This window comes from Clavelina lepadiformis, chromosome 4 (assembly GCF_947623445.1).
Source record: "Clavelina lepadiformis chromosome 4, kaClaLepa1.1, whole genome shotgun sequence".
NCBI classification, from domain to species: domain Eukaryota; kingdom Metazoa; phylum Chordata; class Ascidiacea; order Aplousobranchia; family Clavelinidae; genus Clavelina; species Clavelina lepadiformis.
In genome coordinates, this window is record NC_135243.1 from 3,188,898 (window position 1) to 3,332,227 (window position 143,330).

General features: G+C 37.5%; 11 protein-coding genes, 5 long non-coding RNA genes and 1 pseudogene across 20 annotated transcripts in view; 1 reads left to right on the forward strand and 16 right to left on the reverse strand.

Moving 5' to 3' along the window:
* Positions 1–6,458: 6,458 nt before the first annotated feature.
* On the reverse strand, positions 6,459–10,380 carry LOC143451827 (corticotropin-releasing factor receptor 2-like). The gene is made up of 4 exons (XM_076952573.1): positions 10,161–10,380; positions 9,477–9,610; positions 8,934–9,155; positions 6,459–6,587 (listed from the first exon to the last, which is right to left on the reverse strand). The coding sequence occupies exons 1-4, from the start codon at positions 10,378–10,380 to the stop codon at positions 6,459–6,461; spliced, it is 705 nt and encodes a 234-aa protein (XP_076808688.1).
* Positions 10,381–10,587: 207 nt separating this feature from the next.
* Positions 10,588–11,893, reverse strand: LOC143453435 (uncharacterized). The gene is made up of 3 exons (XR_013115185.1): positions 11,774–11,893; positions 11,123–11,244; positions 10,588–10,654 (listed from the first exon to the last, which is right to left on the reverse strand). It is a non-coding gene; the product is annotated as an uncharacterized LOC143453435 (long non-coding RNA).
* Positions 11,894–12,025: 132 nt separating this feature from the next.
* LOC143451828 (uncharacterized) lies at positions 12,026–13,122 on the reverse strand. Its single transcript, XR_013114910.1, has 3 exons — positions 12,998–13,122; positions 12,242–12,297; positions 12,026–12,140 (listed from the first exon to the last, which is right to left on the reverse strand). It is a non-coding gene; the product is annotated as an uncharacterized LOC143451828 (long non-coding RNA).
* Positions 13,123–17,854: 4,732 nt separating this feature from the next.
* Positions 17,855–32,166, reverse strand: LOC143451829 (uncharacterized). Its single transcript, XM_076952575.1, has 18 exons — positions 31,956–32,166; positions 31,715–31,840; positions 31,389–31,559; positions 31,056–31,186; positions 30,403–30,643; positions 29,927–30,010; positions 29,407–29,460; positions 28,251–29,233; positions 27,839–28,169; positions 27,665–27,743; positions 27,442–27,581; positions 26,705–26,792; positions 26,476–26,621; positions 20,100–20,186; positions 19,193–19,455; positions 18,262–18,567; positions 18,116–18,179; positions 17,855–18,027 (listed from the first exon to the last, which is right to left on the reverse strand). Exons 1-17 carry the CDS (start codon positions 32,098–32,100, stop codon positions 18,126–18,128), a joined length of 3,429 nt encoding a protein of 1,142 aa, XP_076808690.1. The 5' UTR covers positions 32,101–32,166; the 3' UTR covers positions 17,855–18,027; positions 18,116–18,125.
* Positions 32,167–40,831: 8,665 nt separating this feature from the next.
* Positions 40,832–45,018, reverse strand: LOC143452373 (5-oxoprolinase-like). Of its 3 annotated transcripts, XM_076953317.1 has the most exons (8): positions 44,909–45,018; positions 43,792–44,684; positions 43,568–43,655; positions 42,598–42,793; positions 41,828–41,937; positions 41,373–41,762; positions 41,226–41,310; positions 40,832–41,157 (listed from the first exon to the last, which is right to left on the reverse strand). In XM_076953317.1, the coding sequence occupies exons 3-7, from the start codon at positions 43,634–43,636 to the stop codon at positions 41,230–41,232; spliced, it is 846 nt and encodes a 281-aa protein (XP_076809432.1). In that variant the 5' UTR covers positions 43,637–43,655; positions 43,792–44,684; positions 44,909–45,018; the 3' UTR covers positions 40,832–41,157; positions 41,226–41,229. The 3 variants fall into 3 exon arrangements, with proteins under 3 accessions (XP_076809432.1, XP_076809433.1, XP_076809431.1); XM_076953318.1 differs by lacking the exon at positions 44,909–45,018 and having other exon boundaries at positions 40,832–41,124; positions 43,792–44,902; XM_076953316.1 differs by lacking the exon at positions 44,909–45,018 and having other exon boundaries at positions 43,792–44,902.
* A 506-nt stretch (positions 45,019–45,524) lies between these two features.
* Positions 45,525–47,910, reverse strand: LOC143453420 (uncharacterized). Its single transcript, XM_076954766.1, has 3 exons — positions 46,988–47,910; positions 46,424–46,684; positions 45,525–45,946 (listed from the first exon to the last, which is right to left on the reverse strand). The coding sequence occupies exons 1-2, from the start codon at positions 46,994–46,996 to the stop codon at positions 46,523–46,525; spliced, it is 171 nt and encodes a 56-aa protein (XP_076810881.1). The 5' UTR covers positions 46,997–47,910; the 3' UTR covers positions 45,525–45,946; positions 46,424–46,522.
* A 315-nt stretch (positions 47,911–48,225) lies between these two features.
* Positions 48,226–49,820, reverse strand: LOC143452456 (uncharacterized). The gene is made up of 3 exons (XR_013115043.1): positions 49,615–49,820; positions 49,267–49,387; positions 48,226–49,099 (listed from the first exon to the last, which is right to left on the reverse strand). It is a non-coding gene; the product is annotated as an uncharacterized LOC143452456 (long non-coding RNA).
* A 334-nt stretch (positions 49,821–50,154) lies between these two features.
* LOC143452068 (corticotropin-releasing factor receptor 2-like) lies at positions 50,155–55,301 on the reverse strand. Its single transcript, XM_076952899.1, has 9 exons — positions 53,664–55,301; positions 52,908–52,963; positions 52,709–52,806; positions 52,440–52,574; positions 52,163–52,242; positions 51,783–51,904; positions 51,200–51,320; positions 50,568–50,991; positions 50,155–50,288 (listed from the first exon to the last, which is right to left on the reverse strand). Exons 1-8 carry the CDS (start codon positions 53,709–53,711, stop codon positions 50,572–50,574), a joined length of 1,080 nt encoding a protein of 359 aa, XP_076809014.1. The 5' UTR covers positions 53,712–55,301; the 3' UTR covers positions 50,155–50,288; positions 50,568–50,571.
* A 4,075-nt stretch (positions 55,302–59,376) lies between these two features.
* Positions 59,377–60,343, reverse strand: LOC143452688 (uncharacterized). Its single transcript, XR_013115088.1, has 3 exons — positions 59,875–60,343; positions 59,720–59,792; positions 59,377–59,622 (listed from the first exon to the last, which is right to left on the reverse strand). It is a non-coding gene; the product is annotated as an uncharacterized LOC143452688 (long non-coding RNA).
* Positions 60,344–60,667: 324 nt separating this feature from the next.
* On the reverse strand, positions 60,668–73,006 carry LOC143451830 (uncharacterized). Its single transcript, XM_076952576.1, has 14 exons — positions 72,875–73,006; positions 72,400–72,640; positions 71,919–72,002; positions 71,631–71,753; positions 70,580–70,723; positions 70,191–70,283; positions 69,998–70,069; positions 69,790–69,813; positions 68,703–69,673; positions 68,293–68,623; positions 68,131–68,185; positions 67,964–68,025; positions 61,576–61,662; positions 60,668–60,933 (listed from the first exon to the last, which is right to left on the reverse strand). Exons 1-14 carry the CDS (start codon positions 73,004–73,006, stop codon positions 60,668–60,670), a joined length of 2,685 nt encoding a protein of 894 aa, XP_076808691.1.
* Positions 73,007–76,012: 3,006 nt separating this feature from the next.
* Positions 76,013–79,452, reverse strand: LOC143451831 (uncharacterized). The gene is made up of 9 exons (XM_076952577.1): positions 79,255–79,452; positions 79,000–79,125; positions 78,679–78,849; positions 78,482–78,571; positions 78,188–78,310; positions 77,791–77,856; positions 77,239–77,349; positions 76,621–76,751; positions 76,013–76,114 (listed from the first exon to the last, which is right to left on the reverse strand). Exons 1-9 carry the CDS (start codon positions 79,397–79,399, stop codon positions 76,013–76,015), a joined length of 1,065 nt encoding a protein of 354 aa, XP_076808692.1. The 5' UTR covers positions 79,400–79,452.
* Positions 79,453–84,630: 5,178 nt separating this feature from the next.
* LOC143453450 (5-oxoprolinase-like) lies at positions 84,631–96,974 on the reverse strand (annotated as a pseudogene). Its single transcript, XR_013115194.1, has 22 exons — positions 94,871–96,974; positions 94,363–94,500; positions 93,460–93,697; positions 93,040–93,143; positions 92,813–92,901; positions 92,259–92,431; positions 91,916–91,998; positions 91,579–91,819; positions 90,996–91,084; positions 90,299–90,523; positions 89,656–89,794; positions 89,119–89,278; positions 88,896–88,983; positions 88,602–88,668; positions 88,171–88,377; positions 87,429–87,603; positions 87,064–87,173; positions 86,432–86,998; positions 86,286–86,368; positions 86,057–86,217; positions 85,726–85,823; positions 84,631–85,608 (listed from the first exon to the last, which is right to left on the reverse strand). The product of XR_013115194.1 is annotated as a 5-oxoprolinase-like (transcript).
* Positions 96,975–102,373: 5,399 nt separating this feature from the next.
* Positions 102,374–103,500, reverse strand: LOC143453448 (uncharacterized). The gene is made up of 3 exons (XR_013115189.1): positions 102,864–103,500; positions 102,718–102,781; positions 102,374–102,629 (listed from the first exon to the last, which is right to left on the reverse strand). It is a non-coding gene; the product is annotated as an uncharacterized LOC143453448 (long non-coding RNA).
* Positions 103,501–112,398: 8,898 nt separating this feature from the next.
* Positions 112,399–119,963, forward strand: LOC143453439 (uncharacterized). The gene has a single exon (XM_076954772.1). It carries the CDS (start codon positions 113,041–113,043, stop codon positions 119,188–119,190), a length of 6,150 nt encoding a protein of 2,049 aa, XP_076810887.1. The 5' UTR covers positions 112,399–113,040; the 3' UTR covers positions 119,191–119,963.
* Positions 119,963–130,508, reverse strand: LOC143453441 (uncharacterized). The gene is made up of 12 exons (XM_076954776.1): positions 124,810–130,508; positions 124,555–124,680; positions 124,229–124,399; positions 124,032–124,121; positions 123,740–123,862; positions 123,343–123,408; positions 122,784–122,894; positions 122,006–122,136; positions 121,417–121,657; positions 120,935–121,018; positions 120,416–120,469; positions 119,963–120,196 (listed from the first exon to the last, which is right to left on the reverse strand). Exons 1-12 carry the CDS (start codon positions 124,952–124,954, stop codon positions 120,063–120,065), a joined length of 1,476 nt encoding a protein of 491 aa, XP_076810891.1. The 5' UTR covers positions 124,955–130,508; the 3' UTR covers positions 119,963–120,062.
* Positions 130,509–139,313: 8,805 nt separating this feature from the next.
* On the reverse strand, positions 139,314–140,496 carry LOC143453445 (5-oxoprolinase-like). Its single transcript, XM_076954781.1, has 3 exons — positions 140,313–140,496; positions 139,866–139,975; positions 139,314–139,800 (listed from the first exon to the last, which is right to left on the reverse strand). The coding sequence occupies exons 2-3, from the start codon at positions 139,956–139,958 to the stop codon at positions 139,504–139,506; spliced, it is 390 nt and encodes a 129-aa protein (XP_076810896.1). The 5' UTR covers positions 139,959–139,975; positions 140,313–140,496; the 3' UTR covers positions 139,314–139,503.
* Positions 140,497–141,420: 924 nt separating this feature from the next.
* The window catches only part of LOC143453443 (uncharacterized), a 3,344-nt gene continuing 1,434 nt past the window's right edge, over positions 141,421–143,330 (reverse strand). Inside the window, exons 3-6 of one of the 2 annotated variants that reach the window (XM_076954779.1) lie at positions 143,141–143,244; positions 142,492–142,686; positions 141,683–141,834; positions 141,421–141,510 (exon numbers count right to left, since the gene is read on the reverse strand). In XM_076954779.1, coding sequence (XP_076810894.1) covers positions 142,601–142,686; positions 143,141–143,244 — 190 coding nt within the window. In that variant the 3' untranslated portion in view covers positions 141,421–141,510; positions 141,683–141,834; positions 142,492–142,600. Of the gene's footprint in view, positions 141,511–141,682; positions 141,835–142,491; positions 142,706–143,140; positions 143,245–143,330 lie in introns of those variants that run through there. The other variant, XM_076954780.1, reaches the window with a different exon arrangement.

Genomic DNA, 143,330 nt, shown 5'->3' on the forward strand with positions numbered 1-143,330 from the left:
AAATGAAGCATATGACTGACTCGACTTGACACTTGAATTAAAAAATACGCCAAAAGATTTCTTGTCTTCAAATTATAAACGAAATTAACCTCAAGCCGCTCACTCCAAGTTATTCCACTGTCTACGTCACAATACATCGCTTTGAATTAAGTTGAAACTTTAAATTCTTTCAATGCATTTGCTTCATGTAAAGACAATAACGAGTTGTTTATAAGAAGCCTTGCTTAACCAACAACATTTTTGCAGCGAATTTCTTACCACGAATATTTGTTTAACGTTTAAGCTACTTCCTCGTTTTTGCGTCATCTCTTTTTAAAGCAAGTGTCGTTAAAACAATGGTTCTATAAAAACTATACAATTAATGACGATGAACTTTGTATATATGACGTCACAATGACGATCCCGTTACGAAATCGCACACAAGGAAGTTGAAACTTCCACTTGTCTTAACATTTCGCCTCCTCCTTTATACCGCCATTTTGTTTCACCATCACAGTGCACAAGTCTTATGCAAAGCAACAAACAATTCCTGACAAACTTCTCATAGAAATGTTAAACAAATTTTTATTCGTTTATATCTCAACGCTTTGGCGGTTGGCACAGAATCAATAAACAGTTGTAATTCACAGCCTACAATTTGCGCATATGCTTATAAGTATGCAGATTAAGCGTTATAGTTTGCATGAAGTCTAAATAACGTTCCAGCATGTCCTGCTCGTGATCAGATAAATTTAAATAAAAATATCGCTTTTAGCTTATTTATACGTCACCTACCGTCCTCTACCTGTAACTTATCGTTGATGTAACTTGGCCTTTAATTTGCCTCACTCTGGCGCTGATATAACTTACAGGAAAAACTGAACCTAAATTTTTCACAGCGGCAAGCTTAAATTTTACACAGTTTGCGTCAATCTTTGTAGTTTTTAGACCCTTTCTTTATCAAAAGAATAAATAACACAAAGTAAACTATAAACATTATTTTCACTTTAGCGAGTTATAATGACAAGCAAATAATTAATTTAAGTCGCGATTGATTTCGGTTGAAATATTGTGACGTTGATTAACAGCTTTCAAGGTCTCACTTGGGGTAGCGCTTGCCTCTTTGACACTTTGATACTTGGCAACTTTTCATAGTTTACGTCACTTCCGTGTGAGGACCAATTCTTAAAATTTCTCTCATGATTACAAAGAGATATGCAAAGTAATGATATGTTTTTGCAAAATAAACTTGTAAATTAGTTATTGACGGTGATGTGTCCTCACATCGTTTGCTTCCGTCACATCAACCAGTGTGAACAACAGTCGTCGATTTGCCCAGACGCTTAAAAGTATGCAGATTATGCTTCAAAAAATTTATGAGTTGATAATAACATTCAAACTTGCATTATGATGATTTTTGATTGATGATGATGTGATGTGAACAGAGGAATGTGAGTGAAGAGAGTGCCTAGTTAAGACAATTTGGCGTTCACCGCAAATTAAACTACGAAGACCAAAGTAAAAATAAGACAATAAAATAAATGAAATTACTGAAAACATCTAATTGCTTCATTTTCTTTAACAAATACGCTGCTTTCTTATACCTTGCATAGACTTTGAATTATGTCCCAGAATTTTCAATAGTTTGCAGAAATTTTTCAGAAGTTGGTTTTACGGCATAATCATATCATATAGCATTTACCCTTCCGAACTTGGCACTATAGTTTATAAGAGGAACTTGACCAAAGTTTAACCTGGTAAGTTTAATTTTTAATCACGATTTTAGGCACAATTTATCAACAGTTTTGATCGTAAAAAAATTAAGTCAAATGATTTTATATGCAAAATAATTTTCGAATTGGTCAGTTTTGTTTTCAGCAAAATCTATCAGTTAAAGCTTTAGCGCCGCCAAAATACAAAGCATTTGACAACGTTGTATCCATCTATTAAAGTTTCGAGTGATTTCGTTGTCAATTTAACCTTCCATCCATTTGTGTCGATTATGATTATATCAACAACACCGTAAAACATCGACTTTGAAGTTCGAAGCCAGGAGAGTGATCACTTGGGTTGTTGCAGCTGAATGTGTGAGTCAGCGCCAGTTGACGAAGTATTCTGCGCAATTGTGGTGCATTGTTATTGTTTAATTTTATTACATTGTATTACATTGTCATCTTTTGTCGCAAAGTATCTTGTATTTCGTATCAATTGTGTGGCAAAGTACTCGCAGCAAATGTGCTAATTACAAATACGCAATTACAGTGAATACACTTATACGGCTTCAATCACACTTGGACCCGTTTTGATACCAAAAGCAAGTTCATCATCATCATCACTGAAATAAGGTAAAAATATGTTAAATAGTTTCATCAGCAAAGCAATAAGTTTTCCTATTTCTTCCATAATTAACTAAGTCGTTCTTGTTCTAACTTACGTCTCGCTTGTGGATCGGCGGAGGATCACGAACCTAAACAATGAAAAAAAAATAACCGAAGCAGAATAAGTCAAACAAATACACATTTTAAGAAAGCAACAAAAAATAACGGAAGTGAAGTTAGAAAGATGCGAAAGCCACGCCACTTTCCAGTTTTGAAGTAATAAACGTAAAAATGCTAAAACAAGGCTAGTTATCGCGGGTGCATTGTGACGTAAAGTCATTATTCTGCCGTCCTACTCCATTTTTGGGGAGGGGGGGAATGAGCTTTATGGAGGCGCCAAAACATCTACATACAAGAAAGTCTTGGCAAGGTGGTAAAACGATAAAAATAATAAAAATAGTGAAAACTAATACTAAGACCCTGGCCTTATGCGCATACTCCAAGTTTGGCGGTATATGATGATTCATGATAGATCACGGCGACTTATCAAAACTTTTTATTCATTAAAAGATTGTTTCGGAGTCAAGATGAACTTTTTTCATGTTGTAAAGACTTGTTGGGTGTTGTAAAGAGTATTATGAAGGTACAGAAACACTTACATACAAGAAAGTCCTGGCAAAGTTATAAAATGATGAGAACGGCGAACGGTGAATGGTTCGAAGAGCAAAATATTTCTTCACGTTTCAATTCTCGATAATTGATTTCAACCGAATAATTGGGCATCGAATTAACATCTCGCTTTGGTACGACATTAAACGACAACATTAAATTATCACTGTCGTGCATTGACATTAAACAACCCAGACATCAATTCCTAAACCAGGGGTCGGCAACCTTTTGCAAGTCACGGGCCAAATCTAAATTTGTAATGTTTTGGCCACACTTATCTCCAGCGACCCTTTCTTGTGTCGATCGAACGTCCTAAATTATTACCTTACCATCATCCAGCTAATCTCAGTTTTGGCATTAAAAAGCCTTAACAGCTACAAAGCACCAATAAACCAAATACAAAACAAATAAATAACGTCATACAGACCAATTTACAATGCATTTGCTGACAACTGGCATTGCACTTTACCAATACTTGAAAACTAAAACTGCCAACACAACCAGCTACGGTGGCAGGGATGCGGAAGCAATACTGCTCTCAACCGCTTCCGCTGATTTACATATTTATTCCAAGCCGTCTTTTCAACAACCGCTCACTTTGTAGTTTGTAATAACCTGATTAGTGATTAAAAAACACCCCATTTTCTACCTTTTCAATCTCTAATTTTTAGTGTTAATTTTATGTTCTCAAATAGGGTTTTATGTGACGGAATGCTTCCACTCTCACTAACGCGCGTATCTGCAAACACACACACACACTTATTACGTAATTTCATAGCATTCCCGTTTTGTCTGCATGTACAACTATTCACAGGTTTATTACGTAATAAATCGTTTAAAATTCAAAGATTAAAATATAAAATTGCAAACGAGAAGGCGGAACTGTTTTAATAACTAGCGACATGTCTCGGGCCAGATGATTTTGATTGGCGGCCGCATCCGGCCCGCGGGTTGCAGATTGCCGAATTTTGCCCTAAACAATGACCAGTCAGTGTAAATCTCACAACAAATGCATTTAACGCTTGTCTGTTTTTATTGCCATTGGACAATAAGAACGAGCGAACATGAAGATCGTGTGGGACTGCGATATAAGAATTAAAAGACTGAAATAAAAAATGTCTGACAATCGGAACTTGCAAAACTCTAGCTCGGTAACTGGGGCTCGAGCGATGAGGAACCGTCGCCTGGTTTAAACCGTGCAAAGACTTTTCTCAGTCCGGAGATAAAAATTGTCCCGTCATATTGCGTTGGACCAGGAAAAAGGAAGTCACGCATCTGGCCTTTGGTGAAGTATGTTGTCTGCCAAGCCCTTTCTGTAAGTCAAACAATTTTACGTCATAATCCAACAACACGCCTGTTCCATCCAGATGCATCACCAACACTGCGTTATGGAGTTTAAACGAGAAAGGTGGATTCCAATCGATGTTGTCATGTTTATCTAATTAAGTGATGTTAATATTTAAAATATGTATCAACTTTTTAAATGAATGATTTTGGTATACTCACAAACTTTAGACTTAAAGCCGAGAATCATTTCTATAAAACGGCCTCGGAATCTCTTGGGTGTGTTCGCATCATTATTCACGTATCAATGACGTCACAACCATCAAGACAGCAGCCGGGGTTAAATTTTTACGCAGAAAAATCTGTTAATTAGTCTCCGATTAGACATGTTTTTCAATGAAGTTAAGCATTTAAAAATGTTTTGGTCAATAATTCCAGAACAATTACGGAGGCGAGTGTCTCATTTGCCTCAATGTAGCCAAAGCACGAGCTGGAGTGTAGGAGTTTAGGGTTATCTCTAGCATACAGTATGATCTCAGATGTTATTAAAACATGGCTTGCTGGTACTTATTTAAAAATTTAAGCAGTAGGATTTTAAATCAAACCATTTGTTCTATGTCTGACCCGAAGCCGGTCTGATAGAGCTGACACCTAGAGCACTGATGGAGTCAGTAAGTTCTCCCACCCAGATTTTATCCACCATATTTGTCGTTATCTTTGGATCGCATGCTGCAGTTAAAATATTGTAGTTTCCTTTCACTAAATCTACCAAAAGATCGGTTTCACTACAAATGCAACGTTTTCTGTTGCCGTCATTGATTGTCGTTTCCTGGTACTTTGTTAGACTGTTATGTTTGTTTCCAACTTATTACAACAACTTACTTTGTTTCCAACCATACAAATCTACTTTAAACAGCTTTAGCTTTTAAAATATTGCAACCGCTTGGTGACGTCATAATAGGTGGCGTGATCCAACTTTTTTAGCTTATCAAACTGGAAAGTTGTAATGAACAGAACAAGCAGCATCTCTCCTCAGGCGCAGTCTAACTCTAAAACTTGTTCTGCTGGTTCTTGGCTTAAAACGAGTTGGGAACCACTGACCTATACCAATACAATAGGCCTAGTTTGTAGTTTGAAGTTAGGAGCTTGCGATATTCTGCTATTCAACAGCCGCTGTTATAATTAAGTTTCATCTCGTGGTAAGTATTCACCTACCATAGTTTAGATCATAACTTTATATATTGGACTATGACTGTTCAAGCTTGCAGTAATCATCGGGCCAACATCACATTGGCGGTTCTCCATTGATCATTACGTCACGCGCTGTGCGTCTTTGCATCGCATACGTTGAAAATTCCCCCAATTCATGTATCTTGTTTGAGCTATTTCTATACTTTGTTCTGTGCAACGCGCTCGCACACAGATCAACAGCCATGTTATTGTGGCGCTTTTCGTATCGAAACGTTACAACTGAATGATGACTTCATTTTAGCTGTCTGACTCCTGTAGAAGGTCGCTGGTGCTGCCCAGATAGCTCACAAACGAAAGCGCAGCTTCAGCGTTCGTTAAATCAAAAACTGTATCACGACCTTCTCGGTAACACGTTTACCTGAGACTGGTCCATCAAACCGTGTGGAAAAACACGAAAGGTCGCGAATTTATTGGTATAAGTCCAACTTCATGCAAAAAAGTTTTTGGTGTGGAATGTTTCTGTGGCACTGACCGCCATTGTTTGATTTTTAATGGAAAATTATTTCTAGCAGTGCCGTCTTTTTGGTTATACTATTTCTAGAAATTGTTTGCTCTGCAGTTTTAGGTCATAACTATAAGTCGACTGCCACATTATTCATTGGCGTTAATGACATTCTTCAACCATCTGGCTAAGTTTCAGTGACCTGCCATGGTTTTAGAATCCAGTCCAATCTTTTCTTTCCGGAAATCTGTATGTGCCAAATATCTATACGTATGCTTAAAACCTGCACTCTGTCATGTTGAGAGTTATTGCCGTCGTGCATGCGTTATATTTACTTGTACATGTTTATGGCTCCATTCCACGTCGGAAATGTCGAAGGAGACTTGCTGAGATTCCACAGAGTTGGCCAGAATGGCAAATACTTCGCCGACAATGTTCTTGTCGCTTAGGCTGGGGAACATGGCGGCCATGTCGAAGCGCTGAGCTCTCGCGAGATGCTGAAGGATGAGGAAAGCTCAATCGATCTCCGATGAATCGATGTGGGATTGGGCGATGTGCGCGAAGGTGACGATCATGTGGTCGGTCGTTTTGTTGCTCACCATCACTGGGATCTGAACCAACGACACTTTATCCAGGATCATTTTCTAACACAAGTATTTTGCAACCCGAATGGCGCTATCTTGTGTCTGAGAAGTGGAGCACAACTTTGTCCACTTGAGTGATGAGCTTCTTGGAAAAAGTTGGGAAAATTAGAAATTTTGCTTTTCAAATCACCATTCAAATATTATTCTTTTGAAACCAAACAATTCTTCAGCAACTACACTGGAAAAAAGTGACCGTTATTAAGCCTAGTCCAAAATTTTTATCATTGTCTAATAAGACGCCGATTTCGTTGAAAAAACATTGCCCATACTTTATTTTGGTCAAGTACCCATAAATCTGTCTAGGCCTACAAACAGTATGCAACTCGTTTTTATGGCTGACTACGCACCACCGATGCACTGGAAACAATGTTGGCTAAATAAAACCCATGATACGATGTGATTGGCGTTTACTTCGTTATATGTGAAAGACTAGTGGTTTAATCTCATTCGTGTCATGTAATATACTGAGCTACTTGACACAATCAGAGTTACTGACTTAATAGCTGCTGTTATTGCGATAAATATCACATTAATATTGAGATGGTGACATTTCGTCACTGTTTAAAATCTTCCTTATCCTTGCAATGTCATATTTTTATGAATTTTTATTTTTCTACTAAATGCAAGGCGCAACAAGGTCAAAACAACTTAGAAGTACCCCTGTATAAGTATAACAAGCCGAAATTTTTTTACAACTTTCATTAACCTATGAAAAATGAATTTATGACAAATAATAATTTCGTTGTTGTATTACTTGGCTTGAATTATTACACAACAAACACCTTTGCCATGAAGAACGAACTTTTTCTGGCTGTTCGTGTTACCATATGAGCGAAGTACAATGTTGATTGATAGTTGTTTTACTTCTCACTCGATGGTATGAGTTCTCATTTCTCAAACGGCGTGACTATGCTGTTTTAGTTGCTTAAATTCTGTCTATGCATATTGGTAAATGAATAAGTCCCATTTTTATTTATTATCAGACACAAAGGCTTACACCTTTGGGTAAATCTTACTGAATGTTACATTGCGCAGTAGTAACAAGTGAATGGGAACAGTAAAAGGAAAGATTGCAAACATTATATCGGTATTTATATGGCACACCAGTTCAAGCCAGGTAGTTTTTCTGAACGTCATTAAGGAGAATTTAAGCTTGGTCTGCAACTGAATTGCAAGATCCCAAATTAAAATTTAAGCATTTCCACAACAACTCATGGCTCGCGAGTCACGTGTGACGTCACAACCCAAATTACTTTCTTAGAAACGTAAAAACGTTTTTTTTTCAAATAATCCGGGAATGCTAACGCACACAAGAGCTACGATTATTTGATTTACTTTTAACATAAAAACATGGCATTTATGTTAAAAATCACAGCAAATATATTCAAGATAACCTTAAATTAAGCTAAAAAATGTGGTTCCTAACTATAGGACGAAATAGGACGTATAGGACCTAATATAGGACCTAATATGTAATTACTTGAGTGTGACGTGTAACAGCGTTTGCTATGTTGGCAAGGTGTGACGTCATTGAAGCTTGTCATTGATGGTTTTGTAATACAGTGACGTAACAACTTACATGAAAGGCATTTAGTTAGTACATGGTATTAAACAGGGATGATGCCACAAAGTAATACACTGTGCTCCTACAAATCGTTTTCCGCTGGATGGAGCGTCGGAACACTCGTTTTATGCAAAATGACCGAGCGCAATTGGTGGGAAGGTAATTGTTCTGGTCTTTCAGTTCCGGATTCGTCACAATGTCGGTCTAGCTTGACGGTTACGTGGAAATGAGTGGTCGGTGATGTGGATTGAGTCGAGTGACGTCTCACTAAATTTAGTCATAATCATGCTTTAATATGTGACTGTTACGTCATAAGCCAAGCAGGCCATTCAAATCGAGTAATGACATGACATCTTCGATTTGTGGCTGGATGGGGGGAACCTTCATTTATTAAAAAATATTTAATAAATTGCAGATTAAACATCAGCCAATACCACGGAGGTCTTTCTCGAAGCAGGGCACTTTTGTATTGTGACGCCATTTCCGCCAATTCCTTCCAAACGCGTTCAGAATTTCCGAGTTGCTCAAGCAATAAATCAAACAGACCAAGAAGCCCTGCCGTGTCATAAAAAACAATAAGTTCTCTGAAATTCGTCAGAAATGTATTATTCAAAACATTTATGGCTCCGTTAGTGAAACGCCAGAGTGCTATGACGTCAATACACAAATGGTAGAGAAGCGCAATTATGTGCAGATCGCGATTGTAAAACATGCAGTTAAAGGTGGAAATTGGAGATGAAAGACAATTCTGACCGCACAATCGAAGGAATCAACAAATTTACCTGAAATGACTGAAAGATGGCGTTGACGTAGAAGAAAGCGATTTCACCAGCGCCATCTCCCGGACTGAGAAAAAACAAGATGTAGGTAATTCCAAGAAGGTTGAAAAGAAAGAAAGCTGCCTTCACTGCTTTTGAATACGTCACTGGACTTTCCAGCGAGTTCTGCTTGATGAGTTTAGTGACCAAAATTCGGACGACATTTACCATTATCAACGCGTTGATCTGTTTAGAAGGAAATAAATGTTTTAATTCCAAAGCTTCATAAACTACTTGATTGATGGTGGATGAACCGTGTTGACCCAGTAGATAGTAAAATAAAAACAAGATATAAGGTGGTTGCACTCTAAAAGTTAACTTTATTTTTGATACTTTATTCTTCTACACGAGCTTTCGCAAGCATAAGTTTCTTCTTCAGGTTTACTAAGAGATGGCAAAAATTATTTCAAATAAGTTACTCCGAGCGACTGGTAGTTCTGATCCTGACTGCTATAGTCAATACTTAATTCTGATCATTGTTATAATGTGACGTCATAAAAAACTTACCGCGAACAAGACAAAGATGGGAATCTGGTAGAAATATTCGACCCAGGTATCTGTCGGGTTCTGCATCCAGCATTCTTTGTCCTCATAAACCGCTTTAAGCACCGCCCATAAAACTGTGATTGGGATCGGTGTGCCTGCGTCATAGACATCTTGTGTTATTAGTAATTAACATGTTTTCGAGGAAAATTTGTGCTGAACATATCTGATTCAAACAGTTTAATGAAACAGGTATAAGCTTTGGTTTATGCAACATCTCAGAAACACGTACAAAAACACAAAAGACTCCTTTATACTCCTACAGCGCTATTAACAAAACGTTCTTAACGCAATCTAAAAGAGTTAGGACAAGTTTTAGGATGTTAATATTCGGACCAATTTTAAGTTGCATGACATATATGACATTAAATAACCTGACTAAGTCAATAGTTGAACAGGATTTTGTAGAAGCCAAAGACAATGGCCGTAACAATGGACTTATCTGACATCACAATGGTCACTACGCGTGTAGGTAGCTTTGATATTACCACGTGACCATGATACCCTGTCAGCAAACTTGGCAAAAATAAATAAATGTGTGATGAAGAATAATTGTTTCTTCAGAACTGACTGTAGGTCGAAACCGACTGACTTGTAAAATGGGAATCGAAATATTGATCAAAGCAGCTGTTACTAATCCTGACTCACCCCAACCTAGCGCCATGTATAGCTTTATGCTGAACTTGTCGTACGTGTAAGCCATGACCACCATCATGTGAAGGTAGACGCCCTCCACGAACATCCAGCAGTAGGTGGCCACTTGAGAGTAGATGGAGATGGCGGCCAGGACGCGACATAGAACCTGGAACCAAACCTGGGCGATTGTGTGAAGAAGAAGTGGCGTAAACAATTGTGCAGACTTGCACATATTATATAAAGATATTTCTTTTACCAAAAAATATCGATACAACAAACCGTAAATTTGTAATTAAACTTAAACTTTAACATTATAATTAGCTTCGTTGTAAGAGTAGTGGTAAGCATAAGATATCGTTTACGTAATACTAATTACGTCAAAATACCTCATTGTTTTTTCTTGCATGGTAGCTGGTGAAGAAACTATGATTAACCAGATGACGTTTTGTAGAATGAGTGACGTAGCAAGATTCCAATGAATGATATTTCTCCAACACCGGATGCTTCTACAACGTGATGACGTAAACAAAATGACGTATGCATGCCGTAATAAAGCCGAAATAACCTATTTTTGCCAAGAGAACAATAGAATTGGATTTCACTTCATGCTTTGTATAAAGTGTTAGCATAGAGTTTATGCCATAGAGTCCTCCCTATACAAGAGATATTTTTCTTACATAACTCTTTTAACTTTCAACATGCAAACTAAGTTATACACTTTCTTATAAACAGTTTCTTATGATTGAATCGTTGCAGAACTTCAGTCGCATAAAGCCGCGAATTTTCGTCATCACCTCTCTGTGATTTTTCCCAAACTACGTTTAGGTCATAATTGAATTTACTTTGAAGTCACAGTATAATTATGACTCAAGGTCTCAAACGGCTAAGACTGAGATCAAAGATTACGGGGTCAATGACCTCTAAATCGAGTTATCGCGGTGTTTTAAAATTTATGTCGTCCGCCATAGATGTACCTGAGTCTCCAGAAAAGTAAAAAAGCGATGATCAATGTGAAGAGGGAAAGTCCCCTGCCTACGTAGGTTATGATGACGACAATCTTGAGATGGGCATTGACGTAATCTTCGGCAGGGTTTCTCTGAAATTCAAAAAAAGTGTAAATCACTTTTTAGATTTAAAAATTTCTATCCCATCCCAAGCGATGTAAGTATTGAATCATATAAGTCGAGACAAACAATCTTGATCATATAAGTTGTTAAAGATTGTCGAATCTTGATTGAATTTATTTAAAGTTAATTGAATGTAAGTGACCTAGTTGTTGTTATTCTGGAATTATTAAATCTATCCGTGCAGGTTATAAAATGTTTATGTGAAAGCATTGATGCAGAACTGACCGAGTCCGGTATTGGACGACAAGCAGTAAAATTAATGCGAGACCATCTTCCGTCTGATTTACACTTGCGAGTCGCGTTAACTGGATTTCAAAGAAAGTAACTCATAAGAATGTTCCATTTATTTTCAACGATAACCTTGTAGGCTATGAAATGTCATATAAAATTCGAAGTTTATCTATTTGCAAACAGTAGCCTAATATAGCTCCTTTGCAATAAGAATATAGAAAGTATACTGCAAATAACTTAATGTCGTTCAGGTTATAACCCTCATACATGAATTGTTGTAATCAACTCCACTGAGCTTCTTAAAACATCTTGTGTAGGCAATGCCGCCACCAAGCGTTTGGGAAAAGCAGACATCCGGAGGAATCATGTTGGTCACGTGGGTGTTGACGTAAGGGCAGTGACCTTTAGCAAGGAAAGTAAGGTGAGAATTTTGTGGAAATATTGAGTATTTCTAGTTTTGTGAAAATCTCAGATTGTTTGTGTGTTTGTTAGTTGAGATTGAGACAAGAGATTGTTTCGTCATAATATTGTCATACCGGGTACTTTGGTGTAATTTTGACAGAATTCGGCAATGATGACGCAACTCGTCTGTTTCTCTCCCAGAAACTCAATTTCTTTATTGTGGGGTTCTTGGCTGGGTGGAATAGGAAAAATAAATACAGTAGTAGCATGTTCGACTAAAACAAGACGTCACAGAGAACTATTATGACATCATTTTCGATATAAAGCGATTACCTATAATTGGCGCACATCTTGTCCAAGTTTATTGAAGTGATCCCACTGACCATCAACTGAAAAAGGAATAAAAACAATGAAAAATATAAAAATTAAAAATCAATCAACTCTATACAATCCACCAGAAGTGTTGTTGATATTTGAAAGTGACGTAAGAAATGAAAGCTCGCATCCTCACAGCGGTGATATAGAGCGAAGGTCAATTCCAGTACTTGTTACGTCATCCTAGTTTATTTCGCATTTCAGTTCAAATGTACAACAGGATTTTATGGTTTAGTTTTTTATATGACTCAGTATCAATTAGTTTTATTAATTTCAGAATAAAACATGAAAAATGTTTTTAGAAACGAGAATTCTTTTTTGATCATGTTCTATCAATTCTATACCTATTCTATTCTGTTTATTTTAAGATTTTTTTAAAGTCGCAAACATTATGACAGAATTAATGAAACATTAAGACACCCAAGGTTAGTAAAAGGTTGAAGATAAATTGTTGAATCTCTTATAGAACTTTTTCCGTCAAAAAAGCCGCAGAAAATCACGTGCGCTTTTGTTTTTACCGAAAGTTTGTTTGCTCAGAAACAAACGCAGAGTTATAAACTACAGCAATTGTTATGTGATAATTACATTGATAAACGACAAAACTCTGCATGTCTTGGTTAGTTGACAACCTACAAATGCAAATTACAGCAACATGGTCACATTGTTAGGCGCAAGATGTTATATTTTATCACCTATTTTGAACTGTGATTTTACCTGTGCCGCCAAGAAAGCCAAAACTACTGGAACTGTTTGAAAATTCATTTTAATAAGAATGACACCATTGTCAGTGACGACATTACTTAAACAATCTCTTAATTAAAATTTTTCTTATACAGGCCTATAGCTAATGCAAAAAAGCGAACAAAATTTGTTTAATTTCATCCCGACTACTTTATTAATCAAAGCATACTCATTAATTCCTGAACACATCTTCTGCTCGGGTTATATCTGTAAATCAGACACCTCGCACTAAAACTGTTGCTTTTATTGCAACAACATACGGACTTTCTATGGCTATAACATAGACTTTATAAACTTTTCATTATGCCTAACTTATAAATCTTTCTTGGAAGACAGAAAGTGAAAACAGTCATGATTGACACAAGCAAGTCTAACATTAAAAGTTCGAGTAAAACAACAGACCGCAAACATAAAAGAAACAGCTGAGCAGAGATTTCAATAAACACGGCAGGCTCCATCAATGCGGGTGGTTTTATAAATCCACCACGACACCACGTCACTCTACAGCCCTGCACTGAACGAACTACCCAAGCATATGGCAAACTACATTATGAAGAAAATTTAATTTTGTACGATGCTATTTCTTTTGAAGTTGAATTATATCCAATTAGAGTGTAAATTCGAGGCCATATTAAGTATTCACTTATAACTCAATAATGCAATTTTTCTATTCAATTGTCTTGTTGCAATCTTGATCTTCAAAACTTGGATTGTAATTTTGTACAATTAAGTCATCTTTTCTTTATAAACCACGATTTCTGAGTGTCTAGCTGCGCGTGTCTTCTTGCAAACGAGAACTTTTCAACCTATAATTGTAAAAGAGCTCGTTTGCTGTTATCTTCTGGAAAGTTTATTTTTTTACCAGTTACGAGTGAAAATTACAGAAGGAAATTAAAGAAAATCGTTAAGTACAGTACGAAAGTTATCGCGAAGTTAAATTAACGCCTTAGTGTCAGATTTCGTCCGCACTTGCCCGTAGAAGTCTTGTATTTTTAGATTCTTTTATATTGTAGGAAATTGTGTCGCAATAAAACCATTCCTTTCAGCAACTACTCCACAAGGAAAATTTTGCAACTAAATTTAACAATTTTTGAAAATTTGTAAGTTATGAAAGGACAGCATTTTAATGTTGATTTATCTGTTCCTGTTAACCTCATCATAGACACAACTGTTTCGAAGCATTCGTCATATATACTCCCCTAAGCAGCCTACTTCCTTGCAATGCAAAGCACTCCGGTACAACTCGGAAGGAATTTGTGAGTGAAAGCGCCGCTTACGAGAAACTAAATCCTTGCGAGGTGCGTTGGTAATACCGCCTCTGACGTCAAGCAGATCCTACATCAAACTATGTATAAGTCAACAACCAACTTTCTATAAAATGCAATATTTTAAAAAAACATTTAGAAGAAAATTGCGTATTAACATGAATCCGTAGAATGGCTGAAACTTTCCGTTGATGTTCGTTCTTATTGTTAAGTAACGATTCATTTGGTAACAGATTCATTGTAGGTTTAGTCCCCGCATGTTGGCGCTGTGTTGGATTTTCACCAGAACCAACGCTGTGTTGACGGTCAAACAAATTCCTCTCCAATTCCAACAATATTAACTTTGTTCGAATTTACATATTGTCAAAAGTCTGACGGTGTACTTCTGCACTAAGTGCAAGAATAGCAATTGATGTTTTAATAAAAGGCCGTTTGCGACATTTTTTGAGTAGACTCTCGAAAAATTTTATCTTCCTTTTCTATTAATACTTCCCCTAATTATATTATTTCCAAACTATATGATATGACTTTTTGAAACTTTTAGGTCTAAATACTTGCTGTGTGGGGCGGGAATTTAGTATAACTGAAAGCTGGATTGCATTAGCTGTTAGTTGGCGGTAGCTGCGATATTTGCTATAATTGTCAGGCCACGTACTTAGTAAATGCAGGCAAAACCATGCACTGTTTATCTCAAGAATCTTGACAAGAAGTGTTGTGTTTGCAACATATATCATGATAGACTCCAAAATTTATCTGAGAAACAAAATACTGACGCTATTAAATGCAGCCATAACCAAGGAGTAGGGCCTATTTTCAAGGTGGGACATGTCTCAAATTTCGAAAAAGGGGGTTCCCCAACTCTTGAACAAGAGGGGCTAAAAACAGGACAACAAGTAAGATAACTTGACACAGTCGTTGAGTGTAAAAAATTTCGGTCCCGAGCTGGTTTATAAAGCGGTGACTACGTTTAATGCAAATATCTATTAAAAACTTTACACGGAAAATTTTGTTTCATTTCGTATCAAAACTTTCAAAAACTGTAAACTAACTAACTTAATCCTTTTTGACACCTTGGCGTTACTCCCTTACGCCGTACCGGCAATAACTCATTTACGGGAACTGTGTTCCGGACCGTTCCGCTTTTTTTCACCACTGTGTATACGTCATGCGTCATCATGCGTCATCATGCGTCATCATGCGTCATCATGCGTCATCATGCGTCATCATGTGTATACTTCATGCAAAGCAGTCGCATTGCTACGATGGACGCGAGGCAGACTCCAATAAGCCATTGGCAGATGATGATTATGATGATGATGTTTTAGCGCTAAGGCAAAGTTAAATCGTGGAGATTCATTTTCACCGCGTCATAATTATTCTGAAACAGCGGCGTAACCTAGGTTTTAGCTGGTTGACCATCCAGGCCAAAACGCGAGGGACGCAAATTTTTTTATTTTTACCCCTAACATAAAAGGAAGAAGCTTTGGTCGATACTTCCGCTCCGCAATGGATGTCTTTGGAGTTCTCATACTGAAAGAGGAAATTTTTGAGGTCTTACAAAAGCAAACGTATCAATTATTATGCATCCAGGGCCCGCCCAGTTTCGCTTTCTACATTAAGCGGCCATCGTGAAAAGGATGGCGTATAACTGCCAGTTTTTCGCTGCGCAAGAGAATCAACTTTCCTGGAGAGTTTTCAATTGCAACTCAATAGGTTTATACCAAGTGTGTTTTTCCGCTAATGTTGCACGAAATTATCAATAATTATGCAACGTACGTAACCACGTAACGGAGCTCCTGTTACGAACGTTTTCTACAATTTACGTTATTACGCAACCTTCTTTTTTGGTACATTCTATGCACAGAAACCATCGTTAAATGGCTTTTTATCTGTATGAATTCTCTGTGTAATTGCAATTGAAATGCGACATCTGCACTCGGCTCTTTGCCCACTTTGCCGATTTCCCAAATGATGTGATGTGATGTGATTTCCAAAGGATAATAATGATGTGATTTCCAAGTGATGTGTCGTCATAACCGTCCTTTGATAACTATTGCTACAACCTTAAACCGAGTATGAAAGTATGGCAGTGACCCTGCTAAGTTTTTAAAGTGATATCAGACTGCATAAAACTCAAGACAAATATCGCTTTCGCGTTTCATGCAAAAGTAGATCACGCACGACATCGACAAACTTACGAGTCTCGACACAATGATGTCAGCTTAAAAACAAAGTGTTTATATCGAACCTCTAAAACAAGGTTTTGACGTGCTGCTGTGCATTGTGTTGCGTATTCAGTTGTATCTTTTTCACCGTTTTGTTCTTGAATTAGTCGCAAAGGTATAATTTTTAGTCACTATATAAAATGATGTTCTTACAGCAGTCCTTAAACCTAGCCTTGCTTGTGCAAAAAAAGAGCGAAAGGGAACAATCCCTAAAAGGGAGCGCGGGCGTGGTTCCGTTCCGACGTTGACAAAAGAGCTTTTGCTAGCTCAAACAAATAAACAAATAAGCTGCTTAACCTCTCGAGATCGTTCCTAAACAATAGGAGCGATCTCGATAACTCCTGCCTTAATATGAGAGTAATAGAGCATACAGTTCATCTCGAGTCGTTAAGCAGTTAATCAAGCGTAACAAGGAAAACTTTTTCACTCCCCGCATTTTGATAGGAGCATACAATGGGCACACGCTGGTATTTTAAAGGGGGCTTTAAAACAACTTTCCCCGCTTCTCAACGCGATTCAAAATACCTCACTGCTTGCCAATGTTCCCTCTAAGCTGCGCGCGTGCGCACTGCTGACACGGTTTTCGCGCACAGAAAATCTGTGCTGCGCACAAGAAAAGAATTCTACCTGAAGTGAAAAAAAAAAGAATAATAATGGCCACAGTGCGCACGTGGCACGTCTGATGTTGCTCACAGTGGTCCAAGGACCGCTCAGGGAGTTAATATGTTTGCTCAGAGTCGTGAAGAATTAGAGGGAACATTGCTGCTTGTTAACCCGGTTGTCATAAGCACGGAGTGTAAGCAAAGAAACAGTTTCTTTCCGCATCTCAGGAACGCATAACAGCGGCTACCTTCATACATTTCCTGCCCAACAACTCGTAGCGAAAGTTGCAGCAGGAAGCTAATCCCCTGATATAACTCTGTGTGTTTGACGTCTTGCCCTAACTACACGCCGCAATGTTATTATTATTACTGCTGTTATTTGTCTGCTGCAAGTTGATATAAATTTTGGTAGCTTATAGTTCTGTTAATCATTGGTTACAAGGTAGAGGCAGCATTCGAGGCAGATGCTTTGGCGTACAAGCCATAGCACCAGTCGCATTAGATTTGAGCAGATATAGACAATTTAGAGCTGAGCCCTACAAAGCAATTAGCGATGATAAAAAAAGCCTACTTATAACGCTTAGGCAGAAATATGACGCTGAAAATATGACACAAAACCAATTTCTGTCTTACAACAAATTTTATTTCCACAAAACTCACTCTGGATATTTCAAATCACAAAAATCAGCAAATCTAAAATATTACAGCAAATTCACATTTAACATAATGCAGTGAATATTTATTTGAATAAACATGTCTAACAATTATAATTATGACATCACTATTAGTTTATGTACAAATATAAATCAATTTTATCATTGTATTAGTAAATCTGTAGATGGTGCATCTGGTTGAGCAGTCGCTCGATCTTGCAGATGTCCGCGGTTCGAATCCCGGCCACGACGCAATTCCTTTTAAACAAGTGAATCGATGTGTGGAAGGAATTTTTATAAATTTGAGTAAATAATGAATTTCTGTTTAAAACTGAAACCTACTTACCATTATTACGTCAGCAGTGCTCCCGCGGAGTGAGTATGGCGTCACTAAAATGAACATGCAACCGCTATAAATTAAAAATTTGGTTAAAAATTAAATTTCTGTGCAAAGTTTAAGTTGACACAAACATGACAAGATATAAAGAATACCGAGTCATGAAGCCGGTCAAGGACGAGTTGAATTTGTTGTTTCTCGCTCGAATTTGCGGAGAATCCATCTTCGAAGCAACCTTCCATGAACAGAACTTCTTCAATTTCTTCTCCAGCTTCTTCTCCAATTTCAACCAGAACCGAAGTGCGAACGGTGAACCGAATTTGCGAACCAGACTCGCTCGAATTTGCGATTCTTCCATCTTCGAAGCAACCAGTCATGCTCAGATCTTCTTCAATTTTAGCGAAAAATTCTGGTCCTGGAATGTCTTTGATTATGTTGCCATAGATGCTCAACTCTTTTACCTGCAGATGAAATGTTTGTAAACTACAACCTGGTGTATTGATGAAGCTAATATATTACTACATACAAGTTAATATTACCATTAATTGGTTAATAACTAACCAGCACCACGCGGTCAGATTTAGGCCTAGCCTACTGGTCCAACACAAATTCTTGGTTTTTGAATTAAATAGAAATAATTTTGAGCGGCCAATTAAAACCGGTATCGAGTATTAGTTGTAGAAACAAATCCTGATAATAAGTTTGCAAAAATATTTTCAGTTTTAAAAAAATTGAAACTTTTCAGTTGACCCAAAATTAACCGGTACATGTCAGGCTAAAACTGATCCAACAAAATTTTGTCATTTTTTCATTAAAAATACGGAATTTTAAGCGACCAAGTTTATCGCAGATTCCACTTTTTGTTGTAGATTCAAGTAATCGCTAAACCGTCGCAAAATTATTCTGCAATTTTATATAAATTAGCACAAAATATCCGACCTACACTGCCCAGTAATCTCAACAAACTGCCTTGAAAAATATCTTCGTACTAGCGATTATGACGTCATTATAACAAATATAAACAATTGATTATGACGTCTTATGCTGTTCTAAGCAAACGATAAAAAGTTGAATAAATCGTCAAACCTTTCCAGGCATCTCAGAGATCGCCGAAATTAATCTTTCCACATCATCAGGGGAGAAGCATCTCCTCAGATTAAGATCCTTCAACTCCTTTCGTTGTTTCCTTAAAACGTCACAAAAGATCGCGGCTTCCGATGATGACAAGTTCAATCCAAACAGACTCATCTCTGTTGGAAAGCGCTGTGACGCCATTATGAAGAGTTCCATGTCGCCGGATTCGTTTAATTCGCATAAAAGCGAAATATACCTGCGTTGGTTGTTGTCATCTAAACAAACATAATAGTTAATTATTTACCGGTTGTAGTTCGCCGCGTTATAGAAATAAATTTAAGACGGAAATTTTTCATGTTTAAGCAACAAAGTCAAGTTGAAAGCGAAAACTTACTTTTCTTTAAATTATCTGTTTGGAACGAATTAAAAAAAGAAGCAGTCATTTTAAAATGAAGATAAACTTAATACAACAACCAGAATTGATCTAAATGACATGTGGCCTATTTAGCCGGCAAATATTTTCACCAGAATTACCGGCAGCCTACTAAGCTAGGCTCTGTACACTAGCACTGGCAATATGTTTGCAATAGACATGTAAATGACAAAACTTACTTTTACTTGGCCTAGTAGGCTGCTGTATTAATCTACCAGTGATTATGTGGAAATATTTCCCGGCTAAATAGGCTACATGTCATTTCAATCAAGTTTCACAAAATATTATCACACAAATGTTTTCACAGCATCACCAGTCTGCCAGCGGCCTTACTGTACTAGGCCAAGTAAAGATAAGTTTTGAAATTCAAAGTAAATGTGTGTTCTGCTGCATATAATGCATGTCTATGGCAAATAATACTTAACATGCACATGCAGTTTATTCATTTATTTGCAGATTTAGGACAAAGTCAGAAAATAAACTTACCATACCAATCATCCCTCTGCAGTTTCTCAAATCGTTCCAGCTGCGACTTTAGTTCTTCTATCCAAATCCTCCTCTTCTCAGCAATATCTGGAAAAAAAATGTTATCAAGCTTAATACTGACAGGTGACAAATATAGTCTAGGCCTAGACGAAATAGCTTGAAAGTAACTGTAGGCTAGAATGCAATGAAATGTACTAAATAAAACTATTGCCTATTTTTTTGCATATAAGCCTACTTGCTGGGTTGCTAAATTTGCATTTTTCTAACTGACTGGATGCCATTTACTGAAGTTGCATTTTTGATTTACCAAACTGTGCGAATGGCTGCTCATAAAACAGACAACTATTTTATCGTTTTGCTGCTGATTACTAACGTTCTAAAACAATATTTTCATACAAATTTGATAAAGTGTAGTTTCCGAAATAGGCACAGTATATATAATGTTGAAAATAAAAAATTGGTTGTAGTAATATTTTAAGACTGCATGTTAAGAGCAGTTGCTAGAGGATCTTTTATTTTATAACGGTTATGTATTACAATGCATTGTTTTAAATAATATGCAAACTGTGCATGACACCGTTTTATTATAAAGTACATGGATCTCGAACAGTCAGAGGTGGGCACTTAGTACGTAGAAAGTACCATCGGTAACAGTACTTGGCAAAACATGTACCAACGGTTCCGGTATTTGGTACTATTTCAAAAAAGTAGTCCGGTACTTTGCCAGTACTGGGTACCAAACTACTTTTCGTACAGTGCATCATGTTACAAGTGCAACTTTTGCTGATATTATGGCCCCGCTAAAGGTTACTTCAGGTCAAAAACAATGTGAACTCACTCTATGCCGCTTTATTAGACATTTGTAGATTAAAAAAGAGCAAAAAACACTAAAATTGAAATCAAGTTTCAATTAAAATGAAATTTTAAAAAGCAAACTTCTGAAAACCTTGAAGTAATCATTTTAGAAGTACCAAGCACTGGGACGAACTTAAATTTCTAGAAAAAAGTAATTCAGTGCAGGGATTCTGTACTGTTCTCTAAAAGTACCGATGGTATCGGTACTGAATAAAGTACCGCAATAAAATAATTTGGTACTATAGTACGCTGTACTGCTCACCTCTGCCAACTGTACTAAGTCTTGCTCAATAACCGATGTTTGATTGGTGGGGAATCATCTCTGAGGTCGTGTAAAAACTATCTTCTAAAACCATATTAGCAAAGAGAAATGAACGAAATTATTACACTGCATGTTAATGCAGTAGACTTCGCTTATTATGACTCTCTTTGGACCAAACCATTCTGGTCACAACATTGGAATAGTCATAATAACCACAGCTGCAAGCCTGATACAGCACCACACACTAAGCAGTATCGACACAGTCGGAAACAAATTGACTAAACTTTCTAAAATCTCATACATTTCTTACATGATGCGAAAGAAAACTCACATGGCACAATCATTCCTGTCACATTGCATAATTGACAAAGAAACATTGGGTGAATAAAATTGAAAAAGTGGTCGTAATACTCAAACACAGGTCATAGTAAACAGAGACATTTGTATGGCAAAATTTGGGACTATATCATCACGGTCATATAAAGCGGGTTGTCATATTAAAGCCGACTTTATTGCATATAAATGTGTAGCACACCATATGGTGGCTATCATTTTTTTACATGAGTTGGTAGGGGTGGCCAGTGTAAAATAACATAATTGTTAGCCTAAACCATATTTGAGCTATATTAATTTCTGTTGGCGGAGAAACTAAACAGAAACAGGTTTTGCTTGCTTTCGTAGTAGTGCTGTAATTGCTTTTGTAATAATAAGGAGAGGAGTACTGAATCAGTTTATGAGTATCAAAACCAAATTTTTGAAAAAACAATCGAAACATTGCGACCAAACCATGTATTATAGTATTATACAGATGAATAACAGTGCGTATGCTCCAAATTAGTTTATTCTAATTTTCTGCTAGTATGTTTAGTTGTGATTTTCAGTGTCAAAATACTTGTATATAGCAAAATGGCAATATAAATGATTTCCTGTTGTGACACAAAAACTTGTAAATTATTATTTAATTTGCAATGCTTTTTCTCTATTTTACATTTAATGAAATTTATATTCTTAGAATGACAACTCATTCGCAAAACAGCCACTGAAGTATTCTTCCACAATCTGCACTCAACCTCAGAGACATGCACAACAAACACGATGTCTATAGTAAGGTGCAACCATACCACGAACATCACATGCATTTGTCTGACGTGAAGAACACCTTGTGCTGCTAGAAAAATGCTATCATACTGCAACAGACCTGAGTGAACTGTGTGTCAAACCAAAACCGATGAAAATCAACCGGCTTATACCACCAGTTACAATTCTGAAACTGATCAATAGTCAACCCAAAAGTCAACCACTGACTCTTACTCCAGTAACAACTACAGAGTGATCACATGATTTGGCAATGGACATTGTTTATATTACTGTAACAATGTTAATCATTGCCCTTTAAAACAGAGTAAACATTGTATACTTGGCAGCATTTGCCACAATGAGACACTGACAAAAGAAACATTTCATACTACAAGTACATGTATATTTATTGTCAGGGCTGGTCTTAGGCCATTGTCAGTGATTTAACCAACTTGGGCTACATGCTGCTTAGTACCAAAACAGAAATAGTAACAAAACAGAAATCGCAGATCACAGTGTTTTCAATTTGTTCTCGAAGTGTTATTATCGATGTTATTATTTAACTTTTTTTCGAAAGAGAATGTGAACTTGGTGAAAACATATCACAAAGCAAAGCTTTGATGAGAGCTGATTTGCAAAGAGTTTATATTTGGTTAACGTTGTTATGAATATTATTACATTAAGATATTTCAAATTGACAAAAAATGCCCACTATCAGTTCTTGCATTGGGTTCATGCTTAGTAAGTCCTGTTTTGTATACAATACAACACAAAAATGACATTTATGGACTGGCTGTGTTGAATGATGTGGAAATGACAATGCACAAATTACAGTTAATGCTGTGACAACCAAACCACGTGACTCTGTGTCACGTCATAGCATACGTGCAGAAAAACATCTGCATCAGAAATGATAATATGATGACCTTGATTGAACTGGTTGGAAATTGAAAAACAAATACGTCAGAGGTCAAACTTGGCCAGGCTGATGCAACGTTTGAAGAGAACAACGAACGAAAAAAAGGATTTATGCTAAAAAAAAAGCGGATGGTTTGGTTGCGAATCTGGGAGAGTGGATGGAGAGACAGTAAAAAAAACGAGTGCATAAAAAAAACGTGATTACCAAAATTTGAGTTGTTGGGCGACTGAAGAAGAATAAAAAAAAAGTGTTTTCTGTTGCTGCCGGAGTATTCTATTTGAATAAGGCGATTTATCAATAGTTAGAAGTGACGAAACGTCATAAGTTAAACGTCATAAGTGGTGCCCCGAGTGAGGATCGAACTCACGACCTTGAGATTATGAGACTCACTCGGGGCACCACTTATGACGTTTAACTTATGACGTTTCGTCACTTCTAACTATTGATAAATCGCCTTATTCAAATAGAATACTCCGGCAGCAACAGAAAACACTTTTTTTTTATTCTTCTTCAGTCGCCCAACAACTCAAATTTTGGTAATCACGTTTTTTTTATGCACTCGTTTTTTTTACTGTCTCTCCATCCACTCTCCCAGATTCGCAACCAAACCATCCGCTTTTTTTTAGCATAAATCCTTTTTTCGTTCGTTGTTCTCTTCAAACGTTGCATCAGCCTGGCCAAGTTTGACCTCTGACGTATTTGTTTTTCAATTTCCAACCAGTTCAATCAAGGTCATCATATTATCATTTCTGATGCAGATGTTTTTCTGCACGTATGCTATGACGTGACACAGAGTCACGTGGTTTGGTTGTCACAATGCCACGGCACTTACAAGCAATGTGCGAAAATAAATGTACCCAATATTGAGCTTTATACCACCCAAATAGATATGTGTAAATCTATTCATTCAAGTAATGTAGAAAATGTTGTATCAGTGTTCGAGTAGAAATTGTAATACAGTTAAAGCTCATTAACTTGACTTCATTTGAATGGAGATTCAAATAATTTAAGGAAACTTAACCTAATAAAATTCATGTAAACTAGTAATAGTGACTGAAGTGTTCTTTTTGTTTCCCAGAGCATAGTTAGCACTAATTATCTCAACATTAGTGAAAGAATTGTTATCAGTAGAAATAAACATAAACACCATAGTGATTTATTTATTTGATTCAGTAATGGGTTATTATAAGCTAGAAATATAGCCTGTTCATCCAAAGTTATCTAACTCAATGCCTTTTCAACTCAAAGATATGATTTTAACTTTAGCGTATCACATTTAAGAGCTTCAGCTGATAGTTATACTCAATATATGCAACAACAAATGGAAACAACTGTTATGAGAACAATTTAAGAAATGCTAAGTGAGACAAAGGCAGTTCTAGAGCTCCACAAGGCTAGTGCACTAAGCCAAGCATATCAGACTTAAACAGATATAGCAGTAGCACAGCAACAAGCATGGGTAATATATCTAATGACATCATCATGCTGTGTAATACTTCCACAAGAACAAATCTCTCTTTTATCACATCTAATTTATAAAAAAGACTCATTGTAAAAGATGATAAATGAAGGCAACTATTATCCTCCAGTCATGTGTTTATGGTTAATTACAGCCAATTTTACCAGCCTATGATAACTGGAAGTAAGTTAATTGGTCATTTTACTTTGTGTTAAATGTTAACCACTTTTCGATGAACATTATTATGCAGTTGTGTTTAAGTTCTTGGACCTAAAAAAAACAATGTCCATAAAAGCTTTTGTAAAATATGAGCAGAGCTTTCACATTGGAACATTTCTGGAAGCAGTAACCCAGGAACTTTAGCTTGACGGTTATAACATCTATTATAAATTCAAGTTTTGCAATTTGTTAGACGGTAGTGGGCTAAAATTTACAGTCACCTAAATTGTGGGCAAAGACAAAGCAAGGCAAAAATTGATGTTCAATGATGATTAAAAAGAATGGCAATGGCAAAAATGATTAAAAAAGGCAAAAATGATTAAAAAGGATCGTAAATGTAGTTCTGTAGTTGCAAATTACACGACAATTTGTTTACCCGTAGCTTATACATAGGCCAACTACTGCACTAAAACTTGTCAGAAAATTATTCATATTTTGTTTTACATCCTACTAAATTCTTTAGCCTGCTATGTTTCTTATGCACTGAAACATGCCGTAATATTCGGCAACTTTTCTTGGAATATTACTAAGGTTTAGTCAGACATAAAACGTAGGTTTTTCACATATATGCTTATTACCGGTACTTTACCACAAGTTTCGGCTTTAGCATTAACCTTGTTCTACGGTGATGACGGGATAATTCAGACGCCACATAATCTTCATACCTCATTAACAGTAATAGTGTCCATCTTAACTTCGCAACGTTTACTTTTAGAGTATAACTAAAAGTTTAAACAGTTGTGTAAGCAGCAGTTACAGTAGTAACTTCATCAATTGCAGGTCTGGATCAGTTTGATACAAAATGACAACAATGAATCGATCACGTGACTTTGTTGTTATTTTGATTATTTTCATCGTAACCATTAGAGACGATGTTTCCACCAAACCTTTGGAGTTTTGATAAATCCTTTGCTATATGCTTCGTAGTACTTTAGGATTGATTTATAATGAAAATAAAATTAGTAAAATGAGCATTTATTTTGTATTCGATACCATTTGAAATAAAATGTTATTTTTTGCCATTATATTATTGTGATACACGTTTTAGTCTTCTAGGCCACATTTGCCTGTTTTATTTGTGGTAATTATCATCGTAATTGTTTATGTCTTTGCGACCACCTACGTCGGCACAATTTTTCGTCCCTCATATTTAAGGCCTAAAATAAAACGAAAAACATGTGATTGAAGGGATACGTTATTTTAGTGTTATTGTGGAATTAGAAGTTACAGGGATGTCAATTCAATGAACATCATATTGACAAAGCTTGTCATGTTGGAGCGAGTGCAATAATATCATGACCCTTGCGGCGTAATACTTCATCACCGATAGATACGAAACTCATCCAATTTAGCAAGAAAAACACAAGCTATAACTTTATAACGATGAACATAAACGTAAGTCAAAGTAAAGAAAACTTGCAATCGTAGCTTATAAATTCTTGTACCAAGTCCTATACAATTTGGCACTGCTCTATATAATACAGAGTTTCTGGTACCGTTGAGCGTTGGTACTTTTGAAAACTGTATCAAATTACTTTGCAAAAGCATTTGCAAAATACTGTAACAAGAACATAACGGTACAAACCGGATGATGAGGATGCCTTCTTATATGCCTGCTGTTCTGTAGACCTAGTTGAAAATAAGGCTGATGACTGATGTTCTAGAGATGATATCTCCTCCTCTGCTGGCTTTTGTGTAAGTGAAATCTGCTCCTCTACCTGATCATCTTGTCTGAATAAGTCATAATTGCTTTTGTCTCTTTCATGTCTAATATGAGCTCGTTTATAGAACAGTAAAAACTTTTTAAACTTTACCTGTTAAGGCAGCAAAAACAGCGAGATAACAAGCACGAGCGGTCTCGCTGCTCGTGTCCAGATGTGGCAATCTTGCTGATGCTGGAATCTGCAAAAAATATATCGTTTGATCGGTTCATGTTTAGAAAATATTTGCATAATGGCAAAACGTTAACAGAAATAGGTATTTGCATATAGAACACTTTGCGTAAAAAAACCTTTTTTGATGTCTACTGTATGATCAAACGGCATATTATAATTATAGCTCCAAGAATCGAAAACAAGATATATGAGACTGAAAGAAAATTGATGAAAACCTGAAAACATCTACAGTCACTAACGCTTGGGTTTGTAAAGGGCACCCTTGGCCCACTGACCCCACCCGGTCTTTAAGTAATAGTAAAGTAAAGATCGTTAAGTGAGTGCAATAATAGAGAAAATGTCGAGTGTTACACCGGAAGCTTGTTTTTTATGAATAGCGCTTTAATAAAGAAACCGCTTCTTGAACAGGAACAAATTATTACAACAACTTTTATTTTTGTCGGACATTTCCTTCCTGCATATCACGGCAAGTTGTCTAACGGAAGCATAACTAAACAAACAGCACAAATGGTAAAACCCCGATGTTTGTATATTATCAAGTTTTTTTGTGAAAACGATTCAACAAAATGTGAAACATGTTTCACATCTTCTTTTTTATTAATTATGTTTTTCATAAATGTGTGCAAAATCTAAAAAAAAAACATTATGGTACAAACCGGATGATTCCATCTCCTCTGCCTGCTGTTCTGTAGACCTAGGCGAAAGTAAGGCTGATGACTGATATTTTGGGGATGATATCTTCTCCTCTGCTGGCTCTTGTGGAAGTGAAATCTGCTCCTCTACCAGCTCATCTTGTCTGAAAATGTCATAATTGCTTTTTTCTCTTTCTTGCCTAGTATGAGATCGCTTATAGAACAACAAAATCGTTTTCAACTTCACCTGTTGAAAGAAAGTGAGGTCAAGCACGAGCGTTCTGGCTGATCGTGCCCAGTTGAAGCAATTTTGTTGATGCTGGAATCTGAAGAAAAGTTGATATTTTACAATTTTCATGTTTGAATGAGCTTAATAGTAAATCATACCTTAAAATGCACATTACTACTATCCTGATAATACCTTTCATCATATCTAGGAGCAGACCGCAAACAAATCTCCTAATAACAGACCACTTCTCCTCGAAAAATAGCTCGTTTGAAACAAGGTGTTTAAACTTATCCATGGGCAGCTCATTAACGATAAACTTTGCGGTGAAAAACTCCTGATACAGTTGGTGGGCGAAGTAATACTTCACGTGGCCATCAAACACGCGGCTGACTGCCGCAAAATGAGCGTAAATGCCGACGACGATATCTTGTATCTCGTCTGGTTCAAGACCAACTGCTCTGAGGTCGTCACGTGTGATGACAACTGTAGACCTCATAGTGGCTTTGAAGGCCACTTCACTGAGCTGCAACACAATACAAGTAATAATATGGTCTCGTACATTACCACTATTTTAGGCAAAGAGAAACATGTTCAGTTCTCTCACCTGCTTTACTAATAAATTGATGTCTTGGTGTTTTGCATTGTCACTGCATCTGAGGTTCTCCAAAACTGTGGCAAAAACCCGCGTTGTGGTGCTGATTTTTCCAATTTGTGTTGTAGGAGCCAAACCTGCTGCTATAACTAACTGAAGCAACAGCGGGTTGAAACAAAGTGCAAAAACAATTTTAGCATTTCGGGAAAGATCATTCCAAAGCTTGTCGGCAGAAGCACCAGCATAAAAATAAAACAGTTTCTTCATACCTTCTAGGGGCAGATCACCAAGTAAGATTGTAGAGTCTGGACGTAGTGGAGCAGGAAGCTTGATGACACTGTGGGGTCTGGAGGTAAAGACGAGCTTAATGTCTGGAAGGAATTGTTTATTGCATAAGTTGGCAATGAGGTCTGGTACACTTTGGGGAGTATCATAGTCCACTTTGGGTACTTTGTCTTTAAATGACCACTCCGCCTGATCCAGACCATCAAAGAGTAGAAGACAACTTTTCTGATTTTTTTTGATCCACTCCCATGCATCCTCTCGAGTGCTGTCGTCTAAATCCGGATAAATGTTATCCATAATTAGCTTCCGGAAACTGACCTCTTTGCCAACTGGCATCTCCATAAATTTGTAATAAAGACATTTGTATTTTTCTGTTTTGGCTAATCTTTTGGACAAAGTCGTCTTTCCGGATCCGGGGTAACCTATGAATGCTGTAAAGCGATTGTTGGACTTCAGCAATTCTTCAAATTCAATGTCCTCATCCCGCTTAAGTGTATCAGGTTCACCAGTTGAAGCGGCAAAAGTTTCATGTTCTGGAACTGCCTGTCCGCAGAAATAAGATACTTTAGTGTACTTTGGATGGACAACTGGAATATCTTCTACTGAGACGTCGATTCCAGCTTGGAGACGGATGTCATCTTCACGGCGTTTATTTTGCTCTTGCAAAACCTTTCCAATGGCTTCCTCTCGCTTTCCGAGTTTTCGATGGTCTGATAAGAATACAGACCTTTAAAGCATGAATATTTAAAAAGGAAACTGCATAAGGTTATATATATATTTATAAATCGTGACAGTTGCAAAACGCACTTGTAGTTTCCTCAGCAACTACGGCATATAAAACATACATTAATGGTCCATTAAATACATCATTGTGTATACTAACCTGCTTTATTTGTATCCAAACATTTCGTGAGTTGCTGTTGTTCATTGGGATGATCTATGGAACAGTTAAAAAATAGTTATGTATCGTTGAAAGGAAAACTGTTCTTAGGAGATATTTTGGTTTTGGTTCCAAACCCAAATAAATACAAGCCATAACAGTGCCAAAATGCAAAAGCCTTGACTAAAAGTTTAAATCGATCCATATATAATCGGTGTTATGCACAGCTGCACTCTGTTATAAAACGATAGTATGATAATAATAACAGCAGTTTGCTTTTAACAAAAATTTGGTTTAGCAAATAAAAGTTGTGATGAAAAATCGAACACGCTATAATTACAAAATGTGTCAGCAGTTTTGTAAAATTTCCAATTAATATTTCTGGAGGTAGCAGCAGATAAAAGCATAAAAACTAACAGTAAGTAAAATAAAAAGAACTAATAACTAATAACAACAACTTCAGTTATTTTTTTAATGATAAAATGTTGTGATAACTACTTTTTCAACTTATGAGTTAAATTACCTATTTCTTGGATAAGCTTTTCAAAGTTATTCTCAAATGATTCTTTGCTAAAATCGTAGTAGAGTTTTCCCGACACCAAAAGAGCTTTTGATAAAGATTGTAAAAATATAAATGTTAATTTGTGGTGAAAGTTGGTGATAAAAATTAATTCAAAAAGAATATCCAAAGGTAAAAATAGAAAAAAAACATAAACTTACATAAATGATTAGTTAAAGCAAGAGCAGAATATAAGAACTCTTAAAGTTAACATTGATTTATCGCCACAAACTTTCGTTTACTTGAGTTTGCGTCTTCTGGTGTAACAATTATGATTAATAATGAAAATAACAATACTAAATATAATGTTACCATTCAAACCTTAAGCAACATCCCATTTTGTGACGTAGAAATCAATTTAAAAAAATCAACGAGTCATAGGCATAAAAATGCGTTGAAAACAACCAAGCACAAATGAAAAGTATAATAAAAATGCATACCTGTCCAGCCATCCATTTTATAATTGTCTTGGGTGATAATGGGTATTATACGTTTTCTCTTGTCAGCGGCAAGTTTGACTTCCCTTTTGCAGTTTTCACTGAGTTTATAATTTTCGGACAGAAACATGAGGACCAAGTAAGCGTTGTCAACGGCTTCATACATTCTGTCATAAATGTCTCCTCTGATCTCGTCTTTATCAATCCACACTTTGTAACCAGCGGCAGAGAGTTCATCGGATATCTGCAAAAGTGCGAGAAAATTAAACTAGACTGTTAAGTTATGTTTGTGAGTAGCTAATTTGCAACTCTTCTACTTTCGTAATCTTTCTAAAACCAACAAGCGGTTTCGGTTATTAGTAATTTGCAAAATAAATCTAAGACGAAAACAGAACAGCGCATTTTATAAATTCCACATCATCTAAATGATGTTTTTGCTGATATTTACGATATGTGTATGAAATAAAAGTTTCTTTCTGACCATAGCACAAATTTTTAAATTAAGATACAGCGAAAGTGAAGAACGAAACTACGTATTTACCAAAAGACAAAGTTTGAATTTGGAGTTTTAAACATTTTTTGATTATTAATTCTATTAACATTTCGTGTACTTCGTTAAAACATGTATACTGAGAATATAAAATCTATTTACAAACCTTATGAGCAAGATCCTTTGAATCATTCCAGTTATAACTGATCATTATATGCTGGTTGGCTTGGTTGTCATCCTGGTGTTGACTGGTCCCAGGTCCACAAGGTGAATTTGTTGCTTGTGGAGTATTAGGTCCTGAAATAAGATGTAATATTTAAGCAAAGATGCATGGGTCTTGTACCGCTGTTGGAGAAAAGAAACGCGAAGCACTTAAACAGGTAGCGACCCATGTAAAAAAATTCAGGAAGTGATAAGAGGAAAGAAACAAAATGTGATACGATAATGAAAGAAAATAAAAATTTTACAAGGAAAAGTTGTATGGTCTTATAATGCTTACCTAAAGGATTTATTTGTTTCTCTTTAACTTGTGTTGGTTGTATATTTTTCAAGTCCCTGATGTCTTTTTGCTTATATTCTCTGTTGTCTTGGTATTGTCTTTGATCGTGATGTTGGTATTGTCTTTCGTCGTGGTGGTAAATTTTAGGAGCATAATTAATCATGACTGGCCCTGATTTGCGGTAAAAGATAAGATTTTCATCTATAAAAAGCCATCACAATATTATGGAAACATAATTTGATAAATGCCACTAATAGGCTTTATCCTAAGTATTTAAAGACAATTGTTTGCTAACGTATTCAGCGAAACAGTTTCATAAAACTTACCAACTCCGCTTTCAGCCATTTTGCTTGTAAGCTCAATCAACCCTGGATCGATTCTACTTAAAGCATTCTGAGAAGCTTCAGCATTTTCCATTGTTTGCAAGACTTGATTTCCTGCATCTGCAGCCCCTGGATTTAAAGTAAAGGAAAAACAAAACTTTTATATCAAGTAATATATTAAAAGGTTTTTATGTAATTACAGCAAAGTACAAAGACTTAATCTTTCTAATCTCAGATTACCCACCATGAGACATCCCCGCTTGCATTGCAACAGCACGTGATGTTCCAGGTTGTTCATCACTTTCACCTGATGAGCTCTCTTCATTGTTATCAGGTTGTACAAGTTGAAGTTTATCTTCGGTCAATCTTTGCTCTTCTGGCTTCGACATACTTCAACGCTGCAGTAATTATCTTAGCTTATGCTTTACACCTGGTCAAATTGTTGATGACGTGAAATAATTATCTTAGCTTTTGTTATATACACCTAGTAAAAATTAATTTGATGACGTAAAAGTTTTCCAAAGAATGCAGTAACTGAGCTTTAAATTTTAACGAAATTAACAACATCTCTGCCCCTTGCTAGTCTACCAACTTTTAAGCAGACTCTAACTTTTAAGAAAGGAAACTTCTTGAAATTTAATTATTAAATGTTGTTGTAGGTAATCAGACCACATTGTTCTACACCTGCTGACACAGGATGGTGTTCAACTTCAACAATAATTGCTACTCTCCGATTTAATTTGGGTGCTGACTTGGACGAATTCTGGAAAAGTTTTCAATTCTTATTTTGATAGAATAAAATTTGTCTAGAACCTGGATTTAAAAATCTTCTCAGCGTCGGTTATTAAACAGCGAGTTACCACTGGTTCATTTGGGTTGCGCTGGCAAGTGGGGATTAAAATATAAAAATTATAACCAGGGCCAGCTTGCAGATTTTAAAACCAGAAATATATTTCACCCGAAGAGTGCATCATCAGCCTTATTCAAATAGATTATTTTATCTTACTTTGGTAGCGCATATTTCTTATTCTCTTATTGGTTTGTGAAATGTTGGTTCATACAGGGTTAATTCACCACCTGAGCACCTTTGGTTATTGAAATTATGCCTGGTGGCAAACATAGTCTTTTTACAGAAACATAGTTCACTTTGGTGGAACATTATATGATCAATATATGTCATATTATTATATCGTATTTACTCGAAGGGTGACTTTATATTTTGCTGTTCTTTACTTTACCGGTTTGGTGTGTTTTGCTCTAACCGTATTGATCAGTTTTGTTGTGTTGCCATTTGTGCTTCATATTGATTTGTTTTATGAGCAGTTGCTGTCAGTTTATTTGATTTCTTCACATACTGTTGATGACCGTCTCATTGCCTTTGTGTGGTTGACCGGATTGCACGTTACTCGTCGCTCTCCTATTGGTTACTTGAAATAAGTCATCTGTATCAAGTTATGTTAATTTTTAGTCGACTTTACTCAGCAAGCACTGCGTTTTAAATTTTATTTACTTGAAGTGAATTAAGAATCATTTCTGAATTGTAACCACCGCTAGATGGAGGGACGGAGCAACAACGCACTCTTTTAACGTTTCAGGTTCGAAGGATTTGTTATTTTCCCTCCTAAATGCTATTACACGCTAACTACAGTGTTTTACAATCGTAAAACGTCATATTACGGTGGTTATTTGTATTTTAATATTTTCAAACAGACGCTGTTGTGTTAAATTTACAATTCTTTACCGAACAGTACCAACAGCTGGATAGACCAAGTCTATAAAGCTAAACTTGGAGAATATGTGCCTAAATTATAATTTTATTGATGAATGAGCCCCCACCAAAACTGGGCCCTAGGGCATTCCACCATGTTATGTCGATGGGATGCCTATCCCGCCCAAATAAGACTGAAAGACAATAGGCCTACCACAGGCGCATCAAGATTTTTAATTCAAATGGAAACGAGGATTGCTTATGGAATAAGGCAAGTCGTAAATCAATTCTATTGAAAAGCAGAATAGGCGATCGTATCATAGTGTCAGGTTTCAGAAAATCAAAAAATAGCCTTCCATTGACGTGTTTGTCTTTCTCAGAAATTGACAAGGTTTTGTATCTGTGTCGTCATCACAGATGCGTCATGCGAACAAAAGCGAAAAATCTCGAAGGTTGTTCGCGGTCTCCGTTTAAATTTTTCCTGGCGCGAAAAATCTTGCTCAGGTCGAGCTGGAAATTTGACACTGTCCGTGTTCGAGTTGTTCTTGGGTGGGCAAGGACTTTATAAAACGATCTTTTTAACTGTCTAAGGTTAAATAAGAAACTTGTCCCGCTAGCCATTCTAACGAGCTAGCTTACAATACTCAGCCTGCTTATATCATTGACTACATTTACATTTGATACATACGGTGCTGTAGATGCGGTTGCTTAAATTTTCGATAGAATCTATGACATTTAAATGCTTCAAACCTTCAATGATGGTCGACTTTCGATGGCTATTTCCACATATTTATTCCATACAGCTTACAAAACATGAACTTTATTGCTATTTTGAGACAATAGTGTTTTCACAAATATTCCCTCCTGGAAGAAGTGATTTGGTTACTATAACTAGTCAATGTAAGCTGTCTACGCTTATACGGGTCACAAGTCTCAGGTGAAGTTATTGAAGGTGGACATCGACCACAAATGCGTGGAAAGTCGTATTTTTGTTGCTGCAACCTACAGACCCATGCGAAATATATAGGCCTACTTTTTCTCATATATCACTACATACGAACTACTTCTAAACATAGACATAATGTATACATATGTTTATTTACTCTCATCTAGCTACACTCTACATCTACATGCCGGACACCGGTCGATAGAGACTTTCACTTGTAAAGTATTTGAAGCATGGCTCGACCCTGGAAAAAAAGCTTCCTCACAAAAGGCGGACTTTCAAACCACTGGGCGGTTAAGCGGGCGGTTACAGGATAAGAACAAAAGCACACACTTGAAATCAAAAGCACATTAAACTTCTTTCTTAAGCTATTTCTGCACAAAGCGGCTTCGTAACGTTCGCTCAGGTATCAGGTTTCCAGCGGTGAGCTGGTAGCTTTGACGTCATCCTGCCCGGGTCCAGGTCATTCGAACAAAAGGGTAAATTTCAAACATTTTTAGATATCTCAATAATTTAGAAATTGCGTTCCAATTATTCGGATGGATGGATTTCCAAATATTTGGATGCTTTGCATCATCGGCTGCCGATTATGTCGTAACAAATAAACTTAAAGGCTATAAACGCTTATTCACAGAAAGATGCTTAATTGCACAATACTTAAATGACTGTGTCACTTAATTTATTAATTAAGTCTTCTTGATAGCCGAGTGGTTTGGGGACTGTCCATGGAACAAATGCGACTCGTGTTCCGTGGTCGACACTCAGCGACCTTATCCTTGCAATGTTCTTGGCCGTGCCATTAATATGATTTAATAAGGTTATAACCACACTTGCTATTGTTCAGTTGACAAGGTGGTCAGATCTAAATTCGGGAAATACTATGTAACAAATACAAATGTGTGACAATCGGAATTTGCACAGAAGCTAGCTCGGAGATCGGGGCTCGAGCGATGAAGAATCATCGCCGGGTTTAAGTCGCATAAAACTTTTGTCAGTCCGAAGATAAAGACCTCATAACATCAGTATACCAATTTCTCTGAGCTACTCGTCAATTGTCCAAGCACAAATATTGTAAAGCGAGTTGTAGAAAGCAAAGTTAATTTTCCATCTATCGGAGGTTTAAAGTCTGGCTTGTTCTTTTGTCCATGCAGCCTTAATTGAAACGTTGAGCTTCTAAGACGCGAAGTTCCCTTAACTTTTGTACCGTTTGACGAGTTTTGTCGAACAGAATCATTTATTATTAACTTCTCTCTAAAAAGAGTTCATTGTTTCTAGATAGGGAATCACGTGCCAAATTGCGGCGTGACGTAAGAGAAAACCAACGGAAAAGCAATTCACCGACAATCGAGTGATTTAAAATCATCAACAGAATTTAACCAATGTATAAAGCTTAGTGACGTATTTATGCTACACCCACTCGTTTGCCGAGTCGTAACTAAGTCATTAAACTCGAGTCCCAAGTCAAGTTTTTTGAAAGAAGTGACTTGAATCTGTCAAGTCGACTCATCGGGCAAATAAGAATATAAAATACCGTTGCTGTGTACCGTGCTGGCCAGACTGGCAAATACAAACACACAACTCGACTTAAACTTGACTGATGGAAACACAACGATTTAGTGCAACAAAATAGAAATTAAGCAACATCCGGAGAGAGACGCGAAGAAAGCGAATAAACCAACTAATTTATACCTGAAGAATTATTACTTTTGTCTCTAAATTTATTCAATGATGATGGTCGGCTAACAATCACATTACAGATTACACCAACACAGCACATTGCGCTGACGCTCCAACCATAAAACGCTTCAGAACCGCATTGAGCAATATACACAGTTGGCCACTTGATGTTGACAAAGCGCAATTGAGATAGCAATCTCCGTTCAATGAATCAACGAACAGACACAAAGGCCCAAACGTCCACCATAGTGGAGGGTTGTATCAGACATTCAGAAAATCAACGATTTCATTCAATCAAAACATATTATGACGTCGAACAATGTTGCCGGTCCTAATTAACAACGTAACACTTTAAGAATAGCCTACGTTGCGTTCGACGGTAATTACCCTAATGCGACACTAGAGGTCAAATTCTTAAATAAGTGAATTACAGCGTAGTCCACTCTACATGTTGAAAATCGGAACATTTTAACATGTTTTATCTGGTTGGTGTCGACAAAGTGTTTAATAAAGAGAATTTTTACTCAATGTTTAGAAGAATACTATTTGTTTCAATACAATGGTCGTCGCTTTATACGTTCCGGTATATAATAAGCCCACCTGCTAATGAAACCCGATGTTGCGTGGTTCAGACGCACTCCGTTCATTCCGGTAGTAAAACACCACACTTAATAAACACGAAACCCCGTTTCATATGAGCCCGTGTTCCAAGCACCATCGCATAATATTGAGTGCAAAGACGGAGTGACCAATTTGCGCAGTTTGCTTCAAGCCAAGTGCAGTCAAGCGAAGCGTCGTTTTATTTCAAGCACATTTTGTTTTATTGTAAAGGTTGGAAAAAAAATTCTGTGCAAGCTAAATAGTTTGGTACCATTTATCCTTAAATAGGCCTACCATGGTCATCGGACGCGACACACCAAAAACAAACACATCGTCTGTGAAGCATTTTCGTATGTTTTTGTTTCCGATCACTGGTTTCTGAGAACTTTTCCGGGAAAAATTTAGAATTTAAAAATTTGATGAAAGCCCAAATTAATGACGTAGAATTTCTAAGAAACGTGTTCTTTGACGTAGCAACGGTCGCAATGAAGCGGCCGCATGAAATAAAAATTCAATTGAAAGAATAAAGAGCGGGAAAATATTAAACAATGGTTGGAATCTTAACTATTGTAGTTTAAGCTGAACCAGGTTTCACGACAAACTCATTAAGTACAAAGCATCTCTTTTTCTCGATATTGTGGAAGGCTTCATATAAAATTTTACTAAAATTTAATCGAACTTTTTAAAGGATTTTGTAAAACTGTTCCAGATATGAAAGTTACCAACCGGTTTCGGTTCAATGAACAAGTAATAAAAGAAAGTCGTTAGATGTCGGATTGAACCGATGCTAACTTAAAAAGTCAATTGATGCCATTGGTGCGTGGCCATGACAGGACCGGCAACTTTCCTTGTCTAACAAACAAAGTTTGGTCAAAATTCAGCGGCTAAATCATTTGTAACCAAGCGCAAGCCCACACTTTGCACTGGGATTGTTACGAACAAACGTCACAATGAAGCAATGACAAAAGGTCTCAGTGCAAACAAAGCAAACAAAGTTTAAAGTTGGTAGAGTTATCAAAACATACAATAATCATTGAAACCATTGTATTGACCAGACGTTTAAGTCAACACATCACTACAATGGATCCTCAATGTATTAGAATGCTGCAAAGTTACCTCGGTTCTAATATTTGCGACACAACCCAAGGTAATTTCAGCTTTCCCACAACTGACAACATATTCGCAGTGACCTTTTTGCAAAATATGTAGATGAAAATAAGCATAAGCCCAACACATATTAAGCCTCAAATAATTCAAACTTTACCGCTACTAAATACCACGCGTTACATTCACGTGAATTGATGAATCCCACTGCATACACAGAATAAGCCAGCAAGGAAACTTGTGATTATATTTGTTTAGAACTTGCTTATTAAATGTTTAAACACAAATTAAGCAAATTGAACGGTCAATGTACGAAAAAAAATGAACAACTAGAAAGACATTCAACAAATTACTACATTGTTTGATCATTAGTAGACTCACCGATTGTGACGTCATGGTTTTTCCCCGATTACGTAAGTTGTAACTCACAAATAAACTAAAAACTACCAGAGCTTTACTGCCTTCAGATAAATTTTAATTTGAATTGAACTTTGCACTATACTTCGCAGGCCGCGCTTGGAAACCGGGATTGTTACGAACAAACGTCACAATGAAGAAATGAAAAAAGGTCTCAGCTCAAACAAAGCTACAGAGTTGGTAGAGTTATCGAAACATAAAATAATGAATGAAACCATTGTATTGACCAGACGTTTAAGTCAATAAATCACTACAATGGATTCTCAATGTATTAGAATGCTGAAAAGTTACCTCAGTTCTAATATTTGCAACACAATCCAAGGTAATTTCAGCTTCCCCACAACTGACAACATATTCGCAGTGACCTTTTGTAAAATATGTAGATGAAAATAAGCCTAAGTCCAACACATATTAAGCCTCAAATAATTGAAACTTTACCGCTACTAATTATCACGCGTTACATGCTCGTGAATTGATGAATCCCACTGCATACACAGAATAAGCAAGCAAGGAAACATGTGATTGTATTTGTTTGGAATGTTTAAACACAAATTAAGTAAATTGAACGGTCAATGTACGAGACAACATCAACGACTAGCAAGACAATCAACAAATTACTACATTGTTTGAGCATTAATAGACTCACCGATTGTGACGTCATGGTTTTTCCTCGGTTGCGTAAGTTGTAACTCACAAATGAACTTAAAACTATGAGAGCTTTACTACCTTCAAATAAATTTAAAAACGATAAATGCTGGATTTGCAGCAGAATAAAATATTATCAAAATATAAAGTCCCTATAAAACAAATTAATTCCAGGGACGGCTTGAACTACCACAAGCTGCAGTTAGTACACAGAGATAATGGCGACCAGATCTTATTTCTTTTATAATGAAGAACTCTTTCCTACAAGATGTGATACGATCTCACATAAAATTTGATACTGGTGTATTCACTTGCGCAGAAAGTTTCCTTTGTCAAATGATGAAACAATAACCCTTGTGACGTAGCCTACATGGATTTACTGATAAACAGAGCTGTCATAAAATCAGACTTTAAAGCAATTGTATAAACATTGTATATATGGTCGAAGGAAAATTTGATACTTTCCAGATGATATAATGACCCTCATAGATATAGCAATATAAAACTACACAACATACTTTCAACTAAATGCAACAAACTGGCGGGCGATGAAGAGAGTAAACGAAGTATGATGAGAAAAACTCGTTAATTACTACGATAAAGTTGTGGGAATATTTAAACCAATCAAATTACTGCTCACTGATAGTAGGTGACGAACGGATTTAGGTTTGTTAGTTTCAGTTTAACATTAAGTTTCGTGTTGGAGTTACAATTGATGACGGTAAAGCACCAGTCGTAGTGTTGCGTTTTCTTAGGCTCTTTAAAACCTGCAGGTTTCCGAGCAATCAACGACCCGGATAAAATAAGTGAATAAGATGTTAAAAGCACCAGATAAAAGTAGTGGCCGCTTTCCACAACAGCACAGATAGAATGAATGAAACACGAGTCATGCGCAGTCTCAACGCTTGGTCACGCTTGAGCGACGTTCCCACAATTCCAAAGACCAAGACATGCTGTGGAATGGAATTGAAATTTTCCAAGGTCCATATCCTGCAAAATCTTTCATTTCATATTCCATGCTTTGTACGATATTAACGCCTTCGAAAATGGAAGAAACCACATTGTTATAATTTTAAAAGTTTGTGGTGAACGCACTTGATTGTGTGAATGAGCGTGCACGTGTACTGTTCTGGAAATGCGTGAACTTAGTTCAATTGTGTGAATGTGCATTCGACTTTATTATTGAAGATTCGTTCTATTCCATAAATGAAATCTTTCATTTCACTCCATGCTTTAACAATTCCATATTCCCTGCCAAAACAAAGACAACTCCGAGGAGCAAAGCACCAAGTTCATGGCCACACGGAAGTTGTGTCTGTGTGAGAGGAGACCGAGCAGCAGGTATAAAGCTGTTGACTACGAAGGTGCAATTTATTCAACTTATATGTCACGAAACACTGCACAGAGAAGTAAAGATTATTATTGTCATAAAACTAGGAAAGGTTTGTTTAATGCTTGGTATGATAATTAATCGTTGTCCTCGGACTGAGAACAGTATTTGCAAGTCTTAAACATGGCGACGATTTCTCATCCCTCGAGTCCCGGTTGCCGAGGTAGCCTTTGTGCAAATTTTGATTCTCACACGTTGTTTATTAGTTTCTCTTTGACTTTTATATAATAAGTTATCGCCTGAATTAAGAACAATCCACCAGGTCCACTGAACAGGAGCAAGTGTCATTAATGCCTTGTCCAAGTGCGTTACAACTGCGGGCTATAACGCCACTGGGTGTCCATAAGATAAACTCGCTGCGAGGAACAAAACGTTTCAGCAAAAATTCCTTAAAGCGGTCGAGGTTCTTATATGACTCCTATACACGAGGGCTGTAAGTTTTTATTGCTTTTGAAGAAAACGATGTTGGCAATCTGTTTTAATAGCTGCAGGGCGCCACCTTGAGACACACTTTACAGCAACGATACTTTCTAAATGTAGCGAATAAATATAAAATTCCTTCGCATTCTACTTGTCACTCTTAATGTCTGTCCTTTTAACAAAATCTTGAAGCTGGCAAAATAACCAAACAAGTAGCTAAAAATATTTTTAACAAACAAATAAAAAACCGTCACTAATACTTGGCCATCGCCTCATTCAATGTTAAACGGTTGCAAAATGCGCGCGAAAGACGAACAATCTTTAAAGTTTTAAAAACACAAAACTGTAATTTCTCCGCAAGAAACACGCACTTCACTCGAAACGGTAAAACTATGGGCAATGTTGCGGAAGACGAAATTCAAAATTCTCCAATGTTACGTCACGGGTCAGAGGTGTTGTTGTCCTTTATGACGTAACAATCTCACCCTGACTTCCAGGTCCACCACCTGCATTATAAGAAGGTCAAGACGACCGGATATCTGCCATAAACAAACTTGTTACCAAATAATCATCTATATGACGTCACAATAAAACATAACTTTCCCACCTTTTCAAACATATCTTTCCGGATCAGTGCTTCTTGTGTTGGTCATGTGATTGTGAAACCCACTGCGACCGTGCCAGGTTGGTCCCTGCAAAATCGCCACGTCATCATTACGTCACGCACAACGTCATTCATAAAACGAGAACTTACCGCTTCAGCTCCACCGGCGACAGTATCGTAATAACCAAAGCTCTCATCACCAAAGGTCGTGTTGTTCATGCAACCCTGCGCCACAGCACACGCTATAAACGCCTTCATTATGATGTCAACGATCCTCTGCGACGTGAGCACGTTGCCACCGACGACGGCCGCGTCATCCTTGGGGTCGAGAATGGACCACTTGAGTTTGTTGACGGGAATAGGGGCGAGGCAGCCCTGGTTAAGCGGGATGTCGTAGCCCACCATGCACCTGAGGCAGTAGATGATGACAGACTTGCTGATCGCTCTCGGCGCGTTCAACTTGTTTATCACCATAGGGGATGTCCCTTCGAAATCGAATGTCGCGCTTCTCGATATGAGCTCCTGGACCAGGTGGATACCCTAAACAGAAAGCTTCGTTGAAATGTCTGTGATTGATGCAGCTGTGACGTCATAAAGACACTTACCTTCTGGTTAGCGGCAACTAGCGCTCTCAAGTCGGCCAGGTTGCCATGGAGATCGTGGGCCCGGCTGCAACTAGTGAATTCTCCTGGGAGCGTGAGAAACGCTGTTACTTCTATGAGGTAACAAGTAAAAACAAGTTCAATAGGGTTTAAAGCAGTGGTTCCCAACCTGGAGTTCGCGGACCACTTGGGGGTCCGTGAGTGTCTTGGTTGCATGTAGGCTACTTTATTCCTCTATTGTTTGTGCAACGAAAGAAGAGAATCATAAACATTTTAAGACACTATTTCATTGAAATTTGCAGCAGCTCCCAAATATATCCGATATTACAGTAAATATCCCTCAATAGTAGGTTATGCATTAAATAACAAGACATTTTCTGATTGAATTCTTGGCTAATTTTAGGTACGGGTCCGCAGGTTTGAAAATTTATTAAAAGGGGTCCGCGACTAAAAAAACATTGGGAACCACTGGTTTAAAGGTAATTCTGACTCATTACAAAACCAGAAATCAATTCGTCATTTCACATAACAACTACCAAGAAACTTTTCAGCATCATATGATACGAGAAAGCACGTCATTCACAACATTATCACATAAATCACATTCACATCCCAGCATAAATCGCAACCTTCTGATAATATTTTTGTAGCGGTTAGTTAACACAAACACCGTTGTTACACACTATGAAATTTTTGAAAATCATATGATAAACTTCGTGATCAGATCTATAACATTGACCACATCACTAAGCAAATCACATGATCATACTCACGAGAGTAAACAGGAAGATGAACTCCTCCAGCACATGGATGATTGGAGACGATGCAATTTCTTTCATTGATCTCTATTGCCCACATCTGGTACTGCACGCCATCCAACATGGCCTCTAGGTGGCTTGGGATGTGAGAAGCGTTGGAAACAAGACGACCATCGGGTCCGAATAGAGTGCACAAGAAGTCAAGTCGTTCCTGTCGATTCATGTAATGTTACACAATAAACAATGAGTGTTCTAATGACACAGAATGATCAAAATAGAACTACGCCTACTCTGTTATCAAGAACATATTTACACAAGCAAGTCTTGCAATATACACAAGACTACACCGGACTTTCAACGACTGAACCACAGATAAAACGTCAAGGGCTGAGAAATCTTGGTGTAACATATGCGTTAGAAATTTGACCAAACAAACAAAAGCAGTGTTGGACGATTATCTAGACCAGTGACGTACAAATAACAAACATGTATAAATATGACAAGTTCCAGCCAGGCAAAAACCTTAATGTTAGTGGATATCGCTGTCTGTTGTAGAATCCTACCTGTCTGTTCTGCAATGCTCATGAACCTTTGATGTCAAAGGTCAGGGGTTATAATATATTGATAAGACCAGTGATCCCAGTCTAGCACACACACAATAAAAGTTAATCGGAATGACAAATAACGTAACCCCACTTACAACTACCCCCATAATCATTGCATGCATTTGATATTCAATTTCCCAGTTATTGTCTTTCGAGTAAATTGTCAGTTATAAAAATCGCTTCGAAAAATTCAGTCCACGAAATAACAATTAGCATTTACAAATAACACCTATATATTTAAAATAACGGAGAATGACCCAGAACCCAGCCGCACCTTACAACTACCCCAATGGTCATTGCATGCATTTGATATTCAATTTTCCAGTTATTGTCAGTTATAAACTTGCTTCCAAAAACTGTATCTACGAAATAACACTGACCTGTGTGAAAATATAGAGAATTGGATGGCGTCCAATACCTTGCCAATATGCTTCGGCTTTCCCTTCCATACCATGATGATGACGTCACCTGAATACGTAAAATTTCACAAAATTACAATTTCTAATCACGGCAAGCTACAATGATGTTGTCAACCTATCATGTAAGAAAAAGACTACCCTCATCAAACTCTAAGTGATGTCACCATGATGTCATAATGCAATACCTTTCTTAGTTATCTCTGTCTTGCAGTCGGGTTCGACCAAGATTGTGCTATTCTTGTGGATGATGATCGCTGGACCGTGAATCACCTGACAGGTCCTCAATGAAATGGACGTTAATGTCGAGATGACCTCCATCGAAATAACATGACACCACCTGCACCACACATGCTTTATTATCACATCACTTATTGTAATAAACAGTCGATGCATGCAGTTGACGACATGCATTTGCTCTTATGTCTGGTAAGATCTTACGCACAGAGAATCAGAGCATACTTAGGGTGTGTAAATTTTGCCATTTTAATTAACGTTTAGTGACAGTAGTAGCACAAACTGCGACGAAGATACCTTTTGTAGCATGTTATCTTCACAATCACTTTATAAGTTACCTCGGATTGAAGCAATTATGCACGGTTTGTGATTTAAGTATTTGTAATAAGACGATAGCACAACATACACATAGGTGCAGCAAATAAAAATTTAGCATTGATATTTAACAACACTTTACATCATCACTAGGGCAACCAAAAGTCAATATGTTCAATTTTTTTACCTGCTCAGAATGCTATGAAACAAGCACAAAACAAATTTCAGCTTTGTACGACGGGTGGCATAGAAGTTATTAGGTCAGATAAAGTCAAAATGTTATGTTAGGTCAAAATACGGTCAAATTGTTTCGTTAGGTCTTTTTCTTAGGTCAAAATCTATTAAACTTGTAATTTTGTAACCATTTTGTAATATTATTCTTCCATTTTTCTCTTTTCTTGTACCGCAAACAATTCCAGTCCCGCAAATTTTACTTAAAACCAAAGCCACAAAGAGAGGGAAGGCTTTTCAGCGCGTTTGGTGACGTCACGATGTGACGGCATTGCATTTGAAACTGCAAGTTGTCAATCTTAATACGCAGAAACGAAAAAAAGTCAACACTAGAAAAGCATTTTATCATTTTTAAATGCAGCTTTAGATAAGAAAGTTGCTGTAGACAGTGTAGAGACTATCAGTATAGCGCTTTTCCAAATGAGGTCAAAGTTTAAACGATTTAGGTCAAAATAAGGTCAAAATTTAAAATTTTTAGGTCAAAAAACTTGTTGTCCTAATCATCACAAATCATATTGTTACCTGTCGTACAACATTTGCTCCGGCAACAACATTCCCAGACACAGATTGGCGTCACAGTTAGGGAATCCCCTTTCTGTAGCATGTGGGGCCTGGTTGGGCCCCAACAGATTCAGGGAGGACTCGGGCTGACGACAAACAAACCCAACCGGAAAAATTGCATAGACCAGACCGTGCTGCGACGGTGTCGCTGTCAAGCTGTGATGAAAATGTTCAGCTGTCATAGAAATCAAACAAAATAAGACAACATATTCTACTGTCAGTAGAAATAATGCAAAACGAGACAAGAACAAATGAGACAAGTCGTCTTTCTCCAAATTTTGAACGTCCACTTTAATTTGTAAAAGCTAAATAGGTAAAAATATCAAAAAGCTTGAAAGAAAACAAGATAGTCAATACAACATATACACAAAAATATAACAAAGCATGTAGAGTCCAAACAACACATACCAGCACATATCGGCACATTGAAATAAAAAACACACTTTGTTCTGTTGTTGACATTAACAGGAAAATTTGTGCCATTGTTGAAGTTTTGCTTTAATTTAAGATTTGCAAACAAAATACCTGTGGTGCTTGTATGGTGACACCAGCTGTAGTAGACTTGAACACATGCTCATATTCCCAGCCGTATCGACTTAGATCTGTTGATGTTCCTGTGTAAATAGTGTCATAAATTTCATCACAATTTAAGTATTTGCATGTCACAAAATCATTCTTTATTACAGAACAAAGAACTTGTCAGGAGATTCACAAATTCTATAAACAAGTGTCGAGCCACACGGCCACAACACCAAGCACTGGAATAAATGGTTGGGATACCACGATGACAACACAAGGACATAACTTACGTAATCTTATTAATATTTATCTAGCTTGTGCATGCATGCAATGTACATGCTCATACTGATACTGGATATATTAGCGGCACCATACCTCTCATGTTGTACCCAAATGCTATGTTAGTCTTCAAATGACGTTATAGCGTACCACATAACGCCACCTGCTGGGCCGGATAATATTGTTCAACTTTCATTGAACCTGAGCATAGAGGAGTGTGAGATGTTATATTTTATATCAGAAGATGTAATCCCAGTATGGGCAACAGTTTTGAACTCATGGGTTGCTTTGGGTGTTGAGTTTGTACAGGCAGGCACAACCATATGCACAAATGACGTCATAATTAGTTTGAGTCCTCACTTGTTTCTATTTCTAGCTACAACAGCATGAAACAAATAAACTACTATAATTACATACAGAAGTGAGGCCTACTTGAGCTCTAGTCAGACACTAGCTTAAGTCACACTAGTATTTACTGTACTAAAACTAACGGAAAACTAGAAAATCAGTAAGGGGAAATTTGAGTTTTTTGGTTGGCTTTAATGGGAAAGCAGATCAAAAAGGTTAAGAACCGCTGCTTTAAATCAAAGTAAAAAGTGGTAATAAACTCATCTCTGATTAAGTATTTAAAACCATAGAAACTATAAAATAAGCAAAGACGAAAAATACAAAACCCACATTTAGCGTCACCAGTGGGTAGTAGCTGAATACAACTGCATTGTCAACTGGAAACATCAGAGTTGATCAGCTTACGAGGTTGAATAATTTCAGTCTGGACTAATTTCCAATGTAAAGAAGATCTATCCAACCCTTAGTGAGAGCAAGTGCCATTCTTTCACCTTTCCTCTCAAGGAGAGCATTTGTGGTGACCGTCGTTCCAATCTGGATGAAATCGATCTTACTTGAGTCGAATGATTCGATCATCATAATTTTCAACTCCTATGTATACATAATTAGGCAGTCTATCGAATTAAACAACAATTCTTAGCAGTGGTTTTCACCAAGTCGACAAATGGTTAAACTTGAGGAAATGAAGGGAAGCTAAGTTTAATTAGAGACAAAATTACGGATATATTTGTAATTAAACACCAGCCTTGAAATCAAACTACTTTTCATAATAATCTTTTTAGCCTTGTCAACGAAGCAAATTAGTAAACTTGAAACAACTATGAGACATAAAATCATCAATAAAATTATGATAAACTTTACCATATTGGCTATATGTTTATTTTTGTCACAAACCTCTTCCATAATCCTTCAAAATCCTTCCCCTTGTGTTTACTTTTCTGATTCAAAATTTGTTTCTTCTTAGAACTTGCTCATGCAGCATTTATCATGTTAAGTGTTTCCTAAAATCTAAGCATAGTGTCGGAGTGCGTCCATTATTTTCTTTCATGCCATAATAAAAGGCACTTGCAAGGCTGCCTGTAAAGTTAGGCCGATACAAACCCAAACTAGAATAGATTCGCCGAACATCATTTGCATTCAGGTGAACACAAATACTAGGCTAACGATATCGAAACTGACTACAAAATTATTATATTTCCTATATTTATATTTTCCAGGCTAAACAAACCAGGGTCAACATTTTTCAGACAGCCAGTGTATACATGTTCTTATACAGCCTACTGAAGGCCATTTACTTAAAAATTTTGCTTTTCAAATATTATTCTTTTAAAACCAAACAATTCTTCAGCAACTACACTGGAAAAAAGTGACCGTCATTAGGCCTAGTCCAAAATTTTTATCATTGACTAATAAGACGCTGATTTCGTTCAAAAACATTTGCCATGCCTTATTGTGGTCAAGTACCCATAAATCTGCCTACATACAGTTTGCAACGCCTTTTTATGGCTGACTACGTCCCACCGATGCACTGGAAACAATGCTGGTTAACTAAAACCCATCATACGATGTGATTGGCGTTTACTTGGTTATATGTGAAAGACTAGTGGCTTAATCTCATTCGTGTCATGTAATATATGGAACCACTTGACACAGTCAGAGTTATTGACCTAATAGTTGCTGTTATCGCGATAAATATCACATTAATATTGACATGGTGACATTTCGTCACTGTTTAAAAGATTCCTTATCCTTGCAATGTCATATTTTTATGAGTTTTTATTTTTCTACTAAATGCAAGGTGCAATAAGGTCAAAACAACTTAGAAGTACTCCTGTGTAAGTATAACAGGCCGACATTTTTTTACAACTTTCATTAACCTATGAAAAATTAATTTATGACAAATAATAATTTCGTTGTTGTATTACTTGGCTTGAATTATTACACAACAAACACCTTTGCCATAAAGACCGGACTTTCTCTGGCTGTTCGTGTTACCATATGAGCGAAATTCAATGTTGATTGATAGTTGTTTTACTTCTCACTCGATGGTATGAGTTCTCATTTCTCAAACGGCGTGACTATGCTGTTTTAGTTGCTTAAATTCTGTCTATGCATATTAGTAAACGTTAAAGTCCCATTTTTATTTATTATCAGACACAAAGGCTTACACCTTTGGGCAAATCTTACTGAATGTTACATTGTGCAGTAGTAACAAGTGAATGGGAACAGTAAAAAGAAAGATTGCAAACATTATATCGGTAATTATATGGCACACCAGTTCAAGCCAGGTAGTTTCTCTGAACGTCATTAAGGAGAATTTAAGCTTGGTCTGCAACTGAATTGCAAGATCCCAAATTAAAATTTAAGCATTTCCACAACAACTCATGACTCGCGAGTCACGTGTGACGTAATTGTCACAACCAAAAGTACTTTCTTATAAACGTAAAAACGTTTTTTTTAAATAATCCGGGAATGCTAACGCACACAAGAGCTACGATTAATTGATTTACTTTTAACATAAAAACATGGCATTTATGTTAAAAATCATAGCAAATATATTCAAGATAACATTAATTTAAGCTAAAAAATGTGGTTCCTATCTATAGGACGTAATAGGACGTATAGGACCTAATATAGGACCTAATATGTAATTACTTGAGTGTGACGTGTAACAGCGTTTGCTATGTTGGCAAGGTGTGACGTCATCGAAGCTTTTCATTTGTGGTTTTGTAATACAGTGACATAACAACTTACATGAAAGGCATTTAGTTAGTACATGGTATTAAGCAGGGATGATGCCACAAAGTAATACAATGTGCTCCTACAAATCGTTTTCCGCTGGATGGAGCGTCGGAACAACCGTTTCATGCAAAATGACCGAGCGCAATTGGTGGGAAGGTAATTGTTCTGGTCTTTCAGTTCCGGATTCGTCACAATGCCTGTCTAGCTTGACGGTTACGTGGAAATGAGTGGTGGGTGATGTGGATCGAGTCGAGTGACGTCTCACTAAATTTAGTCATAATCATGCTTTAATATGTGAGTGTTACGTCATAAGCCAAACAGGCCGATCAAATCGAGTAATGACATGACTTCTTCGATCTGTGGCTGGATGGGGGGAACCTTCATTTGTTAAAAAATATTTAATAAGTTGCAGATTAAACATCAGCCAATACCACGGAGGTCTTTCTCGAAGCAGGGCACTCTTGTATTGTGACGCCATTTCCGCCAATTCCTTCCAACCGCGTTCAGAATTTCCGAGTTGCTCAAGCAATAAATCAAACAGACCAAGAAACCCTGCCGTGTCATAGAAAACAATAAGTTCTCTGAAATTCGTCAGAAATGTATTAATCAAAACATTTATGGCTGCGTCAGTGAAACGCCAGAGTGCTATGACATCAATATACAAATGGTAGAGAAGCGCAATTATGTGCAGATCGCGATTGTAAGACATGTAGTTAAAGGTGGAAATTGGAGATGAAAGACAATTCTGACCGCACAATCGAAGGAATCAACAAACTTACCTGAAATGACTGAAAGATGGCGTTGACGTAGAAGAAAGCGATTTCAACAGCGCCATCTCCCGGACTGGTAAAAAACAAGATGTAAGTAATTCCAAGAAGGTTGAAGAGAAAGAAAGCCGCCTACACTGCTTTTGAATGCGTCACGGGACTTTCCAGCGAGTTCTGCTTGATGAGTTTAGTGACCAAAATACGGACGACATTCACCATTATCAACGCGTTGATCTGTTTAGAAGGAAATAAATGTTTTAATTCCAAAGCGTCATAAATTACTTGGTTGATGGTGGATGAACCGTGTTGACCCAGTAGATAGTAAAATAAAAACAAGATATAAGGTGGTCGCACTATGAAGGTTAACTTTATTTTTGATTCTTCTACACGAGCGTTCGCAAGCATAAGTTTCTTTTTCAGGTTTACTAAGAAATTGATGGCAAAAATTATTTCAAATAAGTTACTCCGAGCGACTGGTAGTTCTGATCTTGACTGCTATTGCCAATACTTAATTCTGATCATTGTTATAATGTGACGTCATAAAAAACTTACCGCGAACAAGACAAAGATGGGAATCTGGTAGAAATATTCGACCCAGGTATCCGTCGGGTTCTGCATCCAGCATTCTTTGTCCTCATAAACCGCTTTGAGCACCGCCCATATAACCGTGATTGGGACCGGTGTATCTGCGTCATAGACATCTTGTGTTATTAGTAATTAATTAACATGTTTTCGGTGAAAATTTTTGCTGAACATATCTGATACAAACAGCTTAATGAAACAGGTATAAGCTTTGGTTTATGCAACATCTCAGAAACACGTACAAAAACACAAATAAATCCTTTATACTCCTACAGTGCTATTAACAAAACGTTCTTAACGTAATAAAAAGAGTTGGGACAAGTTTTAGGATGTTAATATTCGGACCAATTTTAAGTTGCGTGACATAAATGACATTAAATAACCTGACTAAGTCTGTTGTTTGGAAAGGATTTTGTAGAAGCCAAAGACAATTGTGGTAACAATGGACTTATCTGACATCACAATGGTCACTATGCGTGTAGTTCGCTTTGATATTGCCACGTGACCATGATACCCTGTCACCAAAATTTGGCAAAAATAAATAAATGTATGATGAAGAATAATTATTTCTTCAAACCGACCGACTCGTAAAATGGGAATCGAAATATTGATCAAAGCAACTGTAATTAATCCTGACTTACCCCAACCTAGCGCCATGTATAGCTTTATGCTGAACCTGTCGTACGTGTAAGCCATGACCACCATCATGTGAAGGTAGACGCCTTCCACGAACATCCAGCAGTAGGTGGCCACTTGAGAGTAGATGGAGATGGCGGCCAGGACGCGACATAGAATCTGGAACCAAACCTGGGCGATTGTGTGAAGAAGAAGTGGCATAAACAATTGTGCAGACTTGCACATATTATATAAAGATATTTCTTTTACCAAAAAATGTCGATACAACAAACCGTAAATTTGTAATTAAACTTAAACTTAAACATTCTAATTAGCTTCGTTGTAAGAGTAATGGTAAGCATAAGATATCGTTTACGTCATACTAATTACGTCAAAATACCTCATTCTTTTTTCTTGCATGGTAGCTGGTGAAGAAACTATGAATTAGCCAGATGACGTTTTGCAGAATGAGTGACGTAGCAAGATTCCAATGAATGATATTTCTCCAACACCAGATGCTTCTACAACGTGATGACGTAAACAAAATGACGTATGCATGCCGTAATAAAGCCGAAATAACCTATTTTTTCCAAGAGAACAATAGAGTTGGATTTCACTTCATGCTTTGTATAAAGTGTTAGCATAGAGTTTATGCCATAGAGTCCTCCCTATACAAGAGATATTTTTCTCACATACCTCTTTTAACTTTCAACATGCAAACCATACACTTTCTTATAACCAGTTTATTATAATTGAATCGTTGCAGAACTTCTATCGCGTAAAGCCGCGAATTTTCGTCATCACCTCTCTGTGAATTTTCCAAAACTTCGTTTAGGTCATAATTGAATTTACTTGAAGCCACAGTATAATCATGACTCAAGGTCTCAAATGGCTAAGACTGAGATCAAAGAATACGAGGTCAATGACCTCTAAATCGAGTTATTGCGATGTTTTAAAATCGATGTCGTCCGCCATAGATGTACCTGAGTCTCCAGAAGAGTAAAAAAGCGATGATCAATGTGAAGAGGGAAAGTCCCCTGCCTACATAGGTTATGATGACGACAATCTTGAGATGGGCATTGACGTAATCTTCGGCAGGGTCACTCTGAAATTTAAAAATCCTGTAAATCAATTTTTAGATTTAAAAATTTCTATCCCATCCCAAGCGATGTTAGTATTGAATCATATAATTCGAGACAAGCAAGCAATCTTGACCATATAAATTGATAAAGATTGTTGAATCTTAATTGAATTTATTTAAAGTTAATTGAATGTAAGTTCTATTTGTTGTTATTCTTAAATTATTAAATCTATCCGTGCAGGTTATAAAATTTTTATGTGAAAGCATTCATGCAGAACTGACCGAGTCCGGTATTGGACGACAAGCAGTAAAATTAATACGAGACCATCTTCCGTCTGATTCACAGTTGCGAGTCGCGTTAACTGGATTTCAAAGAAAGTAACTCATAAGAATGTTCCATTTATTTTCAACGATAACCTTGTAGGCTATGAAATGTCATATAAAATTCTAAGTTTATCTATTTGCAAACAGTAGCCTAATATAGACTGCTCCATTGCAATAAGAATATAGAAAGTATACTGCAAATAACTTAATGTCGTTCAGGTTATAACCCTCATACATGAGATGTTGTAATGAACTCCATTGAGCTTCTTAAAACATCTCGTGTAGGCAATGCCGCCACCAAGCGTTTGGGGAAAGCAGACATCCGGAGGAATCATGTTGGTCACGTGGGTGTTGACGTAAGGGCAGTGACCTTTAGCAAGGAAAGTAAGGTGAGGATTTTGTGGAAATATTGAGTATTTCTAGTTTTGTGAAAATCTCAGATTGTTTGTGTGTTTGTTAGTTGAGATTGAGACAAGAGATTGTTTCGTCATAATATTGTCATACCGGGTACTTTGGTGTAATTTTGACAGAATTCGGCAATGATGACGCAACTCGTCTGTTTCTCTCCCAGAAACTCATTTTCTTTATCGTGGGGTTCTTGGCTGGGTGGAATAGGAAAAATAAATAAAGTAGTAGCATGTTCGATTAAAACAAGACGTCACAGAGAACTATTATGACATCATTTTCGATATAAAGCGATTACATATAATTGGCGCACATCTTGTCCAAGTTTATTGAAGTGATCCCACTGACCATCAACTGAAAAAGGAATAAAAACAATGAAAAATATAAAAATTAAAAATCAATCAACTCTATACAATCCACCAGAAGTGTTGTTGATATTTGAAAGTGACGTAAGAAATGAAAGCTCGCATCCTCACAGCGGTGATATAGAGCGAACGTCAATTCCAGTACTTGTTACGTCATCCTAGTTTATTTCGCATTTCAGTTCAAATGTACAACAGGATTTTATGGTTTAGTTTTTTATATGACTCAGTATCAATTAGTTTTATTAATTTCAGAATAAAACATGAAAAATGTTTTTAGAAACGAGAATTCTATTTTGATCATGTTCTATCAGCTCTATACTTATTCTATTCTGTTTATTTTAAGTTTTTTTTTAAGTCGCAAAGATTATGACAGAAGTAATGAAACATTAAGACACCCAAGGTTAGTAAAAGGTTGAAGATAAATTGCTGAATCTCTTATAGAACTTTTTCTGTCAAAAAAGCCGCAGAAAATCACGTGCGCTTTTGTTTTTACCGAAAGTTTGTTTGCTCAGAAACAAACGCAGAGTTATAAACTACAGCAATTGTTATGTGATAATTACATTGATAAACGACAAAACTCTGCATGTCTTGGTTAGTTGACAACCTACAAATGCAAATTACAGCAACATGGTCACATTGTTAGGCGCAAGATGTTATATTTTATCACCTATTTTGAACTGTGATTTTACCTGTGCCGCCAAGAAAGCCAAAACTACTGGAACTGTTTGAAAATTCATTTTTATAAGAATGACACCATTGTCAGTGATGACATTACTTAAACAATCTATTAATTAAAATTTTTCTTATACAGGCCTATAGCTAATGCAAAATGTAGGAATGTAGAGGTTGCTAGTTTGTCGAGGTTGTTGGAATGCAGAGGTTGATGCCGACAGATGCAGATGCAGAGTTTATCGATCTTATCTTACGTTATTGACTTTAGTTAACCTACTACATTAATATCTGACTCTATTGTTGCGTGCGGTTAGAATTCTCTAACCTTATTGACAGCCTAACTTTCTTATTATTTTATAACAAATACAGTTTACCAGAAAAGGCTTTTATTGTAGGTGCTGTACACTTTCTCAATATTACGCATAACCAGAAGTATAGCAAAACCACTGCTATTAAGATGTCTATTGATTTGCAATCACCACGACTACCGTAGTACGGTATTACATCTGTCTATAACTTTACGTCTGCGCCATCTTGCACAGAAGTTCGAGCTTATAAAACATTGTGCGATGTGCCGGAAATATATGACAAAAAAAGGCATGAACATTTCAAAGCGTGTGAACGAGAAAAACAGTGCGTTTGCAATGCAATTTACATTCGGTTAAAGCTGGAAACAGTTTCTTGGAAGCGACTTGGTAACGTACAAAAAGGAGTTTTCACACGAAGTTATTCAGAGCAAGTTTCCAAATATTCCAACGATAATTGCAGTGTTTATGAAAGCTAGTTCATTAACTCAAATAAGTAACTGGAAAACACATTTCCAAGAATGATGTGGCGGAACTGAAGGTTTAAAAACTCCAATTGTTAACTGGAAAACACATTTCCAAGAATGACGTAATGGTATTACAAAAGCCACCCAGGCCGCCACAAAGCGAACAAAATTTGTTTAATTTCATCCCGACTACTTTATTAATCAAAGCATACTCATTAATTCCTGAACACATCTTCTGCTCGGGTTATATCTGTAAATCAGACACCTCGCACTAAAACTGTTGCTTTTATTGCAACGACATACGGACTTTCTATGGCTATAACTATAACTTTATAAATCTTTCATTATACCTTACTTATAAATCTTTCTTGGACGACAGAAAGTGAAAACAGTCATGATTGACACAAGCAAGTCGAACAATAAAAGTTCGAGTAAAACAACAGACCGCAAACATAAAAGAAACAACTGAGCAGAGATTTCAATAAACACGGCAAGCTCCATCAATGCGGGTGGTTTTATAAATCCACCACGACACCGCGTCACTCTATAGCCCTGCACTGAACTGACTACCCAAGCATATGGCAAACTACTATATGAAGAAAATTTAATTTTGCGCGATGCCATTTCTTTTGAAGTTGGACTATATCCAATTAGAGTGTAAATTCGAGGCCATATTTAGTACTTATAACTCAATAATGCCATTTTTCTATTCATTTGTCTTGCTGCAATCCTGCCAATAAATCTTGATTTTCAAAACCTGGATTGTAATTTTGTACAATTAAGTTATATCTGTTTTATAAACCACAATTTTTGAGTGTCTATTTGCGAGTTTCTTGCAAACGAGAAATTTTCAAGTCTATAATTGTAAAAGAGCTCGTTTGTTGTTGTCATCTGGAAAGTTTTTTTTTACCAGCTACGAGTGAAAATTACAGAAGGAAATTAAAGAAAATCGTTAAGTACAGTACGAAAGTTATCGCGAGGTAAAATTAACGCCTTAGTGTCAAATTTCGTCCGCACTTGCTCGTCGAAGTCTTGTATTTTTAGATTCTTTTATACTGTGGGAAATTGTGTGGCAATAAAACCATTCCTTTCAGCAACTACTCCACAAGGAAAATTTCGCAGCTAAATTTAACGATTTCGGAAAATTTGTAAGTTATGAAAGAACAGAATTTTAATGTTGATTTATCTGTTCCTGTTAACCTCATCAAAGACACAACTGTTTCGAAGCATTCGTCATATATACTCCCCTAAGCAGCCAACTTACTTGCAATGCGCTCTAGGGTGGTCTAAAGAACCTGTAAATATTACTTTACAAACAATTATTAATATTACAAACAACTTTCTATAAAAATGCAATATTTTTAAAAAAGATTTAAGTTATAAGAGAATTGCGTGTTAACATGAATACGTAGAAAAGCTGAAGCTTCCCGTTGTTGTTCATTGTTGTTAGGTAACGAGTCATTTGGTAACAGATTCATTGTAAGTTTAGTCCCCGCATGTTGGCGCTGTGTTGGATTTTCACCAGAACCAACGCTGTGTTGACGGTCAAACAAATTCCTCCCCAATTCCAGCAATATTAACTTTTTTCGAATCGATACATCGTGAACAGACTGACGGTGCACTTCTGCACTAAGTGCAAGAATAGCAATTGATGTTTTAATGAAAGACCGTTTGCGACATGTTTTGAGTCGACTACCTCTCGAAAAATTTTATCTTTCTTTCCTATTAATAGTTCCCCTAATTATGTTATTTCCAAACTATATGATATGACTTATTAAAACTACTTAGGTCTAAACGCTTCCTGTGTTGGGCGGGAATTTTCTATGACTGACAGCTGGATTGCATTAGCCGTTAGTTGGCGGTAGCTGTGATATTTGCTATAATTGTCAGGCCACGTTAGTAAATGCAGGCAAAACCATGCGCTATTTATCTCAAGAATCTTGACGAGAAGTGTTGTGTTTGCAACATATGTCATGATAGACTCCAAAATTTATCAGAGAAACAAAATATTGACGCTATTAAATGCAGCAATAACCAAGGATTAGGGCCTATTTTCCAAGTGGGACATTTCTTAACTTTCGAAAAAGAGGGGACTGTTCCCCAAATTTTGAACAAAAGGGTGCTAAAAGCAGGACAACAAGTAAGATAAATTGACACGGTCGTTGAGTGTAAAAGAATTCTGGTCCTGAGTAGGTTTATAAAGCGGTGACTACGTTTAATGCAAATATCCATTAAAAACTTTACACGGAAAATTTTGTTTCATTTCGTATCAAAACTTTTAACTTTCTACTTTAACTAACTAACTTATCACTTTTTGACATCTTGGCGTTACTCCCTTGCAGGTACACCGTACCGGCAATAACTCATTTGCGGGAACTGTGTTCCGGACCGTTCCGGTTTGTTTTCACCACTGTGTATACGTCATGCGTCATCATGCGTCATCATGCGTCATCACGCGTCATCATGTGTATACTTCATGCAAAGCAGTCGCATAGCTACGATGGACGCGAGGCAGACTCCAATAAGCCATTGGCAGATGATGATGATGATGATGATGATGATGATGATGTGATGTTTTAGCTCTGAGGCAACTTTAAATCGTGGAGCTCCATTGTCACCACGTCATAGTTATTCTGAAACAGCGGCGTAACCTAGGTTTTAGCCGCCCTGCGCTAAGGCAGAAAATATCGCCCCATTCCCGAAGCCATATTTTGAATTTCGTAGAAAGTTGAAAGTGCTTAAAGGCTGGTTGACCATCTGTTACGTGTTTTGTGCTCGTTTGACGTGCCTTGTGTTTCTGCCTTCGGCCGGAGGCGCTGATGTTTGTAATTGCGCCTGGCTAGTTGGCGAACGTGTCACTCTACCGTTGCCTGAGCTGTGAGCAGACGTGCCTGTTTTTACCCTTTATTTTATCAAATACAATTCTATAGTTTAACTGCAGGTCTATTCGAACCAGCATAAGAAAAGGCCGGTAACACATCTAGGCCAAAACGCGAGGGACGCAAATTTTTTTATTTTTACACATAACATAAAAGGAAGAAGCTTTGGTCGATACTTCCGCTCCGCAATGGATGTCTTTGGAGTTCTCATACTGAAAGAGGAAATTTTTGAGGTGTTACAAAAGCAAACTTATCAATTATTATGCATCCAGGACCCCGCCGAGTTTCGAGAGTTTTTATTTGCATCTAAATAGGTTTATACCAAGTGTGTGTGCTCGCTAATGTTGCACGAAATTATAAATAACTACGCAACGTACGTAATCACGTAACGGAGCTCCTGTTACAAACGTTTGGTACAAATTACGTTATTTCGCAAACTACTTTTTGGTACATTTTATGCACACAAACCATCGATAGCTTTTATCTGTATGAATTCTCTGCGTAAATACGATTGAAATGCGACATCTGCACTCGGCTCTTTGCCCACTTTGCCGTTTTTCAAAGCCGGGCAATAGCAGAAAACGATGTTGATGTCGTGTCGTCATAACCGTCCTTTAATGACTATCGCTACAACCATAAACCGAGTATGAAAGTACGGCAGTGACGCTGCTAAGCTGTTAAAGTGATATCAGATTGCACAAAGCCCACGATAAATATCGCTTTTGCGTCTCATGCAAAAGTAGATCACGCACAACATCGACAAACTTACGATTCTCGACACAATGATGTCAGCTTAAAAACAAAGCGTTTATATCGAACCTCTAAAACAAGGTTCTGACGTGCTGCTGTGCATTGTGTTGCGTATTAAGTTGTATCCTTTTCACCGTTTTGTTGTTGAATTAGTCTCAAAGGTATAATTTTTAGTCACTACATAAAATGATGTTTTTACAGCAGTCCTTAAACCTAGCGTTGCTTGTGCAAAAAAAGAGCGAAGAGCGAATAATCCCTAAAAGGGAGTGCGGGCGTGGTTCCGTTCCGACGTTGACAAAAGAGCTTTTGCTGGCTCAAACCAAATAAACAAATAAACTGCTTAACCTCTCGAGATCGTTCCTAAAGAATAGGAGCGCGTTCGAATGCCCCTGCCTTAATATGAGAGTAATAGAGCATACAGTTCATCTCGAGTCGTTAAGCACTTAATCAAGCGTAACAAGCAAAACTTTTTCACTCCCCGCATTTTGATAGGGCTACACAGTGAGCAGACGCTGGTATTTTAAAGGGGACTTTAAAACAATTTTCCCCGCTTCTCAACGCGATTCAAAATACCTCACTGCTTGCCAATGTTTCCTCTAAGCTGCGCGCGTGCGCACTGCTGACACGGTTTTCGCGCACAGAAAATCTGTGCTGCGCACAAGAAAAGAATTCTACCTGAAGTGAAAACAAAATAAACGCATAATAATGGCCACAGTGCGCACGTGGCACGTCTGATGTTGCCCACAGTGGTCCAAGGACCGCTCAGGGAGTTAGTATGTTTGCTCAGACTCGTGAAGAATTCGAGGGAACATTGCTGGTTGCTAACCTGGTTGTCATAAGCACGGAGTGTAAGCAAAGACGCAGTTTCTTTCCGCATCTCAGGAAAGCATAACAGCGACTGTTTTCATAAATTTCCAGCCGAACAACGCGTAGTGAAAGTTGCAGCAAGAAGCTAATCCCCTGATATAACTCTGTGTGTTCGATGTCTTGCCCCAACTACACGCCGCATTGTTATTATTATTATTATTATTACTGCTGTTATTTGTCTGCTGCAAGTTGATATAAAAATTTTGGTAGCTTATATATCTGTTAATCATTGGTTACAAGGTAGAGGCAGCATTCGAGGCAGATGCTTTGGCGTATAAGCCATAGCACCAGTCGCATTAGATTTGAGCAGATTTAGACAATTTAGAGCTGAACTCTACAAAGCAATTAGCGATGATAAAAAAGCCTACTTATAACGCTTAGGCAAAAATATCATGCTAAAAATGTGACACAAAACCAATTTCTGTCTTACAACAAATTTTATTTCTACAAAACTCACTCTGGATATTTGAAATTACAAAAATCAGCAAATCTAAAATATTACAGCAAATTCACCATTCAACATAATGCAGTGAATATTTATTTGAATAAGCATGTATAACAATTATAATTATGACATCACTATTAGTTTATGTACAAATATAGCTCAATTTTATCAATCAATTGTAATTCTGTGGATGGCGCATCGGGTTGAGCAGTCGCTCGATGTCGCAGTACTCCGCGGTTCGATTCCCGGCCACGACGCAATTTCTTTTATAAAAGTGAATCGATGTGAAGAAGGAATTTTTATAAAAGTTGAGTAAATAATGTCTGTTTAAATTTCTGTTTAAAAATGAAACCTACTTACCATTATTACGTCAGCAGTGATTGCGCGGAGTGAGTATGTCGCCATCGCCATCGCCAACATCAACTAGCAACCGCTATAAATTAAAAATTAGGTTAAAAAATAAATTTCTGTGCAAAGTTCAAGTTGACACAAACATGACAAGATATAAAGAATACCGAGCCATGAAGCTGGTCAAGAACGAGTTGAATTTCTTGTTTCTCGCTCGAATTTGCGGAGATTCTTCCACCTTCGAAGCAACCTTCCATGCTCAGAACTTCTTCAATTTTAGCGAAAAATTCTGGTCCTGGAATGTCTTTGATTTTGTTGCCACCGATGTCCAACAATTTTACCTGCAGATGAAATGTTTGTAAACTACAACCTGGTGTATTGATGAAGCTAATATATAACTACATACAAGTTAATATTACCATTAATTGGTTAATAACTAACCAGCACCACATGGTCAGATTTAGGCCTAGCCTACTGGTTCAACACAAATTCTTGGTTTTTGAATTAAATAGAAATAATTTTGAGCGGCCAATTAAAACCGGTATCGAGTATTAGTTGTAGAAACAAATCCTGATAATAAGTTTGCAAAAATATTTTCAGTTTTAAATAAAATGAAACTTTTCAGTTGACCCAAAAATTAACCTGTTCATGTCAGGCTAAAACTGATCCAACAAAATTTTGTCATTTTTTTATTAAAATGAAGGAATTTTAAGCGACCAAGTTTATCGCAGATTCCACATTCCTTGTAGATTCAAGTAATCACTAAACCGTCGCAAAATTATTCTGCAATTTTATATAAATTAGCACAAAATATCCGACCTACACTGCCCAGTAATCTCAACAAACTGCCTTGAAAAATATCTTCGTACTAGCGATTATGACGTCATAAGAACAAATGTAAACAATTCATTATGACGTCATATGCTGTTCTAAGCAAACGATAAAAAGTTGAATAAATCGTCAAACCTTTCCAGGCATCTCAGAGATCGCCGAAATTAATCTTTCCACATCATCAGGGGAGAAGCAGTTCATCAGATAAAGCTTCTTTAACTCCTTTCGTTGTTTCCTTAAAACGTCACAAAAGATCGCGGCTTCCGATGATGACAATTTCAATAGATTCAGACTCATCTCTGTTGGAAAGCGCAGTGACGCCATATTGAAGAGTTCCATGTCGCTGGATTCGTTTAATTCGCATAAAAGCGAAATATATCTGCGTCTGTCGTCATCTAAGCAAACGTAATAGTTAATTATTTACCGGTTGTAGTTCGCCGCGTTATAGAAATAAATTTAAGACGGAAATTTTTCATGTTTAAGCACAAAGTCAAGTTGAAAGCGAAAACTTACTTTTCTTTAAATTATCTGTTTGGAACGAATTAAAAAAGAAGCAGTCATTTTAAACTGAAGATAAACTTAATACAACAACCAGAATTGATCTAAATGACATGTGGCCTATTTAGCCGGCAATTATTTTCACTTGAGTTACCGGCAGCCTACTAAGCTAGGCTCTGTACACTAGCACTGGCAATATGTTTGCAATAGACATGTAAATTACAAAACTTACCTTTACTTGGCCTAGTAGGCTGCTGTACTAGTCTACCAGTGATTATGTGGAAATATTTCCCGGCTAAATAGGCCACATGTCATTTCAATCAAGTTTCACAAAATATTATCACACAAATATTTTCACAGCATCACCAGTCTGCCAGCAGCCTTACTGTACTAGGCCAAGTAAAGATAAGTTTTGAAATTCAACATAAATGTGTGTTCTGCTGCACATAATCCATGTCTATGGCAAATAATGCATAACATGCACATGCAGTTTATTCAATTGTTCGCAGATTTAGGACAAAGTCAGAAAATAAACTTACCTGACCAATCATCCCACTGCAGTTTCTCAAAATCTACCAGCTGCGACTTTAGTGCTTCTGTCCAAATCCTCCTCTTTTCAGCAACATCTGGAAATAAATTATTATCAAGCTTAATACTGACAGGTGACAAATATAGTCTAGGCCTAGACGAAATGGCTTGCAATAAAATGTAGGCTAGAATGCAGTGAATTGTACTAATTTTAAATATCGCACATTTTTTTGCATATACTTGCTGTATACCACCAAATTTTCATTTTTCTGACTGAGTGGCTGCCATTTACTGAAGTTGCATTTTTGATTTACCAAACTGTGCGAATGGCTGCTCATAAAACAGACAATTATTTTATCGTTTTGATGCTGATTACTACAGTTTAAAACACTATTTTCATCCAAATTTGATAAACAGTAGTCTTCGAAATAGGCACAGTATATATAATGCTAAAAACAAAAAAATGGGTTGTAGTAATATTTCCAGACTGCATGTTAAGAGCAGTTGCTGGAGGTTCTTTTATTTTATAATGGTTATATATAACTAGTACAACGCATTGTTTTAAATAATAAGCAAACTGTGCAGGAAACTCTTTTAATATAAAGTACATGGATCACGAACTGTCAGAGGTGGGCAGTCAGTACTTTGAAAGTACCGTCGTTAACGGTACTTGGTACTTGGCAATAAAGGATCCAACGGTTCTGGATTTGGTACTATTTCAAAAAAGTAGTCAGGTACAGTACTTCCTCGATTATCCGGCCGAGTGATCAGTGACTTTGGGAGGTGTCAACCTGTTCAGTGTTCAATGAACTGGTAGAAAAAATCAGAAAATTATTTTCTACTTGGTTCTTTTCTCCTTGTAGCCACTGCAGTGAACACATTGTGAACCGGTAGTAAAATGAACCTCAAAGTTATCAGCAGCTCCATCCTGCTATAATACTAAGGCCCACTCTCATTAAAAATCTTACTGTACTTGTAGCTCATTGTTCAAAACTAGATCAACACTGATCAATGACCTGTATACCACCTAAAAGAAAAATCTATCACACAATCATTTCAATTATGTCATCACAAGCAATAATTGGTGTGCCCAAACTCTGTTAAGGTTCGGTTTAACTTCTTTGTGATGTAACAAACTAACCGACTAATTCTAGACTGGAGAATGCATTAATTGTTGCATTTCTACTAATTACAATTGTTGAATAAACAAGATGTCTCTATGGGTCCAGCAGCCCATCCTTCGTAATTAGTGTGAAGTGCCGAACTGCCGAAAAACGTTAATCTTCCCGCAAACAATCCAAGATTGATTCAATTTTTAGTAGATTTGCTGTTGCAAATGAAATTTAAGCGTAAATTTTTTGTAAACTGCTACATTTCGATCAGTTTTTTACCATAAAAGTGCTGAGTTATGACATTTTTCTGTACATTACTGTATTTGTTCTCTCTGTTTTTATTTCTATGATGTAAAAATACAAATTCAATTATCCGTTTTTTTTGTTTATCCGGTCAGATTTTTGAAAATATTGACCCAACTTGACCGGATAATCATGGAAGTACTGTACTTTGCCAGTACTCGGTACCAAACTACTTTTCGTACAGTGGATCATGTTACAAGTGCAACTTTTGCTGATATTATGGCCAGCTAAAGGTTACTTCAGGTCAAAAAATATGTGAACTGACTCTATGCAACTTTATTAGACATTCGTAGATTAAAAAAGAGACTAAAATTGAAATCAAGTTTCAATCAAAATCAATTGTTAAAAAACAAACTTCTGAAAACCTTGAAGTAATCATTTTAAAAGTACCAAGCTCTGGGACGAACTTAAATTTCTCGAAAAAAGTCATTCAGTACAGGGATTCGGTACTGTTCTCTTAAAGTAAGGATGGTATCGGTACTGAATATAGTACCGCGATACAATAATTTGGTACTATAGTACTGCTGTACTGCCCACCTCTGCCAACTGTACTAAATCTTGTTCAATAACCGATGCTTGATTGGTGGGGAATCATCTCTGAGGTCGTGTAAAAACTATCTTCTAAAACCATATTAGCCAAGAGAAATAAGCGAAATTATTACACTGCATGTTAATGCAGTATACTTCGTTTATTATGACTATCTTCAGACCAGACCATTTTGGTCACAATATCGGAATAGTCATAATAACCAAAGCTGCAAGCCTGATACAGCGCCATACACCAAGCAGTATCGACACAGTCAGAAACAAATTGACTAAACTTTCTAAAATCTCATACATTTCTTACATGGTGCGAAAGAAAACTCCCATGGCACAGTCATTCCTGTCACATTGCACAATTGACAAAGAAACATTGGAGGAATAAAATTGAAAAAGTGGTCGTAATACTCAAACACAGGTCATAGTAAACAGAGACATTTGTATGGCAATATTTGGGACTATATCAACATGGTCATATAAAGCGGGTAGTCATATTAAGCCAACTTTATTGCATATTTTTATAAATGTGTAGCACACCATATGGTGGCTATCATTTTTTACATCAGTGGGTAGGGGCAGCCAGTGTAAAATAACATAAGTGTTAGCCTAAACCATATTTCAGCTATAATATTTTCTGTTGGCCGAGACACCAAACAGAAACAGGTTTTGCTTACTTTAGTAGTAGTGCTGTAATTGATTTTGTAATAATAAGTAGAGGAGTACTGAATCAGTTTCAAAACCAAATTTTTGAAAAAACAATCGACACATTGCAACCAAACCATGTATTATAGTATTGTAAACGTTTTTATTATACAGATGACTGTAAGTGTGCTTATGCTCCAAATTAGTTTATTCTAATTTTCTGCTAGTATGTTTAGTTGTGATTTTCAATGTCAAAATACTTGTATATAGCAAAATGGCAATATAAATGACTTCCAGCTGTGACACAAAAACTTGTAAATTAGTAATTAAATTGCAATACATTTGTTCTGTTTTAAATTTTATGAAATTTATATTCTTAGAATGACAACTCATGTGCAAAACAGCCACTGATGTATTCCACTACCACCTGCACTCAACCTCAGAGACATGCGCAACAAACACGATATCTATCTTAAGTGGCGACCATTCCACAAACATCACATGCATTTGTTTGACGTGAACGCCACCTTGTGCTGCTAGAAAAATGCTATCAAACTGCAACAGACCTGATTGAACTGTGTGTCAAACCAAACCTGATGAAAATCAATGAATAGCCTTGTTTAAGTACCGGCTTATAACAGAAGTTACAATGCTAAAACTGATCAATAGTCAACCCAAAAGTCAACCACAGACTCTTACTCCAGTAACAACTACAGAGTGATCACATGATTTGGCAATGGACATTGTTTATATTACTGCAACAATGTTTGTCATTATCCCTTAAAACAGAGTAAACATTGTATTCTGTGCTGCATTTGCCACAATGAGACACTGACAAAAGAAACACTTCATGCAACTTATATATGTATATTTATGGTCAGGGCTGGTCTTAGGCTATTGCCAGTGATTTAACCAACTTGGGCTCCATGCTGCTTAGTACCAAAACAGAAATAGCATTTCTTTGCGCAAATCACAGTGCTCTCAATTTGTTCTCGAAGTGTTTATTATCAATGTTATTATTTAACTCTTTCTCGAAAGAGAATGTGAACTTGGTGAAAACATATCACAAAGCAAAAATTTGATGAGAGCTGATTTGCAAAGAGTTTATATTTGGTTAACGTTGTTATGAATATTATTTGATTAAGTTATTTCAAATTGGCAAAAAATGCCCACTATCAGTTTTTGCATTGGGTTCGTGCTTAGTAAGACCTGTCCTGTATACTATACAACACAAAAATGACAATTTATGGACTGGCTGTGTTGAATGACTTGGATATGACAATGCACAAATTACAGTTAATGCCACGGAACTTACAAGCAATGTGCAAAAACAAATGTACCCTATATTGAGCCTTATACCACCCAAATAGATTTGTGTAATTCCGTTGATTCAAGTAATGTACAAAATGTTGTATCAGTGTTTGTGTAGCAATTTGTAATACAGTGAAAGCTCATTAACTTGACTTCATTTCAATGGAAATTCAAACAATTTAAGGCAATTTAACCTTATAAAATGAATATAAACCGGTAATAGTAACTGAAGTGTACTTTTTGTTTCCCAGACCATAGTTAGCACTAATTATCTCAACATTAGTGAAAAAATCATCATCAGTAGAAATAAACATAAACACCATAGTGATTTACTGATTTGATTCGGTAATGGGTTATTATAAGCTAGAAATTTAGCCTGTTCATCCAAAGTTGTCTAACTCAATGTGTTTTCAACTCAAAGATACGATTTTAACTTTAGCGAATCACATTTAATAACTTTAGCTGAAGGTTATACTCAAAATATGCAACAACAAATGAAAACAACTGTTATGTGAACAATTTAAGAAAGTAAACTAAGTGAGACAAAAGCAGTTCTAGAGCTCCACAACGCTAGTGTACAAAGCCTAGCATATAAGACTTAAACAGATATAGCAGTAGCACAGCAACAAACATGAGTGCTACATCTAATAACATCATCATGCTGTGTAATACTTCCACAAGAACAAATCACATCTAATTTACAAAAAAGAGTCATTGTAAAAGATGATAAATGAATGGAACTATTATACCCCAGTCATGTGTTTATGGTTATTTGCAGCCAATTTTACCCGCCTATTATAACTGGAAGTAGGTTGATTGGTCCTTTTACTTTGTGCTAAAGGTTAACCACTTTTCGATGTTATTATTATGCAGTTGTGTTTAAGTTCTTGGACCTAAAAAAACAACGTCCATAAAAGCTTTTGTAAAATATGGGCAGAGCTTTCACATTGGAACATTTCTGAAAGCAGTAACCCAGGAAATTTAGCTTGACGGTTATAACATCTATTATATGCAAGTTTTGCAATTTGTTAGCCGGTAGTTTGCTAAAATTTACAGTAGCCTAAAATGTGGGCAAAGACAAAGCAAGGCAAAAATGATTAAAAAGGATCGTAATTGCAGTTCTGTAGTTGCAAATTACACGAAAATGTGTTTACCGGTATCCTATAGCCTACATTGGCTAACTACCGTACTCAAACTACTCAGAAAACTATTCATATTTTATTTTACATCCTACCAAATTCTTTAGCCTACTATGTTTCTCATACACTGAAACATGCCGTAATCTTCGGCGACTTTTCTTGGAATATTACTAAGTTGTAGTCAGACATAAAACGTAGGTTTTTCACATTTATGCTTATTACTGGTACTTTACCACAAGTTTCGGCTTCAGCATTACCCTTGTTCTATGGTGATGACGGGATTATTCAGACGCCACGTAAGCTCCATACCTCATTAAATTTGGTAGTTTCCATCTTAACTTCGCAACGTTTACTTTTAGAGTATAACTAATATTTTAAACAGTTGTGCAAATAGCAGTCACAGTTAACTTCATCAATTGCAGGTCTGGATCAGTTTGATACAAAATGACAGCAATGAATCGATCACGTGACTTTGTTGTTATTTTGATTATTTTCACCGTAACCATTAGAGACGATGTTTCCATCAAACCTTTGAAAGTCTTAATAAATTCTTTGCTATGTGCTTCGTAGTATTTTAGGATTGATTTATAATGAAAATAAAATCATTAAAATGAACAGTTATTTTTTACTCGATACCATTTAAAATTAAATTTTATTCTTTGCCGTTATATTATTGTGATGCACGTTTTAGCCTGCGAGGCAACATTTGCATGTTTTATTTGTGGTAATTATCATCGTAATTGTTTATATCTTTGCGACCACCTACGTCGGAAAAAATTTTCGTCACTCATATTTAAGGCATAAAATAAAACGAAAAACATGTGATTGAATGGATACGTTGTTGTAGTATTATTGTAGAATTAGAAGATACGGGGTTGTCAATAAAATGAACATCATATTGACAAAGCTTGTCAAGTTGGGGCGAGCACAATAATATCATGACCCTTGCGACGGAATATTTCATCACCGATAGAAACGAAACTCATCCAAATTTGGTCAGAAAACACAAGCTCTAACCTTATGACCATCAACTGTGAGTGTAGCTTAAAATTTATTGTTTTCTGCTGGCTTGTGTGCTTGGCATGAAAGAACGCTGTGAACGCGCTTTAGAGTTGAAAAGTAAGATTTAAAGGCTTTGAGACTAATTTTTAATTCATGGTGATTTAAAAAGCAAAACTAGTGACTTGACTAACTTTTTCTTAAGTGGGATAGATTGTGTTAGCGACATGTAGCTTACTCATTACACTGCATAACTCTTTACAACTATGCGCTTCGAAAAAATATGATCGAATTTTACGGTTAAGTGCAATAATAATAAAGTAAACACAATAAAGTTAATGAACAATACATACCTGGAGAAAATTGATCATTCGGGAAAACTTTTTCATTCCCGGATTGTTCATGTGCTTTTTGCCTAAATACAAGGCTTGTGAGAAGTTAAAATTTTATGGTAGGCATACTTGCGATCCAAATGGCAATTGCAGGCTTTTGAAGTACGCAAAAGTTAGATGAAAACAACCTTGTACTTTCGGTTTCACTGTTGTCGGCTGCTGTGACCTGGTTGATGCTTGGATCTATGAAAGCATAAAGGTAGTTAATGAATATTCATTTCTTGGCGATAAATGAAAGAATTACAATAAAACGTGACTTAGCAAGCGAATTTGACATTGTCTTGACATACCTTTCATCATATCTACCAGCAAGCCGCAGACAAATCTACGGATAACAGACCATTTTTCACTAGAGAAAAGCTGGTTGTCAACAAGGCCCTTAAACTCAATGAATGACAAGTTACTAATCATATGTTTAGCGGTGAAAAACTCCTGGTATAGCTGATGGGCGAAGAAATACTTCACATGGCCGTCAAACACGCGGCTGGTAGCAGTGAAATGGGCGTAAATGCCGACGACGATATCCTGTATCTCGTCTGGTTCAAGGCCAACTGCTCTGAGGTCGTCTCGTGTGATGACAACTGAAGACCTCATGGTAGCTTTGTAGGCAACTTCACTAAGCTGTCATATAAAATAAGTAATATCACGTTTTTGTTATCATTACAACTTTGGTTAATTAAAACTATAACAATCTACTGACCTGCCCCATAAGTAAAGTGATGTCTTGGTGTTTTGCGTGATTACTGCATCTCAGATTTTCCAACACAGTTGAAAAAACCCGAGTGGTTGTGTTGATTTCGCCAACATTTTTGGAAGGATTTAGACCTGCTGCGATTACCAATTGGAGTAACAATGGGTTAAAACACAACGAAAAGACAACTGGGGCGCTCTCAGAGAGATGTTTCCACAGCTTGTCGGCCGATTCACCCGAATAGGCATAGAATAATTTCTTCATACTCTCATAAGGGAGGTCACCAAGCAGGATTGTGGCATCAGGGCGTAGGGACTCAGGAAGTGCAATAACGCTGTGGGGCCTGGAGGTAAATATAAGTTTAACCTTTCTAAGGAAATGTTTGCAGCAAAGATTTGCAATTAGATCTGATACACTTTGGGGAGTATCATATGACACTTTAGGTGCGTTCTTGTTGAACGACCAGTCGGCTTGATCCATTCCGTCAAAGAGCAGGAGACATTTCTTCTGATTTTTTTTTACCCATTCCCACACGTATTCACAAGTGGCATCGTCCAGTTCTGGAAAATTATTATCTATCAGCAGTGTACGTAGCTTTAGCTTCTCGCCGTCGGGTAAATCCATAAACCTAGAGTACAAGCAAAAGTATTCTTGGGTCTTGGCCAGACGTTTCGACAACGTAGTCTTTCCGGATCCAGGGTAACCGACAATTGCCGAGAATCGTTCGCTGGACTTTAATAAGTTGTCAAAGGAAACATTTCTATTGTGTTCCATCCCCTTCGGCTTTTCAGTTGACGGGGCATAGGTTTCATGTTCAGGGACTGCACCTCCCTCGAAGAAAGAAATTTCACTGTAATTTGGATGAACAACTGGAATATCTGCGGCTGAAACTTTGATTCCTGCTTGTAGCCTGATGTCGTCTTCACGACGTTCAAATTGCAACTGGCAAACTTTTTTAATGGCTTCTTTCATTTTCCGATCTGATGACCGAATAAATACCAATTTAAATCTCAACATGTTAATTTTTCAAGAAATTTAACTAAGCATTTATCAATTATTCAATTGGAATTGATAAATATATTGCTTGTGTACTTACTTTTTTTGCCTGGAAATAGTTTTCCTAAAAAGTAAAATCCAACAACATTAAAACAGTAAGATTAAAAGATTATCTTTGTAACTTATAAGTATGTTATTTACTAAATAGCTGATTGAAACTAAATGCTCCATCGAATTACCAACACTACGACGATATTTCTGATGTAATTTGGATTACAGTACATATATTTGATGAGATAAACACTTACTCAGGTTTGTCATGAGTCGAGATTTTTGTTTCATATTGGTAGCATTGCTGGTGGAAAACCCTCTTTCTTGACCTGAAAGAACTTTCCAGTATTAAAATCTATTTTACATCTTTTTTAACCTCAGCAATGCATACAAAAGAAAAACGAATATCATTAACTTAGTACGTTATCTAGTCAAATAAAAATCTTTTACCATTGAAAGGTGCTTTTATACTTGGAATTTCTTTGTTAGGTTCCATACGTGCTCTAGACGTTGATGGTTGATTGGATAACTGACTTCCTTGATCTGAAGTTGGTCAGTAGAACAGCATTTTAAAGAGGAAAAGCACAAAATAAACGCTTATGTGTTACATATAACAATATTTTATATTTTTGAAATGTCTAATTGTCAGGAAATGTTAACAAAGTAATTGTATTTTGTGAACCTACTTTATAAGCTTAATTATAAACGTTTTTTAATTTTGATAAACTTAAAATCACCAACAAATTTTTTAATAATTGAAATTAAATTAATTGCTTTATAGAAGATGCTAGTTGTATTAAGCAGGGTGTTGGTGTTTATGCTTACTGAGGAAGCAATACCTGTATTTAATGAAGCATTCAAAGATGGAGATGTTTCTGGGCTGGAATCTAACTGGCGTGACGTTCTTGGTAGATCAGAGTTGGCTGGTGTGTTTGCAGCTTGAGAGAACATTGCTTGCTTGGTTTGGATACCACTTGAGTTTTCTAATAAAACAATTTTGTTTTGACTGAATTACGATTATTTTCAGTGCAACAAAACAAGCAAACGAGTATTGTGGATAAAATTTTGCATTTAAACCATCATCATAATGCTTATTTTGATTCAATAAGGGTTTAGTTGTCTGAGCCGCAAGATTGAACTTTGTTGTACAAGTAACAACACCCTGGTAATGAAATCTTTAAGTTCTACGGTACAGCCTAATGGTAACAAATTTTACAGCCTAGTAATAATAATTTTTCATCATCACCAACTACAAAACAGAGTTAGATGTAATTTGATACGTTTTAAAGGAATTCAGCTGGCACCTGAGCAATAGATCTGGATAAAGTTATTTCTATAAGTTAAATGATATTATTATTGTGACAAGATCTTACATATCATTTTGCTTTAAATATTGATGAACTCCATGTTTTGAAGTGAAATTATTACTGTTATTTTTGGGAAAGCTTCAGTGTAGTTGGCGCCATTCAAGTAAAAATTCAAAAGATAGCTTCGATATTAATTATATGCTGCCAACAGTTGTTTAGTTGAAATATGAAAATGCGACTGTAGGCAATAAAAACGACAGGTCAACGTCTTGTAATTCACATTTTGTTCCCGTGTTAACAAATGAAGAAGCAATGACATTGTTCATTGATCTCTCTTGGTCACTGACTCACTTGTTTCTCCACTGCTACAGTTTGTGTTAATTTTAAATTCTCAATGTTTTTCGTTCTGTTTCCGCTTATAGGAATTACAGACAATGTGTTGCTAATGTTGGTTGACACACAGCCTAAGAAGTGATGTGTTATAGGTGTTATGAATTTCGTTTAACTAAACATAGGTTTTATTAGTTAACAAAACATGTTTAGTACCTATTAACTGCTTTATAGTATATAATCTAATCATTACCTGAAGAAGATACCTCAGTGTTCAAAGCATCGGTTTGATTGGTTAATTCTGAGATATCTGTTTTGGACTCAACATGTGGATTTGCTTGGATCGGTTGCTTCGGATGGGTCACATCAGGTGGGTCTAGAAATTAAAAAATGAGCAAATATTACCATAGAAACAACAGAAATATCTGAATTAAGATTAACATTGTACAATATAAAAAGAACTTATAAACAATAACAAATTCAGTTAATTTTTTACTGATAAAATCGTGGTCTTTTTATTTCAACTTATGAGTTTAATTACCTATTTCCTTGATAAGTTTGTCAAAGTTATCCTGAAATGATTCTTTGCTAAAATCGTAGTAGAGTTTTCCCGACACCAAAAGAGCTTTTGATAAAAATTGTAAAATTAAAAATAAAATCTGTGGTGAAAGCTGGCGATAAAAATCAATTCAGTAAAGAATATCGAAAGGTAAAAAGAGAAAAAACACATAAACTTACATATATTATTAGTTAAAGCAAGAGCAGAATATATAGCACTCTTAAAGTTAACATTCAATTGATTTATCACCACAAGCTTTCGTATACTTGAGTTTGCGTCTTCTGGTGTAGCAATTATGATTAATAATGAAAATAACAATACTAAATATAATGTTACCATTCAAACCTTAAGCAACATCCCATTTTGTGACATATAAGTCAATTTAAAAAAATCAACGAGTTATAGGCATTAAAATGCGTTGAAAACAACCAAGCACAGATTAAAGATATAACAAAATGCATACCTGGCCAGCCATCCATTTTATAATTGTCTTGGGTGATAATGGGTATTATACGTTTTCTCTTGTCAGCAGCAAGTTTGCCTTCCCTTTGGCAGTTTTCACTGAGTTTATAGTTTTCAGACAGAAACATGAGGACCAAGTAAGCGTTGTCAACAGCTTCATACATTTTGTCATAAATGTCTCCTCTCATCTCGTTTTTATCAATCCACACTTTGTAACCAGCGGCAGAGAGTTCATCGGATATCTGCAAAAGTGCGAAAAAATTAAACTAGATTGTTAGGTTAAGTTTGTGAGTAGCCAATTTGCCACTCTTCTACTTTCGTAATCTTTCTAAAACCAACAAACGGTTTCGGTTACACTGGTCAACAGCCAATTTGCTTCTGAAACGAATGAGGTCAGTCTTGGCTAATTTGGGGTCGCTGATCACGAATATCAACTTTAAATTTGTTGATTAGCTCTAGTTTTTGAGATATGGCACCATGCCAAAATGTGCTTTACTTTCTGAAGCGGAAAATAGCGTGCGTTTTTCTGTTGTACAGTAGCTTGGATCGGTCAGATAGAGTTGCGCACTTAATATATTTGTTGGAAGGTAGATGACGTTTCTATTCATATTATTTTTATTTTGACATGTTTGAGTTGGGTTGTTTGCTTGCTTCTTTTGTAAAAACTTTATGTGTTTAGTCTTAACTGCTCTTTCTGCATTTGCCTCGTAAATGCATAAAAAATGCAGACAATTTCTCTTACATTTGTGGTGAAATAACTTTTTCCAACACAAAAGCGAAGTATAACGGCTGTGGTCAGGAAAGCAAACCTTGTATTCAACTTGTATTTTGGATGCAAAGTTGGTGATCAGGACAAGAGTTGGGCCCCTCACATATGCTGTAACTCCTGTGGTGCAAATCTTCGGCAATGACCAAATGAAAAAAAAAGAAAATGTATGCCCTTCGAGAGAAGAGAGAAGAACCTACTGACCATATTAGCGATTGCTACTTTTGCATGATCTCCCCGGTTTGTAAAGATTTGTCAATATAGAAGAAGCAGAGCATCCAATACACAAATATTCCATCTGCAATTCGTTCCGTACTACAAGGAGAATTACTTCCCGTTCCTGACGCAACTAAGGAATTCACGTTATGTTACGTTGAAACATATCTTCCAAAGAACCACACCTTATAACTCCAAATGAATGGCACAATCTTATCCGGGATTTGGAACTACCTAAAAGGCTTTAGACTTCAGCTATGGAAACTTCTGGCAGAATCATCATCTTCGAAGACGGTGAATTTGATCAAGTGCCATTTGGCAAAGAGAAAATTGCATGGGAAGCGTTTAAGTTGCTGGCCACAAAATTCTTGGGGAAAAAAAGAGCTGACAACTACACAGAATTGGTGTCCAATCTCATTAAAGCATACAGATGCATGGAGTGCAATATATCACTGAAGATACACTTTTTAGACTCGCACCTGGTTTTTTTCCACCAAACTGTGGAGATGTTAGTGATTAGCATGGTGAGCGATTTCACCAATGCATATCTACAATGGAAAAGAGGTACCAGGGAAAACAGAACCAATCAATGCTTGCTAACTTTTGCTGGATGATATCTAGGGATGCTCCATTAACCGTATTCAATCGACAGGCCAAAAAGGAGAAGAACAGATAAAATAGATTAGAAATTTATATTTGACAAGTGACAATTATTTGTTGCATACGCTATGCTGAAATATAAACGCATGCAATTATTACACTGTTTGTAGATTGTTACTGTTCTGTTCAATAAAGTGCAACAGGGCTTGCCATATGTAGATCAACATACAAAAATAAAAAAAGTTTTTATCTTTTAAACTAGAGCTAATCAGCAATTTTAACCAACATTTTTGGATTCAGCGTCCGAAAATACATAAGAATCAGTTGTTTTCTTATCGGAAGCAAAAAATTTTTGAAAAATTGTTGACCAGTGTTATTAGCAATTTGCAAAATAACTCTAAGGTGAAAACGGAGTAGAGCATTTTATAACATCCACGTCATCTAAGTGATGGTTTTGCTGATATTTAGGGTATGTTTATGAAATAAAACTTTCTTCCTGACCCTAGCACAAATATTTTAATTGAGAGTCATTTTTTGATAATAACACTGGTCAACAAAAATTTTGTTGCATTTCTACCAACACCTGTTCTTACCTATTTTGGGGGCGCTGAATCCGAATCTGACCTTAGTTTTTTTCTGCAAGGTCTAGATTTTTTGCAAATCGAGATTTTTTATTTTTTTTTTACTAAATTCAAATTTTCTGAAAATTACATGATTTGTCAAATGAAGTTCTTGCTTATAGTCGAATAACCAACCTCAAAACAAAAATAGGTTCCCAGAAATTATTGTGTTACCACTAGCATTTGTATTTACAGACAATTAGGCACCAAATGTTTGAAAAAATGTAACAAAGAACATTTTTCCGGTAAAATACATGTAATAAGCGATTTTTTTTTTGCAAAATGACATTGAAAAGAATGATGGCAATCCATTAACTTCTGCGTTTCTACGCTTTTTGAGTTTGCTGCTTTAATTTTTGATAAAGCAGGGAAAGTGTAAAGAAGATGATGAAAGGAAACGACTCGTTGTGAGGATTTAGAGCTTTAACAAACTGTGTAATGAGACCTAGTTTGATGTGCAGGGGCGGAAAAACAATTTTGTCTCTGCTTACGATTGGGTTGTGTGTTACATTAAGCATGCCAACTTGAAATGTTTCACGTAAGGGCCACTCCTTCTGTGTCCAATGTTTTTCACATGCTCTGCTGTCCCACATGCATAGAGAACATAGAAATTTAGTGTATTCTTTTTTCTGACCTAGCAGAAAACTAACCATTTTGAGGTTAACACAAATGATCCTGTTGTGCTCATGTTATCTAAGCAAATCCATAACAATTCTGATGTCATCATGCTGTTCCTTTAAGACAGTGGAGTGACCAACTGGAACAGCTTCATAAAAATTTTCATTGTGTAAAAGGACACACTTGAGGCTGCGCTTGGAACTGTCCAAAAACAATCGCCATTGTTCTGGATTATACGAGGAGATACCCAATTGTTCGAGAAGACCAGGTATATCGTTGCAATATACCAGCTTATTTTCCTCTGAAAAATAGGGAAGAAAGAGTTCTTCTCTTTTTCGAAAAAAAGAAACCTTTACAGATTGATCTAGAACCTGTTTTTCCTTGAGTCTGGAGGCTAAGAGCTGAGCTTCTTGCTTGGACAAATCTAAATCACGTACTAAGTCATTCAGTTCTGATTGATTAAACGGCTGAACAGCTACTCTGGTTTCACCAGAAGAGTGTTCAGATTCTGTATCTGTTCTTTTATAATCCATTTCCACTACCTCTTCCCTTTCCGATTCAGTTTCCTCATCTTCGGAAAATGTAAAACCACTAAAGACTGGAGGAGGGAATCTATCAGAGTGCGGAACAGGTCGTATAGCTGATGGTATGCTGGGATAAGAATGCATTAGTCGGCTCTTCCTGCCAACACCTTTCATATTTACCATGCAAAAGTAGCAGTCAGTCGTGTGATCTTGGGGTTCACGCCACACCATTGGAATGCAAAAAGGCAGACTCTTCCGCTTTCCTTTTGTTCAGTCTCTGAGCATTTCTTCGCAGTTATGGCACACAATATGTGGAGACCATTTCTTATCTTGATCGCCAAGATGGATGCCAAAGTAAGCTCTGTAGGTAGGCTTCACGAACGATGTTATATTTCATCTTTGACGAAAAAAGCGTGTACACAGTTACACACCACTGATATAACAAAATAAATCAGGTTTATTTTTGCATTTACGAGTGTAAAATAGAGCTTATAACCTATCCTACAGCATCTATCCGCAATACCTCACTATAATCAAACTGCTTAGCTTCTTTAAACGCCCTTAAACAGCAGTAGGCTACAACTTAAAAGAGCTGAAAGCTTCTATCTGAAACACTGGTACTGTACCATACAGACAGCTCACACTAAATATGAGCTAGAAACGAAAAAATTTAAATTTTCGAATGCATAAAAACTAGAGCATGCATAAAGAAAATGATTGCAGATTTGATATCAGCATCCCAAAATTGTGTAGACTCAGTTAAAAAATCTCATGCAACAAAAAAAAAATTTGTTGACCAGTGATTAATTCTATTAACATTTCGTGTACTTCGTTAAAACATGTATAGCCTACTGAGAATATAAAATATATTTACAAACCTTATGAACGAGATCCTTTGAATCATTCCAGTTATAACTGATCATTATATGCTGGTTGCCTTTGTTGTCATCCTGGTGTTGATTGGCCCCAGGTCCACAAGGTGAATTTGTTGCTTGTGGATTATTAGGTTCTGCAAGAAGATGTAATATTTAAACAAAGATGCATCGCTCTTGCGCCGCTGTTGGAGAATAGAAACACGAAGCAATTAGTTAGAGGGCGACACAAGTAAAATAGTTCAGGAACTGATTAGCTTTTAACTCGAACTCAACTCAATTATGTTGAATACAATGTTTTGTAGCAGAAATAAATAATTTTGAACCAAATTTAACGTTTGAAAGTGTGCTTTAGTCACCAGGTGAAGATAAAATTTGTTTAGATTTTTTTAACGTAAACTAATCTTTTTTCTAGGTTATTCTTAACTTTTTTTTTAATTTCATTTAAAACATTTTTTCCTGTTTACAATATTTGAAAAAAACAAATTCACACAAAACTTTGGCAGAGTTTGATTTGAGTGAGATTATTAAATCTACGTATAGGTTAAACTCGAGTAACATTTTTAAACCGATGTATAAATAAAACTTTAAAAAGGTGCAATGTTGCACACTTCCAAAACATACCTGCAGATGAGGTCGTTGGTGGATTGGCTATTGAGGGACTGGTACTTGGTGCTGAAGTTTGTGAAGTTGATGCTGAAATTGGTTGTTTAGGTTGCGTAAAACCGGTTTGCTCTAAGATATGAACACATTGTATAAAACATGAAGCTTTAGTTGAAAGCAACAAATAATAACTTGCAAATAAAACTTCATATAATTTTAAACCGTTGATTTTAGCATCTTCAGGAAAATTTGCAAATATATCAGATGTTGCCAAGATGGACAATTACAAGCCAAAACAAACGCAGCACACAATAATGATGACTGTAACAATGGTATAGGCGTCTCAGATCATTTAGCAAATTGCTTCTTACACAATGTTTGCGAATGTTGATTGAGGTATTATTCATCAACAACCACGTTGCATTTTAACATACGCTTGAAAGTTATGCCCCACATCCCCACAAAACAGAATTAACAGATTCACAGATGTGTAAAATCCAATCATGTCCCAAACAACAGCAAGGACTTTTACTTTGAGTTAATAAATAAGCAAACATGATTAAATTAACTTACCTAATACACAACTCGTTTTCTTTTCTCCACGACATATTGTTGGTTGTTTGTCGACGTTTCCAAAAGCTGCAATAAAACAGAGATTAAAATTGTCTAAATTCAAATTATTGAAACCAGTTTAATGAAGATAGATATAAGCACAATGAATGTTTGCAAAAGTAAAACAAATACAAAAACATTAAACTTTATTTTAAAGATAATATTTAATTGTACATTATTGCAGTTTCTAAAAACATAAGTGATACATTTTAAATAAATTCAAACAGAAATTGAACGTATCAAATATACACCTTGTGTTTCGGATTTTAATTAACTGTAGAATTTGTAACCTTTTTTAAACAAAACATGATTAATACATACAGTATTCACTGTTTTTTGTCTATAATCTAATCATTACTTGTAGAAGGTATCTCAGTGTTCAAAGCATTGGATTGATTGGTCACTTCTGAGATGTCTGTGTGGGGCTCAACCTGTGGATTTGCTTCGATCGGTTGCTTTGGATGGGTCACATCAGGTGGATCTAGAAATGAAAATGTCAACAAACACTACCAACCGTACAAATGAAATAACTAACGTATGAAATAGAAAGACAAATAATAATCTAAACAAACAGTTCGCAGGTTGGCAGATAATACAAAAGCGGCATATTTGAATCAGATTTTAAACAAACGTTAAAACATTGAATATGCACCTTGTGTTTGGGTGTTTGATTGAGGAGGATCAAAGGGATTATTTACCGGATCCTGCTGCTCAATGCTTGGTTCAAATCTTTTTGCAGAATCTTTAAAATATATGGTAAGCTCAATGAGAAAGAAAAACAATGTGATACCATAAAGAAAGACAATAAGCACTTTACAAGGAAAGGTTGTACGGTCTTATAATAATCACCTAAAGGATTTATTTGTTTCTCTTTAACTTGTGTTGGTTTTATATTTTTCAAGTCCCTGATGTATTTTTGCTTATATTCTCTGTTGTCTTGGTATCGTCTTTGATCGTGATGTTGGTATTGTCTTTCATCGTGGTGATAAATTTTAGGAGCATAATTAATCATGACTGTCCCTGTGTAACCACAAAAGTTAAGATTTTCATGTATAAAAAGGCATCACAATAATATGGAAACATAATTTGATAAATGCAACTAATAGGTTTTAGGTATTTGAAATCAATTGTGTGCCTACGTATTCAGCAAAACATCTTCATAAAACTTACCAACTCCGCTTTCAGCCAATTTGCTTGTAAGCTCATTCCATCCTGGATCGATTCTACTTAAAGCACTCTGAGAAGCTTCAGCATTTTCCATTGTTTGCAAGACTTGATTTCCTGCATCTGCAGAATCTGGATTTTAAGCAAAGAAAAAATGAAAAAATTTATTTTCTATCAAATTTAAAGGAAAACATCAAAAAGTTCCTATTATTAATTACAGCAAAGACAAAAACTTAATCGTTTTAATCTCAAATTACTCACCAAGAGGCATTCCCGCTTGCATTGCAACAGCACGTGATGTTCCAGGTTGTTCATCACTTTCACCTGATGAGCTCTCTTCATTGTTATCAGGTTGTACAAGTTGAGGTTTATCTTCGGTTAATCTTTGCTCTTCTGGCTTCGACATACTTCAACGTTGCAGTAATTATCTTAGCTTATGTTATATACCTGGTCAAAATTGTTGACGACGTAAAAGTTGTCCAAAAAATAAAAAAGATATAAGCAGGATGTTTACGAAAAGAAATTAACTGGAATATGTAAACTGTTGTAGTAGATGTCCAGATCACATTGTTTTACACATCCTCACTCAGCATGGCCTTCTACAGTATCTGCCAGAATTATATTTCAGAGTTGTTTTTTGCCCACCAGAATTCCTGGAGCAACCTGGTTGTCGTTGCCTGGCAGCCGTCAGAGTTCTTAAAGCAGTGTTGTTTCCAGCCGAAAATCTTGGAGCAGCTTCATGCCCGCCTAAGTTGTGTTCCGGTGAAGCCTCGTTTCCGCTAAAGCTCCAAACCATAAATCGGACCGAAACCGAAACAAAACCATTGCCAACGGAAATTCAAAATCGCTTCTTCTCTGTCGGATTTCAAAAACTGCCTCATTGCCGCTGGAGTACAAGAGCTGTTTCATTGCCTTCGGAGTTTCAGTGCCGCCGCGTTGCTGCCGGCATTCGAGAGCCTCCACCCTGCCGTCAGAGTTGCAGAGCAATCCTCTTGCCGCCGGAGACCTGGAGACGCCTCGTTGTCGCCGGATTTCCAGAGCGATTTCCTTTCAGCCGTAGAATTCTAGCCGTTTCTTTGCTGCAGAAGTTCCAGAGCCGCCTTTTTTCGCCGAATTTCCGGAGCCACTTTACTGCCGCCAGAGTTCCAGAGACAACTTCTTGCCGCCAGAGTTCAAAAGCCGCCTTTTTGTGCCTTGGAGTAGTCTCTTTAAAGCCACGTCATTGACGTTGAAACTTACTACGAAAGCCATGACAGAACCACAGCTAGAATTAGGATTTTTCTCTTGTTCTGTGTAATTAGCTTGGCTGTGGAGTGTAAAACTATAACCGCGAGATGGCTCCCCTGCCTAATAAATTCACGTTTGTGGACAAACCACAGTTAAAGGCTCAGTGAATGCTGCGCTGTACTTATGACGTGTGTTATTGTCTTAAACTTCAATTTTGTTATTGCACTGACTTAGTTAAGTTGTATCACGGCTGCAAGTAGTCACGAATTAAACCGTTCCCTTTTGTCGCTGTATAATTTGGGATTGCTCAATTTAATCATTTCCTGTTTCATAAAAACCAGTTTTATATTAACATCTCTATAAGTCGACAGAGTGGGGAGGCTACGTACAGGGACCGGGCTATGAAGTACGCTTGATGAGCTAATATTCGTACACAAGGAGGAGAAAGTGCCAGCAGAGTTGGGTTCAGGGGCAGTCTCGTTTCCGACGAATATCCAAGCGCATCCCTGTGGACAACGGAAATAAGCTCGTTTCCGGCGGATTTTGGAGCGATTTTTTTGCCGTCAGAGTCCCCGAGCCGCCTCGTTGCTGCCGGGAGTCCAGATCCGAGAAACAAAGAAACAACTAAAATCGACATTTTTGCGTTAAAAAGGGGAAAGTTTCCTGGGTGAGAAAAGCCATGAGCGCCAAGCTTGTTTGCTTACGTTGATATATGGCGGTTTATCTCCTGGATACTTTATTGCGTCCTGGCACCGTATTACGCTGAGCAAACAACGCTTGAAGATAACTCGGCAATATAACTTACACTTTTCATTGCTTTCGTGCTCAGTAAAAATGGTATATAGAATATAAATTTCATCTCTCCAGTTAATACGACATCATATTTAGCAATCAATGCATTTAAAATCTCATTTACTTTAAGTGAATCAAAAGTCATCCTTGCATTTCGATCACCGCTAGGTAGAGAGATGGAGCAATGACACAAACTTTTGAATTTGTCAGCCAAGCCCGTCAAAGTAGCAACATAGCCTGGTGTCCGTAGAAACCGTGAGTTTTGTGACTAATTTTTTATCTTGCTATTGTTGCTGTTCCTGGATACCATCGGTCATGATTCGAGATAAAATATCGAAGGCAAAGACAAGAGTATCAATGAACTTCGATTCAACGTGCATCCTAGGCTACCAACAGCGTTGAGCTTTCCCACGAGCTGCAATCAGATTTAGTCGAAATTGTCCAATTGCCAATTGTGCTCAAGTACTAACGTGTTTTATTTCAGCGGCCTATGCAACTATATATAAATATATGACGATTATACGTGCTGCTTTCCCACCAACACGTCTGTGCGCTTCGCGTCTATTCGAATTTGTCCAACTTCAACCCGTAAGTGTCCGGCAGATGTCATCCCAGAGAAGCTTGACTGACGGGATTCAGCTTAGCAAGGTTAAGAACCAATGATAAAATACAGGTTGATGCTAAATTCCAATGCTTAGTTAAGCTAAAATATGATCGGTTTTTGATATTTTTAATCTGTTAGCGCGTTACGCGAGTTATATAAAGACGGTTGAACAATTCCAGCCTCGAGATGACTTTCCTGCTTAACAATTATACGTTTGAGGACAAATCGTTTTAAGGAGGAAACTAAAACAAAAAAATAGATTAATGCCATGAATAATTAATATAATAAAAATAAATGATTGCTTGATTCGAACACAAACAGCGCATATACGCCTCTGTAAACAGCTAAAAGAGAAGCTGTTAATATGACCACGAGACTTAAACAAATTCTGAGCAAAAAGTCGCATCGAAGGCGCCGATCTAAAAATATCTTTTCAAGATTTTCTTTCAAGTCTCGAAATAAATTTTCGTTCCAGTGAACGCGTGAAAGAATCTCTAAAGCTTGAGCTTTGTGGCCAACAATTTTCAAGGAAATATTTTCTCGACCGACGTACCCACTTCGTCACAAGCCAACCAGCCAAGCGTAAAGTATCTGAATATTTTTCACGAAAAAGATTTATTATTGTTAAGCACACTTTTAAGCATTTCATGTTTCAATTTAAAGTAAAAATTTTTGTCCTACAAATACGCCCATTAACATTTTGCTGCATTCACACTGATCATATTATTAGCAGTGTCTTTCGCAGGCATAATTGGGTGTGTGGGCAGATCTTGCGTATGCATGATTTAAGCTTCTGCGGTATTTACAAATCTACTATGTGTAAGCGTATTAAGCAAACAAATAATAGATCGTTGCATGGTTATAATAACAATAGAATTTAGCAATAGCGACAAGTGCCTTACATAATAGAACCTGAATTACAGCCCACCATTTATAACATACTGAAGCAATTCACTGTCCTTGGACAATTATCTTGAAAATGGAAATTGCAGCATGAAACAAAAAGTTTTTATACGTCATAAAGACGATTATGTGGCAGCAAATTTCAACTCTGGTGGCGGCCATCTTCCACGTCACAGTCACGAGAATTGAACGGAAATAAGTCAGTCGTGCAATATTTAAACTTTTCACATTCCAGCTAAATTTTTCGATCTTATTTGGAAACTCATCAGTTAATCTCAGTCAGCAAAATAAAGGTTCTAATCCTTTTGGGGATTTTTGCTCAGCAAATCTTTTTCGCAACAAATCGTTTCCGACCTTCAGCGAAGTGACGTCACTCAACCCTCTTCCAAGTCAAGCGTAAAACATTTCAACATATCGCACGACTCAGGATCATCTCAGGTCAACAGTCAATTAAACATTGCACATTTTGGTAGTGATTCTATCGATTCGGCCCCATATCAAGTGCACCGCTGGGTTAATGATGAAAAAATAGTGACGTAATAATATCAGAAGGTCTATTTGGTATTTTTTCCGACTCAAAAAGTGGAAGATACAGAATCAGAGCTTTATATAAATGAACGCCAGCTGTGGTGTTTAGTGTTAAATTATCCGCAACAAATTATCTCTTGATATTTTGCATCAACCATCGCTTGACCAATGACGTCATGTGACAGCGTCAAATTGCAGTCGACATATTTGATGTGACTTAACATGGCAGAATGAAACGGCTTCAAGCCGCATGCGTGAAGGAAATACATCTTATATAGGAACGTAACAATTGACAGAACAGCACATCGCGTGCTCAGGTTTTATCTGATAAAAGATGGAGGACTCACCTCGCCATCAGTCCATCAAATTACAACTGAAGCGAAAATTTTAGCCAAATGCTGTAGAATGAGGCCTCATATGTTTATATTTTAACAGTTTTTAAGATTTCCGGCAAAACAAAAATATGTCGTCATAACACTATGACGTATCAATGCACTAAGATGGAATTTGGTGGTGATCAACCATATTCAAGGAGGGTAAATTTTTGCTTTAAAAATACTTGATTTTTGTTTCTTCCCCAGACGTTTCTTGTAAGCGTTCAACAAAATATTTTCGCCGGTTCAAATCGTCTCTGGAATTTCAACGATGACGTACCCATACTTCGTCACAAGCAAACAAGTCAAGCGTCAAGCAGCGGGATAATTTGCACGAAACCGATTCACAGCAGCCAAGCACTTATCTAAGCATTTGACGCAAAGTTAAGTTGGTTGGTTGGTAACTCTACGTCAAACACCCCTGCTCATTCACATATAACAACATCACTGTAATAACAATAATGTCTATATAGCGACATGTTTAGGCAAAATTGTCGTTTAAAAAGTTAAACATATATGGCACAGAGATAATAGTTTTAAGAGTATATTCTACCGGGCGAAAAATAGAGCAACAAACTTCAATTTTAAAAACAGCCCTATTGCGGTAATAAAGACAGACCCTTTTCCAAGATTCAATGCTGAAGAAATTAAATCACTCACCACAACTTGGTCGCAGTTGCAATGAAGTCGAATTTGCCGGAGTCGCCAACTGAAGGAGAATAAAGTAGTGACTGGCGCATTCTGCTACATTACTTCTAACATAATTCTAGAAACTAATTCACTGCTAATTTATGTAATGAGCTACTCATATACACTTCGTGAACACGCACAGTGGCTGTTGTTAAAAATTCTTGTCCGCCTAAATAAGCCTGAAACCTAAATAGGATTCAGTGGCATGCGTTTCCACATATTAAAACAATTTCTGGCAAAGCCTTTGGTTAAATACTTGCAAAATAATTGAAGTGAAGAAGGCGCAAACCCAAACGCTTCGCTTGATTTATCACGCCGGCATAGATTGTCTGCTGCCAAAGATTGTCTGCTGGCTCAACTCTGGTTATTATTTTTATTGAGGCGCTTTACGTCATCACGTCGGGCGTGTTGGTTGTCTTTTGGTTTGCTGTTGCTGGTGGTCATCCAACATAAACGGTAAAATAAAGTTCTTGACGTTCAAATGTAACTTGACCTTGCACTCGACCCTGAGAAGCGAAGGGCAAGGAAGAGGCTTTTATTCCTTCTTGCAGATTAAAACAAAGAAACTTTTAAAATAACACAAAGTATTTTGATGCACTTGCCAACAACGACAACAAATAAAATTTGAAAGAAATGTCGATCTTTTTTGAGGACACGATCAGGATATCAGGAAATGTCGATCTTTTTTGAGGACACGAACAGGATATCAGAGCAGGGATTAAGCACCCACCCGGTGGTGCTGTAATATAGAACGAGTAGATAGTGTACTCCGCGATGATATCGGTAGATGGAACAATGTAGTATTGTGACGTGGTCTGTGGTTTGCTCCTTCGCGCCACTTCCCATTTGTGGCGAGTTGAGCGGAATCGGCCGACGTCGGTTGGGTCGAACCCCGGCCCCCCATGCGGTGAAAGTTCATAGGAGTGGAAGTCATTTCAAAGTTTCTCTGTTACGTCACAATGCAAATTTTGTTTTCTCTTAATGCACAAACCTCAAGTTGATTTGGAATAAATGTTGATACACAAAAACTGCCACTGAAGGCGACTGAGCCAAAATCTATGGCAAAAGACGATATTATTTGATGTTAAGTTGTCAGAAGTTCGGGATTACAGTGCAACTACTTTGTACGTGACGCAAAAAAATATCTTTTCAGTAACTTTAGAAAAAGGAAAACAAAGATGAGGAAAAACTTTTCATCAGGTCAAAGGTCGTGAAAAATAAAAATCCGCTTCAACAAATTTGACAAACAAAATTGCACTTGCTAATAAAAAGTTAATTATTGAAATTAATAAGTCGCTACGATGTTTAACCTAAAATGCCCTCGACCATAAGTTCAAGAGCACGATGTCAATGCGCTTATTGCTGAGATTGGAACACGAAAACACTCCCTCGTGCAGATAACGTCGCTACCTAGCGGTGTTTACAAAGAGATGATTGGTCATCGCTAGAAGGAGCTCCATACCCGCCGCCACCAGGAGATTTGAGATGAAAGATGTCCTGGGTGATAGAAATAGGAAGAAATGACCACAGCAAAAACAGAACGTCGTTTTCATCAAAACAAAATCAACTATCTCTAATTAATCTCTGTCCTTGTGACGTAATAGAAAGACTTACGCCTGGGTTGACGACGACAAATTTTTTGGCTCCCAAGTTAACGATAGGTCCTTTATGACGTAACAACAGGTTCTCACCTCGACTTCCGGGTCCACCACCTGCATTATAAGAAGGTCAAGTTTAGTGAAATTTGAGCAGATTCCCCACCAGAGGTCGTGCGCTGGTGATGAGTCATATTTAAGGTTTATGAAGCAAAATGGTCAGAACTTTCGTAATATCTCTCTCATCCTCGTGACACCGGTTCCTACATCGCCGCTTTTTCATCTTCCAAGATTATCAAATATTTCATCACAAACTGGTTATAAGTGGGTACACGGGGAATCCCTCTTACCATCAGCTCCATAGGGTTGGAAAACCCTCCTTTCGCTCAACACTGACAGGGTTAAGTTCTTTCGAAAAAGAATCTCCCTCAAAACCCCGTCCCCGCCTTTATAACGCCCCTCTCCGCCAGTGCCCGGGAGAAGCCGGAAGCTTTTCAGGAGAACCGGATATCTGCCATAAACAAACTTGTTACCAAATAATCAACTTGATAACGTCACAATAAAATATAACTTTCTCACCTTTTTTCAAAAATTTCCGGATCAGTGCTTCTTGTGTTGGTCATGTGAGTGTGAACCCCACTGCGACCGTGCCAGGTTGGTCCCTGCAACATCGCCACGTCATTATTACGTCACGCACAACGTCATTCATAAAACGGAGAACTTACCGCTCCAGCTCCACCGGCGACAGTATCGTAATAACCAAAGCTCTCATCACCAAAGGTCGTGTTGTTCATGCAACCCTGCGACGCAGCACACGCTTTAAACAACTTCATTATGACGTCAACGATCCTCTGTGACGTAAGCACGTTGCCACCGACGACGGCCGCGTCATCATCGGGGTCGAGTATGGACCACTTGGGTATTTGGAGGTGGATAGGGGCGAGGCAGCCCTGGTTAAGGGGGATGTCGTAGCCCACCATGCACCTAAGGGAGTAGATGATGGCAGACTTGGTGATCGCTCTCGGCGCGTTCAAGTTGTTTATCACCATAGGGGATGTCCCCTCGAAATCGAACGTCGCGCTTCCCTCCTTCGAGTCGATCTCCACGCGGAGGTTGATCACTGATCCGTCGTCCATTTTGTCCGACGCGCTGAGTACGCCGTCCATTGTCATGGAGACGTCGCGCAGCAGATTTCTGACCGCGACCTCGGCGTGGTGTTGGATGTGTGCCATGTAAGCTTGGACAACTTCCAAACCGTAATTTGATATAAGCTCCTGGACCAGGTGGATTCCCTAAACAGAAAACCTCGTTGAAATGTCTGTGATTGATACAGTTGTGATGTCAGAAAGACACCCACCTTCTGGTTAGCGGCAACTTGTGCCCTCAAGTCGGCCAAGTTGTCATGGAGATTGCGGGTTCCGCTGCATCCCGGGAATTTCCTTGGTGATAGCAGAACGGCCGTTACATCTGTGACGTCAGAGGGAAAATCAAATTTGCCAACATTTGCAACAGATAATTATAATTTGTATTAAAGAAATTCTTGGGCTACTGCAAAACTAAGTACACCATGGACCATAAATGGACCAATGAAATTTTCTGCAAACACACCTTTGATAGGTTTTTGGTGAGCTGAACAACAACTGAAAACCAAATGTTTTTGCAACAGATGTGTTGAAATTTTGAACCAGATGTTATTTATAAATACCGAAAAAATAAAATCACCTTTTTCTTGAAAAATTCCATCCTTGACCAGTTTGAACGATTTAAAGACAGCGCCTTCGTCATTTATCGACGTTGAGTTTGACGGCATTGAACCTGGCATGATGCCACCGACGTCGGCGTGGTGGCCGCGGTTTGCCACGAAAAATATCGGCTTCGTGTGCTCAGGGATGAAAACCTGGTGTGTAGTTGGAAATAATGAAGCCATGTTGCATAATGTTGTGAGAAATATTCAGGAAATTTCATATGATATAATACTAATAAAACAAATTATTATTATGATTCATGAAAATAAAATCATGATGGAAATACCAATTGTCACAAGGGTCACGTGTATTCATGACCATTCACGTGAAAAAAAAACTTTTGATCAGTAATATGAAACGGAGTGGTTACGATTATTTACATGAAATGACAACCGACAATCATTAAACTGACTTTTTAGAAAACCAGAAACCAATTCATCATTTCACATAATAACTACCATGAACCTTTTCAGCGTCATATGATATGATATAGCCCGTCATTCACAACATTATCACATAAATCACAATCACACCCCAGCATAAATCACAATCACAACCCAGCAAAAATTACAATCTTCTGATAATGTTTTAGTAGCGGTTGGTTAACACAAACACCATTGCCACACATCCATGAAATGTTTGAACATCATATGATGAACTTCGTGATCAAATCTATAACATTTATCACATCACCAAGCAAATCGCAAGATCATACTCACGGGAGTAATCACGGTGAGATCAGGAAGATGAACTCCTCCAGCGCTAGGATGATTGGAGAGAATGCAATCTCCCTCATTGATATCTATCGCCCTCATCTGGTACTGCACCGCATCCTGCATGGCCCCTAGGTGGCCTGGGATGTGAGGAGCGTTGGAAACAAGACCACCATCAGGTCCGAAAAGAGCGCAGGAGAAGTCAAGTCGTTCCTGTCGATTCATGTAATGTTACACAAAGAATATTGAGTGTTCTAATGACACACAATGATCATAATAGAACTACACCTACTCAGTTGTCAAGAACATATTTGCACAAGCAAGACTTGCAATATACACAACCACAAGAATATACAGGACTTTCAACGACCGAACTGAACAGAAATGTATAAATAACAAACAAGTATAAATATGACAAGTTCAAGCCAGACAAATACCTTAATGTTAGTGGATATCGCTGTCCGTTGTAGAATCCTACCCATCTGTTCTGCAATGCTCATGAACCTTTGATGTCAAAGGTCAGAGGTTATAATATAGTGATGGGGTCAGTGACCCAAGTTTATCACACAACTCATAAAAACTAATTGGGAACGACAAAGAACCAACCTCATATTGCAGCCACCACCTTTAATCATTTTATGCATTTGATATTCAATTTTTCAGTTATTGTCATTCGGGTGAACAGTTAGTTATATCGCTTCGAAAAATTTAAACCACAAAATAACACTGACCTGTGTGAAAATATAGAGAGTTGGATGGCGTCCAATTCCTTGCCAATATGCTTCGGCTTTCCCTTCCCTATCATGATGGTGACGTCACCTGAATACGTGAATTTTCACAAAGTTGCAATTTCTAATCACGGCAAGCTACAATGATGTTGTCAACCTATCATGTAAGAAAAAGACCAACCTCTTTAAACTCAAGTGTTGTCACTGTGACATCATAAAGTAATACCTTTCTTAGTCATCTCTGCCTTGCAGTCGGGTTCGACCAAGATTGTGCTGTTCTTGTCGATGATGATCGCTCGACCGTGAATCACGTGACCACTTAACAGGTCCTCCATGAGATGGACCCTAGTTTCGAGATGACCTCCATCGAAATAACTTGACATCACCTGCACAACACATGCTCTTTTATGACATCACTTATTGTAATAAACAGTCAATGCATGCAGTTGACAAAATGCATTTGCTCTTATGTCAGGTAAGATCTTGATAATACAACCTGGTAATATTACCCATTTAACAATACTTGACTTAAATATAGTATTGGACGAAATATAATTGAATTACATTGAAATTTATTCTAACGCAAATTGAAAATCGATTTCAACAGAACAGTTTTAAAATGTTTCAAACAAACAACGAACAGAAACATTTCCTGCGCGTGGTGGTTTACCAGTTGGCACCAGAGCATTATTCCTAGTTCAAAATAAAAATTTGATTTAATCGAAAAAGAAAATACCACAAACAAAATCAAAAAATTGTTCACTTTTTCTACACGTGGTGGTTTATCACTTGGTGCCACTAGAGCATGATCTTCAATCCCAGAAAGTCCGATACCTCGTACCCTGACATCATCAACGATGATGTCACGTCCTGGAATTGTGAAACCAAATTCTTTCTTATATCTGCAGACGCATAAATGAATTTGATGTTAATGAAGTAAAATAAAGTTGGAATAATAAGTTTTATTTAAACAACAGATATACGACGCATTTTTATTGGTTGGTTGATTGGTTAACATTTTATTGGTTATCATTTTTAATTATTTTATTTATTTATTTATTATTTATATTTTTATTGGATATACTAAGTTTTAGGTTTTAAATCGGATTGGATATATTATTATAAATAGTATTATTTTATTTTTATTATTTTATTTATCTTATTTTTATTTTTTATTTATTATTTACTATTATATTTAGATATATTATTTTAAATTATATTGGATATACTAAGTTTTAGTTAAGGATAAAAAGTTTTAATCAAACTACAGTGCAACTGTTGCATAACAATTCGTTGTGAACATTCTACAAATATCATTCGACAACAACTTATACATGGACGAGGTTCTTTGCAAACTAAATGTTGAAAATACTTCAAACTGCATCAGTGTTGATCTTAGCACCCACCTGGCTTGGAAAGTCTGCAAAAAGTCACCAAACTTTGTTGCAACGAAGTCTAAGTTTTTCACCGTGGAAGGCTGACACATGAGGGCACAGCCAGTCTTCACATACCTCATATTCAAATAAACGTCGGTTTTGATGTTTTCAGGGGAAAAACCCTGTTCAGATAATGCTTTCGGCAATATTCGGCTATAAGCTCATCAATGATGACATCTAGTGTTGGTATGGTCTCTGTGATTGAAAAGCAACGAGATTGTTCTCAAGAGATTTACTTTTAAAAGAAATCAGAAAAGAACAAATTATTAGGTAATTTGCAGTCACTCGATTCAAACAGCACTAAATGAAAAAAACCATGATTACAACATTACTACTAGATAAACAAATACAGTGCAACATTGTGATGTAATAATGGATTAGCAAATAATAAAGTAAAATAACTTAAAATTACAACTTAAAATAATAAGTAGTAGTGATCATCTAAATTGCTACAATGAGCTTAAATTATGAGATATCAATGTCAAACTAAAACGACTAGATGATGATTTAAACAAATAATACATTGTGATGTAATGTATTGCTGAAAAATAAAGTAATGTAACTATCGTAAATCGTTAATTTAAAAAAATTCATCCATATAAATTAAATAAATAAAAAACCTTGGCAAAAAGTGTAATATTTTAATCTTGCTTAAATAAGATGTAACCTTTGTTGTAGAGAGATGCGGTTGGTCTTTGTGCTTCGTGAATAACATCAGCCAGGGCCATACCATATGCTGACAGTATGCCTGAGTATCTGCACAAGTTCAAAGTAAAACTAATTAACAGGTTTAGCTTATCACTGGGAGATAAAATGTATAAGATATAATATGTCACAATATATTTAACTGGCACTGAGCAGTTTAATTCATTGATTCGAGTAAAATTATTTTGATCAGCACCTACCTGCAGTCTGTTCATTAATTTAATCTAAACAACACATTCTTATATGTGTTGCATAAATCAATACAAATATTTCAAAATGCTAGCAATTACAAAATTAATTGCAAAATTGTACGAAATTGTAAGGGAATACTTATCCCAGTTGCACATCATTACATTAATTATTTTTTACTTTATTTTTATTTTTTTTACACTTTTATAACTCACAGCCTTGTCTTGTTTTATATTTGTGATTGTAAACTAAGAGTATTTTTTCTCATCAGATAAATGTTAATGTTAATTTTATTAATGTTATAATGTTAATGTCAATATTATTATTATCTAAATATGAATTAATTCTTTATGTACTTGTGAATGAAGACTTTTGTCATTCCAAGTGACCGCGCGATGGCGCAAGCGTGCTGCCCACCTGCTCCACCAAAGCAGGACAGGACGTGACGACGTGTGTCGTGACCCCTCACTTGTGTTAGTGATCTGATTGGCCGACACATTGACTCGTTGGCCACGTTTATGAAACCCATGGCAACCTCCTCCAAGGTCCAAAGGTCACGACCAGTTGTTTCGGATGAAATAAAGTAGTTAATTTCATCTGTGACGCAATAAATACAAAAATTAAAAGCTAAATAAGAATGTTAATTGTAAAAATGCAAAGAATCATTGAAAAAATACAGAATTTCCAAAAAACCTCGTAATTTTTCAAATGCTTTCCTGGTGGCGTCAACATCCAAACACTGGTTCTCGCCTGGACCAAATATTTTTGGAAAATATCTAATATAAAACATGCACAAATGTCATGCAATGCTGTTTCTAGCAACTATGCCGCATTAAGTCGATTAGAGTAGTAAATTCAGACCTTTGCCAAGATAAGAGTTTCTACATTTGCAAATCAAAATTGTGTGACACAAGTATAAACAGCTGTAATGCTATAATGTACATTGCCACAGCAAATAAAGATTAACCATTGCTGTTATACAACACTTTACAACATCACAAACAATATTGCTACCTGTCGTAGAACCAACACTTACTCTGGCAACAACCTCCCCAGACACAGATTGGCATCAGTCACAGTTAGGGGACCCCCCTTCCTGTAGCATGTGGGGCCTGGGTGGGCCCCAGCAGATTCGGGGCCGACTACAAACATCCCCGATCGGAAAAACAGCATGGACCCTCCCCCTGCTGCAACTGTGTTTATGTCAAGCTGCGATGAAAATGTTCAACTGTTATAGAAATCAAATAAAATAAAACAACAGAATATATTCTCATGCTCTGTACGCAAACATAACGGACGTTGTAAAGTTTACTCGGAACGAAACAAGTCTTCTTTCTCCAAATTTTGGACAGCCAAATTATTTTGCAAAAATTAATAATACACATCGTAACAAAATATCAAAAGAAAACAACATACTCAATACAATATATACACAAAAATATAACGAAGCATGTAGAGTCCAAACAACACATACCAGCACATATCAGCACATTGAAATAAAAACAAACTTTGTCCTGATGTTGATATTAACAGGAAAATTTGTGCCATTGTTGAAGTTTTGCTTTAATATAAGATTTCAAAATAAAATACCTGTGGTGCTTGTATGGTGACACCAGCTGTAGTAGACTTGAACACATATTCATATTCCCCGTCGTATCGACTTAGATCTGTTGATGTTCCTGTGTAAATAGTGTCATAAATTTCACGATGACAACACAAGGACATAACTTACGTAATCTTATTAATATTTACCTAGCTTGCGCATGCATGCAACATACATGCTCATACTGATACTGGATATCCTAGCGGCACCATACCTCCCATGTGGTACCCATTGCTGGGTTGGTCTTCAAATGATGTCATAGTGTACCCCACTACGCCACCTGCTGGGCCGGATAATATTGCTCTATTTCCATCGAACCTGAGCATTGAGGAGTGTGAGATGTTGTATGTTATATCAGAAGACGTAAACATTTGATGAATCTTTTCCAACTCAAGGGCTGTTTGAGTGTTGAGTTTTTACAGGCGGGCCAGATCATAGGCACAAACGATGTCATAATTAGTTGGAGCTGTTACTTGCTCCTATATCTGCGTTCCTCAATCTACAACACAGTTTGCAATGATAGGTGTCACTTCGTTGGTAGCTTGCTTATCGCTGATTTAAATGAATATGACGATCTGTTGTTATACTTCATGTTAATATAATAATATAATCACAGCCTTACGAACAAACTTACTTATCAATAGGAGTGAGGCCACCATCAGACTGCATAAAGAGCGAGTTGATGTCTATGTTGCTGACGTCAGACTGAAAGCTTCTATATATTCTTTAACGCACAGTGTGAGGTAGGCATCATCGCATGTAGTGAAGTCGTGCGAGACAATCTTGACCATGGACTTGAGATGATAGTTAAGACTTGTTTAAATCTCATCTCCATGGCAATCTTTTTAACTGCTACTTCATACTTGGAAAAGCTGCATACATAGACATCTGATGTCACAGTTGAACGTTAAAAATATTAAATTAAACTCGATTATGCAATAGCATAATTACTAATCAATATATAAACACAATAGACCAGCATCACAAAGTGAACAATAACCATTAACCAAACAATCGATGATGCAAAGTTTTGCGACGACAACTTAAAGCAATCGAGCTTAAACAAGACTCAAACTCAGCATTCTTTTACTTTTGCTGCCAAACAAAGCAAAACAGTTGTAAGCACCAAAACACATGCATTGCCAAGCTGTATGTAATTTCATTCTAACAACAGCATAGACTCACATGTATGAATGCATGACAGCATCAAACAAATAAACTACTATAATTACGCACAGAAGTGAGGCTTACTTCAGCTCTTGCCTGACACTAACATAAGCGTAGGTGCAGTTCTACAACCAACAGAAAACTAGGATATAATTAGGAATAGGAAAGCAGATCAAAAAGGTTAAGAACCGCTGCTTTAAATCAAAGTAAAAAGTGATAATAAACTCATCTCTGACGAAATATTAAACACCATGAAAACTATAAAATAAGCAAAGACGAAAAATACAAAACCCACATTTAAAGTCACCAGTAGGTAGTAGCTGAATACAACTGCATTGTCAACTGGAAACATCAGAGTTAATAAACTTACGAGGTCCAACATTTTTGGTCTTGATTGGTTTCCAAGAGGATCTCTCCAGCCCTCAGTGAGAGCAAGTGCCATTCTCTCATCTTTCCTCTCGAGGAGAAAATTTGTGGCAACGGTCGTTCCCATCCGGATGAAATCGATCTTAATCAAGTCGAGTGATTAACGCATTATAATTTTCAACTCTTCAAAACAAAAATAAACTATGTATACATAATTAGGCGATCTATAGATTTAAACAGCATTTCATAGCAGTGGTTTTAGCCAAGTTGACAAATGGTTAAACTTGTGGAGATGATGAGAAACTAACATTAATTACAGACAAAATTACAGGCATATTTGTAATTAAGCACCAACAATAAAATCAAACTACATTTGATAATAATCTTTTTAGCCTCGTCAACAAAGCAAAAAATTAAACTTGAAGGAACAATGAGAAACAAAATTAATCACAAATTTATGATAAACTTTTCCATATATATAGGCTTTATTTATGTTTATTTTTGTAACATACCTTTTCCATAATGCTTCGAATTCCTTCCCTGGGAGCATCACAGTAATTTTGTGGATCGACAGACAACAGCTTCATCACTTCGACGCATAGGTCAGTCAATTGGCAGATCTGTGAACTACTTCTGCTGCATTTGCAATGAATGCTTTCAATATCGATAATGAAGTTAGGACTAGCATTTTTCATGTCTAGGCTATGTAGCATAGGCCTAGGCCTACTACACTGGAAAAAAAGTGACCGTCATCAGTCCAAAATTTTTATCATTGACTATTAAGACGTTGATTTCGTTGAAAAAACATTGTCCATACCTTATTGTGGTCCAAGTCATACCCATAAATCTGCCTGCATACAGTTTGCAACTCCTTTTTATGGCTGACTAGGCTACGTCCCACCGATGCACTGGAAACAATGATGGCTACAACTAAAACCCAGTGTACGATGTGATTGGCATTTACTTCGTTATAAGTGAAAGACTAGTGGCTTAATCTCATTCGCGTTATGTAATATACGAAGCCACTTGACACAGTCAGAGTTTCTTACCTAACAGTTGCTGTTATCGCGATAAATATCACATTAATATTGAGATGGTGACATTTCGTCACTGTTTAATTCAAAACCTTCCTTAGAATCCTTATCCACAGGGCTCTCACAAATGCAAACCAGAAAATCCCTAAAGCTATGCCAAAAAATCCCTAGATGGCATGAAAAATCCCTAAACCATAATTAGCGCGTTATACTATTATTTTATCACTAGGGCGATTATTTTTTGACCTAAAAATTGAAAATTTGGACGAATTTTGACATTAAAAAACTTTTTTTGACAAATTTTGACGTATGAAGAACTCAAGTAGTTAAATTACGCATTATTGTACAAAAAGTTAAAATTTATTGTAGTAAAAAAGGTCAAAAATCTGAACACAGACCTAGCCTATTCTGAATAGGGAAATGAGCTAATTATACAAATCACTGCCAAAAAAACTGCAACAAAAACTATTGTACAATGTAAAATGACAAGTTCACAAATAACTGCATTGTGTAGTCTATAGGTCTAGCCTACTATTGTCCATTATGTCCAGCTACTCATTTCAGCAGCAATGTGTTTATGTACTTTAGTATCAGTGGCATTGCTTTTAACACTTTTCACCATTTTTAAGGTCAGGATGGTCTTTTACATACAGTTTGTCAGCAGGTATATCAAGGGACTTCATTCCTTGTTGTGTATGTAACAATCCAATTAAGCTTTCTCCCTTCATTCAATTTCTGTGGTCTGTTTTATCTCTTTCAAAGTGCTGAATAGTCTTTCAGCGGGGGCATTGCCAAAGGGTAGTGACAACAAGCAGGCAACAACATTACGCAGATTTTGTATTTTAATTCTCCAATCACTGATTTTTGAGAATCAATCAACAAATCATGCAGAAAAACTCCAGGTTTTAAATAGGCTAAGCAGTTTCAATTACTCTTTAAAATTTCTAATAAACTTCTAAATGAACCAGTAGACTAGGGTACAAGAATATTTCCAAACACTTTTAACGCCGATTTAAATAAAATAATTTCTTTTAATATTGCTACTATCGCGATATTATGGATTGATCTAAGTCGATAAGACGTTCGGCAAAATCACTTGTATTTTAGACAGCCATGAACATGAACGTAATCCTCTACAGTCTACACCAATGTTCCCTCTAATTTTTCACGAATCTGAGCAAACACACTAGGCCTAACTCCCTGAGCGGTCCTTTGGACCACTGTGAGCAACATCAGACGTGCGTACTGTAGCCATTATTTTGCGTTTATTTTATTTTCAATTCAGGTTGGATTTTTTTCTTGTGCAGAGGCGCAGCACAGATTTTCTGTGCGTGAAGACCGTGTCAGTAGTGCGCATTTGCGCCTGCGCGCAGCTTAGAGGGAACATTGCTGACACTCTAATCACAATGCAGAATGCACACCAAGGATTCCTTGGCAAGGAAGCATATGGCGGAAGCATGACTAGTCTTAATAAGTACTTTATACGTATCAACAATTTCAAAAATCCCAAAAAACTCCCTAAATCATCAAAATCCCTAAACTTGTCCCTAAAAGGGGCTAAAAGTTCCAATTTGGAACTAAATCCCTAAAAGTGAGAGCGCTGCTTATCCATGCAATGCCGTAATTTTATGAACTTTGTTACTAGGTGCAAGGTTAAACAAGGTCGAAACAACTTAAAAGTAATCCTGTGTAAGTACAATAGGCAGACATTTAATACAAATTTCGTTACCCTAATTACTTTCCTCGAAATATAAAGACCTTTTTTTAACAATCAGGGAATGCTAACGTGCACAAGTGCTACGATTCTTTGATTTATTTTTCACATAAAAACACGGCATTTATGCCAACAATCACAACGAATATGTTCAAGATAACCTTAATTTAAGCTAAAATATGTGGTTCCTAACTATATAATAACAAATGTTATGCACTTTGTTAGAACAAATTCAAACAGAATTACAATCAAACAATCCCACTAATATCGATTATTTGAGGAATTAAAATTTTACTGTTCAACTTGTAAAATGGAAAATCCTGTATACTTACAACATGTAAATATTTAATTTCAAACAGTTCACTTTTTGCAATGCTGTAAGCATTTAATACCTCGTCCTCTGGAATCACTACATACTTTCTAACAAGAGACACGTACATAGTTTCACACAACATTACCAATTCTAGTCTCCCAAAATCAGGAAGACCATCTTGAACATATGTAGCAACAAAACACCGAATGTTACATTATGTACCGTAAATTTCTATCCATCGAAAGTACGAACGATTGTGTGGCATGACGCTGAAAAAAGTCAACACATCGGCAGAAAAATTGTTAAACAGATGAACTTTTGGTCCCAGAGTATACTTGGACGCAAATAAATTTTCGTCTTGCAACAACATACAGAGGTGGCGTTGGTGCTTTTCTGCCAAAAACTTTTGAGTGTTTTTGAATGAGGTTCTGCAAGTTAAAGACTTGAAAAGAGAGTGCTTCGCTTCAAACCACCGAAAGAGCTTTTTTTCGTTTACATTATAACCTAGAAAGTAAAGGAATTGTGGAGCAGCAACTGACAAGGGAATCCTGAGCATGGCAGAGGTAAGAAATTGAAGCTGCGTGAGGCCATTTGCTTTAAACGTTGATATAACCCTATGGCAGAATACGTTTTTATATTTATTGTAGTTCAGGTACTTGCTTATCTACTGTGTCTACCTAACCATGAGGTCTGAGAACACGACAGGGTAACGCAGCAAGAACGCGTAAGAAAATCGTGGCCTCATCCGGATCCTGTAAAACCCACCCAGCGCCACAGACATCGTCATTGACTCGAGAGTTTTACGTAGTTTTAATTCAGTAGTTTAATAGTACTGGTTTGCTGCCATGCTGGCGATGTAAGTTTGAATTTATTTCAACTTTTATCCATTGTTCTCCATTCTCTTTTGTCCAAATTGACGATATTTGTTTGAATCTGTTTCACGACTTTTCTCCATTGATGGCTGCCGGTCGACAGGATTGGAATCCGGTTGTTATTGTTGGAAAACAGCTTTTTTAACGCTTTTCCTTGGTTGGATTGTACCTTGGTCGCCTTTGGCAGGTTTATGTTGTTTTGTTGACTATACCTTGTGGAAAGGTGAGAGTTGGAGTACGCTTCCTTTGTTAATTGGCAAACAGACGTTCGCATGTTTTTTGTAGCTACCTAGTGCAGTGTATATCGTCTTGGTTGGAAACCTTTAAGTATGCCTACCAATGAAGACGATTACCTTTGATTTTTTTTGCTTCTTGTCCTTTTTTTGTTGGAGTAAAGGATCATCTCCTGATCAGTGAGCACAGCCCAGTTGTACCAGTCCTTGTCATCTAAGCCAATAGGATCAGGTTTATTTGTGTTAGCCTGGTGGCGTTATCAAGATGTTTCTTGTCTAGCATTAAGCTTTCCAACATCACTTACTTGAAAACAGAGGTAGTTATAAGGATGGTGTATTCTATATCTGACATCTGCTTAACGAAGATGGCTCGTGATAATAAATTACTTTATAACACGTTGTCTCTTTGCTTTATTGCATTTATGTTGCCCATGCACTTTAAATTGTAATTTGATTTTTATGTAGTCTACACAATTTTGTGAACTCGTGTCATGCCATATATTCTGGTGACTCCGACGACAAGTTGTTGAAGATGTCCTATCTCCAAGATATGCAAAACAACTTTTCAATTTTATCTCAAGGCCACGCCCAGGTTGCTCTTTCGCCGCTTGCCCTGGCCATAATTTTACCTGTGATTTGGCTTTTCGCGTGTCTGAGCCACCTCGGGCTGATATAGATCTTGAAATCCTTTTGTTTGGTTTCTGCGGTGATTCCTTGCTTGATTTGCCGCAAAATTTAATTCACCCTCCTACACAGCGTCACTCTGTCCAGTTTTCATCCGAGAACCCGTTTCTTCTAGACGTTCAGTTCAACCCACTCAGTCATTTTCCGGAAACCAAAACCGTGAAACTCCCGTCGTTCTGACCAGAGCGCTTTCATTTCTTCTCCTTCGAAGAAATTTGCTGAAAACGAAGGTCATTTGCAAGATATTTCATCCTAGATACAGCATCTTGGATTTTTGTCCTATGTCGGTAGGCTTTTAGCTTTGAAACGCCTGATTTTCGATGGAATATTTTTAAAGCGGTAACACGGTGATTGTGACGAACAGCGCACGCAAAGCGTCGTTCAACAAGATGACAGTGGCTACACTACATTCAATCAAGATAACTGTAAAAGCATAAGCTATCATGCTATTTTAAGTAAAGTTCGTCCATTTAAATGCAGTTACTAATGTAGGCCTAATGTTCATTTTGTTTTTGAGTGTTTTCATTTTTAATTACAACTGTTACAACATAAGGTGTTACAACTTTACATTGGTTTACTTTACATTGCTGTTTCAGAGTGTAAAGCGTAGACATCTTACATTGCGGGATCACTCCTTATGCAAGTGATTTTGTTGGGTTTTGGTAAATATAAATGCCATTGTAGTTGTCTGAACAATCGTAATTCTCTCCATGGAGCAGAAATATTGATGAAAGGGAGCTAAGAACGGTGCAAAAATTCAACATCTATCAAGTTGAAAACTAAAGAAATTTTTAAAAAGTAATGAAATTGTTAAGTCGAAGTTTTTAAAAGGTATTTGTTGTCTGATTCAGAATTTTTAGGGGTGGTCCTAAACGTTTGACCGCGAATGTACAGTAAGATTTAGGTTAGATTCGTTAGAAGGTAGATTTAGGTTAGGCTTATTATGTTTTAAATCTAAGTTTATAGGTTAACAAGAATCTGTGAAAAAGAGCAAAGCTTCGAACACACGATTTTTTCCGATGAAATAGCGGCAGCCAAGCTTTTTTCACAAAGGGCCAGATAATTTAATCAGAGAACTGACGATCGCGCGCCGGACTCCAATAAGCAGACAGACTCCAATAAGGCAGACTCCAATAAGCCATTGGCAGATGATGATGATGATTATGATGATGATGTGACGTTTTAGCGCTGAGGCAAAGTTAAATCGTGGAGCTCCATTGACACCACGTCATAGTTATTCTGAAACAGCGGCGTAACCTAGGTTTTAGCCGCCCTGCGCTAAAGCAAAACATATCGCCCCATTCCCGAAGCCATATTTTGAATTTCGTAGAAAGTTGAAAGCTTTTAAAGGCTGGTTGACCATCAAGGCCAAAACGCGAGGGACGCAAATTTTTTTATTTTTACACCTAACATAGGCCTAAAAGGAAGAAGCTTTGGTCGATACTTCCGCTCCGCAATGGATGTCTTTGGAGTTCTCATACTGAAAGAGGAAATTTTTGAGATCTTACAAAAACAAACGTATCAATTATTATGCATCCAGGACCCGCCGAGTTTCGCTTTTCACCTTAACTGGCCATCATGAAAAGGTCGGGATATAACTGCCAGTTTTTCGCTGCGCAAGAGAATCAACTTTCCTGGAGAGTTTTCAATTGCACCTCAATAGGTTTATTTCAAGTGCGTGTGCTCGCTAATGTTGCACGAAATTATAAATAATTACGCAACCAACGTAACCACGTAACGGAGCTCCTGTTACAAACGTTTGGTACAAATTACGTTATTTCGCAAACTACTTTTTGGTACATTCTATGCACACAAACCATCGATAGCTTTTATCTGTTTGCATTCTCTGCGTAAATGCGATTGAAATGCGACATCTGCACTCGGTTCTTTGCCCACTTTGCCGTTTTTTCAAAGCCGGGCAATAGCAGAAAACAATGTTGGTGATGTTTCGTCATAACCGTCCTTTGATAACTATTGATACAACCATAAACCGAGTATGAAAGTATGGCAGTGACCCTGATAAGCTGTTAAAGTGATATCAGACTGCACAAAGCCCACGACAAATATCGCTTTCACGTCTCATGCAAAAGTAGATCACACACGACATCGACAAACTTACGAGTCTCGATACAATGATGTCAGCTTAAAAACAAAGCCTTTATATCGAACCTCTAAAACAAGGTTCTGACGTGCTGCTGTGCATTGTGTTGCGTATTAAGTTGTATCCTTTTCACCGTTTTGTTGTTGAATTAGTCTCAAAGGTATAATTTTTAGTCACTACATAAAATGATGTTCTTACAGCAGTCCATAAACCTAGCGTTGCTTGTGCAAAAAAAGAGCGATCGAAGAGCGAATAATCCCTAAAAGGGAGCGCGGGCGTGGTTCCGTTCCGACGTTGACAAAAGAGCTTTTGCTAGCTCAAACCAAATAAACTGCTTAACCTCTCGAGATCGTTCCTAAAGAATAGGAGCGATCTCGAAAACTCGTGCCTTAATATGAGAGTAATAGAGCATACAGTTCATCTCGAGTCGTTAAGCAGTTTATGAAGCGTAACAAGGAAAAATTTTTCACTCCCCGCATTTTGATAGGAGCATACAGTGGGCAGACGCTGGTATTTTAAAGCGGGCTTTAAAACAATTTTCCCCGCTCCTCAACGCAATTCAAAATACGTCACTGCTTGCTAACCTGGTTGTCATAAAAACGGGGTGTAAGCAAAGACGCAGTTTCTTTCCGCATCTCAGGAACGCATAACAGCGACTGTTTTCGTAAATTTCCAGCCGAACAACTCGTAGCGAAAGTTGCAGCAGGAAGCTTATCCCCTGATATAACTCTGTGTGTTTGATGTCTTGCCCCAACTACACGACGTGCTGTTATTATTATTACTGCTGTTATTTGTCTGCGTCAAGTTGATATAAATTTTGGTAGCTTATAGTTCTGTTAATCATTGGTTACAAGGTAGAGGCAGCATTCGAGGCGGATGCTTTAGCCTACAAGCCATAGCACCAGTCTCATTAGATTTGCGCAGATATAAGCAATTTAGAGCTGAACTCTACAAAGCAATTAGCGATGATAAAAACCTACTTTTAACGCTTAGGCAGAAATATGATGCTAAAAATATGACACAAAACCAATTTCTGTCTTACAACAAATTTTATTTCCACAAAACTCACTCTGGATATTTCAAATCACAAAAATCAGCAAATCTAAATATTACAGCAAATTCACCATTTAACATAATGCAGTGAATGTTTATTTGAATAAACATGTCCAACAATTATAATTATGACATCACTATTAGTTTATGTACAAATATAAATCAATTTTATCAATGAATTGGTAAATCTGTAGATGGCGCATCTGGTTGAGCAATCGCTCGATGTCGCAGAAGTCCGCGGTTCGAATCCCGGTCACGACGCAATTCCTTTTAAACAAGTAAATATATGTGAGGATGGAATTTTTATAAATTTGAGTAAATAATGAATTTCGGTTTAAAAATGAAACCTACTTACCATTATTACGTCAGCAGTAATTGCGCGGAGTGAGTATGGCGTCACCAACACGAACTCGCAACCGCTATAAATTAAAAATTTTGTTAAAAATTAAATTTCTGTGCAAAGTTCAAGTTGACACAAACATGACAAGATATAAAGAATACCGAGCCATGAAGCTGGTCAAGGACGAGTTGAATTTTTTGTTTCTCGCTCGAATTTGCGATTCTTCCATCTCCGAAGCAACCTTCCATGACCAGATCTTCTTCAATTTTAGTGAAAAATTCTGGTCCTGGAATGTCTTTGATTATGTTGTATCTGATGTACAACACTTTTACCTGCAGATGAAATGTTTGTAAACTACAACCTGGTGTATTGATGAAGCTAATATATAACTACATACAAGTTAATATTACCATTAATTGGTTAATAACTAACCAGCACCACGTGGTCAGATTTAGGCCTAGCCTAATGGTCCAACACAAACTCTTGGTTTTTGAATTAAATAGAAATAATTTTGAGCGGCCAATTTAAAACCGGTATCGAGTATTAGTTGAAGAAACAAATCCTGATAATAAATTTGCAAAAATATTTTCAGTTTTAAAAAAATTGAAACTTTTCAGTTGACCCAAAAATTAACCGGTACATGCCAGGCTAAAACTGATCCAACAAAATTTTGTCATTTTTTCGTTAAAAAGAAGGAATTTTAAGCGACCAAGTTTATCGCAGATTCCACATTCCTTGTAGATTCAAGTAATCACTAAACCGTCGCAAAATTATTCTGCAATTTTATATAAATTAGCACAAAATATCCGACCTACACTGCCCAGTAATCTCAACAAACTGCCTTGAAAAATATCTTCGTACTAGCCATAATGACGTCATAGGCAAAAATATAAACAATTGATTATGACGTCATATGCTGTTCTAAGCAAACGATAAAAAGTTGAATAAATCGTCAAACCTTTCCAGGCATCTCAGAGATCGCCGAAATTAATCTTTCCACATCACCAGGGGAGAAGCAGAATTTCAGATCAAGCTCCTTTAACTCCTTTCGTTGTTTCCTTAATACGTCACAAAAGATCGCGGCTTCCGATGATGACAATTTCAATCGATACAGATTCATCTCTGTTGGAAAGTGCAGTGACGCCATATTGAAGAGTTCCATGTCGCTGGATTCGTTTAATTCGCATAAAAGCGAAATATATCTGCGTTTGTTGTCAACTAAACAATCATAATAGTTAATTATTTACCGGTTGTAGTTCGCCGCGTTATAGAAATAAATTTAAGACGGAAATTTTTCATGTTTAAGCAACAAAGTCAAGTTGAAAGCGAAAACTTATTTTTCTTTAAATTATCTGTTTGGGACGAATTAAAAAAAGAAGCAGTCATTTTAAACTGAAGATAAACTTAATACAACAACCAGAATTGATCTAAATGACATTTGGCCTATTTAGCCGGCAAATATTTTCACCAGAATTACTGGCAGCCTACTAAGCTAGGCTCTGTACACTAGCACTGGCAATATGTTTGCAATAGACATGTAAATTACAAAACTTACTTTTACTTGGCCTAGTAGGCTGTTGTATTAATCTCCCAGTGATTATGTGGAAATATTTCCCGGCTAAATAGGCCACATGTCATTTCAATCAAGTTTCACAAAATATTATCACACAAATATTTTCACAGCATCACCAGTCTGCCAGCAGCCTTACTGTACTAGGCCAAGTAAAGGTAAGTTTTGAAATTCAACGTAAATGTGTGTTCTGCTGCACATAATGCATGTCTATGGCAAATAATACATAACATGCACATGCAGTTTATTCAATTATTTGCAGATTTAGGACAAAGTCAGAAAATAAACTTACGTGACCAATCGCTGAGCTGCAGTTTCTCAAATCGTACCAGCTGTGACTTTAGTGCTTCTATCCAAATCCTCCTCTTCTCGGCAACATCTGGAAATAAATAGTTATCAAGCTTAATACTGACAGGTGACAAATATAGTCTAGGCCTAGACGAAATGGCTTGCAATAAAATGTAGGCTAGAATGCAGTGAATTGTACTAATTTTAATTATCGCACATTTTTTGCATATGCTTGCTGTATACCACCAAATTTTCAATTTTCTGACTGACTGGCTGCCATTTACTAAAGTTGCATTTTTGGTTTACCAAACTGTGCGAATGGCTGCTCATAAAACAGACAATTATTTTATCGTTTTGATGCTGATTACTACAGTTTGAAAACACTATTTTCATCCAAATTTGATAAACAGTAGTCTTCGAAATAGGCACAGTATATATATTGCTAAAAGCAAAAAAATGGGTTGCAGTAATATTTTCAGACTGCATGTTAAGAGCAGTTGCTAGAGCATCTTTTATTTTATAACGGTTATATATAACAAATACAACGCATTGTTCTAAATAATAAGCAAACTGTGCATGAGACTGTTTTAATATAAACTACATGAATCACGAACTGTCAGAGGTGGGCAGTCAGTACTTTGAAAGTACCGTCGGTAACGGTATCGGTACTTGGCAATAAAGGTTCCAACGGTTCCGGATTTGGTAATATTTCAAAAAAGTAGTCAGGTACTTTGCCAGTAGTCGGTACCGGTACAGTGGATCATGTTACAAGTGCAACTTTTGCTGATATTATGGCCCCGTTAAAGGTTACTTCAGGCCAAAAATATGTGAACTGACTCTATACCGCTTTATTAGACATTCGTAGATTAAAAAATTAGACTTTATTAGACATTCATTAGACATTGTGTTAAGAGCAGTTGTTAGAGGATCTTTTATTTTATAACGGTTATATGTAACAAATACAACGCATTGTTCTAAATAATAAGCAAACTGTGCATGAGACTGTTTTATTATAAACTACATGGATCACGCACTGTCAGGGGTGGGCAGTCAGTACGTAGAAAGTACCGTCGGTAACGGTACTTGGCAAAAAATATACCAACGGTTCCGGTATTTGGTACTATTTCAAAAAAGTAGTTCAGTACTTTGCCAGTACTGGGTACCAAACTACTTTTCGTACAGTGGATTATGTTACAAGTGCAATTTTTGCTGATACTATGGCCCGCTAAAGGTTACTTCAGGTCAAAAACAATGTGAACTGACTCTATACGACTTTATTAGACATTTGTAGATTAAAAAAGAGCAAAAAACACTAAAATTGAAATCAAGTTTCAATTAAAATGAAATTTTAAAAAGCAAACTTCTGAAAACCTTGAAGTAATCATTTTAAAAGTACCAACCACTGGAGTAGTACCAACTTACCAACTAAGAAGTACCAACTTATATTTCTCGAAAAAAGTAATTCAGTGCAGGGAATCTGTACTGTTCTCTTAAAGTACCGATGGTATCGGTACTGAATAAAGTACCGCAATAAAATAATTTGGTACTATAGTACTACTGTACTGCTCACCTCTGAGAACTGTACTAAGTCTTGCTTAATAACCGATGTTTGATTGGTGGGGAATGATCTCTGAGGTCGTGTAAAAACTATCTTCTAATACCATATTAGTAAAGAGAAATGAGTGAAATTATTACACTGCATGTTAATTCAGTAGACTTCGCTTATTATGACTCTCTTTGGACCAAACCATTTTGGTCACAATATCGGAATAGTCATAATAACCACAGCTGCAAGCCTGATACAGCACCACACACTAAGCAGTATCGACACAGTCGGAAACAAATTGACTAAACTTTCTAAAATCTCATACATTTCTTACATGATGCGAAATAAAACTCACATAGCACAGTCATTCCTGTCACATTGCATAATTGACAAAGAAACATTGTGGGAATAAAATTGAAAATGTGATCGTAATACTCAAACACTGGTCATAATAAACAGTGACATTTGTATGGCAAACATTGGGACTATATCAACATGGTCATATTAAGCCGACTTTATTGCATATAAATGTGTAGCACACCATATGGTGGCTATCATTTTTTACAGGAGTTGGTAGGGGCGACCAGTGTAAAATAGCATAACTTTTAGCCTAAACCATATTTCAGCTATATTATTTTCTGTTGGCCGAGACACCAAACAGAAACAGGTTTTGCTTGCTTTCGTAGTAGTGGTGTAATTGCTTTTGTAATAATAAGTAGAGGAGTACTAAATCATGTTTATGACTATCAAAATCAAATTTTTGGAAAAACAATCAACACATTGCGACCAAACCATGTATTATAGTATTATAAACATTTGTATTATACAGATGACTGTAACTGTGCTTATGCTCCAAATTAGTTTATTCTAATTTTATGCTAGTATGTTTAGTTGTGATTTTCAGTGTCAAAATACTTGTATATAGCAAAATGGCAATATAATTGATTTCCAGCTGTGACGCAAAAACTTGTAAATTAGCAAGTATATTGCAATACATTTTCTCTGTTTTAAATTTAATGAAATTTGTATTCTTAGAATGACAACTCATGTGCAAAACAGCCACTGATGTATTCTTCCACCACCTGCACTCAACCTCAAAAACATGCGCAACAAACACGATGTCTATCGTAAGGAGCAACAATACCACAAACATCACATACAGTTGTTTGACGTGAACGCCACCTTGTGCTGCTTGCAACATGCTATCAAACTGCAACAGACCTGAGTGAACTTTATGTCAAACCAAAACTGATGAAAATCAATGAAAAGCCTTATTTAAGTACTGGCTTATAACAGCAGTTACAATAATGAAACTGATCAATAGTCAACCCAAAAGTCAATCACTGACTCTTACTCCAGCAACAACTACAGACTATCAGCAGTGATCACATGATTTGGCAATGGACATTATTTATATTACTGTAACAATGTTCATCATTATTCCTTAAAACAGAGTAAACATTGTATACTGTGCTGCATTTGCCACAATGAGACACTGACAAAAGAAACATTTCAGACAACTTATATATGTAAATTTATTGTCAGGGCTGGTCTTAGGCCATTGCCAGTGATTTAACCAACTTGAGCCCCATGCTGCTTGGTATCGAAACAGAAATAGCATTTCTTTGTGCAAATCACAGTGTTCACAATTTGTTCTCGAATCGAATTATCAATATTTTTTTTAAACTTTTTCTCGAAAGAGAATGTGAACTTGGTGAAAACATATCACAAAGCAAGAGATTTGATGGGAGCTGATTTGCAAAGAGTTTATATTTGGTTAACGTTGTTATGAATATTGATACATTGGCAAAATGCCCACTATCAGTTCTTGCATTGCGCTCGTGTTTAGTAAGGCCTGTTATGTATAGTGTACAACACAAAAATGACAATTTATAGACTGGCTGTGTTGAATGAAGTGGAAATCACAATGCACAAATTACAGTTAATGCCACGGCACTTACAAACAATGTGCGAAAATAAATGTACCCAATATTGAGCTTTATACCATTCAAATAGAAATTGTAATACAGTTAAAGCTCATTAACTTGACTTCATTTGAATGGAAATTCAAACAATTTAAGGCAACTTAACCTAATAAAATGCATGTAAACTACTAGTAGTGACAAGTGTTCTTTTTGTTTTCCAGAGCATAGTTAGCACTAGTTATCTCAAAATTAGTGAAAAAATCGTTATTAATAGAAATAAACACCATAGTGATTTAATGATTTGATTCAATATTGGGTTAATATAGGCTAGAAGTTTCGCCTGTTCATCTAAACTTGTCTAACTCAATGCCTCTTCAACTCAAACATATGATTTTAACTTTAGCGTATCACATTTAACAACTTCAGCTGAAGGTTATACTCAATATATGCAACAACAAATGGAAACAACTGTTATGTGAACAATTTAAGAAACTAAACTAAGTGAGACCAAAGCAGTTGTAGAGCTCCACAAGGCTAGTGCACTAAGCCAAGCATATCAGACTTAAACAGATAGAGCAGTAGCACAGCAACAAACATGAGTTATATATCTAATAACATCATCTTGCTGTGTAATACTTCCTAAAGAACAAATCTCACTCAGAAGTTTCGCCTGTTCATCTAAAGTTGTCTAACTCAATACCTTTTCAACTCAAAGATATGATTTTAACTTTATCGTATCACATAAATTTAAGAACTTCAGCTGAAGGTTATACTCAAAATATGCAACAACAAATGGAAACAACTGTTATGTGAACAATTTAAGAAACTGAACTAAGCGAGACAAAAGCAGTTCTAGAGCTCCACAAGGCTAGTGTACAAAGCCAAGAATATCAGAGTTAAACAGATATATTAGTAGCACAGCAACAAACATGGGTGATAAATCTGATAACATCATCATGTTGTGTAATACTTCTACAACAACAAATTTCACTTTTACCACATCTAATTTACAAAAAAGAGTCATTGTAAAAGATGATGAATGAATGCAACTATTATACCCCAGTCATGTGTTTATGGTTATTTGCAGCCAATTTTACCAGCCTATTATAACTGGAAGTAGGTTGATTGGTCCTTTAACTTTGTGTTAATAGGTTTACCACTTTTCGATGTCATTATTATGCAATTGTTTTAAAGTTGGACCTAAGACAACAATGTACACAACAACCTTTTGTAAAATATGAACAATGGAACATTTCTGAAAGCAGTAACCCAGGAAATTTAGCCAGATTTAGTTTTGCAATTTGTTAGCCGGTAGTGTGCTAAGTGTGCAATAAAATGTGAGCAAAGGCAAGGCAAAAATGATTAAAAAAGATCCTAATTGTAGCTCTGTAGTTGCAACTGATATAAAAGTATATTTACCGGTAGCCTTACATAGGCCAACTACACAAACTACTCAGAAAACTATTCATATTTCGTTTTACATCCTACCGGATTCTTCACTATGTTTATGATACACTGAAACATGTCCTAATCCTTTGCCGAATTTTCTTGGAATATTAGTAAGTTTTAGTCAGACATAAAACGTACGGTAGGTTTTTCACACATATGCTTATTACTGGTACTTTACCACAAGTTTCGGCTTTAGCATTACCCTTGTCCTGTGGTGATGATGGGATTATTCAGACGCCATGTAACCTCCATACCCCATTAACAGTGATAGTGTCCATCTTAACTGCGCAACGTTTACTTTTAGAGTATAACTAAAATTTAAACAGCTGTGCAAGTAGCAGTTACAGTTAACTTCATCAATTGCAGGTCTGGATCAGTTTGATACAAAATGAAAACAATGAATCGATCACGTGACTTTGTTGTTATTTTGATTATTTTCATCGTAACCATTAGAGACGATGTTTCCATCAAACCTTTGGATGTTTTAATAAATCCTTTGCTATATGCTCTGTAATACTTTGGGATTGATTTGCAATGAAAATTAAATTATTAAAATGAGCCCTTATTTTGTATTTGGTACCAATTGAAATAAAAAAATTTTCTTTGCCATTATATTATTGTGATCTACGTTTTAGTCTTGGAGGCCACATTCGACTGTTTTATTTGTGGTAAATATCATCGTAATTGTTTATGTCTTTGCGACCACTTACCTGAGTAGAATTTTTGGTCACTTATATTTAAGGCATAAAATAAAATGAAAAACATGTGATTAAATGGATACGTTATTGTAGTATTATTGTGGAATTAGAAGATACGGGGTTGTCAATAAAATGAACATGATATTGACAAAGCCTGTCAAGTTGGGAAAAGTGCAATAATATCATGACCCTTGCGACGGAATACTTCATCACCGATAGATACGAAACTCATCCAAATTTGTCAGAAAAACACAACCTATAGCTTTTTAACGATGAACATAAACGTAACTCAAAATAAATAAAACTTGCAATCGTACCTTACAAATTCTTCTGCAAAGTCCTATACAATTTGGTAATGCTCTAGATAACTTAGCAAGTTTCTGGTACCGTTGGGTGTTGGTACTTTTGAAAACTGTATCAAATTACTTTACAAAAGCATTTGCAAAATACTGTAACAAGAACAAAATGGTACAAACCGGATGAAGTGTATGCCTTCATATATTCCTGCTGTTCTGTAGACCTAGTTGAAAGTAAGGCTGATGACTGATGTTCTGGAGATGATATCTTCTCCTCTGCTGGCTTTTGTGTTAGTGAAATCTGCTCCTCTACCTGATCATCTTGTCTGAATAAGTCATAATTGCTTTTGTCTCTTTCATGTCTAATATGAGCTCGTTTATGGAACAGCAAAAGCTTTTTAAACTTCACCTGTTTAAGCAGCAAAAACAACGAGATAACAAGCGCGAGCGTTCTCGCTGATCGTGCCCAGTTGCGGCAATATTGCTCATGCTGGAATCTGAAGAAAAGTTGATATTTTACAATTTTCATGTTTGAATAAGCTTAATAGTAAATCATATCTCAAAATGCACATTCTCACTATCCTGAAAATACCTTTCATCATATCTATGAGCAGACCGCAAACAAATCTCCTAATAACAGACCACTTCTCATCGGAAAATAGCTTGTTTGAAACAAGGTGTTTAAACGCATCCATGGGCAGTTCATTAACGATGAACTTTGCTGTGAAAAACTCCTGATACAGCTGGTGGGCGAAGTAATACTTCACGTGGCCATCAAACACGCGGCTGACTGCAGCAAAATGAGCGTAAATGCCGACGACGATATCTTGTATCTGGTCTGGTTCAAGACCAACTGCTCTGAGGTCGTCACGTGTGATGACAACTGAAGACCTCATTGTGGTTTTGTAGGCCAATTCACTGAGCTGCAACACAAAACAAATAATAATATGTTCTTGTACATTATCACTATTTTAGGTAAACAGAAACATGTTCAGTTCTCTCACCTGCTTTACTAGTGAAGTGATGTCTTTGTGGTTTGCATTGTCACTGCATCGGAGGTTCTCCAAAACTGTGGCAAATACCCGCGTTGTGGTGATGATTTTTCCAATTTTTGTTGTAGGAGCCAAACCTGCTGCTATAACTAACTGAAGCAACAACGGGTTAAAACAAAGTGCAAAAACAATTTTAGCATTTCGGGAAAAATCATTCCAAAGCTTGTCGGCTGAAGCACCAGCGTAAAAATAAAACAGTTTATTCATAGAGTCAAGGGGCAGATCACCAAGTAAGATTGTTGAGTCAGGACGTAGTGGAGCAGGAAGCGTGATGGCACTGTGAGGTCTGGAGGTAAAGATTAGCTTAATGTCTGGAAGGAAATGTTTATTGCATAAGTTGGCAATGAGGTCTGGTACACTTTGGGGAGTATCATAATTCACTTTGGGTACTTTGTCTTTAAGTGACCACTCCGCCTGATCCAGACCATCAAAGAGTAGAAGACAACTTTTCTGATTTTCTTTGATCCACTCCCATGCATCCTCTCGAGTGGTTTCGTCTAAATCCGGATAAATGTTATCCATAATTAGCTTCCGAAAACTGACCTTTTCGCCAACTGGCATCTCCATAAATTTATAATAAAGACATTTGTATTCTTCTGTTTTGGCTAATCTTTTGGACAAAGTCGTCTTTCCGGAACCGGGGTAACCTATGAAGGCGGTAAAGCGATTGTTGGACTTCAGCAATTCTTCAAATTCAATGTCCTCATCCCGCTTAAGTGTATCAGGTTCACCAGTTGACGGGGCATAAGTTTCATGTTTAGGGACTGCCCGTCCTTGGAAAAAAGATACCTTGGTGTACTTTGGATGGACAATTGGAATATCTGCTACTGAGACGTCGATTCCAGCCTGGAGACGGATGTCATCTTTGTAACGTACAAATTAACATTTTGTTCCTCCAAATTATATGATTTGTGATAAGGACTTATATGAACTAAAATTCCAATTGCCTCGGTAATCGAAATTCCGGACAACTGGATGATTGTGTGTTTGGCCTCGTGTTCGTGTCGTAAATTGCTGTAATTATAGTCGAGGCCGTGGTGTGAGGCCCAGTATTGTGTTAGCCTAACCATGAGCGTTGCATGCAGTACGTTGAGTAGTTGTCAGTGAACCTGTTGTGATTCGTGAACTAGTTAACCATGTGATTGAGACCTATTTTATTATCTACGACTAGGCTACATTGTTGGTACTGTACTTTCAGATGCTAAGTAACCACCTGGGTTCAGTATTTTGTAGAAATCACATGTACGTTATCAAAATATAACAGCTTCAAGATTACGTGTGCATTTCTATTTGAATAAGGTGGAATTTAGGCCTTGTTGGCCCAATCAACTATAGGTGATCGGCTTCTGTAAATTTGCCGGTTACATAATTTCTACAAAAAGAACCCTTGCGGGTTTTACACAATTGCTACGAGAGCCCGTGTTGGGCTTGTACGTACACCACGGGTTGAAATCTTTACTGGCTTGGGCATTGTGTCTTCCTGTGCGGTACACCTGTTGAGGTAACGCGTGACTATGAACAATATCACTGGAGTTGAAGATGTGCCAGGGGTAAGGTATGAGCCAGAATCTGATGATCTGGAAGGCTACCTCAGTGAGCAGCTGATATCACTTAAGCAAAGGAGGAGCGGACTGATGGGTGCAGTCACTAAATTACAGAAGAAACTAAACGCACTGATTGCCAACCCGGCAGCAACACACCCAATGGTGGCCGAGGTAAAGGATAAATTGGATGAAAGACTGGCAACATGTCTACGAACCTGCCAGGAATACCTCCAAAAAATTCCACAGGATGATAAACATGAGCAGCAGCGCACCGAGGCAATTGAAAAACTACACCAAATGAAGGAAAGGCAGCGGGAAGCGGATGAGGAGTATACGGCATACACTCGACAGTGCAACCAGGACGCTTCAACTCGGCGTTCTTCGGTGTCAGCTAGGTCTTCCAGGTCTAGCGCTTGCTCAAGCGCTAGAAGGAAGAGACTGCTACAGGCTCAAATTGAGGCAGAAGAAGCAAGATTGGAGGCGCAGCTGGTGTTTGAGCAGGACATGGTTGAAGCTAAGGCCGAAGAAGAAAGACTCGAGGCTGAAGCAAAGGCCGAAGCTAAAAGACTCGAGGCCGAAGCAAAGGCCGAAGCTAAAAGACTTGAGGCAAAACAAAGGATCCAGAAGAACCAAATCAGCTTGAAAATTGCAATGTCTCGGGCTGAGGCAAGTGTAAAAAGGGCAGCCCTGGAGGCTGAATATGACGATGACCTGCTGGATGCCTCGAGTGTGGGAAGTTCCAAATCCAATACTGGGGCCGAGAAGATTGCACCACCAGCAAGTTTGGCGAAGCCTAGCACGTCGTACGGAAACCCATTTCAAGTTACTTCAAATGCACGGACGATACATCAAGTCCCCCATGCACAAGAAACACCAAGAGCAGATGAAGCAGGCAGGATGTCCCGTTTAAGACCAACTGCCAACGCCTTTACTCCCACAGGATACAACGAACTAGATAAGGGAAACACCTATGATATGCATTCCTGGAGGAAGGATATACCTGTGGCACCAACGAAGATAGCCGCAGGCCAAAATAAACTGCATGCTCATTCCAGACCACTTGACGTGTTCCAGGAGGGGCCCATATCTCAATCTGCACCATCGGACCATCAACGTGACATGATGATGTTGGTTGGCATGATCGAAGAAAATCGATCGATGATGCGAAGATCAACCTTGCCGAGGAGGGAGTTGGAGAAGTTCGAGGGCAACCCCTTGCATTATTTCGTGTTCATGAAAGGTTTCAAGGAGACAATTCAAAGCCATATTGCTGATCCTACTCAACAGCTACGGTATCTTATTGACATGTGCATCGGAGAAGCACATGAAAGCATTAAGGGATGCATTTGGGTTGACCCGCCTGAAGAAGGTTTGCGTCAGGCCTTTACAGTATTGGAGGATTTGTTTGGTAGGCGCGAAGATGTTGTTGCGGCGCACCTCCAGTCATTGTTTCAAGGGCCACAGCTGAAGGGAGATGAGAAAGATCTCCGCAAACTGTATAATGACATGTCCAATTGCAGGAGAGTGCTTGAAGCATGGGATTATGCTGCTGAGCTTGATAGCTACTCCACATTGAAGCAGATCTTTAAGCGGCTGCCATATAGAATGCAGGAAAGCATTACCCATGAAACAAACAGACAAATAAAGATGGGCAAAAGACCGACCTTTGCTCATCTGCTTGGATTCATTGAAGAGAAGATGCACGCCTGTAACAACATATATGGACGAACCATGGCCAGAGCCAAGGAAGAAGAAAAAACCAACCGTGTGCCCAAGACACGGAATCTGAAGACATCTAGGTCGTATACCTCTCAAGCAGCTGTTGAAAGAAGCGAGAGGAAGGTGGATAACCTAGAAATCTCCACCAGAAGGTCGAACAAGAATTGCATTGTTTGCCAAGGAGAACATCCCATTTGGAGGTGTGACCAGTTCCAGAAGAAATCTATTCAAGACAGACGCCGTCTTGTTAGAAATAGTGGACTCTGCTTCAACTGTCTTGGAGCAGGGCATCGTAGCACTGATTGTAAAATGACGAAGAAGTGCAAGACGTGCAATAAGTCGCACCACTCGTTACTGCATGTGTATATGCAGTCAACATCTGAAGGGGAGAAGCCTAAAGAAGAAAAGGATTCTAATGATCCCGTTAAGCCTGTGGAATCCTTTGGGATCGACACCAACCATCATGGTGCAAACAACGTTAGACTAAAAGTGGTCCCTGTCAGAGCATGGGGCCACAACATGCGTAAGCCTGTTGAGTGCTATGCATTCCTGGATGAAGGATCAGACACTTCATTCTGCAGCGATCGTCTTTCCAAGCAACTTGGGTTACAAGGACCCAAGGTCCAGTTACATATCTCATGCATAAACGGTGAGGAGTCACAACAAAGTAAGATGGTTTCACTTAGCATTCAGGGTCTGAGTGAAACGGCTGTCATTGATTTAGAAGAAGTCATGACACTTTCATGCTTGCCCAAACTTAAGGGAAGCATACCTTCCAACAAGGACGTGACACGATATCCTTTTCTTGAAGGCCTGCAATTTCCTGCCATACCTACTGGTGGAGTGGAGTTGCTCATTGGGGCCGGTGCAAGGAAAGCACATGTCATTCATGCGGTCAGGGAAGGAGGTGCCAATCAGCCAACAGCGGTCAGAACTGGGTTGGGATGGACACTGGTTGGACCAGAACCTGCAACTGAAGACAGAGCCCTTTGCCAGGTCAACTACGCTCGTTGTGACAATCACATCTTGCATGAGCAAATGCAAAGGATGTTTGATCATGACTTTGTGGAGGATGAAGACTCAGAAGATCTTTCTTACTCCGTCGACGATATTCGCGCCATGCATAAACTGAAGTCATCAGTTCAGAAAAAAGATGGACGATACCAGTTGGGACTCCTATGGAAAACCGACAATGTCACCCTGCCATACAATCGTTTTCTGGCTGTGAAGCGATTGGCATATTTGAAACGCAAGCTTGAGAAAGACATGAGCTTGTTTGATCAATACAAAAAGAAGATCAATGAACTGCTGCAAGCTGGTTATGCCAAGCCAGTTCCAGAAGGTCAGTCTTGCCATGCAAAGAGAACATGGTACATCCCTCACCACTGCTGTACTGGAGGGAAATTCAGAGTGGTTTACGATTGTGCGGCAAAGTACAAGGGCACATCACTCAACGAGAACCTGCTGCAAGGTCCAGATCAAACCAACAGCCTTGTAGGAGTATTGTTACGATTTCGCCAAGGAAAAATTGCATTCACTGCGGATATCAAGGGCATGTTCCATCAGGTTTTGGTGGATCCCGAAGACCGCGATGCACTGAGGTTCCTGTGGTGGCCAGATGATGACATGACGAAGCCTCCCTCGGACTATCAAATGCTGGTGCACCCATTTGGAGCAACATCGTCCCCGTGTTGTGCTAGCTACGCGTTGAAGAAGGTAGCTGATGATAACGATACTAGTGCCAGTTTGGAGACGCTGTCGACTGTCAAACAAAACTTTTATGTGGATGACTGCCTCAAATCAGTCAATTCAGTGGAAGAAGCCATTCAACTTGCTCGGGAAATTGGTCCATTGCTTGCCAGTGGAGGATTTCATTTGACGAAATACCTGAGCAACTGTAAGGAATTGCTTTCGGTAGTTGATCGAGATGACCTGATGCCATCGCTTGTGAACATGGATTTAGATAAGATGCCAGTGGAACGAGCCCTTGGTGTCTATTGGAATACCGCTACTGATGTTTTCGAGATCACAGTAGATGTTAAGCCTAAGCCTTCAACACGTCGAGGAATTCTGTCAATGATGAGTCAAGTTTTTGACCCTATGGGTTATGTTCAGCCCTTTTTCCTACCAATCAAGAGATTGATGCAACGTCTATGCCAGATGAACATGTCCTGGGATGATCCTGTTCCGGAAGAGATGGAGCAGGCCTGGTTGAAATGGCTGCACAGTTTACCCGATTTAGAAGCCATTACAATACCGAGATGCTTTAACGGAGCGCTCCAGAATCCTGTCGTGGAACTGCACTGTTTCTGTGATGCAAGTGAGGTGGGATATGGTGCAGTTTGCTATCTACGATTTGTCGATGGTGCCACATACCATTGTTCTTTCGTCATTGGAAAATCTCGTGTCGCACCCTTGAAATCGGTCACGATACCAAGGTTAGAGTTGTCAGCTGCAGTAGTGGGCGCAAAGCTGTCGCGTCTGGTTGTCAAGGAGCTGCAGTTGAAAATAAAAAGAGCAGTTTACTGGACTGACTCTACCTCCGTGCTGCAGTACATCTCAAACACTTCGAAACGTTTCCAGACCTTTGTTGCCAACCGACTCAGTCTGATTCACAAGCTGTCTACTCCGTCACAGTGGAGACATGTCGACACGAAGAGAAATCCTGCTGACATTGCTTCAAGGGGACTGATGCCAAATGAAATCAGTAAGGCAACGCTGTGGTTCCATGGACCTGAGTTTCTGTGGAATGCCTATGATCAGTGGCCTTCAAGACCAAGCAGTCTGCCACCTCTGCCAGATGATGATCCAGAGTTAAAGACAGTGAAAGAGGTCAACTCATTCACAGCCATAGTCGGAGACAACGGTCTCCACAAGCTCCTAAGACGTTACTCCCGGTTCCACAAACTGGTGAAAGCAGTGGTCTGGCTACTGCGTTACAAACAGTATGTTATGTGGAAGCACTTGCAAAGGGAGAACATTGTCGAACCACCACGAAGTTTGATATCGACGATGGAAATGGGAGATGCTACAAATGAAATCGTCAGGCTCGTTCAAATGGAGTCATTTCCAGCCGTAATCAGAACATTGGAGAAGCGTCAGGAAGAGGACTCAACCAACCAATCCAGGGGGGCTATGGGAAAGTGTCGTAAGAGCGTCAAGTTACAATTATTGGGAAAGCTTAACCCTTACTTGTCCAGGGGGGTCCTCCGGGTGGGGGGTCGTCTTCAAAGATCTCTAGTGTCTCATGACAAAAAGCATCCCATGATCCTTCCCAGTCGACACGAGGTGACTGGCCTTGTTGTGAATCATTATCATGCCATGCAGGGGCATTGTGGAACATTACATGTATTGGCATCCATCAGAGAGAAGTTTTGGATTGTAAGAGGGCATTCAGCAGTCCGGTATTACCTGAAGCGCTGTCTTCCATGCAGGGTCTGGAAGGCGAAAACAGGAGAACAACTTATGGCACCACTTCCGGAAGCGAGGGTCACACCAGGACATCGACCATTTACTAACACTGGCGTCGACTACATGGGACCTTTAATGGTGAAACAAGGACGTAGCCAGGTGAAACGTTATGGATGTATCTTTACTTGCTTGGCTACACGTGCCATTCATATAGAGATCGCATTTTCATTAGAAACAAGTTCATTCATTAGTGCATATCGAAGATTCATTAATCGATGGGGTTCTTCCACAAAGAAGATGTTTAGCGACAATGGATCCAATTTTGTTGGAGCTGAACGTGAGCTACATCAGGGTATACAGAGATGGAATAAGAAACAAATCCATGAGTTCTTCTGCCAGAAGTCGATCGACTGGCACTTCAATCCGCCCTTGGCAAGCCATCAAGGAGGGGTTTGGGAAAGAATGATACGCACTGTGCGTAAAATCCTGCGATCAATTGCAGGAGAGAGAGTCTTTGACGAGGAATCACTCGTCACATTTATGTCAGAAGTCGAGTCCATCATCAACAACCGACCACTTACACCCGTGAGCGATGATCCAGATGATCTGTCCGCATTAACGCCAATGTCCATACTCGCTGGGAGTCTGGAACCGTCACTCCCTCCAGATGAATTCCTCAAGGCTGATGGATACCGCAGATCATGGCGTTTTGCTCAGTTGCTTGCCGACCAATTTTGGCAACAGTGGATTAAGGATTACCTACCATTATTGCAGCAACGCCAAAAATGGCTGCAACCCATACCAAACTTTAAGACTGGGGACCTTGTCTTAATGGTGGATGAGACCAAAAAACGTGGCCATTGGCCAAAGGCGCGCGTCGAGGAGACGTATCCAGACAAGGAGGGGAGGGTAAGGAGAGTCCAAGTTAAAACTGCGGACAATAGATTAATGCGAGACATACGCAAGCTCTGCCTGTTGGAGGCAACATGAAATCGAGCTGATAACTGTATTAGTTGCCTTACTCTAGCCATTTATATCATTTTCACTGTTGCTTGCATGCTTAGTATTATCTTGCCAGTTTGATACTATTGATTCATATTGCCTGCCACGGATTTACCATGATAGCCGATGTTAATACTGTACCTACATAATTACCTCTTGAATTGTTGATTGGAATGTACTTGAACCTGGCATCGGCTGTGATCATTTGTAGGATGTTTCTCCTTCACTTACTCATATGTAGCTTATTAACCATTGTAGTGTGATCGTGTTTGATTTTTATTAATAAGTGTTGTGAAGACGTGGTGGACATGCATGTCAATGACCTCTTTTTGGGTACCCGTTATGCCTTGCGCGCTGCCGTCGAATTTGTCCGTGTCCTTGAGAATAACTTCATTCCACTGCGTTATTCTGGGGCCGGTATGTAACGTACAAATTAACATTTTGTTCCTCCAAATTATATGATTTGTGATAAGGACTTATATGAACTAAAATTCCAATTGCCTCGGTAATCGAAATTCCGGACAACTGGATGATTGTGTGTTTGGCCTCGTGTTCGTGTCGTAAATTGCTGTAATTATAGTCGAGGCCGTGGTGTGAGGCCCAGTATTGTGTTAGCCTAACCATGAGCGTTGCATGCAGTACGTTGAGTAGTTGTCAGTGAACCTGTTGTGATTCGTGAACTAGTTAACCATGTGATTGAGACCTATTTTATTATCTACGACTAGGCTACATTGTTGGTACTGTACTTTCAGATGCTAAGTAACCACCTGGGTTCAGTATTTTGTAGAAATCACATGTACGTTATCAAAATATAACAGCTTCAAGATTACGTGTGCATTTCTATTTGAATAAGGTGGAATTTAGGCCTTGTTGGCCCAATCAACTATAGGTGATCGGCTTCTGTAAATTTGCCGGTTACAATCTTCACGGCGTTCATTTTGCTGCTGCAAAACTTTTCCAATGGCTTTCTCTCGCTTTCCGAGTTTTCGGTGGTCTGATAAGAATACAGACCTTTAAAGCATGAATTTTTATAAATTAAACTGCATAAGGTTATATTTATACTTCGGAACAGTATATTTATACTTCGGAATAAGGTTATATTTATATTTATAAATCGGAACAGTTGCAGAACGCACATGTTGTTTTCCTCAGCAACTACGGCATATAAAACAAACATTAATAGTCCCTTAAATACATCATTGTATAAACTAACCTGCTTTATTTGCCTCCAAACATTTCGTGAATTGCTGTTGTTCATTGGGATGATCTATGTAACAGGTAAAAAAGATTAATGGATTGTTGGAAGGAAAAATGTTCTTAGGAAAAATTTGGGTTTTAGTTCCAAACCCAAATAAATACAAGCCATGACAGTGCAAAAATGGAAAAGCCTTGACTAAAAGTTTAAATCGTTTCTTAATCGTTGCTATGTATAACTGCGAACTGTTAGAATAAAACGATAGTATGATAATAAGTGCAGCAGTATTCTTTTAACAAAAATTTAGTTTAGCAAACAAAAGTCGTGATGAGAAATCGAAAACCAAATAATTACAAAACGTGCCAGCAGTTTTGTAAAGTTTCCAATTATTAATATTTCTCGAGGTAGCAGAAGATAAAAGCATAAAAACTAACAATAAATTAAATAAAATGAACTAATAACCAATAATAACTTCAGTTAATGTTTTAATAATAAAATGTTGTGAAAATACCTATTTCAACTTATGAGTTTAATTACCTATTTCCTTGATAAGTTTATCAAAGTTATCCTCAAATGATTCTTTGCTAAAATCGTAGTAGAGTTTTCCCGACACCAAAAGAGCTTTTGATAAAAATTTCAAAAATATAAATGTTAATTTGTGGTGAAAGCAGGTGATGAAAATCAATTCAGTAATGAATATTAAAAGATAAAAATAGAAACAAACATTAACATAACATTATATAAATGATTGGTTAGAGGAAGAGCAGAATATAAAGCACTCTTAAAGTTAACAATGATTTATCGCCACAAGATTTCGTATACTTGAGTTTGCGTCTTCTGGTGTAACAATTATGATTAATAATGAAAATAACAATACTAAATATAATGTTACCATTCAAACCTCAAGCAACATCCCATTTTGTGACGTAGTAATCAATTAAAAAAATTAACCAGTCATAGGCATAAAAATGCGTTGAAAACAACTAAGCACAAATGAAAAGTATAATAAAAATGCATACCTGTCCAGCCTTCCATTTTATAATTGTCTTGGGTGATAATGGGTATTATACGTTTTCTCTTGTCAGCAGCAAGTTTGCCTTCCCTTCGGCAGTTTTCACTGAGTTTATAATTTTCAGACAGAAACATGAGGACCAAGTAAGCGTTGTCAACAGCTTCATACATTTTGTCGTAAATGTCTCCTCTCATCTCGTTTTTATCAATCCACACTTTGTAACCAGCGGCAGAGAGCTCATCGGATATCTGCAAAAAGGGCGAAAAAATGAAACTAGATTGTTAGGTTAAGTTTGTGAGTAGCTAATTTGCAACTCTTCTACTTTCGTAATCTTTCTAAAACCAACAAACGGTTTCGGTTATTAGTAATTTGCAAAATAACTTTAAGGCGAAAACGGAGTAGAGCATCTTATAACATCCACATCATCTAAGTGATGGTTTTGCTGATATTTAGGATATGTTTATGAAATAAAACTTTCTTCTTGACCCTAGCACAAATATTTAAATTGAGAGTGAGTTTTTGATAATTGATTCTATTAACATTTCGTGTATTTCGTTAAAAACTGTAAACTGAGATCATAAAATATATTTACAAACCTTATGAGCAGGATCCTTTGAATCTTTCCAGTTATAACTGATCATTATATGCTGGTTGCCTTTGTTGTCATCCTGGTGTTGATTGGCCCCAGGTCCACAAGGTGAATTTGTTGCTTGTGGATTATTAGGTTCTGAAATAAGATGTAACATTTAAGCTAATATGCATTGGTCTTGTACCGCTGTTGGAAAATAGAAGCACGAAGCACTTAGTTAAAGGGCGACACAAGTAAAATAATTCAGGTAGTGATTAGCTTTTAACTCGCATGCAATATATGAGTTGAAGCATCTCTCAATAATCACAACAAAGAACTTTGCAATCACTGAAAACTAACTCCAACCAAATTGTATAATATCACACACATTTCCACCGACATGGCTTGATTTTGCACGATATCTGATAATCAAACATTATTGTGATATAATTATACCTATGAATTATGTTGAATACAATGTTTTGTAGCAGAAATAAATAATTTTGAACCAAATTTAACGTTTGAAAGTGTGCTTTAGTCACCAGGTGAAGATAAAATTTCTTTAGATTTTTTTAACGTAAACTAATCTTTTTTCTAGGTTATTCTTAACTTTTTTTTAATTTCATTTAAAACATTTTTTCCTGTTTACAGTATTTGAAAAAAACAAATTCACACAAAACTTTGGCAGAGTTTGACTTGAGTGAGATTATTAAATCTACTTATAGGTTGAACTCGAGTAACATTTTTAAACCGATGTATAAATAAAACTTTAAAAAGGTTCAATGTTGCACACTTCCAAAACATACCTGCAGATGAAGTCGTTGATGGATTGGCGATTAAGGGACTGGTACTTGGTACTTCAGTTTGTGAAGTTGATGCTGAAATTGGTTGTTTAGTTCGCGTAAAACCGGTTTGCTCTAAGATATGAACACATTATATAAAGCATGAAGCTTTAGAAACTTTAGTAAGCAACAAATAATAACTTGCAAATAAAACTTCATATAATTTTAAACCGTTGATTTTAGCATCTTCATGAAAATTTGCAAATATACCAGATGTTGCCAAGATGGACAATTACAAGCCAAAACAAACGCAGCACACAATAATGACTACTGTAACAATGGTATAGGTGTCTCAGATCATTTAGCAAATTGCTTCTTAAACAATGTTTGTGAGTGTTGAATGGGGTGTTATTCATCAACAACCACTTTGCATTTTAACATACGCTTGAAAGTTATGCCCCACATCCCCACAAAACAGAATTCACAGAATTCACAGATGTGTAAAATCCAATCATGTCCCAAACAAGAGCAAGGACTTTTAAATTTAGTTAATATATAAGGAAACATGATTAAGTTAACTTACCTAATACACCACTCGTGTTCCTTTCTGCATGACATATTGTTGGTTGAATGGCAACGTTTCCAGAAGCTGCAATAAAACAGAGATTAAAATTGTCTAAATTAAAATTACTGAAACCAGTTTAATGAAAATAGATATAAGCACAATGAATGTTTGCAAAAGTAAAACAAATTCAAAAACATCAAACTGTATTTTAAAGAAAATATTTAATTGTACATTATTGCAGTTTCTAAACACAAAAGTGATGCATTTGAATCAGATTCAAACAGAAATTGAACGTATCAAATATACTCCTTGTGTTTCGGATTTTAATTAACTGTAGAATTTGTAACTTATTTAAACAAAACATGATTAATACATACAGTATTCACTGCTATTTTGTCTATAATCTAATCATTACTTGTAGAAGGTATCTCAGTGTTCAAAGCATTGGATTGATTGGTCACTTCTGAGATGTCTGTGTGGGGTTCAACCTGTGGATTTGCTTCGATCGGTTGCTTTGGATGGGTTGGATCAGGTGGATCTAGAAATGCAAATGTCAGCATATACTACCATTCGTACAAATGAAATAACTAACATATGAAATAGAAACACAAATAAACTAAACAAAACAGTCCGCAGGTTGGCAGATAATACAAAAGCGGCATATTTGAATCAGATTTTAAACAAACGTTAAAGCATCGAATATGCACCTGGTGTTGGGGTGTTTAATTGAGGAAGGTCAAAGGGATTATTTGCCGACACCTGCTTCTCAATGCTTGGTTCAAATTGTTTTGCAGAATCTTTAAAGTATATGGTAAGCTCAAGAAGAAATAAAAACAATGTGATGCCATAATAAATGACAGTAAGCACTTTACAAGAAAAAGTTGTATGGTTTTATAATGCTCACCTAAAGGATTTATTTGTTTCTCTTTAACTTGTGTTGGTTTTATATTTTTCAAGTCCTCGATGTCTTTTTGCTTATATTTTCTGTTGTCTCGGTATTGTCTTTGATCGTGATGTTGGTAATGTCTTTCGTCGTGGTGGTAAATTTTAGGAGCATAATTAATCGTGACTGGCACTGCGTATCGACAAAAGTAAAGATTTTCATCTATAAAAAGGCATCACAATAATATGGAAACATAATTTGATAAATGCAACTAATAGGCTTTATCTTAAGTATTTAAAAATAATCGTGTGCCTACGTATTCAGCAAAACATTTTCATAAAACTTACCAACTCCGCTTTCAGCCATTTTGCTTGCAAGCTCAATCAACCCTGGATCGATTCTACTTACAACACTCAGAGAAGCTTCAGAATTTTCCATTGTTTGCAAGACTTGATTTCCTGCATCTGCAGGCCCTTGATTTAAAGCAAAGAAAAAATAAAACAAAATTTATTTTCTATCAAATTTAAAGGAAAACATCAAAAAGTTTATTATTAATTACAGCAAAGACAAAAACTTAATCATTTTAATTTCAAATTACTCACCATGAGACATCCCCGCTTGCATTGCAACAGCACGTGATGTTCCAGGTTGTTCATCACTTTCACCTGATGAGCTCTCTTCATTGTTATCAGGTTGTACAAGTTGAGGTTTACCTTCGGTCAATCTTTGCTCTTCTGGCTTCGACATACTTCAATGTTGCAGTAATTATCTAAGCTTTTGTTTTATACCTGGTCAAATGTGTTGATGACGTAAAATTTTTCCAAAAAATAAAAAAGACGTAAGCAGAATGTTTACGAAAAGAAATTAACTGGAAAATGTAAACTGTTGTAATAGATGTCCAGATCACATTGTTTTACACATCCTGACTCAGGATGGCCTAGCCTTCTGCAGTATTTTCCAGAATTGAATTCCAGAGCTGTTTTTTGTTCAAGCCAGAATTCCTGGAGCAACCTGGTTGTCGTTGCCTGGCAGCCGTCAGAGTTCTTAAAGCAGTGTTGTTTCCAGCCGAAAATCTTGGAGCAGCTTCATGCCCGCCTAAGTTGTGTTCCGGTGAAGCCTCGTTTCCGCCAAAGCTCCAAACCATAAGTCGGACCGAAACCGAAACAAAACCATTGCCAACGGAAATTCAAAATCGCTTCTTCTCTGCCGGATTTCCAAAACTGCCTCATTGCCGCTGGAGTACAAGAGCTGTTTCATTGCCTTCGGAGTTTCAGCGCCGCCGCGTTGCTGCCGGCATTCGAGAGCCGCCACCCAGCCGTCAGAGTTGCAGAGCAATCCTCTTGCCGCCGGAGACCTGGAAACGCCTCGTTGTCGCCGGATTTCCAGAGCAATTTCTTTTCCGCCGTAGAATTCCAGCCGTTTCTTTGCCGCAGGAGTTCCAGAGCCGCCTTCTTTTGCCGAATTTCCGGAGCCACTTTACTGCCGCCAGATTTCCAGTGACAACTTCTTGCCGCCAGAGTTCAAAAGCCGCCTTTTTGTGCCTTGGAGTCTCTTTAAAGCCACGTCATTGACGTTGAAACTTACTACGAAGCCATGACAGAACCACAGCTAGAATTAGGATTTTTCATTTGATCTGTGTAATTAGCTTGGATGTGGGGTGTAAAACTATAACCACAAGTTAGCTCCCCTGCGTAACAAATTCACGTTTGTGGACAAACCACAGTTAAGGACTCAGTGAATGCTGCGCTGTAATTATGACGTGTGTTATTGTCTTAAACTTCAATTTTGCTATTGCACTGACTTAGTTGAGTTGTATTACGGCTGCAAGTAGCCACGAATTAAACTATTCCCTTTTGTCCTTGGTTAATTTGGTATTGATCAATTTAATCATTTCCTGTTTCATAAAAACCAGTTTTATATTAACATCTCTATAAGTCGGCAGAGTGGAGAGGCTATGTACAGGGACGGGGCTATGAAGTACGTTTGATGAGCTAATATTCATACACAAGGAGGAGAAATTGCCAGCAGAGTTGGGTTCAAAGGAAGTCTCATTTCCGACGAATATCCAAGCGCCCCCTTGTCGACAACGGAAATAAGCTCGTTTCCGGCGGATTTCGGAGCGATTTCTTTGCCGCCAGAATCCCCGAGCCGCCTCGTTACTGCCGGGAGTCCAGATCCGAGAAACAAAGAAACAACTAAAATCGGCATTTTTGCGCTAAAAAAGGGAAAGTGTCCTGGGTAAGAAAAGCCATGAGCGCCGAGCTTGTTTGCTTACGTTGATATATGGCGGGTTATCTCCTGGACACTTTATTGCGTCCTGGCACCGTATTACGTTGAGCAAACAACGCTTGAAGATAACTCGGCAATATAACTTAAACTTTTCATTGCTTTCGTGCTCAGTGAAAAATAGAATATAAATTTCATGTTTACAGTTAATAAGACATCTTATTTAGCAATCAATGCTTTTAAAATCTCATTTACTTTAAGTGAATCAAAAGTCATCCTTGTATTTCAATCACCGCTAGATGGAGAGATGGAGCAATAATAGAAAGTTTTGAATTTGTCAGCCAAGCGTGTCAAAGTAGCAACATAGCCTGGTGTCCGTAGAAACCGTGGGTTTTGTGACTACTTTTTATCTTGCGTTTGTTGCTGTTCCTGGATGCCATCGGTCATGATTCGAGATAAAAAATCGAAGGCAAAGACAAGAATATCAATGAACTTCGATTCAACATGCATCCTAGGCTACCAACAGCATTGAGCTTTCCCACGACCTGCGATCAGATTAAGTCCAACCTGTTCAATTGACCAATCAAAATGCGCGGGATTTTGTTTAAATGCTAAAAGCGCTCGGCGATAGTTGCTACCTCAAGAAAATATTGAAAAAATTAAAAAAAATTGAAATTGAAAAAAAGAAATGGTTGAATCTTATTGTTGCTGGTGTTTCAACAATCGTTTGGCATCGTTTGGATGGTCTTCGAATCTTTCCAGGTTTTGTTTGATGTGTCACGTTCACGTTCCGTTCTAGTCTAGAGCTTTGCACTGTGCACTGTATCCAAGGGTTCACCTTCACACGCCGCCGTGTATTTCACTTTGATCGCATAATTGCCATAAGCAGGTCTCCCGTTACACTGATGATCCTGCCAACGATGCAAGTAATATCGTAATCATGCCGAGCTTTTGCCAACCATGCAAGCTCTTATTTTCTACCCACAATGCAATACCGCAGGCAAGCTGTTACACGACCAAGGACTGTATCACACGGCATCTGAATCGATTATTTTTAGTTCATAGATTTATGGCGATTGTGCTAACTCGAAAAATTACTAGATCACGGGATCGATGCCGAAAGCATCTCGTCAGGAAACACAGGACAGAGACGGCAATAGTCTGGTGGAACCTTCGCGAACACGGTGGGGGCTGATGTCATTTTGATTGGTTGATTGATTGGTCGATGACATTTTGGCGATCGTTTCAACATTTCACGAAGCGTATGCTCGAACATATCACATTGACAATGAACCACGCGCGACATCGCCAGCGCACTCAGAAGATAATTTCGTCACCAGCCACACTGGTTTCATTGATTCTATATTCACAGTTATTCGTGTTATGGAGACCACGCAGCAAAGTGTCGTAATAACTCCAACAATTACCAAGTTAAAGATGATAACTCGTGATAACTCTCTGTTGACTTTTTACGATGCCACGTCATCATATTCGCTCTTTGATTGACAACGGTGGTGCTGTTAGCATAGTCAAGGTAGACCATACAACGCCGAAGCGCAAACCGTCAGCTCTCAAGTTGCCGCAAACGAGACAGAAATTTCTACTTTTTCTTAAACAGTATTTAGATGTCCATCTTGGCTTCCCAATTTAATTCTATTGCAGTGGATGGTCAGACGACGATTTTAGGCATATGATGTCCTGACTAATTTTCAATTAGTCCTTTAACCAACACAGCGAAACCTGTGCTATTGGGTCCAACACACGGCAATTTACGCGAAGGGGACGCAAGTCCCAATTTCACACGTTTCTTGGTTGGAACTGAACCGCCCGGGGAAACATCAAAGATGTTAACTGAGTTTCCGGCATTGACAACTTGTCTGCAGAAGATACCCGATGACGTAATACCCAGCACAGTGCATCGCATTATGCATTCAGGCGAGCTGTTTACGTGTAACCCAAAGTCAATATCACCAGAAAGACGAAAATTAATCGACCAAGAAGTAAAAAACTGCTGGACGATGACATCACTTGATATGATATCGTACGTGATATGATACGATATGACATATATGATACGATATGACATCGTTAATGAAAAACAGAACTTATTGTTTTTACAATGATATTTGTTCTTTAAACAAATGTATTCTCACGCTTAATTCACAATTGCCAGTCTATACATGCGCATATAATTCGAATGGCAAGAAATTGTTTTCCACTCTTGATATAACAAGAGCTCATTACAATGTGATAGCACAGAACCTAGAGGCAGAATGAAAACCGCCTTTTCTATACAAACGGCAAATCATCTATGCTTGTGCAAATATGTGCTTTGGCTCGGAAAATAATCCACGAACGTTTAATTTGCTGATTAGTAAATTGCTTGAAATATTCGAGTCATTTTGAACGTTTGAATGTGCTAAACTACAACGGTTTATCACTAAAATGAACGAATGCTGACAGATGTAAGCAAAGTCAAAATTAATCTTCCTTGGATATTTGATAAATGGTGTCGGTGTGAAAGCATCAGATCTATAACATGGATTTAAAACGTCACTTTGACGCTTTTACGTTTTAGCGCAAAGCCAGAATGGACAAGGCACGCGCTAAAGGCTTTTGAGGTCGGTATTTCACTCGATGTTTTAAATTTATCTTGCCACTTGACACAGGGACATTGCCAAACAGACGGTACTTTGTTCACTTTATGGTGAATTACAAATAATAATCACCGTCCAACAGTAAAGTTATTGGGTCTACAAAGCTTTTTATTACATTTTAACGAAACATCTCTATACTGCCTATAGGAGCCCGATCTGTGGTATTCATTGTGTTCGGTACATTCATGGACAACTTGACCTAGGCGCCCTACGTCATTTCATGGCGACAACCTCCATTGCGATAATGGCGGCTCGTTTTTTCGATTTAATAATTGTGCTAATGTCGGACGCTTGCCTTGTTTACGTTCGACACCGGGCACCAACTTAACGGCGCGATACTCGAGTTTCTAAACTGAAAAAAGCGTCAGTGAACTCGTCAGTGAAGTAACGAATAGTATCGGTCGTCAGTTGACAAAATTACTCGGCGTCGTTTTCGACGGGATGTAACAATCTTGCCCACGGTGGCACTGATAGCGTCACACGGTAAACCCGCTTACGGTACGTGATGAACGACGCTATTTTTCACGCTGCAAGTGACGCAATATGCGCAATATTCCCTTCGCTAGAATATAAAGTGATGTATGTGTTCACGCTCGCTTGTAGTGTGTGACCCTTACAGCAGTAAAAAGACAATTGAACAAACACTTCATTGCGTCTTCGTACACGAAGGCATAAATATCTCTGATAACTCTCAGACCGAGCGCAATTTATGATTCAAAATCGTGACAAACACATGTTTCACGAAATATATTTACTTACACAAGGATACTTTGAAGTCGGAAAACTATACCCTCACGCTACTAGTGCAAAACTAACAGTCTAAAGAGTGCACTGGACTGTTCCAACAGACTAGAAACACTGGAAGTTTAGAAGAAGTCTAAAAACAAACATCAACATCAATAACCATCGAAAACCAAGAAATTAAAACATTGTTATATGGTAGGTTGACAGTTACAGCGCCAGAAACGACGCAATGCACCACTCGCTTGGTGGCGATCGCGCAACATGCGTTCTAACGCCTAAAGCCGCACTGGTAAACAACATAACCAAGAAATAAAAACGGTGTTAACAACCACCACCACAACCACCACCCCTGAGTGAATCCAGTTACCCGAGAGACCTTGCTCGTTGCCCAAGAGATCAACGACATTAACAGCTTTGCTACATTCGCACACACACACACACACACACACACACACACACACACACACACACACACGCGAGAGACGAGAATTGAGCGATGATGCGGTCTACAACAACGGACACGACCTCAGGAGACCTCCAACTCCTGAAGCTGCGGGAGTTGTGCCACGGAGCCGATCGGTGCCTCTGACAACCAATCAGCAGCTCGCCCCTCCGCCGTGGCGAACCAATATTCGCGGCAAGAAGATGCAGCAGAGGGCTGGGGACGCAAACAACGACAACCAGTCACAAACGCCGTACAAGGTGGTCATGCCCAGAAGAGAGATTTTCCAAAAGCGCGAGTTGGTGATGACGCAGTGACGGTATCGAACTCGGGTATTTCCCAAATAGAAAGCCCGACAACGTTTATTGTTGTTTTCTTAATAACCGGTTTGGTACAAAGGCATCTTGTACTTTGGTTGTGTGTGAACGTAAAACAAGAATTTCCAAATAATCTCGATACTTCCTTTTATATTCATATTAGTAGCTTATAGGTCAATTAATCCGTCAACTTATTACTGTACTGAGTAGTGTGGTATCAAGCTGTAACTGATGTTACGCCCTGAATAAAAATCTCTCGGCGGCGTTACTGTGAGTTGACCCGGAGACCGGTAAGGCAGCTCAGCTATTAATGTGGCAGGTTAATTAATTATTAAAGATTAAGTCCAAGTATGAAACAATGCTATATAATTGTGTCACAAACCCATACAATGAAAATAAAAAATTGTTAAAATGACTGCTATAACAACATAAGATATGACATCCCCAAACTACATTAATAACATTTTTTATAAATGTTTGCTACTCTTGTGAATGACTCGAGATCCAAGAGATGCAAGTTTTTGTGTCAAGAATTATCCGGTTCGTGAAACCAGGTTTAAGTTTACGTTGAACAGCGACACCCTTGGCCGTGAGTGACTTTATACAGCAAAGTATTGTCACGCTACTGCCACCAGCCGGTCGTTTTAAAGCCGCATTTATTTACTCCACTCAGATACCGACGAACCCCGAAAACACGATTATATTTTCTAAAGACGCCAAACCAAGTGACAAAAATAGACAAGAACGAACATTAAAAGGTACTTATTGGTGAGAGGCCGCCCATGAATGTTAAACTACGTGAGCAGCAGCACATTTTATACTTTGGTTACATTCCACGATGAAATGGTGACATAATTTTGAACAGAATACACTGCGCACCGGAAAATATTGTTTTGTTATTCATTGTAAAAGAGTTAAAAGTACCAGCAGCCGTAGATACCAAAGTACCGTGAAAAGATGAACAAGCACTTCCTGATAAATCGACGCAGTATTTAAACATAAAGGAAATATTTTATCATTAAACCTGAGATTTCAAACAATGGCTGCTGATAAGGGCGAGCGATATCACGTGAGTGTTTGCGTAACAGAAGTTGATTTAATTCGGGTCTAGCGCAGGTAGCACTCGATGTTTGTATTACGTCAGAAATCTTTATCAATTACAAAATGCTAAAGTGCGCAAATATGCGGATGGATTTTGTAAAGACAAAATTAAAACAACTAACTGAAAGGTCAAAGAAAGGACAGCGCTTCGCCAAAAAATTTCTTGTTAACTCTGCACGTATTTTTCAATTTAGCCATTTTTATAAAACTGAACAGCAAATTACGGAGCAATTGCATGCAGTAAAATAGAAGTTTTCATGAGGCCGCTATAACACACCTGTAGTGGCTTGGGAGCCACATCCAATACCATTATATCAATTGTGGAAACGTATGCGCCATTTAGTTACTGAAACATTGTTCATTGATAAAACTGCAACTAGCATTTCTGCAAGCTGCAATTTGGCTGCAGTTGCAACTTTATAAAACTGCAATCGTGATGCAACATTTGGAAACTTGCTCCAAATAACTTTATATGAAAACGCCGCTTAGTACGTTACCAGGCGATTTCATAGCAACCCTGGTTGTAACTGAATGTAATTCCCATGGCAAACGCTTTGTGTTCATCGTTCGCGTGTTTTGAAATGTTCGTGTATTTTGTGTTGAATTATTCCGTTCACAGCGCACTACGCTGATATAAGCTTAAACTTCTGTGCGAGCTGAGGCTCAGACAGAGAGATACCGAATCGTACGAACGTGCTACGTTATTCGCGTAAATTGTGATTTGTTAAACTTGTTTTAAATGATGAATGTTAAGTTTGTGAACGTATTATAATCGGAACCTGTACAGTTCCTACAATAAAGGATTGCTTCTGATAAACGGTACCTGTTAATCGTAAGACCTTGCGGTTAGTAGACATAAGGTTAGAGAATTCTAGCCGCACGCAACCTCGGAGTCAGATCATTAATTCGGCAGGTAAATTAAGACCGAATAGCAAGTTAAGACAGCAGAACCTCTGCACACCGATGTTGCTCTTATTCTAAAGTCAAGCCGAAGATTCAATGTCGGTTAAAGTTTTCTCAGCTTTTGACATGTTGTTGTGCTGACATGCTGACATCTGCTGTGGTCAAGCATGGGCGAACAATCCATGTCATTTATGCTTCTATGAACGGAAACCGCTAGACGGAGGGACGGAGCAACGATGTGTCACGGCATATTTTTCTACACCTGCGTATAGAACGTGTACATTTTATATTGTATCACCCAATTTGTAAGACACGTGTTCACGGTGTGAGTTGTTATCTTTACCAGACCCACTGCATTTTAGTTGTACTCCATTTGTAAGTCACTTACTTATGGCGCACAATGCTCATTTGCTCCACTCTTATGGGTTAGTTTTAGTCCAATGCGTTGACGTCGAGGTCTCCTTTTATTCCCGTTGTGCATTGTTTCATTACTATGTATGCTCGTCGGTATTTTATGGCTGCTCTCGCACTCCGTCGCTTCTTCATCTTTCATTGGTGCATAGTTGTTTTTAGTCTACTTCTCATGACGCCTTACTCCGCTACCTTAGGACCTCATTGGTAATTTGCTCTCCGCGCTTATTTTCTCTGTGACAGAGATGGAATCTGTGTTGCTTTGTGCTCGTGGCAACAATTAACAATTGTCAACTCGGCGGCAGATTTCATTCCACGTTGTGGTTTTCAATGAAGGAATAAACGAAGTGTTGTATCTCCGGTCTTACATGATTGACCGTGAATTGTTGAGACGAACCTGAGACGATTACACCGATGGTCGGCGGACAGTTGGAAAATAAGTTTTGCAAATGTGTGAGTTTCAATCACTCACTGGAGCTTGCTGTAGTAGAAAATGCAGCTTGGTGATGATTGCGGAAGCCATCAGTTGTTTAATCTATGTTAAAATCTTTTGTATGTGCTGCATCGACCGAACGCGATTCAAGGAAAAAAAACTCGCGGATGCAAACAATTTATACAGATTCACATTATTACGCGCTTGTTTAAAAGCGAAACTGAAATGTTGGTTGAGGTTCACCAGGCAAAGGATTTAAATTGCTCCTGTAAAGGTCAAATTCAACCAATAAAACCACTCAACGTTATTTCTTCGACAGTCAATTCAGAAAACAAGAATCATAGACATCAAAAACATCAATTGAGTAAGGACTTGGAGTGAAGTGAAATAATGTGTCTATTTTCGTTGCAGAACTTAGTAACTTTTGAAATACTAACAATACAAACATCGAGTGCTACCTGCGCTAGACCCTAAATAGATCAACTTCTGTTACGCAAACACTCACGTGATATCGCTCGCCCTTATCAGCAGCCATTGTTTCAAATGGAAATTTTAATGAGCAAAGTTCATTTTTCCGCAAATAAGCGGATAAGTTAAAGTGCACTAAGTTGAAGCTTGAACTCACAAACTTGTTTTGCAAAACAGAGAAAGTGGGACATCTAACGATCATCATTGTTAATTAGTCGAACACCAGATTCTTTGAACGTTTTTCAGGTTTCACCATTATTGCATTGTGACACAACAAAAGTACTAATTCTGACTTTAACAATAACATTTGAGCGCTTAAAAGAAATCACCAAGGAATTGAAAGCCATACCTCGATGCATGCAGATGAATTAAGTTTACCATCGCAGTCTATTGGAACCTCCAAGTATTAAAAACAGGTGATTCGACTTGAACTTGCACAAAAACTACAACTTGGTATCAGCTACCAGCGATGTGAAGTCATCAGTAAATTTTATTTGTGCAACACGTTTTCTCAGTCTTAAGATAAAGTTTATGACGTCATAACCACATTATGATGCCTGAAAATGTCTGTGTTTGTCAAGTTCAGCACAAATCCGCAAAGTGATCTATGTTTAATTTATTTTATTACTGGTATTTTTTCGAAAGTTAAGGTTTTATATCGGTTTTGGAAGACTTGTTGGGATAATCTGCAACGTAATTATGTCAAGAAACACATCTATGACGCTTTGAGCCATGGGTTCCAATTTTTTAACAGCCTTAACTCACCGTGACAACAAATGATAAAGGATTAAAATTAAAAGATTAGCATGACCTCACAACAACTCATCTTGATTTTTGTTTGAAACGAGCCACGAATGTCAAAGCAAATTTACTCGCGTTAATTCGTCGCAAAAATTTCCCACAAACTGCGCCGCGGTTTCTTGGTTAAACAAAAACGTTGCACAAGCAAAGCTTTCTGCTAACTCGACAAAGAAATTAAAACAAAGAATATAATCAATGATTAACTGAGCAGAGACAAGTAAATTTGAGTTATTCATTAAGAAGTTGGTCGACCTTTGTAATGGGCGCTACCATGTGCGTCATCACCAAGGCAGCCAGCAGGCTTGTGACATGCCGAAGCTTATAAAAACTTTTAATAATGAAACAAAATTTATTTACGAAAACCAGAAGGGAAACTTTTCTTTCATTATCTTAAATAGTACCAACCACTCGATGCATTCAAGTTCAAAAGCGCCATTGGCAAATTTTGCACTATCCAACCCATACTTTGCAGGGAAATTAAAGCGGGTTGTTGAATATTTAATACTTTGAAATGTTTTTCGTTCTTGTGTGGTTTGGGCCATGTTTGATGCGATAATAGATGATTTAGTTTGATCTAAATCTCCTTGGTAGAGAGCATCTGTGTAGTAACAATGCAACCTTTGATACTTTACTGATATTGTAACTGGATAATTTGAACGGTAAAAATCAAATAAAATATGTGCGACAATCGGAACTTGCACAAAAGCCAACTCGTTGCAACCCGGGCTGGAACGATGAGGAATCATGTCATGGTCGGGTTTAAGTCGTGCAAAGACTTTCCTCAGTCCGAGGATAAAGATTGTGATGTCATACCAGTTAAAATTTGCGCTAACCCTTGTACAGGGAATTATGATATCGCTTGGAGTTTGCTGTTGTGCTACACAGAAGCGATAGGAAAGTTAATCGCCGTAAGACTATTTGCATGTTGCAAGATTTGATGTGAGTCAAATCGTGAGACATCTTATATTAGGGGCGCCATGTGTCAGATAGGTCGCTACTTCTATAAACTTGCTTCACAACTACGAGTTCAAGTACACAGCGATGGTGGAACCTTTTCCAATGCGGATGGACCTAGATTGGGTTTGTTTGTAAAATTTGAGGCTCGTTTTTTGCTGTATGTCTGTCATATTTTAACAGATTTGGTTTTTAAAAGTGAGGGAACCCGGCTCCTTAGTAAAATTAGTGACGACCTAGGCCACTACAGCTCTTTTGTCCCACCAACTATGACTAAACCGAAAACCATTCCATACAAATAACAGTTTTAATTAACATGATAAAATGAAATTTTACCAATGTAATATAGCTAAATATCTTAACCACTATACATAATACAACTAAAAATCTAAGCAATTATTTAAAGCTAATTAAACAATTTATAAATTAAACCGACAGTCGTTGTAATAGTTTAAAGAGTTTCAGGCCTTTAATCAAGGAAATGGATGACCTGTTATCGTGTACACATTACGTCATTTTTCTGACTCATAATTTAGTTTACCGACCTTCATTCACAAGCTTAAAAATAACCTCATCTCAGCAACAGCACGCGCTTTGGTGAATCTTGAAGAATTTACTCAAAGTTACAATTACAATAATTAAATACTGCACACACCTTGCCAGCTTCGGCAATTTTTTAATTTATGTTGAATGCAGATTTTTACATGAACGATTTTACAGGCTTTTTATAACGGAAACCATGAATACATCATCAAATCATTACATCATTATTACATCAAACTGTTCCTTAACTGAAACACATTCATTGGCACTTAATTAGCTAAATACCGACTGACAGTTACCAGAAACCAACTAAATTAACCCCACACCTCATGCAGTCTAGCTTATATAGAGGAACAGACTTCTTCTTCTCGCTGGAAATCATTGGTTTTGACTCACTGCTGCCACCAACTGACATCAGGTTATGTTGAAACATGTGGTTTAGTAATTTTACATCTAACGATTCACAGTGACCTAACTGGAATAATGATGGTTGAAATTTACACAAAAGACTTGTGGATAGTTGGGACTTATAACAAAATGTAAGAACTTTATTGAATGAATTCAGTGTAAATTATTTGATATTTTTAACGTGTCTGGAATTACATTTTTCTTTTGTCTTGTTTCTTTACTAAGCAGAAAGCTAAATTTGTTAGCTTATTTCTTTGCATTTGTTTTCACTACGACTATGATAACTATGTCTCTAGCTACAAGTCGTGCTTCGTTATTCAGTTCCACAAATTTCACAATCAATCTACGTCATCAATCATTGAAACGGAGTTGTCTAAAGCTGCCCTGAAAAGCAGCTTACTGGAAAAATTGATGCAGTGAAAATCACAAAATTTTATTCCATTCCATTACAAGTTGAAACATCACCATTTTGGTTGGTTGGTGCGTTAAAGTACGTTACATAAATTGAAGATGATTTAAAATCAGTTAGCAATGTTATACGTTGACAAAATCTATTGGCAGTAACAGTTACGTAATGCTTCATGACGCGAATATGAACAACAACGAGAATCGTCCCTTTGAAAAGTCATCTCGCATAAACTAGAATGCCTAAAAACCCCAGATTCCAATTTTCAACCTGGGATAGAACAAATATCATAGTTACGTCATAATTGCAACTTTCTTCGGTTAAGATCATTGCCAGAGAGTGTAAATTTATCACATGTCTGTTCGCAAATGATGTCATAAAGCAACAAAATTACTTCAGAAAACAAAAGTTGGCGACGATGTAGGAGGATTGCCATTTTATAAGATGTCGATGTGATCTACTTTTAAATATATGCTTTGTATCAAAATTGCAGGTTTAATATTTGCTGAGGTCAAAGTCATAAAATAACGAAGGACAAATAAAATCGAAAGGCCACACACTTCAATATAGAAGCTTCTTTGGCTAAGTTACTGTAAATGATTCACAAATTTTGTTTTAAAAACGCTTTTATAACATTTGACATTCATAACGTCATATATACGTTTACTTGCTGCTGGTAGGCTACATAATAGGAAAAAACACTAAAAATCGTATTTCTTGTACAGTTTAGTGTAAAAGCGAAATAATTATCTCGTTTAGTGTAAAAGTGTAAAAGCGAAATAATTGTCTCGTTCTATTTGTTCTGGCTAACCTAAGCAAAACAATTATGAATCAACACAGCTTTTGTTGCGTAATAATAGATAATGTTAAAACGTATCGTTATCAAACAAAATTACCCTTTGCTCTGTATAGAATAATAATTATTATGAAAAACACAGGAGACAACCATTATTTTGCTTCGTGTACAAGCGATTACTTAAGAGTAGCGCAGCAAATGACATACAGTCGAATCCGCTTAATTCGGACACCGGATAACTCGGGCAACCGCTTTATTCGGCCAAAATGCTTGAGAACGGAACAAAAGTAAAAATTGAAGGTAAAAAACTCCTGTTAATTCTCCGCTTAATTCTGACACATGTTCGCAATTCCTATCGTTAGGTTATGACAAAATAAACTTCGTTCGTTTTAAGACAAGATGCAGTTGCATTATGAGTGATTATGGTGAAACAATGACGATCGATGCAGTAACAATCGACAATGAACTCATATAACGCCGTGCCAGCTTCATAGTCGCTTTTACTTCGGTACAATTGCGTCCGTCTTGTAGAACAGAATGGTACAGAAAAGTTTAGAAGAAAAAGTGAAATTGTTCACTAAAGTAAACGAAGAAAAAATAAAGACGCTTGCTTCACAGTTGGGCAGTTAGTTGCGTTGGTGGGGATATCAAAAAGTGCGTATATGTGTGTGTTACACAGTAATATACAGTGTTTGTTGAATCGTTTGGTATCGAAATACTGTACAATGCAACTTACCTGGAGGTATAACTCTTGTGCGTTTTATGCGATCAGTGCCAATTACTGCAGTATAGCGCAGCTGCAATTCATTTATTACGCAACAGTACTGTATTTTAAATGCGTTGTCTGCCTTTACGCATGACCATGAAATGAACAATTGATTCTCCGCTTAATTCGGACAAAAGTGAGCGGAACCAAAGTGTCCAATTAAGCGGAATCGACCGTACAACGTACACATAAAAGCTAGGAATAATCGTAGCGCCAACACGTGAGGTAGAAATAAAGGCAACCGGATCGGTTATTGATACGCGATAAGGCGTGGGGACGGTCATTGAGGTCATAAAATTGCGTAAATGTGTGGTCAGACGAGTAGTTGTGAGACGGGACCTTGGGTAGATACAAACTTGTCCTAAAAAATATTTTTATCTTGTAGGCCGTGTATAATCAGTATCTGCTGTAAGTTATCTGCGTCTGTCTTTCCTGCGTCGTTCTCCGCATCAAGCTTGACATCAAGCTTGTATGTGGAGTAAGGAGGAGATTGCGATCTCTCCAATGCTGGGCTGCAAGGTCACTCACAAGTAGTCGGGAAGCTTCAACAACACGCATCAGGTCGCATGGAGCTGGATTTTGTGTCTGGCTGGTGTTGGAATAAGCTGCATTTCGCTTTCGGTGAATTATCTCGCAAAATTGTTTCAAAATTAAAACTTGTAGAAGCAATGCTGAGGCTGATGTACGTGACAAGGTTTGAAAGGGCGAGAGCAAAAAATACGACCAGATGTTCTTTGAAACTACACCGCGGTTATTTTGCGAGTGACGTAAAAAATATTGTCTACGAGTGCATCAAAATGTGGCTTAAAAACGTAAAGTTTTGAAAAATTCAATAACTTTAAAAAATCAAAACAGTTGCTAGAACAAGAGTTTAATAAACAACACTGACAGCGTCAAGTTGTTTCAAAAGAGAATCTTCCTCAAAACCCCGTCTCCGCCAGTGGAGGAGCTGCATGGAGGTTCTTGAGGACGACCGGATATCTGGATATCTGATAGTCGGGGTCGAGTATGGACCACTGGGGTATGTTGACGGGAATAGGGGCGAGGCAGCCCTGGTTAAGGGGGATGTCGTAGCCCACCATGCACCTGAGGGAGTAGATGATGACAGACTTGCTGATCGCTCTCGGCGCGTTCAACTTGTTTATCACCACAGGGGATGTCCCTTCGAAATCGAATGTCGCGCTGCTCAATATGAGCTCCTGGACCCGGTGGATACCCTAAACAGAAAGCTTCGTTGAAATGTCTGTGATTTATACAGTTGTGACGTCACAAAGACACTTACCTTCTGGTTAGCGGCAACTAGCGTTCTCAAGTCGGCCAGGTTGCCATGGAGATTGTGGGTCCGGTTGCAACTAGTGAATTCTCCTGGGAGCATGAGAACCGCTGTTACTTCTGTGAGGTAACAAGTAAAAACAAGTTCAATAGGGTTTAAAGGTAATTCTGACTCATTAGAAAACCAGAAACCAATTCGTTATTTCACACAACAACTACCATGAAACTTTTCAGCATCATATGATACGAGAAAGCACATCATCCAGAACATTATCACATAAATCACAATCACATCCCAGCATAAATCGCAACCTTCTCAAAATGTTTCAGTAGCGGTTAGTTAACACAAACACCGTTGCTACACAACTATGAAATTTTTGAACATCATATGATAAACTTCGTGATCAGATCTATAACATTTATCACATCACCAAGTAAATCACATGATCATACTCACGAGAGTAAACAGGAAGATGAACTCCTCAAGCACATGGATGATTGGAGATGATGCAATCTCCCTCATTGATCTCTATCGCCCACATCTGGTACTGCACGCCATCCAACATGGCCCCTAGATGGCCTGGGATGTGAGGAGCTTTGGAGACAAGACCACCATCGGGTCCGAAAAGAGCGCACGAGAAGTCAAGTCGTTCCTGTCGATTCATGTAATGTTACACATAAAATAATGAGTGTTCTAATGACACACAATGATCATAATAGAATTAAACCTACTAAGTTATCAATAACATATTTGCACAAGCAAGTCTTGAAATATACACAAGACTATACGGGACTTTCAACAACTGAACCACAGATAAAATGTCAAGGGCTGAGAAATCTTGGTGCAATAAATTCGCAGACATTAGACCAAACAGATAAAAGCAGTGTTGGACGATTATCTAGACCAGTAACGTATAAATAACAAACATGTTAAAATACGACAAGTTCAAGCCAGACAAATACCTTAATGTTAGTGGATATCGCTGTCCGTTGAAGAATCCTACCCATCTGTTCTGCAATGCTCATGAACCTTTGATGTCAAAGGTCAGAGGTTATAATATATTGATAAGATCAGTGATCCCAGTCTAGCACACACACAATAAAAGTTATTCGGGACTGACAAATAACCTAACCTCACTTGCAACTACCTCGATAATCATTGCATGCATTTGATATTCAATTTCCCAGTTATTGTTATTTGGGTAAATAGTCAGTCATAAAAATCGCTTCGAAAAATTCAGTCCACAAAATACCACCTATTTAAAATAACGGAGAATGACCCAGAACCCAGCCACACCTAACAACTACCCCAATGGTCATTGCATGCATTTGATATTCAATTTTCCAGTTATTGTCATTTGGGTAAATAGTCAGTCATAAAAATCGCTTCGAAAAATTCAGTCCACAAAATAACACCTATATCTTTAAAATAACAGAGAATGACAAAGAACCCAGCCGCACCTTACAACTACCCCAATGGTCATTGCATGCATTTGATATTCAATTTTCCAGTTATTGTCAATTATAAACTTGCTTCCAAAAACTGTATCTACAAAATAACACTGACCAGTGTGAAAATATAGAGAGTTGGATGGCGTCCAATTCCTTGCCAATATGCTTCGGCTTTCCCTTCCCTATCATGATGGTCACGTCACCTGAATAAGAGAATTTTCACAAAATTATGATTTCTAATCACGGCAAGCTACAATGATGTTGTCAACCTATCATGTAAGAAAAAGACTACCCTCATCAAACTCTAAGTGATGTCACCATGATGTCATAACACAATACATGGTCATACGCAACCATGATGTCAAAACGTAATACCTTTCTTAGTCATCTCTGTTTTGCAGTCGGGTTCGACCAAGATTGTGCCGTTCTTGTCGACGATGATCGCTGGACCGTGAAACACCTGACAGGTCATCCATGAAATGGACTCTAATGTCGAGATGACCTCAATCGAAATAACATGACACCACCTGCACAACACAAGCTCTATTATCACATCACTTATTGTATTATACAGTCAATGCATGCAGTTTACAACATGCATTTGCTGTTATGTCTGGTAAGATCTTATGCACAGAGAATCAGAGCATACTTAGGTAGGTTATTATAGCCATTTTAAACAATGTTTAGTGGCAGGTGTGCCATAAGCTATGACCAAGATACCATATGCAGCATGTTATCTTCATAATCACTTTATAAGTTACCTCGGATTGATGAAATTATGCACGGTTTGTGATTTAAGTATTTGTAATAAGACGATAGCACGGCATGCACATACCGTAAAACCTCTATTTGAGCGCCACCTCTAATAGAACGCCACTTTTAAAGAAGGGTTGAAAAATAGAGCGCCTCCCTCTAATTGAACGACACCTCTAATAGAACACCACTTTTAGCGGCGGAATTGTATTAACAGGTATATATTCTATTAATTGTATTTAAAGAAGGGTTGAAAAATAGAGCGCCAACCTCTAATTGAACGCCACCTCTAATAGAACGCCACTTTTAAACAAGAGTTGAAAAATAGAGTGCCATGGCGGTGAAATAGAGGTTTTACGGTAGGTGCAGCAAATAAAAGTTAAACATTGATATTTAGCAACATTTTAAATCGTCAAAAATCATATTGTTACCTGTCGTACAACATTTGCTCCGGTAACAACATTTCCAGACACAGATTGGCATCACAGTTAAGGAATCACCTTCCTGAAGTATGTGGGGCCTGGATGGGCCCCAACAGATTCAGGGAGGACTCGGGCTGTCGACAAACAAACCCAACCGGAAAAATTGCACAGACCAGACCCTGCTGCTACTGTGTCGATGCCAAGCTGTGATGAAAATGTTCAACTGTCATAGAAATAAAATTAAATAATGTATTCTAGTGTCGGTAGAAATTATGCAAAATGAGTCCAAATTTGAAAAAGTCAAAATATTTTGAAAAAGTAAAAAAAGGTAAAGGTAAAAAATCTCACATGCAGTGTCCAAACAACACAAACTAGTACATATCAGCACATTGAAATAAAAAACACACTTTGTTCTGATGTTGACATTAAGAGGAAAATTTGTGCCATTGTTGAAGTTTTACCTTAATTTAAGATTTCAAAATAAAATACCTGCGGTGCTTGTATGGTGACACCACCTATAGTAGACTGACGAGTATGGTGACACCACAATGACAACACCAGGACATAACTGATGTAATCTTAATATTGTTTACCTAGCTTGCACATGCATGCAACATACATGCTCATACTGATACTGCATATCCTAGTGGCTCCATACCTTCCATGTTGTACCCAATGATAGGTTTGTCCTCAAATGACGTCATAGCGTACCCCACTACGCCACCTGCTGGGCCGGATAATATTGCTCTATTTCCATCGAACCTGAGCATAGAGGAATGTGAGATGTTGTATTTTATATCAGAAGACGTAAACATTTGATGAATCTTTTCCAACTCATGGGCTGTTTG

Bases quoted from the DNA above. Each gene is read 5' to 3' on its own strand.
- LOC143452068 (XM_076952899.1), bottom strand. From the start codon at position 53,711: ATGAATTTTCAAACAGTTCCAGTAGTTTTGGCTTTCTTGGCGGCACAG. The intron at 52,807-52,907 runs GTAATCGCTTTA...TATTCCACCCAG, and splicing joins AAGATGTGCGCCAATTATAT to CCAAGAACCCCACGATAAAG. The intron at 51,321-51,782 runs GTACATCTATGG...ATCACGTTGTAG, and splicing joins TTACTCTTCTGGAGACTCAG to AAGCATCTGGTGTTGGAGAA.
- LOC143451829 (XM_076952575.1), bottom strand. From the start codon at position 32,100: ATGTCGAAGCCAGAAGAGCAAAGATTGACCGAAGATAAACTTCAACTT. The intron at 30,011-30,402 runs GTATGCATTTTT...CTTTATCAAAAG, and splicing joins TAAAATGGATGGCTGGACAG to CTCTTTTGGTGTCGGGAAAA. The intron at 28,170-28,250 runs GTGAGAGAACTG...ATTGTGTTGCAG, and splicing joins TCAATTTATTAGTAAAGCAG to CTCAGTGAAGTGGCCTTCAA.
- LOC143452373 (XM_076953317.1), bottom strand. From the start codon at position 43,636: ATGGAAGGGAAAGCCGAAGCATATTGGCAAGGTATTGGACGCCATCCA. The intron at 42,794-43,567 runs GTCAGTGTTATT...ATGAATCGACAG, and splicing joins TTCTCTATATTTTCACACAG to GAACGACTTGACTTCTTGTG. The intron at 41,938-42,597 runs GTGAGTATGATC...GTTACCTCATAG, and splicing joins TCATCTTCCTGTTTACTCTC to AAGTAACAGCGTTTCTCACG.
- LOC143451827 (XM_076952573.1), bottom strand. From the start codon at position 10,380: ATGTGCAAGTCTGCACAATTGTTTACGCCACTTCTTCTTCACACAATC. The intron at 9,611-10,160 runs GTGAGTCAGGAT...TCTATGACGCAG, and splicing joins ATACATGGCGCTAGGTTGGG to GCACACCGATCCCAATCACA. The intron at 6,588-8,933 runs GTAAATTTGTTG...TACTTGTGTTAG, and splicing joins CCATCTTTCAGTCATTTCAG to AAAATGATCCTGGATAAAGT.
- LOC143453441 (XM_076954776.1), bottom strand. From the start codon at position 124,954: ATGTCGAAGCCAGAAGAGCAAAGATTGACCGAAGGTAAACCTCAACTT. The intron at 124,681-124,809 runs GTGAGTAATTTG...CTTTAAATCAAG, and splicing joins GCAAGCGGGGATGTCTCATG to GGCCTGCAGATGCAGGAAAT. The intron at 121,019-121,416 runs GTATGCATTTTT...TTTTATCAAAAG, and splicing joins TAAAATGGAAGGCTGGACAG to CTCTTTTGGTGTCGGGAAAA.
- LOC143451830 (XM_076952576.1), bottom strand. From the start codon at position 73,006: ATGAATAGAAACGTCATCTACCTTCCAACAAATATATTAAGTGCGCAA. The intron at 68,026-68,130 runs GTTGTTTTCATC...CCTTGTATTTAG, and splicing joins AGTGAAACCGAAAGTACAAG to GCAAAAAGCACATGAACAAT. The intron at 60,934-61,575 runs GTAAGTTTATTT...ACGTTTGCTTAG, and splicing joins GCAGTGGGATGATTGGTCAG to ATGACGACAGACGCAGATAT.
- LOC143451831 (XM_076952577.1), bottom strand. From the start codon at position 79,399: ATGTCGAAGCCAGAAGAGCAAAGATTAACCGAAGATAAACCTCAACTT. The intron at 78,311-78,481 runs GTGCATATTCAA...TTTCATTTCTAG, and splicing joins ATCAAACACCCAAACACAAG to ATCCACCTGATGTGACCCAT. The intron at 76,115-76,620 runs GTTTGTAAATAT...TCGTTCGTGAAG, and splicing joins CAAAGGATCTCGTTCATAAG to CCTACCTACAGAGCTTACTT.
- LOC143453445 (XM_076954781.1), bottom strand. From the start codon at position 139,958: ATGCTCCCAGGAGAATTCACTAGTTGCAACCGGACCCACAATCTCCAT. The intron at 139,801-139,865 runs GTAAGTGTCTTT...CTTTCTGTTTAG, and splicing joins TAGTTGCCGCTAACCAGAAG to GGTATCCACCGGGTCCAGGA.
- LOC143453439 (XM_076954772.1), top strand. From the start codon at position 113,041: ATGAACAATATCACTGGAGTTGAAGATGTGCCAGGGGTAAGGTATGAG.